The 122581-nt window shown below is 38.2% G+C and overlaps 3 protein-coding genes across 10 annotated transcripts; all 3 read right to left on the reverse strand.

Annotated features, from left to right (window-relative positions):
• Nucleotides 1-6086: 6086 nt before the first annotated feature.
• On the reverse strand, nt 6087-18314 carry kif23 (kinesin family member 23). Of its 7 annotated transcripts, XM_023332992.1 has the most exons (24): nt 17982-18314; nt 17422-17482; nt 16690-16818; nt 16216-16321; nt 15636-15772; nt 15444-15556; nt 15174-15344; nt 15026-15067; nt 14463-14575; nt 14200-14321; nt 13834-13936; nt 13152-13231; nt 12907-13026; nt 12558-12717; nt 12249-12407; nt 11953-12119; nt 11693-11866; nt 10185-10391; nt 9640-9960; nt 7687-7920; nt 7402-7490; nt 7161-7221; nt 6997-7037; nt 6087-6914 (listed from the first exon to the last, which is right to left on the reverse strand). In XM_023332992.1, the coding sequence occupies exons 1-24, from the start codon at nt 17993-17995 to the stop codon at nt 6899-6901; spliced, it is 2940 nt and encodes a 979-aa protein (XP_023188760.1). In that variant the 5' UTR covers nt 17996-18314; the 3' UTR covers nt 6087-6898. The 7 variants fall into 7 exon arrangements, with proteins under 7 accessions (XP_023188760.1, XP_023188761.1, XP_023188762.1 ...); XM_023332993.1 differs by lacking the exon at nt 15026-15067 and having other exon boundaries at nt 17982-18313; XM_023332994.1 differs by lacking the exon at nt 7687-7920 and having other exon boundaries at nt 17982-18313.
• Nucleotides 18315-20058: 1744 nt separating this feature from the next.
• paqr5 (progestin and adipoQ receptor family member 5) lies at nt 20059-27613 on the reverse strand. The gene is made up of 8 exons (XM_005809595.2): nt 27506-27613; nt 26926-27053; nt 23312-23517; nt 22932-23058; nt 22736-22777; nt 22160-22250; nt 21622-21766; nt 20059-20840 (listed from the first exon to the last, which is right to left on the reverse strand). Exons 1-8 carry the CDS (start codon nt 27557-27559, stop codon nt 20572-20574), a joined length of 1062 nt encoding a protein of 353 aa, XP_005809652.1. The 5' UTR covers nt 27560-27613; the 3' UTR covers nt 20059-20571.
• An 11223-nt stretch (nt 27614-38836) lies between these two features.
• Nucleotides 38837-98726, reverse strand: glce (glucuronic acid epimerase). 2 transcript variants are annotated; one of them, XM_023332245.1, is made up of 7 exons: nt 98540-98726; nt 70192-70306; nt 69198-69233; nt 58176-58689; nt 53095-53340; nt 44031-44323; nt 38837-42877 (listed from the first exon to the last, which is right to left on the reverse strand). In XM_023332245.1, exons 4-7 carry the CDS (start codon nt 58678-58680, stop codon nt 42146-42148), a joined length of 1776 nt encoding a protein of 591 aa, XP_023188013.1. In that variant the 5' UTR covers nt 58681-58689; nt 69198-69233; nt 70192-70306; nt 98540-98726; the 3' UTR covers nt 38837-42145. The 2 variants fall into 2 exon arrangements, with proteins under 2 accessions (XP_023188013.1, XP_005809640.1); XM_005809583.2 differs by lacking the exon at nt 69198-69233.
• Between the last annotated feature and the right edge of the window lie 23855 nt (nt 98727-122581).

A 122581-nucleotide genomic window follows, 5' to 3' on the forward strand; every position in this document is an offset into this window, starting at 1 on the left:
TACTTACTGCATTCCTACCAGGCTGAAAGAGATTAATATTAAAAGCATTGGAACTAGTACACAGAAGAGTCTTAAGATTTCACTTCAAACACTGCCTAGTAAGCACAAGGCATGATTCACGTCCTTTTACAGCTGCCTTCCTGTTGTAACATAAAGAGGAGGATATAATTGCTTATATCCAACACAGACTGAATGACTTCATTCACTTCCGCCGCTGTCATTGATAAATTACAACCCTATTAGATAGACTGCATCTCTGAAAAAGAGCAGAAAATCAACATCAACTGTTCACAACTCCTGTTCACTGACTGACCTGGTTGAAATTCAACTGGGGAAATTGAGCTCAATGGGAGAAATTCCAAAAGGAGTGCTGAAGGGAACTGAGAATTGAGTGGAATCGCATATGGCCAAGCTATGTGAAACCAGGAACCATGCAGCTAACAAAGCAAAACCAGACAAAAAGGCAAGAGGCAGCAGACTCAAAATCAACTCTGACAAGCAAAACTAGTCAAGAAAGCATCACAACCTTGAGCTCAAAGACATCATCACCCCAAACCCCCGATATCTGAGCTCAAAGACATCATCACCCCAAACCCCCGATATCTGAGCTCAAAGACATCATCACCCCAAGCCCCTGATATCTGTCAATTATTGTGTGTACACAGGGTTGCAAGTTAACTGACTCCACTTCATCACACACACATATTCCTGATCCAATTTACAGGATCCAATGGCCAAGCCAGATTTCAAAGCAGAATCCCAACTAAAACTTGACTAGTTTTCTCCGTGATTTGATGCCCCAAACTGTGTTCATTTTATTTTGGCTGCTATGAATGTCTTTGTGTGCAAGCAATATGTGAATTTATTTACAAAGAACTTGCTAAACACCGTTATTTTTTTTTATTGGCCAGAACAAGTACCTTAAAGCACTTTCTGTATTTTGTATCACCATTAAATGTGGTATAATTTATTATAAGACATATCACAAAATAAATAAACTCAAAGACAGTGGATTCATAGCGTAACGTCAACCATTAGATTTGTCCTAATCTACTAAACTCTGAAGGTTTAATTTCAGGTTCCATCCAAACAAATATAAACACAAAAATGGAGAACAAAAGATGAACTGTGAAATCTGGCTTGTGCATTACCTCTTGGTACGTCTTTGAGATGATGGATCTGTCAGTCCATTGCCATTTGTGGCACAGTGTTTCGACACGATTCACATACCCTGCAATTACATACAGTCATGTCAAGTGAACAATGCAGATAAAAGGTGTACAGACATACATCTTGCTATAATGCCTAGACTTCTGGAGGGAGACTCGAGCTTTTTCTCAAACTCATAGATTATCTATGAATAAGCCTAACAGAGACTTATTCCCTGGTTCATTTGGGTTAGTTTGGACCTGCAAATTAACTGCAGCTGACAATACTTGTTTTGTAACACTGAATGTGTTTTCCTAATAACAAACTCAAATCAATATCTTGTAATATTTAGATATGTCTCTTCTCCAACACGCCTGAATCAAATGAGTGGCTCATCAGCACTGAACTACATGCTGGTGAGGGGATTCAGCCTTTTGATCCAGGTGTGTCGGAGAAGATTTCCATTTAAAAACTGAAGGATAGCAGCGCTTAAAACTGGACGTGGCCACTTCAGTTTTAGATTGAGCCAATCTTATTGTCCACAATTATCTTTAAAGGCAGTGGTCCTCAGGGCCCACTGTCCTGCATGTTTTAGATGTTTCCCTGCTGCACACCTGGCTTAAATGAATGGGTGTTTAACAGGCTTCTGTGGTAATTGGAGACATGCTAGTGAGGCAACACAATCATTCAAATCAATTGAGCTGATATAGAGAAATATCTATAACATGCAGGTCCCCCGACCCTGAGGACTAAACCTTGGTTAGTTTTAGTCTGAGGACCAGGATAGGGGGGCCACTGAATCCCCGGCATTATTCTTAAAGGTTTAGGTGTTAAACGGGAAATCATATATTAATCATACAGAGCTAAAATGGATTTCACGCAGCCAAAAGAAGTCATTTTTTTAGAGCTCCAACATGTTTTAGTTCAACTTTACTCGTGGTGCACATGTCTTTGGATACCATAAAAATGCTATCTATAAAAATCTATTTAACGAACAGCGACTTCAGTTGATTTTTATCAAATACGTCACCAACTTGATAAGTTGGCGACTCCATCCCAGTGTCAATGACGCTTCATTTAAAATATTCCTTGAATATTATTAATAAAGTTGAGCATATCCTGCTGAAACTGCGAAAAACAATGGACATATTTCAAGAACAAACGTGGTCATACATAAAACAAAAATATACTCATTATGATTACTGGCTAATTATAATAGATAAACATTAATGTTTGATAACTTTATTTACTCGAAAAGAAAATAAACCAATTGCTTTATAAAGATAAAGCTTCCCATATTACTTACCATTGAAAGTCGTCCGCAGTGACTTTAAATTTAAAGTAGAGTAACAAATTCTCAATGTTTGCCATCGAGGCTGACGCAGGTGAGGACGACATGCTAATTAGGGAACTCAGCGTTATGGCAAGATGTTTTAGGATTTAATTCATAGTTTTCTAACGCTAATTTATCCACATAAATATGTAATTATTATTATATATAGCCTTGTCAACTTAAAGTAAAATTTAAGCTAACAAGGCTATTAGTAGTATAACATTCTATTGTAAGGTAAGGATAAAGCTTCAAACTCTATGGCTCTATGGGGTTTATTTAATCAATCACTTAACCAATTCCTATTTAAGATAGCAAATATAAAATGAAGCTATCAACTAATGTATTGTCACTAGAAGAAATTTTATTGTAAGGTATCACCTTAGAGAATCGAGTGTTTATGAACTTAATGCTCTGGGATTTCAACAATGTTTGGTTTGGTTTGCTGAAAGCATCTTGTGTGTGTTGCTGAACTGCTGAATCAGTGTACATCACCATGCTCAAACAGGGCCAAGTGTCTTATCTGCAGGTTCATTTTATTTTCATGAATACATCGAGTCTGTGTTGACCATAATTTATCACATTCAAAGTGTGAAAACAGAAATTTGACAAATTTTACCACAGATTTGTATAACCGCTGTTTGTTTTGGTCATGGATATCTGATCAAGTCAAGATGAAATGCGTTTTTGTCCTTTTGATGATTAAACAGTGATTTGGACAGATAAATTACGTGCCAACTGTCTGCTTGTTTTGACAAAGCAAAAGTAACACTAGCTTTGAATTCTGATCATTTATGTAAAATTCCCAAAGGAAGATCCGTGACTCACAGAACAGCTAAGCAAATGTTTAGATTGAAAGTCAGTGGATATGGAAACATAAGCCGTTCTAACAGCTGTACTCACTGGCAATGTATTTTTAAAAAGTACTGTGGACATAAGCAAGAATTTTTTACATAAAAGTACCTAAAACCTATGCTAGCATGGTGCTGAAGGCACTAGGATGGGCTTTTACCTCCATTTACTTTCTCCATCATGCCATGTTTGACTGGATCTGGTAGCTTTTCTGGTCGGGCATATTTTTTTGAGAGCACTTGAAGGATTTCTAAAAGATGTGAAAGTCTTCTGGAGCCAGTTTGAAGGAAATGTTTATTCCAGGAACATAATTTCAAGCAGTTCGTAAAATGATAAGCGTTAAGGTGTAACATGCTAAACAAATGTATACATTTATTAATGGGGGTACACCTATAATTTTGACCCTTTCCTTATTGGAGAAAATCCAAATTTGTGCATCCAACTTTTTTTTTTTTTTTAACAATCCCTGAAAAGGGAATGATGGTGTTAAAAAATATATTTGGAAAAAGTCTGTTGTCATTTCGTGCCGAGGACAGTATGTAAACTTCTGACCAGAAACGTAAGCTCTACAGTGGAAATAAAATTACCCGAGCTGCAAACATGAAATCCGGTGCTTTCTTCTCACAGCTGTGCACAAGATAGGTGACCATTGTGCTACAACCTACCAAAGCAAACACAATGAGTCCACAATGTGTAAGAGGAGCTGTGTTTACAAAGCCATTAGCAAGTGTTTGAGCCAGAGAAGCCATTTAGTGTTGCATGCTGTCATGAAGTATTTACCCTGACCATGCTTAAAGACTGACTAGTTACACAGGCAGGGGAGGAAACGTCAATATTTTGAGAAGGCTGAGGGCTGCCGATAGCCGTTTCCCCACATTCAGACCACTTCCAACCGCTCTGCAAAGTGGACGGCCCACAAAACAGAATCCACATCACCGCTGAGGCCAGTGAGGGCAGAGTAGTTTGGGAAAATATACTTTAGTTACAGTGCTTTCATTGTCTCAGGTTTCACACAGGAACATTCAGTGGCAGTGGAAAAAAAAAAATAGAACCTAACATTTGTAATAGAAAAATGATAGCGAGTCCATACAAAATTAAACTAAATGATTGAAAACAAACAAACAAAAAAAAGGGTTCTGCAAAATTCCAGCGGTAGAAATGCCTTCAACTTGCAAAGTGCACATTAGAGCTCATACTTTTCAGCTTCATTTGCTGTGAAGTGAAATGGCTGCGATTTCAGACTTCAGGACACATAAATGACTCCTCATTTTCCAGGCAGAAATGTAGCACGCCAACTCAGTGACCTCATCAGCCAGGTTGTCCAGGCACTCACTGTGAAATGATATCAGAATCAGACACGGCAGGAGGAGGAAACGTTCGTCAATTAACAGGTGGGCGGGAAATGCACTATTGCCTCAGCTCAGGCCTACAGTAACACGAGGCTAAATGTTTCACAGCTTAGAAGAATTACAGTGAAGATCAGATATGAAGCAAATAATCATGTACAACAGAAAAGTTTTGGGATGGGGGGTTTTGCAGGTATGTAGCGCCATCTGCTGTTCAGAGGCTTACAGACAACTAAATCCATCAGTTTCTGCAATCCGATGCAAGTCGACATTATTCTAAGCAGCAGCGAGGCCATGTTTACACCTCCACCTCATCATGTGATTCCATTTGACCTTTCTTCCCTGCTGACAGACAAAAACATGAATAGGCTGCATAAACAAGTGTGCACTTGTCAGTAAAGCAAACTGTGCACTGAACCTGAAAGGGGCCCTCAGCTCAAAAACATAGAAGGGAATGAGTTTGACCTCTACCTTGTCAGCTTCTACCAGTGAATGAACCAGTTCATCTTTTCCAGGATAATGATGTAAAAACTTCATATTTTCTTTTATCACTTTTTCCAGGGTATGTTTTACTGATACACAACTCTCAAAGAAAAAGACCACTTACAACGACCAGTGTCTTTGATTTTACTTTTTATAGGTATATGTTTGGGAATAGACATTGTTCTTTTATTCTATTAACTATTGACAACATGTCTCTGAAATCCCAAGCAAAACTTTTGTATTTACTTGCAGAAAACTGAGAAATGGTCAAAATAACAAAAAAAGATGCAGTGCTTTCAGACCTCAAATAATGCAAAAAAAAAAAAAAGATTCATTTAGTAACTTCAATACTAATGTTTTAACTAGGGAAGACTTCAGAAATCAATATTCGGTCAAGTAACCAAATGGGGTTCAATGCAGTGGTCTCTTCATTTTTTCCAAAGCTGTATATTCAGCAAAACAAACATGGAAAAACAGTTAATCCAGCCTCTACACTTACTCTGTTCCCTGGTAATTGAGTGAGTATATATATATTTATTTATTTTGAGTTGCATAAGATTCAACATTTCAAGAAAAATCTTCCAATACTATAAACTGGTACCTCAGCATGTATTTATTGAGAAGAAAAACCTTCATGACTAATCATCAGCAACTCAAAAAATTAACAAATGCAAGTAGTTTAGATCATTTTACCTCGTGTAGAAATTAGTTGTCCATGTCTTGTTTTCACTAGAATAAATGTGTAACCTGATAGATGCATATTTCTGTTATTCACTCATCAAAATGTCAAATCTTTATCAAGTTCAGGACTAAAAGAAAAATAGCTACTTTAAGATTGTTGTTCCAACAGGTTTGTCGTTTTACTCTGAAAAATCAAGATTAGTGCAATTAAAAAAAATTAAAGAAAATTCACCTTTCACAATAAATTTGAAAAAACTTTTTTTAATTTTGATTCGCAATTCATTTTGCACCACTTCCAATACATTTGCATGTACATATGTGACGGCGCTTTACTTTCAGTCCTGAAACCATTCCAAACGAGGTTAAAACCATGCCAACCAAGCCCGGTATGGCTCGGGGTCCGAAAATAAAACTAAAATCACTCTTTGAGGACAGAATAGTAATTACAACATGGTGTCCAAATAAATTTAATGCCACCAAAACTCCTAGTGTGCTACACTTGTTTAGAAAAGATAAAAAAGGTTATTTAGAGGGGGTCAGCTGCACTGCGTGACAGCACAACATTTTTACATCCGCAGGTCCACGTGCTGAAAATCCTAAAAATAGTTTTTTGCGATCAGATGTGTACATTAACGCCTGTCGACATGTAATGCATCAAAAGACGCGAGGAAAAAAAATAAGCAAAGACAAAAAAACAAAACAAAAATACAAACATTTCCACAGCACAGATACTTTGGGTGGCAGCATAAAGCAGACAAAAGACACAAGGTACAGTCAGCACGTATGTGGTCATTAACCACCTCTCAGTCTTCAAGCACAAGAGTTTCCAGCATTTAAAGAGCAATAAAAAAAGCACTTACTTGTAGGAAAAGTCCAACAAATAACACTTTATATATCATTAAGCGATGATTAAATTATAATTGCACCATAGTAAAGTTTAATATAATCAGAAATAGCAGAAAGGTTCTACAGCGGTCAGATGCATAGTTCCCCCTTTACTGATTTGACAGGCAACAGTTCGAGTGTGTGGGGAAAAGAAAAAAACCTCTGCAGCACCTTAAGGTCTTCTCCGTCTAGAAGAAAAACAACATTAATAAAAGTGATTTTGACCTTAAATGACAAACTACAATACAATCGATGCATGGTTTTGCTTACTTTTGATACCCATGGCTTGAACTGATGTTTGCCACTGGAGGCTTTAACAGGGAGAAAAACAAAAAAGAGGGAGTTATTCTAACAACAATATGCATAGAACAGCATTATATACTAAATATTTATAAAACAAAAATCAGTAAGCTCAAACATTTATTTGAGCTTACCCTGTTTTCAATGTCGTCTGTTTGAGCCGGTCCCTCTCTAGAGCCGGATCGCCTTTTGCGACTAAAGCCAAACAAAACACGAAGTGTCTCTATTAGTAACTTGGACAAAGCAAAACTCAACAGTTTTCGAATACATTCTTTAAAAGACTGGAACAATTAGGTGGATGTTGAACATGTCTTTATGTACCACATCAACATGGTAAGAACAGTGTAGCGCAACGCATTGGGTCAAAGACTTTACCTTGGTGCTGTTGGGTCTTCTTGCTTTAGAGTCTCAATATCAGTAAACTCCACTGCTTGCCCTCCACCTCTGGTCTTAAAAACATTGCCCTGTTGGAGTAAAATAATAGTAATAAAAAAAAAAATAAAATCAATATGAGTACCAGTCTGTCGGAAAAAGTAGTAAGACAGGCCGATTATTAATCAAATCAAGACCCCAATAAGGAAGGTTTCGCCAGATGTGAATAGGTTGAATTGTCAAATCCATGCACAAAAATGTCAAGTTAAGGAAATCAAGTAGTTTTACCTTTATCAATTTGGTCTCGATCTCCCCATCAGAGGCAAGCTCTTGGTGTCTAAGCACATATTTGTGGCATTTAGACAGAGCTTTCTCGTTCGGGGTCGACACCTTGATCGCATTGGGTATGATTGGCTGCATTACAGTGTCTAGATCCAAATTAGAGGCCGGTTTGTGGTCTACCCATTTCTCCCCACCCGCAGAGTGTGAGCGCCTGTGCATTGGATGAACCGGTGGAACCGTCTGGTGATCCCAAAGTGAGAAACAAAAATCAGTTATTTACATGTGATTCTTTTTTTTTTTTAAAAAGTGTGCAGTGGTCAGCAGGGAAGCTTGATCATGAAAGGCGGTCAACTTCTTGTGAAAAGAACAGTATTGCTGGAAGTAGAATAAGGCATCAGTAGATGGATTTTGTTGCATTTGTGTGAAAATCATTCCAATTGCAGAAAATCAGCAATACATCCCTCTAATCACAGGACATTTCCCAAGAGTGAGATTCAGTGAGCAAAGATCACTAAACTAAAGAATGGTTAGCATGCAAAGGAACAAGCCAAAATTATTTATTCCAAGAGCAAATGACACAGAATTTTGTATGCGTTACAATAGATTCATGATGTGGTGGAAAGCAATTTTTCAACACTTATTCTGTGCACTGGAGAGACTGAACAGTGGAACTTTCTGAAAAGTGTGCCAGATTACAACTGGTGTGAAACTGAGCACATCATACACCGTCCACCTCTGAAAGGCTCAAAAAAAAAAAAGAAGAAAGAAACAGGGAGGGGTTTGAAGTGGCCTAGTCAAAGACTGCCCTTAAATCTTTTTCAAATGCTGTGGAATTACCTTAACCAGGCTATTCAAATCTGAATGAATTAAAATGATTCTGCAAAGAGTCACTGCCAACTCTTGCAAACGCTGTATTGGGGAGACAGGCTGGTCTGGATAGGTTTTGTCCTCCTTAACAAATGAGATTTTAATTTACAAACTACATTTCCTCTATATCCAAGTTATTGTTTTAAAATATGTTTGATGTTAAATAACAAGTGTGACAAAAAGTAAATAAATCTACAAGTGAGTACTTTCCCAGGACTGTAACTGTCACTTTACTCAAAATTCAACCTTGACAAAATCTCTGGTTCAAAGTGTTGATGGTGGAGCTTTGCTTCTGGGTATGATCACTACGTCACACACTCTGGTCTGAAAAGATCACGTAAATGTTGCTGTTTATTTTAAAAACCCTGTAGTGTTATTTAATTGGACTTAACTTTTTAGAGGAAATTTTGAGTGAGAGCAGACATGCATCATTTTATGGATAGTCTTATCAACTGTCTTTGCTTTTTGGCGTCACTCAAGATTGAACTGAACCATCTCAGGCCTAGAGCTGCACAACACTAGAAGTCATCCAATCCAACAGTCTAAATATATTATTTGCATGCCAAGTGTGAATTCATGACACCTGGAATGTAATATCCAAAACTGTACTTTTCAGCTTCCTTCCAAAATCTTCACTTTTCCAAATTCCTTAACAGAGATAAAGCTGAAGCTACAGAGGTTATTATCTGCACTCCAATTTTGAATTATCCGTTTTACAAAAATGATAATAATGTATGCAATACACTTCCAAGGAGCTCTGGTGATGCTGCTATTGCTACTTACCAGAAAGATGTTTATTTTATTAAATACACATCTAAAAGTCAACAGTACGACATTAAAAAGGAAACTACTCTGGGATGCAGCATGCAGAAACAGCAAAGTAGCTCGCAGTTATAAAGGGAAAGATGACGCAAACGAAAGCTTCAACGATCTACGTCTCCAAGAGCAGAAAGCAGGAATTCTAGTCTATGCCAATGTTTCTACTAAACAAGCACACTCCATGGTAGCTGCTCTACACCAAGGCAAAGCCGACGCTACAGGCTTCAAGCGAAGCGTTGAATACTTTTTTAGGACAGCTACTAACACACTAACCCTTGTGCCTGCCTCTTTGTTTAGCTCATAGACAGACGCTGCATGAGGGACCTCAGTCTCTGGGGCCCAGCGCCGGCCTCTCCTGCGACCCACGCTGCTGGCGCCGTGGCATGGGGTGGGAGTCCTGCTGCCAAACTGGGGCGTTCCTGGTTGTCTAGACTGGCTGCCTGAGTCTAAAGGGAACCTCTGCTCCCAATCTGAAATGTAGGAGGCGACCGAGGGAAAGGATGAGGAAGAGGAGGAGGGAGCGGAGGTGGGGACGGGGTCCTGAACTCCTCTAACACTGGCTCGGTTTTGGCTGAGAGGCGTTTGGCCTAAATCCTGCAAAGTCGGGGAATGAGGTAAGGTGTGATGAGTGGCATGAATTAAAGGAAAGCAGAAATACACAAACGACAAAACACACACACACAACAGAAACAGCTGGTGTGGACAGCAGCGTATCCCAGTTAACTGGATCACAATAATTATTAGTGGCATGCAAAATCGCCACACTGAGTCAAGTTAATAGAGATTAGTGGAGTCCCAGTGTGAAATAACAAACTTACAGAGAGAGGTGTAGGAGAAGCTGAGCGCTTCTCAACTATGTTTCTATCCCTCTCTCTGGAGGGTCTCTCCGGCTTCCTTGGCGGCTCGGCGGGACCGCCGCTAGCGCCGCCGTTCTCCGTCACGATGGCTTTTAACTGCTTCAGCTTCTCGTCCTTCACCCACAACTTGTTCTGCAGCTCCAGCTGCTTGGCGTTCACTCGCCTCTCCTAAAAAGAAAACAAATACAAAATCGGGAAATGATTACGAGTTATCAGCATATTAAAAAGATATTTCATACCCGTCTAACCATTAAATCTTAGATTGGCGGTAAGTCGGAGTGAATCAATAACCGTGTGCCGTATGTTCGTTGATTCAACACTGATGAGGAAATTATATCCAAATCGCCCAACATTATAACTAGAGACGCGTCAATCAATAGGCTGAAATCCACACTTTCTACTGAACTGGATTTAATCGGCAATTAAACTTATCAAAATTAAGAAATTTCACAGTTGTCAGTCTAAAGACAGATTAGACTGAAAGGAGGATGAAGCAGGATGTGCTTTAACACCTGCAAAAACATCCATTTTTGTTTCTTGCCATCTGCTTCTGTTGAGTATCTAATGGTTGCAAGTATCGGTAAAGACACAGCTTGCTTTTTTATGATCACTGACTAAAAATGTAGTGGTACTGAAATAATTGGTAAGATGTTTCTTTGGGAAAACTATTCATCAGATTTCTACCGTTTTTAATACAAATCTCATTTTCTTAACCCGTTAAACAGAGCATAAACTTTTCTCCGAATGTCAACACTGAACAAACAAAATGTCACAATTGTTGAAAACACTGTAGTTCTCAGTTGCCAACACAAGCTTGACGTTCCGTTTTACAGTGCCCTCCACTTTTGATAGCATTGCTATAGCAACAGCAATCTCACAACAAAAACTTAGAAAGGTCTAACCTCTAATTAAAGTTTCCCCTCATTCAGTGGAAATAAATCCCCTGTTCCTATAAATTGGTTGATCTGCTTTCATTTAAGTAATTTTTTTTACCTTTTTTGTTGTTTTTTTAAGTGAACTAGTAACATCTGGGAACTTCTACATTTTTAGACTTTTCAAAATGGAAAAAACAAGAGAACATACAATTAACTAAGGCAGATGTGTGTTGATCTTCATAAATCACAAAGTACCTACTTGCCAATCTCTACAGTGAGATTAAATACCATGAGGTTTATAAAAGCTGGACATGATGCGACTGCAATAGAAATAATAATAATTAAAAAAAAACTTAGTTATCCTATTCTTGTACTAGGAGTTTTACTTTACATTTTAAAAATCAAAAACTTATCCAGACATGTCTATGTTTTAAAAAAAAAAAGTGATTTTTTTCTTCTTTTTTTTTTTTTACAGAAATGTGCAAAAAAAATTTCAATAGTTTGGCAGATATACTCATAAGTCATATTAAGTCAGCGTTGTTAGCCCTGTTAGAAACCCAGTGTATGTTGGTGCATCCATGTTGTTCTACTTACACACTCCCTCTCCCATTTGAGCTTGGTGTCCGTCACCATGCCCTGCATCCGCTGCTCCATGCGCCTCCTCTCTGCCAACTCCTTCTGCAGCCTCTGCTCTCTGCCCTCCAGCTCCTGCTGAAGAGAGCGTTTGTCCTGCTCGTACATCTCTGTCGTTTTCTGCAGGATGTCGATCTGCAGAGGAGGATCGGGAGTGAGGACAAAGTCGACCTCACTTACAAATGTCAAATTACTTCAGCAAAATGTAGAAAGATCAAGACCTTGTATTCTAAAGTCTTGGATTTTTTTTCCAGTCGTTCAATCTCTGTCCTTTGGTTTGCAATGACTTTGTCTTTCTCCCCCAGTTTGCTTCGCTGATCATGCAGTACGTTCTCCTTAGAACTGAACTGACTCTCAAACTGCTGGAGCGTGTACTTCATATTATTTGCTGGAAAAAAAAAAAAAAAAAATCGCATAATTCATCTTGACATTTCCTGCTTAGATTTTTTTGTGTAGTTATTTATGGCCAAAAAACGCTCATATGACGATCTGTAGGTTAACAGAATAAAAATCCTACCAGTCTGGTTGAACTGTTCAGTCATCTTCTGACGGATACGATACCGTCTTTCCAGAACCTCCATCAGACGGGGCAACGTCTGATCATCAGAGGGATCTGAGAGCTCGCAGGGAGGCAGTGGTGGGAGGCTTTCAATGAGCTGGTTCAGCTGAATTGGATCTTTACAGGAGACGACATTAAATCATGAGAGTTTTGGTTTTGCTGTTTATTTTATAAGGTGTAAGATAGTCTAAAACGACACAGTCCACATGATTTTAAGTAATAAGGCTCTAATCTGCAGAGAAGTACAAATTTCGAGGTGTAGTTTACCTCCATTAACAGGACCTCCTCTTTCTTCCAGTCGGCGTGACAGCTCATCTTTGAATGCCTGGTTCCTCTGCCTGCGTCCCGGTGTCAGGCCACAGATCGGACGGTCCACCGGCCGAGCCACCTCCACTTCCTGGGTCATCTCAGCAAAGCGCATTACCAGCTGCAGCACACACAATGCAACACTTATGTGAAACTAAACTGCTAGGTTGCAAATGGAGGCCAAATTAAATCCAAAAATGTTTTAAAAATAGCATTAACTTGTGCATGCTACCTAAGCAAGTAACATTTTGGCCAAATACAGAAAAGACTCCAAAGTTAAGCAGGAGTTGTACAAAACGGAGACCGTTACCAAGGTTTCTTCATAATCCTCAGCTTTGGGATTAACACAGACAACCATCCTGACTTTTCCTTCTCCATCAAAGTAGTTTTTAAACAAATGTGTGACTTTAGAGTCTCGGTAGGGCACCATCTGAAGAAAACACAAAGGGTATCAGAGAGTGAATAGAAAATTAAAGAAAGTTTAAACAATAAAGGTTACAGAGCAAGGTAGCGAACCAGAAACAGATAGAAATGGTTCAGTGTTGAGATACAAACCCTATTAGTTCCACACATCTGGTTTTCACGCAGGACCTCCATACATGTCCGCAGGGTCATCAAGGATTGGTTAATATTACCTGTAGATTAAACATAGAAAAAAAAAATCTCTGAATTGAATGAATTGTGAAAATGTTTGAGAGATGTAAAAATGTTGGGTTTTTTTACATTTATTAATTTCGAACAGACAAAAGTAAAAGCAAGAAAGAAGAAAAAAGTAAAATTAAAAACTTATTATGCCCAATTGACATGCAATTTTATATCGTCTGTTCAAAAAGGAGCAGGTAGAAGACACAAGATCTTATGAGGTCCAAACTCTTTCATACTCATCAACTTATAGACAATTAAATCTCCAAACACCAGATAAACTTAAATTATTTCCACCTTACATGACATTTAAATTTCACTTTCTCATCTTTAAACATAGAATTACTTAAACATTTTTTAATATCATTTATGGACTTTGAAACACTCATCTTAACATATTTCCCAGTAAGCTTTTTTTTTTAAACAATTTTTTAAGCTAGTTTATATTTCTACTTTTTTTCAAAATCATCATTTAATGCATTCCATAAATCTACTCCATATGCCGATGAGCAAAAACTCGTTTTGGTCGTTCTAATACATTGTGTGGAAGTTCTATTTTTATGGTTGGAAATGAGCTGAAACGATTTAAACCGACCTGCTTCTCGAAGGCGACTTCCCTCTGCTCTGGTTCTGCTGGTGCGTTCGCTGCCCGCCAGGTCAACCAGGCACAGCTGGCTCACATTCACCTGGCTTTTGTCCTGTTTGAGCAGCAAATGGACTATGTAAGTTCTACTTTTTACAGCTCAAGAAAAGTAGAAAAGTAATCCTGTAGGATATGACATCCTCAAGTCCTAAATTAACATCTCTGTCCTCACTTGTGTGAGAAATGCATACATTTGCACATTATTGGTAATTAACTGCTCTCCTGTTTAATAGCGTTTTATGTCAATTGTAAAACTCTTCCTCAATATACGTTTTTAAGTATAAGAAATTAAAATAAACAATCTTAGCAGCCAATCACCTGCAGTATATGGTCCCCATCAGCATCTAGAGGTGCCTGGGCCAGCTTCACTGTGAACACACTGTGGGAGCGACTGGACTCTCGGTTGAGCTCAGTATTCGCTATCCGTCTCTTCTTTTGTCCTAAACAAATACAGAGTTGCAATATGAAACATCAAGATTCTGGCAAGAAGAATTTAAATATTAAAAACAAACAGACAGTGATGTTTTAAATCCTTCAATTTGCCCATAACCCCTGTACTGATACAGAAAACCTTCACCGACCTTTCCAGAAGACTTCAAAAGCCTCTTCTGTGGATTTGACTTCAACTTCTGTGCAGCCGGCCACATACATGTTGTGATTCTGATCTTCACGCAGAATCTTTGACTGAGGAGGCCTGAAACGTGGTGATAATGAAACGACAAAAAAAACCCCAAAAACACTGTTAGATGAACACTGTAAAATAATCATCCTCTGCTTTCGTAAGCCAAGCTGCAAAGCTGAATACCAAACATTTTATGCGATGTTGGAACAAAAGATTTATGGAGACACAAGTTCATTCAAGGGGAACAAGCACGCCAGGTATGCACAGCAGCATCCAAGCCATTCAGAGACATCTTCTGTGTCCTTATCAGTGATAATAAGGAGCAAAGGTAACAAGAGGACAGCCACAGATATCTCACAGAGCTAGTTGGGAGTCATCACTGTTAAGACCAGGCAGTGGGTTAAAGGGATGGAAACAGACTAACGACGTATGCAACCAATCAGCTACAGCCAAGGTTCATGTATGACAAACAGTAAATGGGGTGGAAACTAAAGAGCTAATCTGCATTACTGGGCCACATACATGAACTCTTTGTTCCATACTGGTGTGTTTCCATCGAGCCACCTATCGAAAGCAGGGATTGGTCATTTGTCAAATATAGATCTTATAGGTTAAAAAAACAACTCATCTGTAAAGAAGAAAAGCATCAACTCATTTTAAACAGTCTTACTTTGGTCTGACTGGATCAAATGGAGCATCTTCAAGGAGGTCATAGATATAGTTGTTGTAGATCTCAATGTAGGACACGAATACGCTGTAGCAGCAGTCTTCGTCGACGCCCTCGAATTTACACGCTTGGTCTGGGTTGATCATATCCGCAAACTCCGGATCTGCCCGCTGCCTACAATCGATTTATTCAAAAATGAAAAGAAACCAGCTTGATAAGCCAGAAACTATAGTGCCGAAAAATGAGGATAGTATTCCAGAACCACCCAGATACCTGGAAGACGGCGTTCTGGGAACCGACTGCTGGTTGTCTCTCTTCTGTCTCTCAAGCAGAGCGTCAACCTGGTTCTGAACCTCAATTCCATTTTTCTCATCAGGTTTAAACACCTAAAGTGACACTTGCGCCTCAATAAATCTGCCTCGAACGTTTTGAGAGATCAAACATATAAACCATTATTTATCTTACAAATCTTTTGGCCTGAAAAGGCCCGATGCTGTTGAAGAGCATGTCTAGAGAACGAGGAAGGAGTCCACCTTCTCCAGGCGAGCCGGTCATAGTGTACGTTTTACCACTTCCTGTCACACCGTATGTAAACAGCAAACCTGCCAACACAGTCACACATTTTATAGACAAGAAAGTTGAGGTGGCCATATTGGGAATGGCCAAGTCAAATCAAATTTGCTGTTAACTTATTCTTGAGCATGAAAAAATATAATTACCAAGCACAAAAACATAAAAACTCTATTTTTAAGCTTCATTTCAGAATGCTTGAGAAATATACTCTTAACTCACTTCAAACAGGTAACTAAACAAATAGCCAAGAAATTGGCATTTGTAATCTACTTTATATATATATATATATATATATATATATATATATATATATATACTAGAGCTGAATGACTGAATTTATAACAAGTATTTTGTCCATACAGGAAAAAATCTTATTGACTCAAATGTAGACAAAGGGCAAACATTTGACACTTTACATAACTGAATGACTGTTAACTGTTAAGAAAATGCTTTGAAGTCCCAGTTCACCTACCGTTTTTACAGTGAATGAGGTCCTCAATGAGGGGCTTGGCGACATCTTCAAACAGCTCAATTTGAGTTGTTTTAATACCAAACACCTTCTTAAAGCAGTACTGTGTCTACAGGAGAGACAAATGGAAACGCAAAGTCATCCGATAAACACTCAAAAAATAACCATGTTAAATTTGTTACAGTGGAGACAGTTGCTGATGTTTGGTTATACAACTCATTAGCTGTGCATACTTTTTTCCTGTATGTTTTTTTAGCCCAGGGTGGTGTGGCACTAGGACAGCATTCAGTCGTACAATTACTGAAATAATAGTAAATAATCCTAATTTTATCACAATGTTCGGTCAAATACCATCCACTTTAGCGTCTCTTTAAATATAATCTTTTTTTCCATGAATGTATAGAACTTGAAAAATCCGACAGTCATTTCAAATACAATATTGCACTCACTAACTCATATGTAACATACAGTACATACCTCCTTGTATTCACCATTGCGGTTTGCTTTCAGTCCATCGGGAGCATGAAGCTGAATGGTGGAGCTGCTGATCATCTCAACACAGCATTCCTCATCTTCTCCACCAAGTGGACGTATGCGGCAATAAACCTGGAATAAATAGTTTTAAAAAATATATATATATATATATTCTATGTTACCTTAATGTAATTCAAAGTATTCCATTATACATTTCATATCACCTTTTTTTAAACTAATCAACTATTAAGGTAAAAGGTAGAGAACAATTCCCAATGTCAAATATAAATCGCAATCATCTGAATGTATAGCTAAGAGAATACGTTTGTTTTATGTTAGTTCTGTTCTTTTTGGAAAAATAAAGTATGTAAATAAATGCTTATTTGTCAAAGTCGAATATCTGTAGCCACACTAATAACTATACATTGTATTTTTGAAGATGGATACATTTTATATAATTATTAAGAATATTTTATGCCGCATAACAAACGTTGTTACATTATTGGTAAAATGCCATACGTTTGAATTTTGAATACATTAATGTCGATTTATCTGAGTTTAGGTACCACTCTTCTAAAGTCACGGCAAAAAAAAAAAAAAAAGATGAAGATTTCCATACATGATCAGCTACTTAAGAAAAGCTGGAACAGAAAATGAGCAACTAGCTGGTGACGCAGCGTCTTGTTTTAACTTTGCTCTATGTAATCCTCCAGATGTCTGCAGAATGTCACATACCCCCACGGGATCTTTCTCTATGTTGCTTGGCTTTTTGGGCCTTCGAGGAGTCCTCCCTTTCCTGCGACAGAGTAACCCAGTTAATATAAAACAAAAGCTACTACAATTCACTACCGTCATGTGGACCATTACACAAGCTAAGAAAAACATTTCAGCGAAATCCTAACAGAGATATATGACTGGATCACCGCTAGCTTTTTGTCATTGTGACCGTAAGCTAGCAAGCGCATATGCCGCTTGCTTTCGATAAACAAAGACATGAAGTTAAATTTATGCTCACCAGTCGAGTACAGCTTTACAATATCTTTGTTCAATACAGTTTTAAACATCAGACTGTTAGAAAATGGGTCCTGGGATCACAGAAGAAGGTTGGCAGTTTACCAACCGTAATTGTAGCTAACGACTTGTAGCTAATCTGACATTTACAATAAGCAGGTTAAGACATTTTCTGGGGGGAAAAAAATCCTAAACTTCAAATAAGCTCCAAGTGTGATTCTAACTCTGGTCATAATTTATGAGCACATGTTCCATTTTTTAGAAAAGGTATGTGTAATACTGACCCAGCTCGCTGCATTGTTTATGTAATGAAAATCCTCTCAGCTGCTCAGAAGCGCCTCTTGTTCACGATTTGAAATGTTCCCTCTTATACGACGTTTCTTCCGGTAGTCATGGACGTCAACCAATTAGACGCAGAGCAAAGCAGGAAGTCCCGCCCCCGCCTAGAAAAACCGTTTACAGTGCTTTTTGTTCAGGATCAGGTAAAGTGATTAAACACGATGAAAAACAACTTTCACGGGATTTTTTTTTTTGTCTATCAAAAGCTGCAGAACCCTTATGTGAAGCATAAAGTTTCTATAAGAATTTTTATTTACAAATGTACAATATTATTTAGTTATTTTTTGCTTAATTTTCTCCTACTATACTACCAAAAAATCAGATTTACTTCCAAGAAAAATGTTTAATAAAAAATTAAAGTAAAGAAAATAAAAATAAGCATTGCTTTACAAATTGTTTAAAAATGGGGGTGGAGGGAGATCTGATGATTAACTTGGGTACATCTAGGGTGTGAAAAATTGTGTATTAAGAAATAAATATATTTCATAAAATCACAACTGTTTTAATTGTTGCTAACTCTGAATTTATAGATTTTTAAACCCTTTTAAAAATCTATAAATCAAAAGAATGTTTTTATCCATTCTTTTTTTCTGTTCAGTGTCCAATTAATCTACTTTCTGTTCTTCAGGAGCATAAATAAAACAGGTAAAGTTATTTAAGCCACTGGTGACCACGGTGGAGGAAGGCCCATGTTAATGATGTGCTTGATGTGCACAAGTAAGCAGAATGGCAAGGGAGCTTAAATATCTCAAAACTCATAAAATGCCAAGAGGTATTGAATAACAATCTTGTGCCTTCTACCAAACTGAAATGGGGAAATCCCCAGGTCTTTCAGCAAGAGTATTATCTACGTCTTATGGCCAAATAAACACAGGAAAATGTCAGCACACCAGAAAATAGAAAAAGTTTAAAACATACCTTTCTTATACCAGAGTCAAATTCTATGGAAAACCTGCGGAGTGACGTGAGAAATAGCATAAGAGCAGAAGAGAGGACCCAGAACTCTGGACAATCTAAAGATTGTGATAAGAAAAAGATGCAAACATATATTTTTCTATATTCTTTAACCATGTGGCACATTTTAGAAAAACTAAATGCTGCCCTGTTGGTAAGGTTGTGCAAAGTATTATGAGAAGAGCGCTCAAGCATTTTGGCACTTAAGTATCTGTGGGTTATTTTTTGGGCATAGACTATAGATGATGGACGAATGGGCAAGACAGTGATTCAAATAAAAAACAAAATTCAGACTTGGTTTGAATTTTATTTTGAAAAATTATAATAAATACATTTGAACTTAAATACTTTCTTTTTACATGTTTTATATCCTTGGTTAATAGTTTCAACACCATGAGTAACCGCACAATTTATGAAGCCATCACTATGCCGATCATAACAAACCCTTCAACAGTGCCGTCTAAAAGACCTGAGAGTTATGAACGTGACAACTTTACCCTCCTGTTATGTTCTGGGTCAAATTGACCTGTTTTAAAGTTTAAAACATTTTTTAAAATAGTTGAAAGTATTTTTTTTGCATGAAACTTTTTCTATTTCTCTTAATAGGTGCACTCTACATATAAATTGAAAATGTATTCATTTTACACATTTGTACCAACCCCTGGGTCTACTTTTTACATACATACTGTTCGGGTCAATTTGACCCGGCAGTCAGGTTAAAGTGCAAAAAAAAGATTAAAAAATGTGCATTTCTATAAGTTTCCTTGCAGCTATGAACCATATTTCACCACACACACACAAACACAACACACCACACACATACATGCACACCCCGACACACACAAGCCCACTTTCTAACTACTCTCTACTCCACTAGGAAACTGCGAGAAAGCAGGTGTTCGCACAACTTTTGACGGGAATCTTTTCTGTTCCTGTGGACATTAAAAGTGTAAATTCTTTATGTCCAAATGAGTAAATGACTAGGTTGTTGTCATTGATCCTTAATTTCTGAGAAATAAAAAAAACATCATTGCACAAATATTGATTGAAATGGTTAGTATTGGAGTTAATAATCAGATACAAAAATGTTTTGGAGGAACTTTTTGGTTTCTGACGCTATTGCATGATTAAACACTCCCCGGGTCAAACTGACCCACGGACATTTTTGCTGCACCCTAGAGACGAACATAACAGGAGGGTTAAAGCGACAATCTCAGCCTGTAAATTCTAAATTAAAAAAGTGAATTTTGAACTTGACATCATTTTTGTTCCCTGTAGTCTCTTCATTCACCACATGTATGACACTCAGAGAACACAGTAAAAAAAAAAAACACACACACACACACACCTCTGTACAAACATATGAAGCACCGATGCATAATACAGCAAACCAGCTGCTCTATACAAGAACCAGTTTCATTAAAATGTTCATTGTGTCTAAGCGTATTGTGCAACTCGTCCCTAGATCTTCAGCTCAGCTCTTGAATACTTTAACAGCAGCTATCACAGCTGAATGCTTGTATACCGTTTCTCTTTACCCCCCTATTCTTTTCACTCATCTTTAAAAACCTGGGTTAAGATTTAGTAGCAGGAGCAGAGTTTCTTTTTATTTTTTCCCTGTTTGCTTTTCTGCCACGCCGGGCCAGAAAGGAGAGGCAGACTAAAGAGGCAGATGAGGATCAAATTCACCACCACGCAAAGCAGTGCTGGGCCCAGAGAGTTGGCAAACGAGACGGGCACGGAGTTAGCGGTGAGCCAGGGGCGTCGCGTCACCATGTCCTGCTCTACGGCCAGCATTTGGAAGTGGGTGCCGAGGATGCCGCACACATGGAAGAGCTGGTGGCTGTGACCTGCAGGGGGAGCAGTCGAGTCGCACTTGAGTCAAAGCTTCTCACCTTTCACCACAGAGCAAATGATTTACTGGCTGTTAGTTAGCGGCGAGCCAGCAGTGGTTGTGCATTAACGCCTTCTCACAATGTTTAACACAAAAACGGAAAAAAAGAAAGAAAAATATGTGAATGTTTCACAATCAAATCAAACAGGTAGCTGTAAAGCGACATTAAGCTTCAGGTCAATACGTTTTCACTTCGGAGCTCCTGTGTATCCAGGATATCTTGAATAAAAGTAATTAAAGGTTTGTTTCATGCAGCTGAGCTTAATGCGTGTGTAGCATCCATCTTTATCTTTTGTCAGAAATATTGTAATTTGCTTGATTTGTTTTTTGTTAGTACATTTTCTTGACATTTATGAGTCCTTAAGTTTGTTCAGACTGTATTATCTTTGTTCAACCAATTGTTGGTTATATATGTTTTTTGATATACTGTCGCTATTATAAACGTGGATCATTTAAACACTGCTTAAGTATTTGTTCCAAACATACAAGTATTGTATTAATGTTGGTGTCTTGCACGATTTGCACTTTATTTGTACCCGTTTTCAAAGTTTTCTCAAGATTGTCAAATCCAACACTGAGCTTGTGACGAATCCTAACTTTGCCTTTGTTTGGTTTTCTATTCATTAAGTTTTAAAGAATTTGAATCAACTTGCACGGCAACAGATTTATCTGCAGTGACCTGACCTGAATGATGAGAGCTTGAAACCAATGACTGCGTCTCAGAGGAGGAATCTCACCTATGTAGTCGAAGCTGCCGGGTGCCAGGCGCTCAGGTAAGCGGGTGGCAAACAGGAAGCCAGTGAGGACAGCCAAGGCGATGTGTTTGTAGTGGAGGATGTTGGTGTCGTTGTCAGTGCAGCCGTCCCCCGTGCACAGAAACACCTGGGAACACGACACAAACGTGATCTCAGCGAAAACCAGGGAACTATAAAGCATGTTGAGCATGCTAACGTCTCTTGATGTGGCTTAAACTGAAGCGCTGCTGAGATGTAAGTCATAAATGCACGCCTGCCAGTTAAGCATTTAAATGAAAAGTCCAAAATGAAAAATATTCTACCTCAAAAGAAGAGTGAGGAAGGTCTCCATCTATTTAGTAACAGACTATTAGTCTTCTGTTGTGTAAAACCACCTGCATTTATACATGTCTTGGCCCATTAAACACAAAATATCCAAACCTAATCAAGATTTAGTAGAGTACATAACATCCTACTTTACAAGGTGAGCCGAGTGCAAAGATGCAGGTGTACAGTGTAAAGAGGATCAAAGCAGTTGTACCCTGTAGAAGAGAGGAATGTTGTCAAACAGGTAGGGGTAGGCGAAGGCAAGGATGCGAAAGAATTTGCTGAAACTTGGACTCCCAGGTAATCTGGAAAAAAAAATTTTTTTAAATGACTGTGCAATAAAAATACACGGACTAACAATTCTTCATGGTCAAATAGTCTTGATGAGGATCTATTTAGAGTCTGGTTGACATCATTTGTAATGCATAACAGACAGAAATCGGGATAAGCATTGCTTTTCTTACAGTAGGGCGATTGTTACGCAATACATTCAGCTGCTCTTTGTTTGACTTAACCGTGTGGAACTACACGGACCAGACTACACTGGTCCCTGTAATCACTGTCAACCAACACCCATTGCACTGAGCAGCATGTTGCTCAATAGTTCCTCCAAATATGCAACAAGTATCTGTCGTGGCTGCCGCATGACAAATCGTGAGTAAAGTCTAGAAGGCGGCTGCAATTTGGTTTTCCGACACTTCTTGAGTCACAGTGTAAAAATGTTCTGGAAGATGATAAAAACAAACAAACAAACAAAAAGTTTTTCTTTTCCTGTTTGCAGTCTCTTTACCTTTTCAAGTCACGGTTATATTGCAGGAAGGGAAAGCCAAGCCTGAGCGACAGAGAGAGATGAGATGAAAGGTTAGGAATTAGCTAATGATGACATAATCTTCGATTAGGTATGACGATCTTCACTTGGCTCAAGAATAAAACTCAACTTTACATACTTCTACTAGAAGTGGCAACAGATCATTTCCTCGTCATACCTGGAGTAGCAGGCCAGGACGGTGCAGATGAGCGTGTTGGCCATGGCGACGGGGATGTACCACTGATGAAAGGAGCTGTTCACCCACTTGTCGGGGAACGCGTAAAATGAATAAACGACTGCAGTCCCTGCAGCAACGCAAATCAACCGTTCAAAGTTACTTAAAATCAGGAAAATAGATCTTTGCCAATGAAAAATAATATTCTAACTAAATAAATGCTTCCACATTGAGAGCAAAGGCAAACTGTTCTGACATTTTGCAATCATGTTGTGTAATTCAAAGCAAATATTGGTATTAAGCAAATTGTAAAAGGGCAGCTAAATCGTTAGCTAGGGTAGCTATTAAACTTTCACGACTCTGGGTAGAGAGGATGCACTCACCCAGGCTGTAGAAACTGAGCGCCCCGTAATCAAAGAAGAAGCAGATGTGGCGCGCCCGCGGAGACATGGTGCTGAAGGTGTGAGCACAGCTGGACGCCAACGGATAAATGCAGCAGGAGAGGAGGAAGACCATCAGAGGCCAGGTGAAGGAGTCCTGCCATCCCTGCTGCATCAGCACCACCGTCACCAGTTTCCACAGAAAGTACCTGCCCAAAAAGAAAAAAAAAAACAAAACAAAAAACATTTTACTTTTCTGCCTGATAGAAAGAAAAATCTTTGGTAATAGCCAGTGTCAACTGCAGTGACTATCCACAGCACAAAAGCAGCAACAATGATGTTTCTGCAGAGGCTGAAGAGTGAAAAATGCCATAACTGCATCAACAGCTGGAATAACGATTTTGTACGTTTAAGAGGGTAAACAGAAAACGTTTTTCACAATGTTGAGAGTTCAATAGTGTGCCCTTCAAAGTAGCCTGATCTGTATTGTTAAAAAATCTTCTTTTTTTTTTTAAAAAAAAAAGATTTTTTTATAGTCACTTATAGTCACTGTCTGTGCTGATTTTTTTTAGAGTTTCATAGAATGAAAAAAAAGTCCCATCATTAGTGTATTTCTCTCAGAAATACACACAGGGGATCAAAGTGAGTAAACTTTATTTACATTACTAAATATTACTAAATTGCCCTCTAATTTAGATGAGAGCAAAGAGACACACATATGATATGTAACAATTTCAGATTTTTGTTTATTTTTGTAGTGAACTGCTCTGCCCTTTGCAAGATAAATCTCTCACATTATGCTAGTTTAAAACAAAGGGCTGTTAAAGTAACAATTGGCAGATGTACAAACTTAACGAAGATGAAGAAGATCTGAAATAAACCCAAAACACAAATGTCCCAAATAAAACCTCCAAGAGAAAAAAACATACAACATCTCATATGTTCAAACAACAGTGTCAGGAAAAGTCACATTAATTATTTTGTGTCAGCAACATGAGGAAATGTATGCAGAGGAGTAAACAAAGGGGTATATCAACATTCAGTGTCTGACATTTTTCAGGTTGGACTCTAAATGTGGGAGCGAGTTCAGCATAAACAGACTTCTTCCTTCCAGACTACAGCACCGAAGTAGGGAAACTTTAGTGCTTTCATTTAGTACTACAATGTATTATTTGTTCACTTCTGTTTGCACAGGCGTTAAATAAGACTTTTATAGCAGGTGACTCATAAATGTTCACAAGAGCTGGTCATCTTAGAAAGAAAACAGCCTACGAAATAATGAGCACAATTATTCAACAATAAGTAGACGCTGCTCCTTCAGAAAGTACAATTATGAATTATTATCCCTCAATTAAACCAGTTTTTTTTTCCTCCACACCAGTCAGTTACATAACAACTAAGAGCACTACACAAACAACCTGATCTGATCAGCTGCAGTGTGCGTTGTGTGTTGCCTTCAGTGTTTCCCCGTCACTGAGCAGTTAGCTAATTGTGGCAATACGCATGAAAGCCTGAAGCGCAGACCTGCTCATTAGTGCCAGGCCTTTAGGTCCGCCTCTCCCCCTTGACACAAGCACCCGTGTGTCTTCACGATATTCCAAACAGACCCACGTCTACACACACACACACACACACACACAGGTTTGATGAACATACCCCCCCTCTTGTCTTTTAGACAGTGCAGCCAAAATAGCCGACGTCTCGTTTGGGAGGAAGTGAAGCGAGGCCACGAGGGGCACTGATCTCAGCAGCCACTTTAAGATATTCACACAAACACACACACTGGGTTTTTGGGGGTAAAAATAAAAAGGATAGTTTTGCTAAACAATTTCAAAATGAGGGGGTTTCTCCTTTTAGAGATTTGATCAGACTTTCTATTAACTACTGGACACATGTTTGTGATTCCACAGCCGAGGAATGTCGAGGTGAAATCCTCGCGTTTACAGGGATGAATAAAGACGAGGGGATAAAAAAAAACACACACACACACGCCCACGCCCGCACACCCACACAAAGCATGTGTCTGGCTAATTGAAATTAAAATTCCACCTGAATGAGGTCACTGACCCTTTCCATGCTCTCTATCACAAAGTAGGCGTGGTTGATAAACACATCACTGATGTAACACCTGTGGCGTTCTTTTGCTGTCTTGCCTTAATAATGAAATAAAATACTTCCGTTCTGCTCACGCACACTGGTTGGGTTTCCATGTTTTCCGTTATTCTGTTCAGAATCTAAGTGACAAATCTGGCAAGATCTGGAGTCTTTTTGGAGATATTTTTATAAGTTCGGCTCATACTGGAAATACTCCTATTCATTATTTAAACCGTAAATATTTGCTGACAGGTCGTCCCAGTCAGCAGAAAGTTTCTTTTCTGTCTCCCTTTTTGCTTCTTTTATGTTTCTGTACGTGGGAATCAGGCTTGGATTTGGTCATCTGCTTTGCCTGAATCTTAGGATCATGTCACGATGCCACATAGCGTTTTTAAATGTAGTTGTAAAATTCACTGATGTAACAGTTCAATTACGGCTGGGTATGTTAAGGAATCTATGAATGCTTACTGCCCTGTTCTGTTGTATTTTTCTCTCTTTTTTAAAAGAGATCTTTTTCTTTTCTTGGGTGGGCGGGCTTTCGTTGTTGTAACTAAATTTTATAATAAAATATTAGATTGGCTTTTGGCGACAACCGTTTTATAAAAAAAATGTGATTTGATGCACAGCTGATCTGCAAGACAAACTCTGATGTTTTCTCAAGGAACAAATACCACAACAATCTAAAGATTCTCTCCTTTCCCTGCGTCGTTGACAAGTTGTCATTGTTTTGGCGCTATGTGTAACTTCCATTATGTCTCTTATTCTTGCCACGTGAATAATCGAATCTACTCCTTGTTAATGAAAAAATTCAACAGGCAAATCAGTTTAGTAATGAATAAAATGCGTAAACTTAGAGGGATTTCCTCTAAGCCTGAAAAATTGGGGAATATTTAGGGAAACATGGTGAGGCAGAGAGGGGAGGGGGAACCACATGGCTGCTGGGGATGGTGACTTGAAAACAAAACCTGTCAGTATGTTCAGTCTGTCTCAGGTTACACTGGTGAAAGACTGGGAAAACCATATGCATGTAGAAATCTAATCTAATCCCGTACAGGACCTGGATAGTACACAAGGTCGAGAAGATTTCTCTAGAAGATAAAAATGGAATCACGAGAATCTAAGAATGTTCCTGTGATTAAAGAAAAAGCTGATATTATGTAAGAGATGCCTGGAAAACTCTTCGGCCTGCAGGTTTTACAGGACGTGTGTGATTCACATCTCATGACGTGGGCACACGTTTTTTTGGGTGTTTTGTGTTGTTGTGTAATCGCTTTACCTCTTTAATTCAGGTACGTGCTATCCGGCCAAATCGAGGTTACTGACACAAAAAAATTTGCAGAATAACAGAAGCTTAATCAAAGGATGAAATCAGAGAAAGTTTCCCTGCTTCGAGGGTCAGCGTGTTGTTCTTAAAAAAAACTGAATATAAATTCTGTCAGCTGTCTCGTTTGATTTTTATTTTAGCACACATTGCAAAAAAAAAAAACAAAAAAAACTGAAATACTTAAACTTTTTCAGCTCACCAGGTGGGTAGAAAGTGAGTCCAGATGTTTAGCGTCTCATTGGTCATCTGGAAGAGGCTGAGGATGCAGTCGGTGGCGGAGCTCCTGGGGTGCCGGTACCCAGAAATGATGCTGTCCTCATGGAAAACCTCCACACAGAAAAAAAAAACACAACATTGTTTTTGGCTTGCACCTTTAAGAGAAATCTGAGCAACCCGTTTCTTCACTTCTGTTCTGCAGGCAAACCAAAATGAATTTCCATGTGAGACGGAGGAACTATTACCGCAGGAAATGTTTAATATAGGAGGTACAAATTAACCAGGAGGTACAGATTCATTCGCAATAAAGTTGAATCAAAGTAAATCCAAAGATGTTTCTTCTGAACTGGATGATAACATGAGTGGGAAAGTGAAGTGCGGCGCAAGATAAGAACAGAATTTTTTAAAAAGTTATTCTTTAACACATAAATCTTCTTCACTCCTAATGACTGGAAGCTCTCCTCAATCCTCCACCGCTCCTGTCTCTGACTCGGGTAAGTCAAAGTAAAAGAGGTGAAATCAGTTCATGTGTTTTGGTGAATGTGCGGTGAAGATGGACTTACTTTGGGCACCTGATTGATGCTGAAGACTCGTGGAAATTTGATGAGACTGAGCATGACTGCAGGGTGCCGCCGCCGTGAGAGAGGGGAGAGCTGAACTGAGGCCACAGGCGGGGTGTGCCTTTATGAAGGTGCGTGTTGCCATGCCGTCTGCAGGGTTCCTCCCCTTCCGACTCCTTCCTCTTCAAACCCGGCAGGAATATCCAGTGCAGTGAGCCACTCCTCCTCCTCCCCCTCACGTTGTCTCTGCGGAGGTGGAGGCCGTATGCGCACAACAGGTGTACGCTCACAAACAACTGTTTTCCCCACAACAAGGGGAAAGAATATTCACTTGATTCTCGTTCACTTTTGCAGAAGAAGGGACGTTTTGAGGACTGGCTAAAAACATTTTAGAATTATGCTACGAATGCAAGCTCTTCTTCTAAATGCAAAATCTTGACATTGCAAAACAGTGGAGCTGGTATTTCAAGTTTCACCAACTGACAAAGAAACAATGGCGCTGGAGTAAATAATTTCGCCCACTTTCTGCAACAACAACAACAACAAAAAAAAGAAGCTCGAGACCGAATCTGAATGTCGCCCGGGTTTTGGGTGGGTTCAGACGAGGCAAGGCTGGTGAATGAAGGGTGTGAATCAGTCTGTCAGTACAGTAAACAGAGCTCCTTTGCTTTTCGGCGTGACGTCTGATCTCAGTAGAGGGATGGGCCAGTCCGATCAGAGCTTCCAGAGTGTCTTATCTTGTTCAAACTTTGCAGCAATGAAGACAAACAAGATGCCAGTATTAGGAAGTGAAATGTGCTGTTGTTTGCTCGAATTGGAAATAAAACAGGAACAGCTCCCAGTATGTTGCTGGTGACAGCAGCTTACCCCCAGTAATGGTCGCTCTGCCAGGCTCAGTTCAAGCACAAGAGTGAGATAGTGAGTGAGATTTTTATTTTCATTTCAAAGCATTGATACAAATAAAACTCAGAGGATTCTGAAACTTCTGTTAGAAGCGTTCAATTGCACTTAATCAAGGAAACTCGTAATTTATAGCTTAAGAACAGTCCAATCCCCGAGTAGCACTTTTTTTTTGTCTTAGAACCACCCTCAATAGTCCATCCTGTGGAAAATCCCAGTGAACTGATGGAGACTCTCCAGTGCAGAAACACAACGTTAAAGTAATGACAGGCAGCCAGCAGCCAATACGTGTGTGTAGGTGTGTGGGTGTGTGACTGAGAGCCGAGTTGGCACAGACTCCGTTTTTACTGTTGTGATCTGTGTTAATGAGTACTTCTTCTAAATTTACCCTTCAAACAATGTCAAGCACCAGAGTAATAACCTGTGAGAGGCAGAGCGTGAAAACACAATCGTCCGTTGAAAGAATGTTGCTGTCGTGTACCTGAAGCTGTGTTTGGTTTGGTATTTCATTTTTATTTTCTAGACTAATCAAAAGTTTTAAGTAATCCTTATTTTCTTTATATCTACTTGGAAGCTGAATGCTTATAGTAGCACTTTCAACAATCTGATGGTTGAATAATCCAAATAACCAAATAATGACTAAAAACAATAAATATCCTTAATCTTATCAATCTACTTATTCAATAATTCAGTAGTAAAAAGGGCTTATGGAATAAAAATGTTTATTTTGTCGATATATGTTTGGTTTTTTTTTCATTAAAATTTGCTAAACATAGACGGATTAAAAGCAATAAATTCAAATGTCTTTGAACTCGTGTTTATTTAACGGTTTAGGTGCAAAAAGGGGTTTTGAATTAGAAAAGGGTGTTTTGTATATAAATGGTCTCTGATTTAAATGCGATTCATTTCGATTAATTACAGACCTTGGAATTCATTTGATTAAAAAGTTTAATCAAAACCCCAGAGTCTCTTACATTCCAATTCTTCCTAACACCAAGTAAAGAAACTGACTAGCCCAACCCCGGCATGTCTTTTAAAAAAAAAAAAAAATTTAAATTTTTTTACATTTTGTTTTAGTTGTAAATCAGAGTCATTCTTTTTTATGCGTCGCTGTTGTATGATCTGTACATCAATCATGATTACATAAATCTGACACATCATATCTGCACCAATCATCAGCTGCTGTCTGATATTTGTTCTGCTTCAGCATGGTGACAGAAGATCTGCGTTAATCCATCGCTGAAGTGGTGAGCACGCTTGAAATCATTAAACAATGAAGTGCTGGAGAATTATTCATAGCTGCTGTTTCAGGAATTAGTAACAGTGAGAATGACCAACATTTTCAGCTGCTTGATGTATTTTTTGACTCTCAGTTAATTTTTAATAGCTACCTTTGTTAAATAATGAGCTATTGAGGCACAGCTTATTCTCAGGTGAATCTTGGATTCATAGCATGATGTTGATATTTGTCAAAATGTGAACTAGTGCGCCTCCTTAAAATGTAACTTCAGATAGGATGTTGAAGTGTTTTAAAAAGAGCATTACTGGTAAAAAACAAAAAAACAAACACAAACAGAGAAGAGAGGTAAAGCTGTAAGCATTTAAAGAATAAACCAGGAATAGTCAGGGAAGCGTCTTAGGCATAGATGATGAACTTCATTCATGTTTTGTGTCCTTTAGTTGGCTAGCAGTGGCCAAATCACATAGTAATCTTTGATACGCTGGCAAGAGAGGCAAAAAAGTCCCACATAATGTAGATACATTTATCTATTTTACCTGTTTATCCTTTCAGTGACACAGGAAGACAGGTATTTTTCACCAACAGTCCTTGGGCGAAAGGTGAGATCCACCCTGGACAAGCTGCCAGTCTGTAACAGGGCAAACAACATTCACTCCTGTAACCCCCCCCCCAAAAAAACCTCTTAATCTTACAGGCATGTTTTTGACCTGTGGGACCACCACCACTGTCCTGCTGAGCAGCCCTTCTCACATAACAACAAATCCTGTTTAAAATCCAGTTTCATGCGATATTTTAAATAAAAGATATTTAGGTGGGTTGAATTCATGATTCATGGTATTTACATTCTTTTGCAATTCCGGTGTGAAAATACTGGAATTGCTTAGTCAAATCCTGTCCATTTTTTGGACATATTTGTTACCAAACGATTTGAGGAACCTGGGTAGTTTTTCTCCTGAAAATAATGCTGGATTAGTCAGGTCCTAATTTTTTTAATTGTAGTTTTTTTTACATGTATGATGTAGTTAGACCTGGCGTCTATTCTTCACAACGAGTCTCTCTTGTTGGGTTACATTATTAAACCTACACTATTAAACATGCCTCAAGCTGTTTTTTTTATAGTTGTGGTTATAAATTATTTTTCTTAGATTTGTATCCTTGGCTTTTTTCTAAATGGACAGGAAGAAAATGCTGACCCTGAGAAAAACAATAATTTCTCACCATCTGTTCTGTGTAGATCTGTTACCAACGTTGAGTCCTAAGTATAAGTGAGGATACATAAGATGCTAAATGTTCATGACAATAAATCAGGTACACACAGAACTGAGGTAGAGTCAAACCTATCAGCTTCAACCAAAAGTAGCATTGTTGTGTTCCGAGACGCTGAACTCTGTTTTTATTTATTTTTACATGCAGTATCTAGTTCCGCCACAAGATGTCAGTGTTCTCTTATGGAAGCTTCCCAGTCAGCAGCTGCTGGCGGGTTCCTTCAGAGCTAAGGAAACAGTCTGACAAGTTTATCATTAGGTTTGACTGAAAGACATTTAACTCACCAAATGTAGGCGATTTGTTTCTAATTTATATTATTTGTAGTTTTTCCCCTCCTCTGTTCTGTGAACTCTCCTTTTGGGTGAAAAATACAGTGCATTGAAAGAAAAACTAATTAGCAAACAAAAAACTAACAAGCAAAAAAAAAAAAAATCTGCAAATAATCTTTTTTTATGTTAAGTTTGCTAACTCCACCTTCAAGTGGAAAACGAAGTGGGTTTTCTTATGGGGGATTGGAGGGTGGAGCTTCTAAATGTTTGTGTAACATCAGCACAATGTAGAAGCTTTTCACATTAAGTATTCATTGAGGTGTTGCAGATGTTGTTTTCTGTGCAAAGGTTTTGTTTTGCCATATTTGTTCCTGCTGCACAGTTGACCGCTTAGGAAGCTCCAACACCACCGTACATGCATGTTGGCGTGTACATGTGTGTGTATGTGTGCCTTCCACACACAGATGGGAGAAAGCGACTTGCACTTATGATTTTATGCAGAATCTTTCGGAGCGGAATCCGCTTTTCGGGGCAAGAAAACACAATGGAATGGTGTTGGAAGGAAAATATTCACAATGTAGCAAAGCAAACGTATTAAAATCTGAAAAAGAAAATTAGAATTTAAAATTAGAATTGCATAAAAGGAAGAACAATTCGTCTTTAATATTAATAAACTATCAATAAATTGAAATAACACAATGAAAAACGGAAGAGTATAATTGCAAAATGCTTAAAAATAAAACTATTTATCATAAACCTCATAAGAAATTAGGTTCCTGATTAATCACAAGAGACTATGTGACAATGATGACCAAAAAAAATTATTTGCAAACCCTGAAATATGAGGCGCTAAATGATACTGTTTTTAATAACAGTGATGATCCGCCGACTTGCATGTTGTGTGTTTGTGGGGCCGGCCAGGCTGCTGTGCTGCAGCTGCTCAAAGCCTTTGTGGCTCCCTGGTGTTTTAGTTGATGAGGTGTAGTTGGTGTCTCCAGATGAGGAGCAAGCGTGGTAGTCGCCCCCCAGATACATTATTAATAGTTGCTAGACTCCAGGCACTGCTGCTTTTCCTCCTCTGAATTTCAACCTTTCACGGCTTCTTCTTTTTCAACTCCTGCGCTCATCTGCAAACACCTCCGCCACAGACTTGCTTTGTTTCCCGTACAGCTCTGTTTTATGTTTTTCTTCTTCTTCTCTCCCCCCCTCTCCCCCTTGTTTACTATAACCCCCACTGCTGCTCTGTCTCCTCATTGTTCTCCTGCAGCACCATCATCATACCTGGTTTCGTGATTAGGGTGACTGGTGAAGACTTTTACTCCTTTCTGTGCTGTAAAATGTGCCAGCTGCTGCTCATAAATGAACAAAAACCCTGCTTTGGAAACTGGAACAATAAATCACTGTCTTTAATTTTAGTGCAGAGATTGTTTCGCCATCTCTGGCGTTCATTCAGAGGGACGAATGAGGCTTGCTTGAATATGACAGGTGTGTCTGCTCAACAGCACAAAGGAAGACAGAATGAGGAGTAAGAAAAAAACGGTTTGGCTGAGCGGGAGGAGAGAGGGAGATTTCTTTGACGACAGGTAGCTGCTAATGACGTTGGACATTTTAAGGATTTAAGAACAGGTTCTGGTTCTGTTATTGTTACAGTGAAGAAACTGAGAGCGCTCTCAGATCTGTCCCTTTAAGGAATAAATTGCAACACTGGTCAATTGTTGGACATCAGCGCCACTGATCAGGGAACAACTTCAATCCATTAAAATACATTTTTTTTAAAAATGAGAGAATTTATATGTTGCGTTTTTGTAGTCATCAATGAGCTTCTTCCATCATTCTCACCATCTTCAGAGTTCATTTAATTTCCTGGCACTGACTTGGCTTTTAAACACAGTTCAAAATGTAGAGTTGAGTTTAAGGCCTTTCCTGAAGTTAAATGTTAGCCTGTTTTATTCCCTCCAAAACCTTAATGTCTGTACGATCGTTGTCTTGTTGGATCACCCAATTGTCACCGAGATTTAGGAGTTTTCAGGTAATCATTAATGTTCATCATTCCACCATTTTCATTGATAGCAAAATAACTCCTCTCCATGATGCTGCCACCACCATGCTTGTCAGGTGAGTGGTCTTTCTGATATTTATGACCAAAGAACTCAATCTTTATTTTCCGTAGGAAGGACTTTAGCTTGTTCACTTGAGCAGCACTTCTGTCTGATGGGGGCTCTAGAACATGGTGATGTTTTCCAATTAGGATCCTAATCTCAGATTAGCTGGTTTTAGGAGGTTTACATTAAATAGCCTGACCAAAGCTTTGATGGATTGTGACTACAAGACAGCTCCCCAAACCAGCCAACTTAAAGAAGTCCTACAATTAACAATAAGAAGACCAGGCAAATGTTCAATCAGAAAATTGGCAGGACTTTTCTCCCAGCTACAAAATCTATTACATTTCTTTACAAATTCTGGTTAATCTGAAATAATCGGACTGATTCAAAGGAATTACATTAAATTCAAACTTGTGAAAAATAATGGTGTAAAAGTACCTTTAATACTTTTACACAGCTTAATGTGACATTCACACCTGTGAACTCATACATCCAATAACAAGTCTAAGAGCTGCATTACCAAGTCAAGTTTTCTGCAAATGTCACAAAAACATTTTAATCCCTCGCAGAAGGGCAAATAATTTTATTTTGTTTAATAAAAAAGATAGCAAAAATCATACAAAATCTTTGAGAAAGCTTGACTATAACAGTTGTCTAAATTTCAATTAAACGACTGTAGCCCACATGTCCTAGTTTATATTTAGAAAACAGATGAGATTCTAAGTGAGAGCTCTATTGTGCTTCATGGTGCTGTCATGAAATAAAATATTAAACTTCTATCAGATCAGAGTCACTCTTTGGACTTTGTACCCGTGTAGATATTTTATTTTTAAAAACTCAACTACTTGCACTATTTTATGGCAATATTCTGAATTGATAATTTAGTGAGATACGTTTTCCTGTCACAGGTGAAACAGCTAACATTACTGCTAACATCCAGAGTTTAAAAAAAAAATGGTTAAGGAGTAAATTCTGAAGCCCAGTTATGAACTCTATGATGGTCTCGATGAAGGAGGACGTTTATGCTTCGTTTTTAGTGAATATAACTTTTAGTAATACAGAAACTCCCAGAACTTCTATGGACTTTTAAGCCCTCTCGTTAAGCTTCAGTTCATTAAGGAAGAGCAGTTCGGACTCATTCCGTCTCCAATCCTCCGTGGCGAAAATGGGGTTTTCCTTTATCACTTCTGAACCCTAGTGATGCAAAAAGTAATGTGATCCTCAAAAATAACATCCCCATGACTGCTCTCAATTAATATTCTTTTATTTAGTACCGTAGATGCATCCAGCCTAAAGTCCTGTTGTAAACTTTGATCTCCATGGCTACTTAAACAGTTTGATGAGGTATAGCTATTATTAGGTATAAATTAAAATCTTCATTTGAATGCAGACTTACTCAGATTTTCTTTTTTATGTAACTATTTATTTGACAATAAGAAACGTAGATATCCATCCATCCATTTTCTGTTCACCCTTTGTCCCTAATGGGGTCGGGAGGTGCCGGTGCCTATCTCCAGCTACGTTCCAGGCGAGAGGCGGGGTACACCTTGGACAGGTCGCCAGGCAACACAGGGCAACAAAGAGACATACAGGACAAACAACAATGCACACACACACTCACACCTAGGGAGAATTTAGAGAGACCAATTAACCTGACAGTCATGTTTTTGGACTGTGGGAGGAAGCCGGAGTACCCAGAGAGAACCCACGCATGCACAGGGAGAACATACAAACTCCATGCAGAAAGACCCTGGCCGGGAATCGAACCCAGGACCTTCTTGCTGCAAGGTGCTACCAACTGCGCCACTGTGCAGCCCTACAAATGTAGATATGTTAAAAAAAAAAAAAAACAACAACCAAAAAAAGCTAAACTATCATTTATGATGCAGCCTTGTTACACATTGTACATGTTTATATGGATGAGTTTACAGTGACCATCTTGGGCTTAAGGTTAAATACTCCATACACAGTGTGAGACTGCCCCCAAGTGGTCAAATTATTGCTGAATGGATGAAAAAGAGAGGCCCAATTCTAACCAGCAACATACAGGAACATACAGGTTATGGCTGACATGGTGAGGGAACCTTCAGTAGTGCAGACAGAGCGTCTGTATACAGAACCATGATATTAGGTATATTAGGTATCGACATGTCAACAAATCCATGGCAGCCTGCGTCTGCATATATTCATAAGCCATCAAAAGATGAATAAGCACTAGTGTGACAGCAGTAAAAGACAGAGTTTTAGACAATGGTGAAGGCCAGCGGGAACAAATATGATCATCAAAATACAGCAGCTTGATGCTTTCCACATCCTCTGACACTTAATGTATTTCAACAATCTGCATTTTTGGCAAGTTTGACATTTATGCAAAAGATCAACCGAAAAGTGTTTATACACAAGACTGAGGTTTTACTGTAGTCTCAGTGCAGCTATCTGAAAGGCATCTGATCAGGGTCAGAGGAAGCCGAGCTTATCAGGTTTATGCAGGGATAATTACAGGACCCAGAGAGACACCCGTCGTCAGGACAGACAGTTACATCATTAAGACAATTCAAGGAGTGTGGTAGGCGTGTGTGTGTGTGTGTGTGTGTGTGTGTGTGTGTGTGTGTGTGTGTGTGTGTGTGTGTGTGGCAAAAGAAATTATGGCTGGATGGTAATAACGCCAGAAAGTAATGAAAAAAACCCAAGCTTGTGGCAGCAGATAGAGTCCTTCTCAGATGTCCATGCCCTTCACTGGATCAGAATAGCCTAATTAGGATAAATTATTTATCAGAATGTCTTTTCTCCTCAGCAGTTTTGCGAAGAGAGCATTCGCTGCAAATAAAGTGTCTGCCTGCCTCCTAGTCAGAGCTGCTTAGCGATGGGTGGGAACATTTGTCACCAAAACTAAGTCTAAAGTGAATCAGTCAAAGCAGATTCATGAAGCAGCAGCTGTCAGTTTTAAGGTTAGAGAGATTTTCTGTGAGTTGTTAGTGTTTGAGGAGTCGTCTTCTTCATCATGACAGACTGACTGAGGCTGGCAGATATTGTAGCTTTTTGCCCGTACTGAGAGGGAACATTTCTGGAAGTGTCATTGCAAGGATTTCAAAACAAAGGAGACTGGACTGATGGTCAAGCTTGGTTGAAATTATTCAACTACACTTCAAATCAAGAGCTAAAAATATCTGGGACAAAGGCGATCCAAAACAAAAACGTCAACAAAAAAGTGGCCATGCTTAAAAGTCAGGAAAGTCACCAATATAACTAAACTGTCAAATCTGAAGAATAAAAGCCATAACTGAGGAAAATGTAATCTTTTAAACCAGCTACATACAGGTTATTTAATTCATTTGGAAAAATGAACATCAGCCAGCATGAGAGTATCTATACAAAATCAGAAGGTCTGGCAGTTTTGTCCTGGAAATAAAAACACTGGTCATTTATTTAATCCACCCCCAGAGTTTAAGAGCAAAATGCATATGCTTTGATGTGATTTTCTGAGCCAGAAACGTCGACAGAAAGCAGAGACATATTCTGTATACAAAATGAACGAGGATATCAAATAAACTCATTTAAATCTCTAACAGGAGTTCAGAGCGACAAATGAAATATCAGCTAATGTGTAAAGTCTTAAGACTGCAGAGGAGATGAAGTCTTGAATCAAATATTTCTGAACAGAGTAAACCCAGCTGTGTGTGTGGGTGTGTGTGTGTGTGTGGGCGTGTGTGTGTGTAATGAGCAGGAAGTGTGGAGTCTAAATATTTAAAGGAGCTGCGATTAATGATCAGACAAAATGACTCCATCAGAACAGAGACCTAAATGACAGACTAAATGAAAACATAAGACATTAATCCAGTCAAGACTCTCATATTTATTTGGTGCAGATATTGTGAACTGACACAATGTATATTGTACAGCTGAAGCAACATGTTTACATACGCTGTCTAACTAGATAAAGAAAACATTTTTCACTGTTTAACATTAAATCATTAAATGTTTCCTGTTTTAGGCTAGTCATGGAAGTATTTCTTTTGGCTAAATGTCAGATTAATGAAAGGGAGAGAGATAATTTGGGTATTTTTTCTAAAGTCTCAACTTTTTTTTTCTTTTGTATTTGGTAGAATTGCCTTTTAAACTGCATGACTTGGGGGACAAACATTTTTGGGATCTTTCTACAAGTTATCTTACAAGCATTTGGTGGAATTTGGTTCATTCCAACTAACAGAACTGGTCAACTCTGTAGGCCACTTTGCTCACGCACGTCTCTTTAGCTCAGACAACAAATGTTCTATTGGACTGCGATTTGTGATGGCCTCTTAAACATTGACCTTTGGCTGAATGCCTTTTGGAAAACCCACTAGTGACCAAGCTACAACTTCCTGGTGGATGTCTCAAGAAGTTGCTCCAGTATTTCCACCTAATGTTCTTTCTTCACGATATACCGGTAATCTGTTTTGTGAAGTGAACCAGTCCCTCCTGGGTCATAAAACCTCAGAAAATGATGCTGCCACCTTATACTTCACTACTGAGATGGTATTCTCAGGGTTGTGAGGCTTCTTCTTTGGTCTTTATGGTCAAAGAGTTCATTTTTAGTTTAATCAGAAAATAGGACATGTCCTAAAATTAAGCTCTTGTCTTCTTCCTCTCTGAGCGGACTTTTGGGCTTACCTGCTTCAGGCAGCATTTTAACAGTATTTTGCTTTTATAGTGTTTTATGCAAAAACACGTTCATCTCAGTGGCGCAGGACTAGTCTCCTCTCTGAAGACACTCACATGGTGTTTAAAACTAAAGATAATCTTATAAACATGCGAATGTGGCTCTTTCAGACAGCTGGAAATTGTATGTTTGGATGAACCAGACCTGCGGAGACCCATCATTCTCTTCCTACCCAATTTCTGTTTTCTATGCGACAGGAAGCAGCTTACTTAAGGTGTTGTCTTCAGATACATTCACAGGTGTGTCTCTGATTAATCCATTATAAGCATACAAAGCTGACACGTACATCTGGACTTTATGAAATTCTTTAAACGCATGTTAATGTTATGCAGCCTCCCAAATTTAAAAAGAATCCTCCCCCCCATAACTTACTAAACAAATCCTTTTGTTCTGGCATTAAGCAAATAGAAATCATTTTGGTAATCCTGTCTGATCTAAAATAGGATAAGCTTAGTCTGATTTATCAGTCAGAAAAAAATGATGCAACATTTATACAGTGTATGTGAACCTCTGCTTTCAGCTTTATTTACAGCATTGTCTGAGTAAATCTGACGTTAAATGAGGAAATTTATTTTATTTCTGGATTTAAAAAAAAAGAAGTTATCAGTATTCTCTGCAAAGTGGTGAAATACTCCGTGCTTTTAATTCCCCCAACAAAAATCCCAGGAATACTGATTTTATTTATTCATATTTTAGAGAAAATTAAGCTGAAATCTGGCTTAAAGTATTAGAAATAGTTTCTAAACTATTTGCGGATCTTGCTGCTGAACTAAGTACTGACACAAAAACCCTCAATAGTAACAATTAGCTAAACAGACGAGTTCCAGTCAGAGGTATGAAGAAACACAAAAGTTTAAGAAAAATGATTTTATTATTTATTTATTTTTTTTACACTTTTAGAAAGCAAAGTTTTAAAGCACAAAGATTTACTCTGTATATAAACACCTCTTACTTGGACTAAAAAAATGGGAGCATTTGCACATTGTGCTTAGATTGCAAACTCTAAACAACCACTCTGGGTCTGTGGTGGAGTCACCAGTCCCAGTAAACATCTTATTGCATAAATCACACTGACCTCAAAAGGTCGTTTTGTTGAAGATTTCTGTTAAATCAGAGATTCTACTGAAGTGAGAAGAAAACAAGTTCCCATACCCATTTTTACACAGTGAACAACAACAGCAGCTTAGCAAAGCTGTTGCACATTATCCTAAAACAAGAAAAAAAAAAAAAAAAACTCAAGAAATGCAACTAATCAGTTGACGATAACCTGCAGTTGTGCTTTTATTAACCAAAATGAACTTAACCCGCAGCTTCTGAACCCGACAGATCCTGGAAAAGAAGATGCTTGCAGCTCTCTGTTCGTTTCCCTCTAAATCAGAAGCAGACTAAACTAACCACTGGCTGCACAAATCTCCTTTTTCCTTATAAGCAAGCTTAACATGAGCTGGTCTTTTTTTATTTATTTTTCCTTTACTATAATCTGCTCAGTCTACGCCTAAAATCGAAAGGCAGTGTTTCTCCATAATGTGTCTGCGGAAACCTAACGCCAAATGCTGAATGGAAGTCAGTTTGCACAAATATATACAAATAAAATTACCCACTAAGTGACTTTGGTATAAAATAACATAGAAATTTGTATCAAAACACAAAATTTCCAGTTATGAATGTTCCTTTTTCGAAGATGTATTTTTGCTCGTGTGTCAATTAGGTGAATACTGTCTAGGAGCAAAATGGAGAAAAGATGGCTCATATGCTTCTTGGTTTTAAAAGAAAGTAATAAACTTTGTAATATAGAAGAAACACGCAAAAACACAGAGTGAGTAAAAGGTTCCATTTCCAGGATCAACCAAACAGAATGAGATGTCTCGGCTTTAAAAGGATTAACTCAATCCAACACTGCATCAAAATAAATCACTGGGTCCTTCGATTTTGTCCGCTTAGCGCGCATTAAAACTTGAAAGCTGACTGTGTGGGAATACGATCTGATCTCCGATTACACAATTTTTCTAAATGAAAATCCCCACCAGCTCCCCCGAAAGGATGAATCACCCCCGAATCTCCCGGTGTTAATCTATAAAGCAGATCGATCAGACCTCCATTGATGCAGAGGAGGAGCTCCACTTTGTTTGGAGAGGGCACTGACTCATCCGCAGCCAGCGACTGGAACCGCGAGCGGCCTCTCCACCCTATTAGCCGGGTGAGTTGTGAGCGTCCTCCGCGTGGCTCGGATTAAAAACGGCTGGGTTCACGCTCTTAGAGGAGGTGAGAGGGAGCAACAGGAGTCTGCGGGGACCGGCAGCATCCGTGTTTGAGAATTTATCTCCAGCTGCTGCTGGCATTGTCTGGATCTAAACGCTTTGAACCGACGTGACAGCTGCGGCTCCGCTGCCCACATCCGTCTACCTCCACGCGCGTCGACACCGCCCACACTTGTTTCTGGGAATAATCAGGGCTAGAGTGCGACAGAAGAAAGGCTTTTAAGATGGAAACGTTCGCAAGGAAAATGAACAACAATGGTTTAGTTGTTAGACCGCTAAATTAGGAGTGATCTAGTGAATTTTTTTTTAGAACTCGGCAAACAAAAGCATTGATAAGTGAGGCAACAACTATTTCCAGTCGCAGTCGTGTTGCCAACACGTCTTTAAGAAAGGTGAACATGTTAGCTTCGATCTGTTCTTTTCCTGAGTCATAAACTTAACTCTCCATGTTTGTAGGCACCCCTAAGTAAAAAGAAAATGAATAAAATAAAGCAATTTTTTATTGCAATACCGTAATCACACACTGAAGTTTTGAAAATCATATTAATGATTGGAGTCTCTAAAAAAGGAAGAAAAATTTAACTAACTTTTTTCACGTGTATTGATCAGTGTACAGGAATAGACATTTCTCTTTGCCAGTCTTCAAAATAGGAAAGAAAAGAGCACGCCATTCAAGTAAGACGCATATAAAACTCGTAAATTTCTATGGTTTAAAAGTACTGAAGCTGCAAATAAACAAGGACACACAAGGGGAAGATGGTCAGAATGCTGTCTTCAATAAATCCTTGAGCTTGAGTCCATTAAACTGAAATGAGGAGTCTAGACTGGGATTATGCACATAGAAGATGAGATGAATTTAGGAAGGTGTTTAAAGCATTTTTAGTCGGGGTGTCAATAAATGTGGAGGATGCTGCAAAGGACGGCCAATGTTTCTTTTGCTAATTTTTCTTTTCCTGATCTGTGACTAGCTGCAATCACCATGGCGCTCATGCCGGTTCAGAAGAGGTCTCACAGACGACACGTTAACTTTCCAAAGTGAACCCAAAGAGAAGCGGAGGTTTTTCTTTTGCCTGGCCTGGTTTCCTGTTTTAGTGTCCTATTAAAAACACAGCAAAGCAGCTAAGAGGAGTTTGTTGGTAGCAACAGCGTTCACAACTGTTAAAGATTAAAGCTTGACGGGTTTATCTCAGATACACTTCTGCTACCTCCATTACTTATCCTTCAGAGCTGACTTCAAACAGCTTGCTAGACATCTATTGAATATTTTTAGACAAACTAACAGATGAAAAAATGAGAAAGGAGAAAAAAAAAACTGAGATAATCCTTCATTGTCATTATATCTGTGAAATGTAACTAAAATGATCAATGAGCACGCACTGGAAAAATATAAACTGTTAAACTATCTTTTGATAATATTAACTTCTCTTGGCAACATTTATACGCCCTCTGATTTTCACAGCTTACTTCAGTAAACCTCTGAAATCTGATTAAAAGTAGAAAACGTATAAGAGAAATCTTGATGCATTAAAGAAAGTCAAAAATGTTCCAATGTGTATTTTTTTTCTATGTAGATTTTTTTTTTTTTTTAACAAAACACACAATCATTCTTTATGAATGGAAACACTCACACGCTGAAGCTAGGTCTGTGTATAATTACAAACACTAGCTCCAGGGACGCAAACTTTGAGCTACAGTCAACGTAGCAGCAAATGTCAAACCAGCAACAGTGCGCACAAAGTTAAAGTATCGAAACTCATCTTTCAGGCCGTTAACCAGGAGTGACTCACGCATGCACACGCACCCCCGCACACCATCACACACATGTTTCTCTATAAAATCTTCTGCTTTGCTCTTACAGCCTAAACATTGATTCTCTTCTAAACTCAGTGGTAAAATCTGCTGAGTTCGACTAGTTGTGCTTGGCACGAATCCCTTTTAAGTAGTTCTTCCAGCGCTTCACCACATCCCTGAAGATGGGAGCGTTTTCTATGGATGCCAGCAGCTGCAGCTGGTTAATGTGTGTGGTATGATAGTCCCATCGGGCCAGGTTGGGCGCCGTGCCCAGCATGAAGTGACGCAAGTCGTAGATGCTCCCGGACCCCGTGTCGAAGAGGGGCAGCATGGCCTTGAGGGACTCCATGCCACGGCTGAACAGCTGCCCCGCCTCTCTGCCCAGGATCTCTCCCGCCGTGTCAGCAACGTCATAAAGTCCCAGCAGGGAGTAGATGAAGCCGTTGAGCACAAACGAGCTGGGCGTGGTGGGGTACTCCTCATACCAGTCGTACTTGTTCATGAACACCGCTTTGACCCCGTGCTGCGCTGAAGGCACCTTGTACGGTCCCACCGCCTTGAGGGCAGCGTTGAGGTAAGCCTGGGTCTTGGTGAGGAGGTAGGCTCTCACCAGGGTGGACATAGCCTGGCCCTGGGCCATGGCCGAGTACCAGCCAGGCTCCAGGGGCCGGAAGCCCTCGCCCAGTTTTCGGGTGACCATGATGGGCCATCCCCCTCGCTCGTCCTGGTTGCGCACCAGCCAGTCGCTGGCGGCGAAGAAGGCGGCCATGTGGGCAGTGGTGGAGATGGTGACGTTGTCAACAAAGCCATGTCCATGCAGGACTAGCCGCACCACCCGTCTGGGCATGATCTGGGCAGAAACGCAGACAAGATTAGAAAGAATCAGGGACTAAATTAGTGACTTTATTTTAAAACTTTTGTAACAATCACACCCACAAATAACATCATTGTTAGGTTTCCCCAATTCAAATTCTAGACTTTTTAAAATCACTATTACAAAATTTAAAACAGAAATGTGCAAAAGAAATGTATTTTTTTGTTTCAAGGGAACAAAATTTTACTTTCTGGAGTCTTTTTGTGGCTCTTGGTAGCAGCTTTGTGATTCTCACATGGCATATAACCTGCTACAGCATTAACCCCTATAGTGTCAAGCATTTCTTGCACAGAAAGCATGCAGCTTCATATGTGCTGGCAACAGAGCTAGTGGCAAAGATGAACATTGTCCAGCCAATTGCAGATAGTTTTACACTTACCTATGATAGACTCAAAAAAGTTAGCTAGCTAGCAACTATTAGCAACTTGTTACCGGTACCATTAACTGTCTTGAGACAGAGCACAGTTCTGTCGCAGTGAACATTTCAGCGCGCGACTCAAACTTTTGATGACTTTGATGATTGAAAAGTTCTGAAAGTCCTGAATCTACCTAGAATATAGGAGATAATGTGGTTGTACCAAGACAAAATTTAAGACTTATAATTAATGTTTTTAAGGGCAACATTTTATTTAATGAACATGAGTCAATTTACGGCCTTAATTTTAAATACATGAATTTAATGCTTTTTCAGGATGTGCGGACATCTTGCATTAACTCAACTAAAGTAACAAATTATCAAAGTCAAATCAGTCACAGGACTCATCAATAAAGTCACTTTTATATTAGCAATGATACCACTTGTCAATTTTTTTTCTTTCCTAAAATGATAACTAAATATTATAGAGAGAGATGTCTAATATTTAATGTCTGACAAATTTGTAACTAATTCATAAAGTTAATAAAACACCAGGTATTTTTTGGTCTCCAAGAAAAGCGGTTATATAGGATTTTATGCATAGGTTTCAAACTTTGTTTACTTTAATTCTGTGGTTTGTAAAGAATGAAAAATATATTCAAAAGGCTGTTTTTAAAAAAAAAAAAAAAAAAGATTACCGATAATGTAAAGACTAACCCTTTAAATAAAGTTTCCATAAGTTTTATCCACATGCGAGTTCGGATTTGAACCAACCTTTGTGGCTTTGACAGCCTTCGTGTTCGACAACCCGACTCCCTTCCTGAGGTCGGTCAGCAGGTCTCTGGTCAACGTGCTCCAGGAGGATCGAGGCCCGATGCCGTAGGTGACGTCGCGCTCTTTGAAGGCGATGAGCTGCGTGTTGGTAACGTAATGGATGGTGAAGGGAGGCCCCTTCTCTGTGGTTTCTAGGACCACCGACACACTGCCGTTGGAGGAGAACCTTAAGTCCAAGCTGAGGATGAAGTCTTTCGAGTTGCCCAGCTGCAGGGATACGCCCTCTGAGGAGTCTGTGAGGGGTTGGTGGGAAGTAATGGAGGGAAGGTGTGAAAGATGAATAGAATTAGCTGAGATTTTACAGCGGTATACTGGGTCAAGAGAAAAAAAAAGGCTCCAACCTCACTTGACTTATATAAAATGGCTTCTGACGAATTCTGGATGACCTGTTCCAGCAGACTGACTAGGAGCCTTTTTATCTGCATCTTTTAATGCACTCTCCTTTCTTGGTTTATTTATATGAGCTTTCTTCTAGTGCAGAAAATACTTTCCCACTTCCAAACGTTCCAAAAAAAAAAAAAAAATTCTGCAAGCTTTGAAATAATTCATGGTCAAAACCTTTTTCTCTTACCAGCAAGCGTCTTGTATTGTTATCAGTCGTGTGAAGTGCCCTGCTGTATGCGTGACAGATAAATGGGAGACATGCAGAGTGCACACACACCCAGACAAACCTCTCATGGGATGCGCACTGCAGATGTGTCACACTGAGATTAATTAGGAGTATGTGAGGAAAAAGGGGCCTTGTAGCGACAAGAAGCAGAGGAAAACATCGGAAAGAAAGTGATCTGGTGCTGCAACTTTTTCATCTGCTTTCCTGCATTTCTTCCCCGCAAAGCTCAGAGTTAGAAAGTTCAGCTTTTCACCCTTCTCCTCCAGCTCTGCACCGAGAGAGTTGCTTTAATGTCGGTTTAGTTCAGGCAGTTAAGTTGGTGCCAACTTTGCCTCGAGCCCCCAAAGCACCAACTTCTTCAAGAGTCAGCTCTCTCTGTCGGCCAGGCTCCCTTGGTCTTCAAGGAGAAAATGAAAAAGATTTTTTTTTCTTCTAATCAGGGCTTCCCAGGGGATAAAAGATGAGAGGATACAAGTCAAGGAGAAAAAAAGGGTAATGCAATGATGGGTCGCACAAATGCTCCCAAAGCCAGCCAAACTCCATAGAGAGTGAAAATGAGGCAACAAGGAGCAGACAATTGGGAATCAGAAGACAGAGAGATCTCACATGACAGGAGCTGGGAAAGCAGAAGCAGATGAGTCCGACTGAGACACAAAGACAGTCGATCAGGGAGAGAATGAGCAGAGAGACAGTCTGGCAGGGGCCTCTGGATAACTACGGCTCTTTAATGCACTCATAAATCCATTACTTAAGGCAAAGTAGAGGGTAAGTGGATTTGTACTCTGGCCCTGTGATTACTCTGCCATCAATAAAGGATGGGCAGGGAATACAGACGAGATTCCACCTCCACCGCTCGGCTCTGCGGCTGTTTAGCAATCAGCCGGGAAACAGAAATGACACGCTGCTGGAAATATATCAGTGCAAATGGAGCTCGGGCACGTTGGTGAGCAAGAGAGATGAGCGCTTGAAAACATATGCACAGTTAGGACCTGCAGTGCACATCACAGCACAGGAACATGTGACAAATGATGGGGCGACAGCGAAACGCGCGTGTGATTATTCATTCACAATCTCTGCATGTTTTATCCACATCAGATTTTCACCGTCCTCAGAGAGTACATCCAAAAAGGATGGGTGTTTTTTTGTCTATTTTGTTTTTTTACATTTCAGTCTGCATATGATTTAATCCATTATTTCCAAGGAGGTAATTCCGGTTTTCTACAGATAATAGCCTTAAAACCCTTAGTTATTTAGTTTTCTCTCAACTAGGAGTGCACCGATTGCAGTTTTCTAGCCGATCAATGGTCTTTAAAGTAGCCAAATTCTGCTTTTGGCAGATACTGATTGGATCTGAAAAGTCAGAAAATATTGTGACAAAACTGCTAAGTTGGGAGCAGAGAGGTCAATATTATTTATTACACACATACAGACATGACCTGGTTGGCGGGTCAGTCAGCGCTCTCACAGCAGGGCAAAAGAGGACAGCGGTTGATTTTCAGACCTTTGCAGAGGTAGATAAGATTGGTGGAAAAGATCGGTTTCTTATGGACTATTGCAGATCTCAAAACATTAAGAAAACTCAGGTGGCTGGATTATTGGTCGGCCAAATTTTTGTTGCACCCCGAGTTGTAAAGAGTATGTTTAACAATACTACACATACATTTCAAATTGGTTGCAATTTGACTGTAATGGACTGGTGACCTCTATAATACCTCTGCCTCTTGCCCTCTGATCATTGGTGGGAGGTACAGTAAATGATTGAGTAATCTGCTAGTTTTTTTTTTTTACATAAAAACAACAAAAAAGAATGGGGGATGGGAGCCTAAAAGCAGAAGTGCATAAAAACCACTGCACCATTACTTTCTACCAAAGTTCATTTCCAGACTGACAGGATGGATTATTTACAGCTGCTAGTGCAAACACAGCATGTCTACCTGGAAAGAAGAGACTGCAGTGTTTTTGACTCGTTCTGAGCGCTGCATCACTGAATCCAGCTGGAAGCAAACATCCCACTGTGCCTTCAGCAAGCCGGGGGTTCTCTGTTGCATAAATTGTTTGTCCTGGATTTGTGGAGCATCTCTGAACTTAATCCCAAGGAGTAATTGAAGTGATGGGGAACACCACCTCCCATCAGTGAGTGACAGCTGCCATGGAAACTCTGGATCCAAGCTGTTGGAGAGACCCTGCTGACCATTTCTTGAGCAATCCCCCTCAATTCCCCCCTCTCAATTCTGCTAAATAAGTCAGGCCCTTAACAGTTTTTCTGTCATCTCAAGTGAAAAAGAAAGGACTATAGTGATCTAAATCAAATGGAGAGCTTTTGTCAGTGGAGCTATGGATTAAATCCCCTCATGTGTTCCTATTTAGGGCCAAGATCTGGGCCCAGTCACCAGAGATCTTTTTCCATTTTGGCAAATAAACACAAATCTAACTCTGTTTCTCCCCTTTATGGTCTTTATTTTTCCCACAGTGATGCAATGTTTATTGGTAGAGGCAGCTTGCTCTATTCCTGTGCTGGATTCAGATTGCCTAATGATGCACAGGGGACTCGCCGCACGCATGTAACCCAGTATTACAGTTTTTGATGTCATCTTCACTGTAAACTGTTCACTCTCCTACAGCGCTGTCAGAGCTGCGGAAAAGATACTGCCAACAGTTCCTACTGCTGCCGTCTCACAATCAAGCATCCACCAAGTGAGGCAGAGCAGGAATGGCTTGTACTGAGAATCACAGGAACAGAGAAAAATTTGGTGATGATCATGCTTAATGGAGGCTTTTTTTAATCCTGATAAGAACTGAAATATATCCTGAAGGAACATGTAAGAATATAATTGGGATTGGCTTCATGAGATCTGCAATAAACACGATTAAATGCAAGTATTGCATGCTATTTAGTGCTCCAACTGTAAATGATGTGCAGAAGTAGACTATTCTAATAACAGTATAGTTTTTGGGGCTCTGACGATCTATTGATATACAGTGGCAGGCCTTTTAACTATTGCCAGAAACTGCCTCAAAGACCATTTATTGTCAAGTTTATCACTGCAATACCACAAACATCATAAAAAGTTAAGCCTCTACCCCATTATGCTAAAAACATTTCCCACAAATTAAAATATTCTTAAAATACAACACAAAAGGATCGGGAACCACTGCTTTGAAGGATGCAGACGCTGAATTTGGACACACATAAAATATCCATCTTTTCATTTCACAGTAAGCCCGAAACATTATGGCTTACTCAAATGCAGACTTTCGTGCACCAATTTAAGACACTTGGCAAAGTACAGCAAGCATTTTGGAGAAAGAGTGACCTATATCCTGTTCTTAAGGCTGAGAAGACGGTAACTTATTTTCTAGACTAAGAAATTGAAAGCTAAATATTTAGGACGCGGTAAATCCTAAGTGCTTCAAATGGAAGGCAGCTGGATCTCTTAAGCACTTTAACAAGGCAAATGTGCTTCTGTTTCAGATCCTTACTGATTAAGAAATAATGTTCTGAAAAGGCTTCCTTGTTCATTTTATTACAATACTGAATGTTTAATGTATTGTTAAAAGGGCCAAAAAAACAAAACATATATAATATATATTTATATATAAAACCAGTCAAGTTAAAAAATAAATGAGGTTGCCCATTATCATTCCTATCATGTAAAATAGGAAGGGCAAAAACAACAAATCTCAAGCTCTACAGCTGATGACAAAAAAAATGAACTTTTTCCATCCATCCATTTTCTGTACACCCTTGTACCTGGCAGGGTCGGAAGGGGTGCTGGTGTCTATCTCCAGCGAACGTTTCGGGCAATAGGTGGGGGCCAGTCTGTCGCAACACAGAGACAGACAAGACAAACAACCATGCACACATCTAGGGAGAATTTAGAGAGATCAATTTGCCTGAGTCATGTTTTTGGACTGTGGGAGGAAGCCAGAGTACCCACGCATGCTCCGTGCAGACAGACACCAGGCCGGGAATCGAACCCAGGACCTTCTTGCTTCAAGGCAACAGTGCTACCAACTGCGCCACTGTGCAGCCCTTGAACCTTTTATTATGCAAAAATTGTATTCATGTTAGAACACACAACCCCTCTAATAAGCAGTTACATTTTAATCATTTTCCGATGTGAGGCTGTAAGATAGAGGAAGCAGGTTTTCCTTTGCACAAACCTTGAAATACCATCATGCATAAACCAGGGATGATTTCAGACTGTGGGGCTGGAGTGGTGTTGAGTGTGTGCAGCTACATACCACCGAAAAACTGGGCCACATTAGCTAAAGCCGCTGGTTAATTAGCAGCATATTGCTGTATTTAACCAATACACACACTGTGTTACTCTAAAGACCTGGATGCTGCAGCTGCTTTCTGGGACTTTTTTGGCCTAGAGCAGATTTTCACACATTTCGGAAAGAGGTGAACAGTCATGCAATGTCTGCACAGCACCATGGACACCCAGGCAAAAGCAGTTTTTCTGCAATTGCATGTGTACATCTTATCAGGATCGGTACAAAATGTGATTCTGAAGCATCACGCAACCATACTGGGACTGAGAAAATAAAGGTGCTCAATGGTAGAAAGCCTTCGTGAAGGAATGTGTGGATGGTAGATGGCAGGTTATTATCAGGGGACAGACAATTGATCCACTTGTCAGAGACTTTGAGAGATTGTTCAACACCCGTGTCCTAGATACAGCGAGGAGGGGAAAAAAAAAAAAAGACTCAAATTGGAAAGAGAGGGAGGTGGAGGGACAGAAAGAGAAACTGACAGCAGAGGAAGAAAACGAAAAAGTTTTGACGAGGGAGCAGAAAGGGGCATTAGAACGGATCAGGAAACTATGACGGCAATGTCGAGGAAGCGCAAGAGTGCAGAGGGATGGTAAGTGGGTGGAAATGAGTAAACAGCAGTGGAAGACTGACAGAAATCTGGGGTAGACAGAGAAGATTAATGAAGAAAAGGGCAGAAGAAGAGGGGGAGGGGAAGTGATGAAAGCATGATGATCTTGAGGAAAGAATGCCATGAGGACGACTTGACCTGAGAGAGGAGAGATGGGGACAGGGGGTGCAGAGTGGTGAAATGAAAAGAAAAGTGGTGATGATGAGCAGCTGAAAACTGGGGAATAAGGAGAAGGGAGGGAGTATAATAGAGACAGCAGCTCAACAGAGAAAGGGAGACAAGGAGAGAATGTGTGTGTGTGTGTGTGTCCTGGAAATATCAGCATGAGATAAGAGGAGAATAAAGCCTGCTCACAGTCAGCTCTGGGTAAAAGATTTTGACTTTCTCCCACTTCCAGAAATAACTCTGTCATCTGTGTCATGGCTTTGGTCCTGATACAGCTGTAAACCTAAGCTACATGCCGAATCTCAATGGTAAATACAAAGTCAAGTCCCATTTATTGATGGCAAGCCCACCAAGAGACATTGTATGTCTTCTGTTTGACAGCACAACAACTGAATAGTCTGTGACTGGAGGCAAAATTTCTATTTAGATTTAAACCAAGAGAAGTTAAAAGAAGCTTGAAAGGATTTGCAAATTGTGTTAGAGGCAAACATGACTAGCTTTTAGTCTAAAAGGAACAATTAAGAGCACAAAATATTGATATTTTATAATGTTACACTAAAATGGTGTCCAGGATGTTTAACAGTTTCATGAGATGTTCAATAGCTACTGCTTTAAATAATTACCACTGACTAATCAGAATTAATGGATTTGTTTCTAATCTGTAGCATTTTGATAATTAAAATGTAATGGAGGGTGCAACAAGAGTAAGGGTGCTTATTTTTTTTAGCTGTTACCTATTGTCAAAGTAATGTGAGACAACTATTGAGAAAAAAACGTTTCCTAAAGTTTTTTTTCAAGAGCTTAAATTTCTTTTTTAGAAAATATCTGTTACTAAAAAATATTGCTACAATTATTCCAAAATGTTCAGCTAAGGTTTTTTATGAGGGCTGTCCCAACACAGTTTGGTCACTTCAGATGTGATTCTGTTACAGCAGCTTTGACTATTGGCCGAAACCGATATTGACCCAATAGTATTGGGTCAATACGATATCATACATACTTTTATTACTTATTTTGAAGAGTGTAATGTTAGAAAAGGCTTGATCAAGTGATAGTACTCAAAGAACAATAGTCAACAACAATAGGCATGAGAGCAACGAAGCCATTTATTATCAACCAATGAGTCTACATGGGGGATATAAGGGCTGCTAAATAGAAATGCTGGGACGGACTAAATGCTGGAATCTTATACAAAAATTTTTAGATGCAGGCCAATGTAATCCGATACTTGTTCTTCGGCTGTTATATGAAATCAATATTGGATCAGGACAATGCAAGTTTTCATGATCCAATTTTGAGAGAAAACAGAACCAATAACGAAAGTAACATTACCTAAATCCGCTTAACAATACTGACATTAAGTAAAAATGTAAACCAACCTTTTTTAAAGCAGCAGCAATACTTGGATAATCAGCCTATATTTGTAACTGCGGTATTTTAGTGTAGATCTCAATCAGTCTGGTGCAAGCTCCTAAAAGCCGAGCTTTTTTCAGCATTGAAGTTGCTCTGCATTTTTCCCACCACAGCTTTGTAAATCAATGTTTGAATGTGTGAGAAGACTGCACACAACAAATGAAAGTAGATTCTGCCAGAGGCTTAGTGCCCAGTGTCCTCAGTTCCATATGAGCCCTGATATGAAGAAAAGCAGCTGAATCAAATTAGATTCCTCAGGGTTGAAACACACTGAAACGGCACCAAGGATGGTGCTACGCCCCAGTCAGTTTTATTACAAGAAATGAAACTTCGCTTCATCTGAAGACCTATTACTGCTGTACTTAAGGAGACACAAGGTTATATACTTTTTAATATTCATTGGTCTGGAAGAATTTTTAAAGCTCAAGCAAGAATAGTCAAAGGCTTTATTTATAACCACTGTCTGCCTGAAAGAGGCATTTGGAGCACAAAACGTTGACTTCATAACAAAAAACACCCAAGTATTTTTAAAGACAAAGATGCCAACTGTTTGCCAAATACTGTTGTACTACAACAGGAGTCAACAATTTAAATGTAGTTTTTTTCAATCTTCTTAACTTTTGCAAACATTAATACAATGCTTTCTATAAGTACGGAGGGAATATGGATTGGGTATTGGCATGGTATAAGTAGGTTTTAGATGTAGATGAAAATATTATTGCAACACAGAGCTAGAAAAGATATGGAAAAATCTCAGACACACATCTTTGGTTTCACATTCCCAGCTGATCCTTCTGAAAGCTCACACAGTCTGTCATCTTATCGGTTCAACTCGTATGATGTGTAAGACAAGAATGATCCGTAAAGGTTCCTTCATGGTTTTGTTTGCTGAAGGGCTGAAACAATTAATTGAACTAATCGATTATCCAAATAATTGCCAATTTAGAAATCGATTAATTATTAACTGGTGTATACAGACTCAAAATAGGTAATTGAATTATTAACTGGTGTAGTATCCAAAAAAAAGCTATGAAGGTGTTGTATCTTAAATGCTTAAATATAGCATTTAAGATACAACACCTTCATCTATAAATAGGTTTTTAAGCCAAAACTCCCCAACTGGCCCAGTTTTAGCTTCACTTGGTTCAGACTTATGCTGTGTTATTGCATTTTAGCCAATTAAATATTTTATTTAAAAAAGAAATTTAATTATACATTAATTTTCACCTTTTAATGTATTCCTAATATTGTACAAAAAAGGCTTAAGTGGTTCAATAAAAAATTTGTAGAATGTATCGTTTTTTTAAACGATTAAGTGATTAATCATGAGAATAATCAAAAGCTTAATCAATTACTAAAATAATCATTAGTCCCAGTCCAGTTTATTGTGGAACAACAATCTTTGTGGGCTATAGATTAAGCAAATTTGCTTAAATATTTAAATTTGTATATTGCTAAAATTTTGTGATGATCATACCGATTCATACCTTTTAATGTTAAATAAAATGTAAAATACAGCATTGTTTTCATATGATGGCAGAAATGTACTTATCTGCCCCCTGGAGTCTTATTACCAGCCACTTATATTCATATATTCATGTTCTGACTGAACAACAATAACCAGAGGTATTCCTCTCTGTCCCACCAGGTGGAAATTTCCCACTGATTAAGCGAAAAGTGCATAATTAAAGATCCAACACTGAGCCTGCTGATTATTAAATCATTCAAGTTTCTAGGAATGTCATTATGCAGCATGTCTTCTGCCAACCACAACAGGCAGAGTCCTCCCACTGTGGCCGTGACTCGCTGCAGAGCATCATCCTGTCCCTGAGGGTGCAGTCACACATCGAGCTGGCTGCAGCCACACTTAAACAAGAGATAAGCAGCTTGCCCTGAGGTCATCTGGCCAAACAGGAGCGGAGACGTACCTGCAGCGCTGAACGAACGCACGGAGGTAGATCTGGTCTTGTCATGGACACGACTCAGGCTGCAACCTTTCGGCACACTCCAGGACGCGGTGCTGACCCTGCTGTCCTTCTCCTCGGCTGTGTCGTAGACCTCGACGTGGGGAGCACGCTCAGTCAGGTTTTTGCTGTAATGGCTCAAACCGTACTGGGCGATCTGGATGGCATAGAAGTAACCCTGAGGGCCCCATTGGGTGGAGAGAGGCACGCCTGAGCGGAAGAGAAAAGGCTCAATTTTAAATATACATTTCACTCCAAATATTTCTCAATTTAGATTCAACTTACACAAGCAGGGAAAAAAAGAAATCTAACCCGATACTACATCGTCAAATTTTGAACAAGAAAAAGGTCAGGCTAAATAGCAAGACAGAAAAAAAAAAGCTATGAAATAAACAACACCAGTGAGAGCAAACTATCAAAAAATGCTGGGAAATTTCAGCTAATCTGTTGCATTTCGCTGCAGGCTGTCCCCAGCCAACAGAAATAGCTCAGCCAGGAGAATTACTGATGAACAGATAGCTCACTTTGAGACCTTGTGACAAGCTGGATGCATGTGCCACCGAAGCCCATCCATTTAAGAACAGGGTCATAAACTTCAATTTGGGATGGAAATGTTTCACCCCCTTCATGACAAACACAAACATTGGTGTTCCTCCTTCAGTTTCCTTTGTGGCACATTTTGAAAGAAACCACATTTTAGAAGCATCTCTTGAAAAAATAAAAATAAACAATGTTCATGTTTACATTAAAAAAATTACTTCCTCTGGTTTTCAGGTTAATGGTGACAAAATCTCATAAACCAATCAAATAAACTTGGGAACATTCTGTTTAGATGATGCTTGACCAGATTAAGAAAAAAACAAAAAACACAAAACCATGACAACTAGCTGCAAATTATATCCAGTTTACAGTAAAAGCAGATCATTTTATGGACTATGGGGTGAAACATTAGTGTGAGAGGTTGTGCAGAATCAATTCCTAACTCCAGACAGTCAGCAGCATTTAATAGCAGCAGCAGATGATTCCACACCATTTTCTGCTACTCTCTGCGATGTTTTTGTTGCAGACCTCCATTTACATTTCCTCCAATCCAAATCACCAATTATGTGCAAGAGAGGGATACCCCCTACCCCCCTTTCAGCAGTCACAATGACACAGACATTTCTATCACTTTGTTATGTGAGCTGCATCTCATCAGATCAGGTGGAGCGGTGCTTTTTTTATTCAGCACTCGGTTGTCATTCCTAGGTGCTAACTCATCTGTATCTTTTATATTATGATGAAAATGATATAATTATAATTCATCTGAATGCCACATCTATGCGTTTTCATTTGTGATCTTGGTTACTTGGAGTAAATAGATTTTAAGCTTTCGCTTAGACACACAAATGCACATCGGGGACCGTTGGAGCGCATCAGTAGTGAGATTATCTCAAACCTGACTGAGTATTTATTTGTGTGATTGATGTTGACAGGAAAGAGCATGAAGACATATGCATGCAGATTCACATTGCTCTTAGTTCCATCCCCATGGCAGACTTTCCTCTCCGCCTGTCTTGCACCAGTCTTCCCTCAGCAACTTAAGTCAAATGGCTGTCAAATCCTAACACAGCAGCATGAAGCTGCACTGAAGAGAAGTAATCCGTGTGAAATTGACTGTTAAAAGTGTGCACACATTTTTGCGACTTTCCTGGAAATCTGAATACTATTTTTCAGGATGCTAATCCAGACAATTTACAGGTGCATCTCGATAAATTTGAAAATCATTAAAAAGTTAACTTATTTTTTAAAAAAAACAACAAACAAAAAACAAAGTGATGCTCACCAGTTATGCAAAAATGTACGTTCTCAAAACATTAAAACATGACAGAGAACAATGAAGCAGAAGTAGTCCGTCAGAGCCCACAACATTACGATGAGGACTGCTGTCTCAATAGTAGTCCAGGAAACAGCCTTCGAGTGCTGTATCCAAACACATTAATAGAAAGTTGAGTGGACGAAAACAGTGTGGAACAAAATGGGGTACAAGTAGCGGGGATTTTATCTGAGCAATGAATAAAAGCTTAGAGGTTTTGCTCAGTAATCCATATGAAAAATAAATGCATTTCATTTTCACATAAAGAGTCTAAAGAAGCCCAGAATCCACTTCTTGTGATGTGTGCAGTTTCTGTAGTCTGTGATTATTTGAGGAACCATGTCACCTTAGCACCACAGCAGAGCCACAGCCTAATTACCTCCGTACCACATAGCACCGATGCAATAATTAATGCGAAAGAAGCCCAGACCAAGAATTAAGTGCATTTCTTGTGCGGTAAGTGGCCATACTTTCAGTGACATTTCTAAAGTGACAATCCTTTATTGGGTCTTAAAATGTCACTTTATAAAGAAAGTGATTGTATCCAAATGACACTTTTGTTAGAAGAGAATTTTTTTATATACACCTGCATTCATTTTTATGGCTTATCAGTAAACAAGTTATACAGAGTTTCAAAGACTGCAGACAAAACAGCCAGCAGTCTGTTTTGTCTGACTAATGAGAGATGAAGAAAACATCTCTTATTAGTCCATGAATCCTCGCTTGCATTTGCGATAAATTTCGAAGGGAGACACAAGCGTGTCCAAATGAGGCTCTCTGTGTTGTACGCAATATCAATCAGTCTATTTCACTCGCTGGTTTTATATGGAATAGAAACCAGTGAGACTAGGCCATTCAACAAGTAATCCAACAACATTCTAAAACATTTTTTCTTACACTTACATTTATGTGATATAATGTTCTTCTAATTGGTTGCTTAAGCTTGAAATAACTGTACCATCTGGGAGAATATTCAGTGCCAGATGCTGACTGGTCATTACAACAATAACGCATCTGGCTGAGGGTTTTGTTAAATAACTTTTCAGTAGGCTGTGATGCACACTGGGAGGAAAATACTCCCATGACCTTCATTAAACCCTGTGGTACCTCTATGACAAGTTAATTAATAGACTGCTGCTTCCACCTCTGGAATTAAACTAAGTTAAGAAGTGTGTATGTTTGCACACGTGAATGTTAAATAGCGGGGTGGCCTTGCGCAATATTAATAGATCTTTTAAAGTGGTTGTACAGAAATGTAAATGTGGCTCATCTATTTTTCGAATGGTAGAAATATTAGGGCAATAGGAAACAAGAATCAATGTTGAGTCCAGAGGTTTGCTTTAATTCTTTTATGACCCATTTCCACAATATACACACATGTTCACAGCGAGTGCTCATCTTCCTGCAGCACAGGAAGGGTTGTATAAATTGTACCTGTGCATTTGGTACAGCTCAGACATAAATGTAGGAAGTTGTGACATGCGAGATCTGCAGACCAAATTATTCAAAGCATTCTTTAATGAAAAAGTACAAACACATGACCCAAATATAAGATTAATGCTCTTATATTTAAAGCTAAAACTTTACTTAAAGCTGCAGTATGTAACTTTTATAAAAATATTATTTTACATATTTGCTGAAACTGTTACTATGTTGTGACAGTATGGTATGAGACAGGCAATCTGTGATTTAAAAAAAAAAAAAGCTCCTCTGCTTTCTCCTGGTGCTCCCAAACTAGCCAGGAGGAGGGTCTTAGCGCTGTCGATCATGCCCACATGAATGCTTTTGATGTTGAGTTAGGCACTAAACTCTTTGAGCTTTAGGAGGCAGCTTGTTTCTAGCAAAATTATCTCTGCCGAAGCTAGCTAGTGCGTCCAGATGAGCTAACATGCTAGAAAATATGTTAGCAAAAACTAACAAATGTATGAAATGAACATTGCAGCATCTTATATGGTATGAAAGTCTCGACTTGTATATTCTCTTATGTAGCAACTAGTATCTTATATTCTGTTTCAAGATTCTAATTTTCCTACTTCTAATTCTGTACAAATATTGAAAAAGTTATAATGCAATATTTGTGAATGAAACAAATATTAATCTATAAATCATTCACATAATTCAATCATGTAAATTATAAAAAATAATAAAAGTCTAAGAAACTGACTTAACGACTTCTACAATTTCTGGCTGTTTCATTATACACTGTTGGTCGGAGGTAAACACGCTGTCCTAGTTTTTCAACCAGTGTTTGTGTCCATAAAGGACATATTTATAAGCATGTTTATAACCTTTATGTAGTTAAAAAAAAACATGTTGGCAGGACATGGTGTAATATGGCCTGATTGGAGTCTGTCATTGTTTAATATTATCACTGTTTGCAAACCCTTATAAAAAGGTTCTTACTTTTTCACATGACTTCAGCGTTAACTGTGGTCTTTAATTAGCCAAAGTAAAACCAAGCAAAATGAATAATGCTTTTTCTGCAAAATTAAAACCCATTGGCTGATGTTGCTTTTCTTTTACGAACACTGAAAATACCTCGGTATGTCACAAAAGCCTGAAATTTAAACACACAAAAAACAATGCAAACATTAAGTCACAAAATTGTAAGATATACGAGTCGATGGTGCAATGGTATGCCTTATTGGTAGCTGTAGCCATTTCATGATAAAAGAAAAATAATGAATATCTATTTTGCAATTTCAGCTAAGTGTAGATGGCCACTTCTTCATGCAAGCAAGAAGCAGAACTATATTGATGACCATGTGGTTTCAACTAATAGCCTTTTAAAATGAGCTATTGATCCTTCCTGGCAATTATTTTAAAAGGAACCAAAAAAAGAAAAAAACCACACACAACTCTGATAAGAAACTGAGAGTGGACTCTCAGTCTTATATACCCAGGTGTCTGTCAGAAGATAAACCCTGACATAGTCTAGATAAGAAAAGCAAACATTTTTAATGGAATTTAAACCGTTTCCATTTGGTAGTTACTTAAATTTGTGGGTCACTTTTTCAATAAGAACAGACTCTTGATATTAACACAGTTACCTGACATTTCCTGTGGAAAACAGGGCAACTATTTTACCTTTACAGGTATTCAAAAAGACAAACACAAATTTAAGGTAGTTTAAGGTCGTTCACAAACTTTAAAAATGTTGATGTGGACCATGTAATTAAAATCTCCTTACCCTCAACTCCACTGATGCATTTAACACGATCGCGAACTTCCACATTGTATCCCTCAAAGGACATGAAGACTCCTTCGGGGTGATAGGGCTCACGCTGGGCGTAGACCTTGGAGTAGCTGTGCTGGAACTCGAAGCGATCATAGCCATCATATTGCACCACTTTGCCGTACACTTCAAAGTATTTTTCCACCCAACTGAAGGGCAGGTAGATCTCTCCTCCCTCTCGTCTGCCTTTGATAGTGGACTCATCGTTGATGAGGCAGTCAATTTCTTCATATTTGATCCCACCAACAACGCCAACAACAGGTGGAGGCTCGGGGGGTTGCGGAGGTTGCTGCTGGCTGCTGCTGATCTTTGCACTTGGAACCACAAAGGCGGCCCGGGGAAGGAAACGGATGGAGATGTCACTGGAGCAGCGGTTCCATAGCAGCACCGTTATGAGTGTGAAGAGGGCGCATATAACTATGAGCGTCTTGTAGTTCACCCGTGCAGCCAGGCAGCGCATGGTCACAACCTGCCCACATAAAACAAACACAAATAAAGTGTCAGAAGCATTTGTGACTTGTGACCTATTGTGAAAAATCAGAAGGTCAGCTGTTTGATAAAAGACAGCCTTCCGTTTTACCTCATTGCAAAAAAGATGGACGAAACATAAATTTTGCAACTGTCAAATTAGCAAATTTGAAATTATTTACATCTCAACATCAATATAAAAGCTCAAAGTAAGTACAACATTCAGACCAATAGATGTATCCACCATCTGACTGGTGCTGTATGCATGAATACAGTATACAGTTGAGGAGTTGGTTAAAATGGCAGCTATGTATGTGACACAAACGAGAGGTACTTCCAAAAAATGTCTTGGTTTTCATCCAGATGTTTCTTGGCTAATGTAAAATGAGTCTTTGTTCTTTTTTAAATCAGTGGAACTCATAAATGCGATTATTCTCCAGTTTCTTATTGCTGGATCACGAACACTGACCTCAAAGTCTTTTTGGTTTTTGAGATGTTTTCATCTTTCAATGGTGGGTTGCCGGTTCGATTCCCCGCTGCATTAAATGAAGTTGATTTTTGTCTGATTTTAGAATTTGTATGATCTGAAAAAAATTAGTTTCAAAAGCAGAAGAAATCTGCAAGAGAGCAAATACTTTTTAATGGCACTTTAAACTGTTGTGGTATTTTGTAAAAGTGTTTGGGGAAAATCTGCACTACATGTGTGTCAGGAACACACAAGGACTAAATTAGACCACATGTACTGCGAGTAAAATTGTGCATTCTGAACAAAAACTAAAAATTACCATGTGGTTCTGACGATCCTCTGTCGCAAACAAGAAGTTCTGGTTTGTGCTTTGATTTCCAGAGTCTGAAAGCCTCTCATTAACTTTGACAAAAACACTAAGGAAGCTGACATCTGTGACAGCTTTTCATGCATATCTTTTGTGTTTCAATCACTGTTGTTCCTGAAAGTAAGTAACAATTTACTAAGACTAATGTACATTTTAAAGCTGAGTTTTCCACATTCCTGCTTTCTTTCAGCTGGAGCTACAAAAGGTCAAACCAAGATGAGAAAGGTGCGAGGAGGAGGGGGTGTCAAGATTTATCAACCAGAACATTTAAATCTCATTAATTGGGATTTTCAGATTAAAACATGGAGTATTTCTTTATGAGTCAGCTAGCAAATCATAAGAGCTTTAAAAATACGCATAATAAATATGGAAAACTATAGATAATAGACATGCACACATTGTAATGCAGAACGCTGTATTTGAAACCATTTTTAGCAGTTATAGCGATTGAAAACAATTTGTTAGTTTAGAGGAGTTGATCGGAATATTTTCTGAATCAAACTAATTACATCCAATCCAAAATGTAACATAATTTACAGCAAGTAGGGACAACACTGCTCTTAAACTAAAAAGCTGCTCCCCTTAGAGAGTTTATTTTTATGGTTAAGACTGTAATGCAAATTTCTAGAATCTGGACTCAGATGCTAAGTGATGGTTTTGTTCGTTATTTTAATGTTGCTGCCATTAAACTATAGGACACCAAGTCTCTGACCTGGTCAGTCAATATTCTATCTGCAGATCAAACTGAGTCTAAACCCAATTACCCTTTCTAAAAAGGTTTACGCCGTCACTCATGTTTTACGTTTACATTTCTTAAACAATTCTTGAGACTTTATTTTTATTTTTAAATAAGCCTGCTTTAATGTCACCACCACCACCATGTTATCATTTACATTCCGCATTGGACATCCATTCCCAAAGAAATACACCACACGATGGAAAATTGTAATTAATCAGCGTGTTAATATTTGGTATTGAAAGAGCTCTAATTGCAGCACACCAAGCAGACATGTTTCAGGCCCTATTGTGAATCAGGATTCATGTTTCTCTTTGACATTTTCACCAAGCAAACAAGAAATCAATGCACAACCTTTAGCTTCCTCCTCCACACTAATTACAGCTTACTGCCCACAGAATTTACTGTTAAAGAGATGACCGAGGAGGGAGAGGGGGAAATCATTACTATCCAAGTTCATTTCACTGCCTCATCTTAAATGGGACACTGCTGAAAGTGGGTGTGATTAATGTACAATAATTTTTGCAATAGTAATCTACTTTTACAATGCAAAGTCAAATCACTGTGCAAGAGGTACCTGGAACAATGTTAATTTATGAAGTGGCTCCAATCAACAAGGGAGGTGTACACAGTGCTTTGAATAGCAAACACTGTCAGAGTACAAATTCAACAAAGCATAATGCAGAAGTCATATCAAATTATAATTGCACATTCTGCTACCCTGAACAAACACTTCGCATCTCTTCCTGATCAATTACTGAAACATGTGTTATTGACATTTGGGGACGCTACAGCTCAGTGTAGTAATGAAACGCAAAACTGATTGGAGCTCCAACACTAGTAGAAAAATGCAAGTTAAAAAAAAACAACCAAAGAAAACCACAAACACACAGTCTGCACCCTGAAAGATAAGTAGGACTGGTCTTGACAAGCAACTCTCTATAAATGATAGTCTCTTTTTATAGCTCTCTGCTGCTGGTGTTGAGCTCACACTCCCAGTTTGAAATACACAGGATTAGGTACAGAAGCATAAAAAGTATCCCATCGCCCATCTCTTTGTGGACACAAATCAAAAACAATGTCCTGTTTCAGAGATGCAAATTAGATGTTTTCTTTTGTAAATGAAAAAGTAAGGGGAAAGAGACAGCTCAACTTAAACTCCTGCTATTTGTGGCAATGCATTATTAAAATGACAAAAAAAAGTATGTATTCTGATTTTACCTTAGAAACCACATCTTCAAATTCTTCCAAAATTTATTAAACTGCAAAATCAATATTGCTCTTTTTAGATAACCCAATGAGGTATAAAACTCTGTAGTTGCATTTAACAAAGAATCCAGCAGCTCACCAGCCACCTGGCCAATCAGGCTGAAGAACTGCCGAGCATTTGTCAGAAAGTTGTTGGTGTCAAGAGCTCAGAGACAAATTCAAGGTGAGGACTGCAGCTACAGGACTATGAAGAAACACCTAAAGTCAGAGATCCCAGAGGTTCTTTTTGGAAAGATTAAACGAAAGAGAAACTTGACTGAGTAGATGGATGAACCTGTGCAGGGTCACTAACAGATAAAAGGAGTGAATCGAGCTAGAGATGTGTGGGTTGAGATACTGGTGTGAGCCGGTGTTGTCAAGAGATCAGCCAGACCTTTTTAAAGCAGATGATGAGCAGGAAACTATTTCCTTAACCTGTTTCTAAAAGCAAGACCGTTAAAGGTGCACTGTAAATTTAAAGGTCTAATGTGTCTGGGAAGTTCTTGCTTCGCATAAAAGACTGTTTACCGCAACACCACAACAGAAGGACATTTAGAGGCTGCTTCATTTGAATATGTTATGGATTCCAAACATTTAGTCTGACCAACATCACAGACCGACAGCATCTAAATTGCTGGTATTATTATGCTTAGGCAGCTTCCAAAGGTTAAATTGTCATTTTACTGTCAGAAAGACTTTTTGTTTTTATCATTTGGAATCTGATTAAAGAAGTGATTTTTAATAGTCAAAAGCCTTCTTCAGAGCCTCACCATTAATGTTCTGCCCACACTACGCCTGGATATTTTGCAAAACATATTTTTTCGGTCCATTTGTACCTTCAGTCCACACAAAAAGAGGAAACCTTGTTTTAAGAAAATATGAGCTGCAATTGTTTTGGGAGAATTGTCAGCCTTCATCTGCTTTGCTGTTTTGTATCTTCCCTTAAATTGGGATGTAGTCGATAGAGGAACGGATTGTTTAGATTTCAATAATGTTTTATGGACAGTTCCAAGTTTCATGAATTTTGGTTTGGCATATCAAAAGAAGATTTTTTTAATAGAGTTTTTCTAGGGTAGATGTTCAGAGATGGCTGTTTCAAAAATACTAAAGCTTCTAGAGAGAGTTGGATACATGGTAATGTCAGAGGAAAAACAGGAAAGAGAATAAATCACAGATTTATTGTAACTAATATAGGCAGTACAAAATTTAATATCACAATTGCATGATTTAATAATGCCGTGCAGCCATTGCAGAGAAACTGGGATACATTGTAAGGAGAAACTATACATTGTGATTTGTGTAGTTGAAGTTTCTCCTTGCAATTCAATTTTCCATCAAAGAGAGAGAGTGTCCAAGACATAACGGATTAGACATTTGCAGTGATGCAATGAAAGATACAGATGAGATGTTATTGGTTTTACTGTACCAATCTGTGCTTCAGCTATTGAAACAGAATAATTTTATTATTTGGAAGGTAAATTCCCTTTGTATTTGGGATAATTGACCAAAACATGACTGGCACACTAAATTAACAAATGGTGTCATCTCTGAGAACATTACCGGCCTCTGTAATTTGGCACCTTACCCCACACATTCATCTGTGACTCAAACTGATCAGTCTGGATCTGAATAATTTGTTAAAAAAAACAAAGCTATATCTAGTATTGCTGTTACTTAATCCATGCCTAAAGGAAAATTATTTCCCAAATAAACAACTTAAGAAGAGTACTATCATTTTCTCTTACATAATACATGTAATGAAATGTTACTCGATTACTGTCCTCTACATTCCATTTGCACAAATTGAGTCATTTGTAAATCATATTTGCTGCTAAGCAGTAGTTAATTACAAAGCAAACAGCATTTCTGCAGCTTGTTACATAGAGTGCTGCATTGTCCCCGATGTATTTTGACCCAGATTTATGTGCATCTATTGGGAGGATGTTCTCATCCGAAAAACAAGAGTCTAGGCATTTTCCTGAAAGGCTCCGAATGATTTGTGTTTGTCTTCAAAACTAGAAAATAAATGACTGTCCTTGCTCTGCAGAAAGGACAGCAGTGGTGCATTATTGTCACGTTGGGGAGGAAGTCAGAGATCCCTTAGAATACAGATCAAACAAATTTAGCCATTTACAGAACATCCTGTACCAAGGGCAAAATAATTTCTAATGAATACACTGCCACGATTTTACTAATCTTTACTCATTTGTTTTAGCTTGTAGGGCATATCAACGCTAATGAACAATCAGAAAAAGTTTAGAAAGTTCCCATCACTGACATTTGTTTTTTAGGTTTGGAAAGTTTTAAAATGAAGGTTTGTTGGTATAATTGAGATCTTTGTGCAATTCAGCAATTATCAGACAAGCTCAGCTGGTTTTATACCTCTGATGATAATGTCAGATAAAATTTATACATTTAAAAAACTGCACAAAGCTGGCCAGAAGATGAGAGGCAATCCTTTTGGAGGATAACCCCGCTCTCCCGCCCCCACCAGTGCTGGACAGGATTAACGCAAAAAAACCTCCCACTCAAAAATCAAAGCAGCTTTTCAGATTATATTAGGAAAAACTGGAAAAGAAGTACAGAAAATTCACTTTACTAAGGGGCTGCACTTGATGTCAGCATAGGGGAAATTTGCCTCAGTTCAAGTTGATCAATTAGGAAAACTACATTGCCAAGTTCCAGGTTGTTAGTAAAGCAAACACCACTCAAGAACACACTTATGTGATTGTTTTCACTTGAAATTACCCCCCCCCCAAGTAAAAATATTATGACAAAAAAGAAAGAAAAGTTTACATAGGATAACATTGCCTTGATTACATTTTTCTCTTGTTGACAGGAGGTCTGTTTGAAATGTCCAGAGTGCTCTTTGAACAAAAAAAAGCAACAGGATTACAGTGTAATGATTCTGCTGACCACTCAGTTAACCCTGTCGGCCTGATCTGTGGCCCTCCATTCAGTGCTGCTCTGTACAATCCCCAAAGCTCCCTGCAGGGACAAATGTGCTTTCTGAGCCCCTTTGTCAACATTAACAATATTATTTGATCTAAATCCATTTGATGAAAATTAATTCCTGCCACAGATTTTCAAGAAATGCATGTTTTCAGACAGGAATAAAAAAAGGTTAATGTCACTTTTCCCTTGACCAACTGATCAGATGATATTAACGTCCTTTGTGAAGAGCTCTGCACCATTTGGTAATTACACTACTTTTCTCCACATGGCACATTGAGCTTCAATAAGCTTTATATTTATGAATAAAATTTGAGGGAGCTGGAGGAGTGGACTGAGGATGGAGTATATGATAATAAATGTAGCCCATCGTGTTATGGAAAGACTGTCCACATGCTTGATACAAAAGAAAATTTTGGCTTTTAAGAAAATGACTATCACTTAATCGTTAGTCGATCAATGAGCACAATCAATTTTAGATTAACTTATTAATAGATAATCTTGCATCCCTGAAACAGTTTTTCATACCTTTTCCTGTCCATGGTGTCCCTGTTCTTGACTGGCCAGCAAACTTCCCTGACCTGATACAACAGACTGAATACTCCAGATGATCTGATATCAAAACCAAAAGGGCCTTTCACTATCCCCCAGCAGAACCACAAGCTGATCGCCTCCATGACACACCACACTGATGCAAGAATTCATGCAAAAGGAGCTACCAGTATTGAGTGCATGCAAGTAAACATGCTTTTCAGAAGCATGACAATTCTGTTTTATATATACTTTTCTTATGGATGTTATATAAAAATCTAATTTTATGAAACTGAGTTGAGAGCTCTAAGTCAAAATCCCCAAATGACAAGAAAGTTTTCAATGTTGTCACTCTGTGTGTGTGTGTGTAACGACACATTATGATATGAACCTCATTAACAAATATGGGACCATTTTGCTTGTTTTTGAGAGAAACCTGTATATGCTTTACAGCTTAAAGATGTAACAAAAATAGTATCCCACCCCTCTACAATGACTTATGAAAACAATGTGTGGCCTTGGAAGTTTCATAGTTTAGGAATGAACCCCAGAACTCAAAATAAACCAAAAATATTTTTCAGTCTGCCAAGAATACCTAACTTTGCTAAAGTTAATGCTGACAAGTTCACACTGCAGTAGAAACAGCAAACACCTTTACCTTTAGATCTTTGCTGTTATCGCAGAACATCAGACACGTTAAAATGATTGTGAACATATGTTTGTTACTGTGTTTATATAAAGGATCTCTAAATGGCCTGATGCAGCACGCCTTCAATATTAACGAGTCCCTATATGGAGATGATCATCCAGCAAAGTTCAGGTAATCTAAACAAGACTAAGTAAAGTTGCCATACAACAACCACAGATTACTTATACTAAATAAGGAACCTGTAAGTCTTAAAAAAATGTAGTCAAAAGCTAGTATATGTCAAACTAGTTACTGATTTATGACTTTAAACACCAAATACATTATATTGTAGCAGTAATCTAGTAAGTTTTGTTTAGGGAGCTGGGACAGAGTGGAGATCTGACTAAATGAAATCTATAATTTAGCAAGCAGCTCTGACTGTGTAATGAACAAGATGCCAGAGAACCCTCTTCATTTAAATAGAGCAAAGGCAACAGCAGCTTAGCTAAACAAACAGAAATTTTAAAATCCATTTACACTGTATTTAAAAGCCATTAATGCTATGCAAAGTGAATTATGAACAGTGCCAGCTCCTCATTTAATCTCAAGTCAAAATGTCTCTCTTCCAGCAAACCATGTTAAATAGAGTGATCCTTGAAACTATATAATGTATATTTTCTTCCATACTCTGGGCAAACAAACTTTATGGAGGCTTTGCTATAAACTCTGGTTACATCCTATAATCCACAGCACACTAGCAGGCAGCCCCTGAGATTAGACATTTAGGGTGAAGGCAGCTGACGGAGATGGATGAGGATAGGATGGAGAAACTCCAGGGTGAAATGAGCTGTGAAACCACAGACTTGTAACTACGATCTCAATGATTGGCACGCTACGGGTTAATGAGAATGTACTGAAGCACTTTCTGCTGCGTGCTGGTTTAGGCGCTAGCGTCATTTATCTTAGACGTGCATTTTATCATTTGTATAGGAGTGTGGGTTGGAGACAATGCAGGTGTGTTGTTAGAGGCATCGACTGTCACAAAGTGAAATGTGAAGAAGGCAATGATCTTAAAGTTGTGTGCCATGATTTCCCCCCCCCCCCTCCCCTCTAAACTCATGTGCAGTCAGCATTAAATTGTCAAGTGCTTGTGAAGTACTCTTGGGCTGGAATTGGAGCAGATGAAAGTTTAGGGGTTTTGTCTCTTTAGCAAATTTTCCAGGCATTTCAGTGCACTCCTCCACTGGAGAAGTAAGGTACCAATCTGTGACAGCCAGTAAGTAATCAGCTTATTCAGCAGCTGAGAGGCATTTCAGCTCATTTAAAGATTGCGCGTGTGAATAAGTAGGTATTATGGGTTTCTGTTTAGTTTCACAGTCTGATTAGAATACCGTGAATCCTTAAGGGTATATCCAAGGCAGCTTGTAACTTCATCACAAAACTACATCAAAAATTCTGTTTCCTTTATTTTCACTTTATTGTGACAAAATAACACGAGACATACAATCCTCTGCCTCTTTTCTGTGGTTCTGCCAGGTCCATACACTGCTCAGTCATAAACAACCAATCAGAGCCAGGAGGAGGGTCTTAGCACCATCAATGAAGCTCATGTATACGCTGCATCTCTGTTAATGGCAGAAAAATACCTTACGATTACAGGAAAATTGGCTCATCATCTGTCATCAGTGGCTATGGTAACTAGCATCCACAGTAGGCTGCTAGTTACCATAGTATCCTGCTGTGATGCTAGAAGGAGCTGTAGCATAGCAGAGAGCTAAGGGAAGAGTGTGAGCAGTGCACACATCAGGATGATTGACAGCGCTAAGACCCTCCTCCTATCTCTGAGTGGTTGCTTCTGATTGAGCTGTGCATTTTTGCAGATGGGAGTAGGACCACAAAGGCAGAGGAGCATAATTTCATTTCAGATCATCAGTCTCATGCAGTCCCAACACAGTGACAATGTTAAATACATAAAAAACATTTTTTATAAAAGTTGCCTACTGCAGCTTTAAGAAGAAATTTAGATTTATTCTTTACTGCCTGGTTTATCCAGTTTCTATCCTTTAAGATTGACATTTCTAATTATCATTGGGTATTTGTTTCAATTGGGCTCTGTTCTGGAATTCCCCAACTGAGAGACAGACAAACAATCTTTCCGTTCTGCTCTGGCAAGGGGAAATTAAGCATTCGATTTGACCAGTGATGAGCTGAAGTTGTTTTTTGCTCTTGTACACATATTCTACTACTTAATCTGTAGCAAACTTAATACCTAGCTATCTGTCGTTTTATTCTGCGAGATACGTATGACTCTTGTTCGGAGAAAAAAAAAAAAAAGGTTAGCTGCCATGTTATCAAAAATGGTGCAGTTATGGCAACAAGATTTCATGGGCATTGCTTTCCATACGCCACATGTCAAAGCTATTTTACCTGCTTGTGATTTTGTTGCTTTATTTTGAGCTCTCTGTTATGTGTGTGAGTCTGCAATTTGATAAAAAAAAATAAAATTAAAAAGTACAGTAACTCAAAAGGACTGCTCCATTTTTTTTTTCAAAAGAGCTGCAGGCTTGGTGTTGATTTAGTGAGAGTGACAAGCAAGCATATTAAATGCTTAATTATAAAAACAACAATAGTGCCTCTATTGTTTGCCAAGACTCAGAAGACAAGTATAAAACTGGAGGAAGAAGAAACAATTGAGACTTGTCATTCAACAGAATTTATAATGAGCTTACATCTTCAATATGTTTTTCTAAGAGATGGAAAAAAATACAGGATCATTAGAATCATAATAAGTTGGAATATTCAGGGTCTAATATTTACATAGTAAGCAGAACATTTGGTTACCTTAAAAGATTCCTGTCTCTGACATACTCAAAGCTAATTAATAACTACATTAGTGGCTGTCCAATAACCAGAGGTGGTCAGAGTATTCAAAACTTTTACTCAAGCAGCAAGTAAACTTACTCAAGTAAAAAATGTAACTGAGTAAATGTAACCAGTTACTAACCAGCCCTGCCATTAGCAATTACCACAGGTGAATAAAAAGAAATGAATACCAAAAAAAATAAGAAATAAAAAAGATTGTTCGGTGCTTTAGAAGGTGCCGCATACAATCATAGCAAAACTTAAACAAGAAAAAAAAAAGAAACGCAAACAAGCATTTTGTTCGAACCTGTAAATTATGTGAACTTATCTTTATTGCAAATTACTTAAAAGGACAGGAAGATGCAAAATTAATAGGACCTTTAAGAAGCAGTCACACAGACGCAAATCTGTACTGCAAACAATCATGCTTTGTTCAGAAGCAGCCAGTAAGTGAGTAAACTGCTTTGAGCTTAATGCGTGAGTGTGTTTTACTGAAGAGGATTAGGCAAGGCATTACCACAAAGCTTATAGCTGAAGTCTGCAGGGGGATTAAGACAGCCATGACTCAAACGAAGGGGTTATAAAAGAAAAATCACAGGATTGCTTGAGAGGGAGGTCAAGCAAAGTGCTTGTCCTACCAGCACAAAGCGAGCGTGGAAAATGTTGAGAAAGCAGGGATGTAAATGCTCTCTAACGTAGAGGTAAGATTTAGTACTCACAGATACATTTACTGTAAATAGGAGCCTCGGCTTGAACTGTCGAAACAAACAAGATCAAATCACACAGATTTTGAGAGCGACTGTTCTCATGAGTCCACTTACGAGATCAAAACTGATCAAAAAAACTTTTAAGTTGTCAAAAATATTATAACTCAATGTCCAACATAGACCATAAGTTTGCATTTCTACAAGGTCACGTACTGTGAAAAATGGCAAAAATGGATGGTCATCTGGAGAAATCAGCTTTCAAGTCATATGACCTTGAAATAGTCTATTTTGAGTGTGTTTGGTTGTTTTAGGTGAATTTTTCTTTATACTAAACATTGCTTCTTTTTACTGTCCATATCCTCTCTGTGTATATCCACCCCATACAGGATATAAACAAGTCAAACAATGAAGAAAGTCACAAATCAGAAGTAGCAGAGGGAAAATTTGGTAGTTTAATTTCAGCTGCAAACAATAACCATTTTATTGTTCATATTATCAAATAGAAACATCTGTAAAATTAGATGTTTTATCATGTCAAGTGGTCACACTGGTCTCCTCAGAGCTAAAATAAAGGTATAGATAAAACAAAACATTATTGAAAACTAAACAGCTATATTGAAGATATGTGCAACAGACCAACCATAAACAGTCCTTCAGAAATCATCTGTGGTGTGAAATTATATTTGACTGCATAAAAGGTAGGAAGTGTTTCAGGCTTCTCCAGTGAGACAATTATCTGTGTATAAAAGGTAATGAACCCATGTAAAAGACTGGGTCACTTTCATAGTTCATATGCAGTTAGAAGACGCTAGACATAATTTGGAAAATGAAGTCAAGATGATATTTGCATGCCGAGGAGTAGATAGGGTCAATGTCAGAAGAAGGTCATAGTCAAGAGGCATGCTTCAAAGACGTCTAACAAACAAGATTATCTCTGTGTACTTTTTTGAGCTTGAAGGCAACAGAAACCCTGATTTGTGACAAAGACAACTGAATGGTGACTGACCTCCTCAGATCTTTCACAAAGAAACAAACAGCTGGGTCGACATCCCGTCCACCTTTACCACAGTCTGCACTCCGCTCGATCTTCTGCTTTTTACCGCCTGCAGCTGCTTCAGCACCTACACATGACGGGAGGAAATATGAACTCCATTATTATGATGCTTGAAAATGGACAGCGTTCAAATGTGAATCATACATGAGAAGCAAGGGTGTCTGTAAAAAAAAAATTTTTTAAATCCTATATCAGCTAATATACCACATTTCCCACCAGCACGGAAGGCTAAAGCACCATGGGCTAAAGATTTTAATAATTCTTCCAAAACTATTGGAACCATGTTTTCTTGGGCACAGAAATGACAAAAATGTGTCAGCTGTTGTTGAGGTTGCAAACTCAATTTTTTTCCACATTTAAATACAAAGGAAAATATTTCATGAAAGGAAAGGTTTCCGTCTAAAAAATATGTCTAATAATGCATGACCAATTACAATGTAACACTATTTTTACTGTATTAATTAGGTATAAGCCATTATGCAATATTCTGTTGCTTTCTTCTATATCAAAACAGAAGACAAAGCAAAAGTTGAAGCTGTTTATATCTTTTAGAAAAGTGTATACCTTCGATTCAGTGACGAGATTAATTGGAAAACAAACATTTCTAAAGTGTTAAAAAAGACCTGAACCAAACAAAAGTTCAAGTGGTACACTCAGCTTGAGAGAAATAGATCTAGAAATGTTTGCAGTAATTACACCTCAAATTTAAATCATTTGACTAAGCTGCGAAAAATATCACCTTGATCATTTCTGACCATTTTTTTCCCAAGTATTATCCATGAAAAGTAAACAAGAAACCTAAGCTATCAGTATGGGGTCACATTTTATTGTTCAACTGCAAGGTCTACCGTCATCAGACGATAACAGATTCTATTAACAAGTTACTATCACACATGTAGTCGAACAAAAATGGTGTTTAGTCAATGGCTTGGCCCTGGATTAGTTATAAGTGCTTATGTGACCATTTGTGAAAATTTATTGCCCAACCCTGTCAGAGAGCGTCATGATTTAGGCCGGCTGTTTGTACTTAAAAGAAATCAATACAGATTCTTTTGGAACATTGATCCTAAGCAGCTTTTCAATTCAGTTAATACACAAATGTAATTATCAGCTGTAATATTGGACTTTTGGATTTGGACACTGATGCACTATAAATTAATACCCGAACGCAAACGCACATTTTTAATTGCTGCCATGATTAATTTGTAGGCTTTTCAATAGCAGAGTCATTAATGTACAGCCAATCCATCAGTGTGTATGTGCAGAGTGTGACATGGATGGTTTCCTCTGTAATTTATGTAACCGAGTCATTTCCATCCCCAGTGGAAACATGTTATTAAATTAAAGATGGTGCTAAATTGCTAGATCAAAGAAAGTATATTGATCATTTCATAAAATGCGGTCATTTACAAAGCACTTTAATTAGATGTTGGAGCAAAGAAACCAGCTGGACACCCTTCTGTCACTACATGGTCCATTGCAATTTTTGACAATATTTGAAGAGAAAAACAGATCTGAAGCCTTTTTAAATCTAACACCTTGTGTATTTTTCCCCCATGTAGTGATTGTGCCAAGATGAGACAACACACTCCATAGTTGTATTAATTATACAAGCAGGTAAAACACAAAACAAACAGTCTTTCCTGTGGAAAAAGTCTTTTTAAAATATGTAGGAATGATAAAAACGAATGTTGGATTTTGGGTGGAAACCTGTACATACTATGCAGTGCAGAGGATAACCTAAAATTAAAAACAGTTGATTTTCTTCAACAAAACTTTAGTCTGAAGAGACATAAAAACAATGCCAGTCAGTGTGTGAAGGCTGAAAAGAGAGCATCGCCATCCAGCCGGAGTATACAGGAACTAGAAATGTCAGCAGCAATGTTAATCAATAATCCCTGGCTACCGTGTAACAGCACTAATGCTCTCTGAGGCAGGTATGCTGCAGGAAGAAGGTACATTTGTAAAGAAAAAAAAAGTAAATGTCTGCCAAGTGCGGTTCTCTCTTCCTGAGGCTTATCCTGCAGCTCTTCTGGTGTCATTTCAAGGCATGAGCATGTGCCGTTTGAACACGGAGGGAGACGGAGGGCCTCCTGCTGAGATTTTTAAGCATCAAACTTTCTTTTGCGTTCTTGGGGAAATTTTTGTGCACTAATTTGCCTACATCCCTACATCACTTTTGGGAGAAGTCATGTTCAGTCCCGTCAAAACCGAGCCAGGCATAACGCAATAAAAAGAACACACTAAATGCTACAAAACATTCTGCAGTGTTTTAATATAAAAATAGTTTTCACCGTTCTTTTCTCTTTAAATCATCCCTGCTTGCAGACTTAACAGATTTAAAATTTAATTTGTCCCTACATCAATCAGATTGTAAAATTAAGTAGGCATGCAGCGTTTTATCATGCTTCTGATGATGTGGTCTAATTTGTGGCTTTGTTTACTTGCTGCAATGTATGTGGGAATGTTCAACATCTGTTTTTATTGAGCAATATGCGTTATTTTTTATATAGTATTCACATGACTTTTATTGTTTGCAGTATATTTAATTGTGGAAGCAGCTTTGCTTAGGGTATAATGACCCTAATCCCGTCCAAAAACAACAAAAAAAGTGACCATCAAAACGTCGCCTATTATATTGATGACAGTAAAGCCAGGGTTTAAACAGGGCCGTAGAACTGATTCTCTCAATTCAAGTTCATTCCTTGCTCTCTTTAAAGAAGCTAATTTTCAGACTGAAACACATGGAGAGAGATAACTAGCAGATCTCACCAGTGCCAGAAAACTGAAGACAGCGGACGAAACCCACAACCTTCCTAAACTCATCAAGATTCAAGGAGAGTGGCTGTCACACAGTGAAGGTCACTTGTGTAATAACTGAGTGAAATGATTAATACACTTGCAATGACATGATGTGCACGGTGATCAAGAGCTCCAGTGATGGATTACAAAGTGTGGTAACCAATTTCCTGTAAATAATACTGAATTAAGAAAGACCTTTTAAAACTACATGATGAATGAAGTTAACATATTACTACCCTTTTTTTCCCCTTCTATGCATTTTATCTTTCAGACAATGCTGTAAACATAGAGAGTATCACAGACCCAATGAAGAGAAAGATGCACATCATACAGCACAGAAGATGCATTCCTCACTATGCTGAAGACGGTGTAAGAATCATTTTAAACTCGATGTTAGAGGTGATTTTCATAACATTTTTCAAGGAATACGTTTTTAAAATCATCTTTCAATGTGTCATCAAAGGAAGTGAAGGTCAAATAGCTTAGCCTCTCTTCAAGGTTGCCTTCGCATATCAATTAGCACTGGGCTGATGCACATCATCACCTTTACATACTGTCCCATGCTACTGACCTGTCTGAAGGAAGAGGTGGACACCTCACACATGAATCATCAAGACCAACTTTACGGCTCTCTCCAGTGAAAACATTTTAAACATTAGCCTCAGGATGCGTCTTCCAGCAGTTTGACTGGGACGGATATTCTCTCATTAATTATTATAGTTGCTCCACATCTGCTGCCCCCTGACACATGCAGGCATCTATCACAACTAGTAGACAGGGCAAGAAAACGAGGGCCGAAGACCCATCTGTTGGCCATTCATAATTCATTCATTTTCTCTGAGGAGTGAGTGGCTGGCAAAACATTTAATGATCACACCACTGATACCACGACAGAGCCAGTCATCAGCAGCCATCCGATGCCCGGAGAATTATCAGAGAACTCGGAGCGTGCCGAGCGTAGAGCGAAATGAGCAGAGAGCCGAGATGTGGAGCCGGAGCAACCTGATTAAATGGAAAACACTTCTCCAAACTAAAGTTAAACTAACTAAACTGATAAAGACACATTTTTTTTATGTCTCTGAAGTTAATGATAAATATTGAAAACATATTTCAGTATTTTATGGTTACATAAAGCTTTTATGTCATTTACACACAATAGTAAACATATTCAAAATTTTAAACTGGGTGATGTCTCTCTTTCTCAAGTTTCTTGAGATTCAGGGTGTTTTCACACCTAATAGTCTGGTAAACTCTGTTCGATTGGGGACCAAAACTGCAACATTTGTTACATTTTTAAATGGTGTGGTCTCGCTTTCACTCTGCATTGTGTCAAACAATCAAAACTAATTGAAAACCAAGAACTACTGAAGGAAACGACACAAAAATAACCGAAGACGACATTAGCGCAACTTCCTTCTTCACAAAATGTACACAAAAAAAGGAGTGGCATCAGACTCCTTTGAAGTCTGTTGAAGGATTTCTCTTTGCCTTTGTTGAAAAACCATGAGCCATTTTTCCCCATCTAGTGTTTGACTCCTGTGTTTGTTTTGGTTTTATTGACACAGAATGCCTTGCGCTATACTCCTCTTCTTGGTTTGGAGTAATCGCCGATCCACTTGCATGCACATAGGAATTCAAACCTTGCCAGAGTTCACTTCAACCAACCGAGACCCAAGCTTTTAATTTGCTTTTTTGATTCGCATCAGAGTTTGATTGTACATTCACACTTCCCCAAACAAACCAGACTTTACTCACAAAATATATGTCTATAAAATTTTAATCAAATTTAGTTTGACTAAAATGGAGCCAAATAGAGTTGCAAAAATAGAGTTCTAATCAAACCATTTAATAAAACTAGAATTTTATTAAAGTGGACTAAACAGGCTAGTGTGAACGCATAGTCAGTGCGAAGTTTGTCTGAGTTGCTTTGAGGAGTCAATTCATCTTCCGCTGTTGGTCCATTGTGTTTCATCAAGTCCAAATCTACTGAAGCTGTCCAGGAGTAAACTTTAGAGAACTTCATGCTGCCTCATCAGACAAGCTTTAACGAGATGCTGCTTTCATTTTCCAGCAGAACTTGGCATCGGTCCATACAGCCTAAAGGAACCTATACCCGCTTTAAAGAACTTGATTGTCCAGCAAATTTCCATGACCCCCATAAAGAATCAATGGACTATTGTCAAGAGGAATACGAAAGACACTGGAGTCAGCAATGCAGATGAGCTAGGGGTCACTATTTAAGTAACCCCGGCTTCCCAAACACCCCAACAGAACAACAGGCAGATCGCCTCCATGCCATGCCATAGTAACGAGGCGTTTCATGCAAAAGGACTCATGAACAGGTATGGAGTATATATATTGTACACAGCAATATGCTAATTAATACTTAACTTTAGAAGGCCCATTTTTTAGGCACTTTTGTTAAATTTATTTATTGGCTCTTCTGTTGTACTCCAGCTTTTTGAGAAACTGAATTTTCTGTTTTTCAGAAAAACGGAAATCACTGAAATAAATTTGGCTTTTATGTTAAATTCACTTGTATGCCTTCCAAGTAATTTAGGTTATCCTGAATGTTATATTAATGACAGACTTCCTCTTATAATTGGCAGTAAAATGGGGGTGGGGGGAGTACATTCTTTAACTTGAAAACAAACTGAAGACATTTTCAGTACTAAACATCTTGATATTTAGTACCCAGTCATTGCTTCATGTGTACCACAATATAAAAGCTACAAACTTGATGTCCCAAACCAATTTGTTGTCCTTGGAATATCCTCCCACAACACCATTCCCATGCAACCTCCTCCAGCTCTCAAAACATTAGGGCAATTTTCACAGTGGATTAAGCAAAACAAAGAGTGTTTCAGTGGGTCTGGGTCACATGCTGTGAGAAACAGTGTGGTTGTCACAAGCATTTAGGAATATAGATAGTAAATCTGATTGTATTTAGAAGTGCTTTGCTTGCATTGAGGGGTTCGGTTGCTTCCTTTTAGGGGTGGATCTGATGCTACATTTGAATGCTGCAGCTAAATACACATCAATTGTTCTCTTCTCCTATGCTGACACTACTTTAGATTTGTGAATTGAAGGAAAATCTATTTTACTTTAAACAGATCACCAATGGCCTTTTGAGACAGAGTCCCATTGAGTGAATATTAAACCTATGTTTTTGCAAAAAGTCGTTACAACCTCTCAGATCAAAGTGACAGAGGAGTAAGTCACAAGACCAAGCATGCCCTGGAGCAGCAGGTGGAGTTGATATACAACAAGAACCAAAAAAAAAAAAAGAAACTTGGAAGCCAAAGTGTTCTAGGGAGGATACGTTTTAGACCAAGAACCACAAACTGCATGAGAAAACTAAGTTCAAAGTAAATAGGAAGGAAAGATTTGGAAGCTGAGCAAATACCCATGGTGCCTGTCAACACTCTGTGGTACTTTCTGTGCTGAACTCTTTCAAGCTTGTAGGCAGAAGCTGGCACTTACAATCATGCAATAAGTCACCGAATGAGAAAATAGGTTAAGACTAACTACATTTAGCAACAGAAATAAATTAGTTAAAGGCCTAGGGATCTTTTATTGCCTCATTAAGCTTGTAAGATGTTTCAAACTGCAGCTATAGAGGCACTAATGATAAAGTTGTGTGTGTTTATGTAGTTGTTGAAATATAGGTCAGACAACAATTTGGTTGTTTTTACAACTTCTGATTTTTTATTTGAAATTCATGTCACTCATGGGTCACCTCTGGCAGGCAATAAAAAGTTACTGAACTGACTGTCTAATAGTGGAACAATGTCTTACTAAACAAATGCTTAGTTCAGAAAACAGGTAGTAATTTTGTGCACGCAATGTTCATTTTAAAAAGTCATTTGGGTATTTATTTAGCATTTCTTTAGGAAATGGACAGTATTTTCCACTACTTTTGTGAAGCCAAGACTTATGCGAGTTCGTTTCAAACACCGAAGCTAGGCCTGTCGCGATAAACCGTAAATCGATTAATCGTACGATAAAAAAAACCTATCGACGTCATTTAATTTATCGTCCATATCGTCTCTGCTTGTATTTTTCTCTTTCTATTGATGACGCTGGATGTGTAGGCTCAACTCCGGCGCTATCCACTGACCCCTCCCTTCCTCATTTTTTAGGAAGGGAAAAATGAGAAGGGAGGAGGAGGGGACTATTACGTCAGGTAGTCAGCGCGCACATCATTTTGTACTGCTGCAGCTTTAGAGCCCCGTGAGGAGTTAGCAAGGTAAAGAAACACTATCTCATATTGGGGGAGGAGAGACTCGAAATGGAACTCGTTTCAAAGCCGAACGCAACTGCCGCAGTGTGGGAGTATTTTGGATTCAAACCAAATGACCGAGGCGAACCGCTGAACCTTTGCGAGCCGGTATGTCGCATTTGTCATAAAATAGTAGCAACTAAAGGTAGCAATACAACCAACTTTTACGTGCACCTAAAGCACAACCATCCAGTAAAGTTTTTCCAGCTGAGGAGGAAAAGTACAACCGGTGGCCCGTCTTCGTCTTCAAGTTCGCGACAGTCCACCGTCATTGAAACATTTCATCGACAGGAAGCATACAAAAAGGACGGCGCAAAGTGGTGCGCGCTCACAGACAGCGTAGTTCGCTTAATTGCTAAAGAGATGCTCCCATTTAATATTGTTGAAAAGCTGGCATTTCGAAAAATGTTGCAAACTTTTGATAGACGGTACGAAATCCCCGGAAAAACATACATATCACAAACGGCAATTCCACAACTTTACAGCAGTATTAAAGAGGACATACTGAAGGAGATAAAAGACATTTCATTTTACTCTGCTACGTCGGATATGTGGTCAAGTTCAAATATGACTCCTTATATGAGCTTGACCATTCACTATATAGCTGCTGACTGGACCCTGCACTCTAAATGTTTAGAGACCAGGTATGTCCCAGTTCCAGTGTTGAGTGTTCTTTTGAAAATAAAGGATATACATCTTTGGCAAGAAATCGCATGCATTATTTCGTCATTTCCATTAAATCAGTGTAAAAAGGTCTTCAGACAATACTATCGTCTATCGCAATAGTTTTTTGAGACAATTAATCGTTCAGCAAAATTTGATATCGTGACAGGCCTAACCGAAGCCCTTCGTTTAAATCAGGAAGTATGTTTATATGTACTGATACTTATTGATTTAAATATAGCAATACAACTAAGAGTTAATATGAGCATTATAAATATGAGTGCTTAAAAAGGGACAATGTAAATGTTATATGTGCTGCTAAAGCTGAAACTTCATTTATTGACAAAACTGATTGTGATTACCCTACAATCTACTGACATATTTTCTTATTCCACCTTTAAACAATGTGCCCATATTTATTGCTGAGATCTGAGGTCTCAGGTATACAGAATAAATAAACACTTAATGCGGCCATTAAGGTCAGTTCAGGTCCATCCTGCTGGCCAAATGTATCATCTATATGCAAATTGTGAACAAAAGATGGCTGAATTATAGGATCCTCATAACAAATGTGTACAAGAAGTCATTTGTGATTGCAATATTGCATACACTGATATTAAAATGTAGATTGAATTCAATATATTGTGCAACACTAATCATAACAATTGTGTTTATACAAACATGCAAACTATGCCAGGCAAAAAATTATTAAAATATTGTATTTGCTACTTTGATTAATGTTTGCATTTGACAACTTTTACAACCCTTGCATTTAATTACATGCTGAACTAGCTCAAGAGTCAACACAATGGTTGTCATTCTAATTACTAAATTAAAAGTGTGGAATAAAAGCAAAGCTAATAAATACATTTAAAAAGATACACAACTGTGGTATTTTTATTTAACAAATTTTCATTAGAAATATTAAACAATATCCAATAAAATATAAATAACATGAGAGTCACTTCCCACTTGCTTTTGTGTCTGAGAGCTGCTCTGAACTTGTTAGCAGCACAGACACTGCGGCATGAGCGCCACAAAAAAAAGAAAAAGAAGAAGAGGGCTGTGCCCCAGCTGTCTTTCACATGAAGACAAGACTTGCATCTTCAGAACCTTGTTAGTTCTGCAAAAAGGCCACAGACTGCTAAGGAATATTAAGCAGCTGAATCTGTTGAAAATAAAAAGGATTTTGGAAGAGAGTGGGAAGCCTCTAAAAGGCTTTGATGGTATATATCGCTCAATCTTCAGCAGATATGATGGAATGAAAAAATAAAGGCAGTTGAACAAAGAAGCTCTAGGGACAGGGGAGAGGTAAGGGGTTATTCTTCTCCCCTCTGTTCTGCATATGCATATATCATTATCTGTCAATCAAAGAGGCTTCCTCCTGAAATGCCATAAATTCTGACTGAAAAGCAATCCAGCCGGCCAGAAATAGAAACAACTAGTGAAAAGTAGAGCATCAATGTTTAGGGGCTGTTTCCCTCCCCCCCCACTCGGGCACACTCCGTTACTCACTACTAGTTATTCACAATGTGAAAATATTTGAAAAAAGAAAAAAACCCTGAAAATTATTAATAAGAGTCCAAACCTACATCGCTCCCCATAACTCATCAGAGCATTCTTAAAGGAAGTAGCCTGAGATTTAAACTGTGGTTTAACATTGTAATGTAAAGATGCAAAAGTTTTGAAAACTTCCTGATTTGTGTACTTCCGTCCCTGACCTGGAAACAGAAGTGAGGAAGCAGGTCGACTAAATTAGGCACGTAATTCTCCCTGGATGTTACATTGCCACTGAAAAGCTTTGAATCCCCATGAGTAAATATGATGACGACTAGTGGGGATGTTAATGGGTCGGTAGACAAATGAATACTTAGTTTTTGTACACAGCAGCAAAGGATGAGTCCTCATCGTTTTATAACTCAACCCCTTGGGCTGCCTTGCTCCACAACTATGTGTACTCACTAGAAAAGAAACCTTTGGAAAACAAGCTTAAAATGATCTAACATTAAACTAAAAAAAAATTCATAGTAGCAATGAAACATAAAAAGGTACTTAGACGTGTTATAAATTTCAAATAGCAGAGAATTCTTGTATTGTATTTTTCTTTTTAAAAAATAATAATAAATCAAGTGTGAAAGAACACAACTATTTTACTTTATTGCTTGATCAGAGTCACATTAGTTGGCCTTATAAAATGATCCTATATACAGAATGGTAAACAAATCTGGATAAGTGATCGCCATGTACATCACATTCAAATACGGCCACAGTAACTGCATCAAAAATAACCAAGAATTAATTTGGGTAGTATGCACAGCTGTCTCAGCAGAGCCAACAAGTCAGGGCCTGAAAAGCCTTTTTGTTAAAAAGGAATGGAGGAAATAAAGCGAGTTTTGATATAGTATTTTGTTGTTTTTTAGTTTCTACGAGCATCTCTTACATAAACAAGCTGGCTTATCAACGGCACTCTTGTTGAGACCGCTAAATTTACCCTTATTTTGCATGTCCTACTCCAATCACACTTCAGCTTGACAAACCCTGCCCCCACTTCTACAACACCTGCTGTTTTCCAAAAGGGTCACTTCAAGTCTAGTCTTCAAGGAGAAAAAAAGAAAAACACCCACAATTTTTGAGAAAGCTAAGGTTAGAAAAAGAAGAAGGCCACAGTGAGATTTCATGTAAAGCACTTTGACACACCCAGCTAAAGAATTCAGGAGAAATGTCAAGAGTCTGTAGGCCATTCGGTAACAAGGCTGAACATGTGAGGCCAAGGAGAAGAGAGCTGTTGAGAGGAAGAGCCCTGAAGTGATTTTTGTCTCTTTCAAAACTGACCTTGTCTCTACTTTATTCTGCAACTTTTCCTGGCCTCTTCAAACAAATTATATCTCCCATCAGGGCAGCACCGTACTGCCAATCTGTGGCCATCTCTCCTGAATGTAATTGCTGTTTGTCCTCCTGCAGATTGCAAGCCATCTCCATTTCCTCCACTTCACCTCACATGAAATGCATTATTTCTGCAGCAGTGAAATGCTTTGGCAATAAAAACATCATACTATGGATTGGTTCTGAAGTCCTCGTCTGAAATATGTCGTCTTCCTGCTTTGTAGATTTGTAAAAAGCCGCTGCCAGTTTGACGGACTTCAGAAGTCTATCAATTTGTAGCCGAGTTTGTAACCCAGAGTGTCCATGTGGCTTGGCTTTCACACCTCTGTCACTGTCCAAATGTCCACTGGAACCATTTCAGAAGGAGGGTATCTGAGGAAATCAGTGTGTGTGTGCATGTATCAATGCCAGGATTAGTTGCATTTTATCTGATCACTGCAGAACATGGCTATGATTACATTTAGATTAGAGCCAAACTGGTAACAGTCTTAATGGCAAGTACATTACAACGTATATAGATCTTGAAAGCATGAACATATAAGTTCTTTTATAAAATCATTTTGTTGTCTGATGCATAAAGACACACATTTGCAAACCCAACTTCAATGACGATTTCCAGTTGGCTGCATCACAATAATAGACTATCCAACAATGACAGAGCAGCTGTTATGGATATGTTAAGGAATGTGGTTATTCCTAGCAACTGTGTCTGTTTGGTGGATGCACCATTACAACCCACTCACCATTACACTTTTAACTGCATTGCACAGTTCAGTGGGAAACTAGAACTCAGTTAAATACTGTTTTTTATTTTACAGTACTGCAAATTATAATTATAATTATATATAATATACATGTGAATGAAGCTGCTGCAGAAAATGTTATTGTTTTCGCTTCGCAAGGATCTTAGGTGACAGCTTGTAGTTTTTCACGTAGAAACTTAGCAAACCAAGACTTTTTTAATTGCTTGAAGACAGAATTGTAACTTGGAATGCCTCTCACTCAAAATATGAACAATATCAAGGTCTAGACAACAAAAACTCAGAAACACCTTGGTAGACGTTTTAATCGAGCAACAGTGTTTCTAGATTTGACCCACTTATTCCAATTCAATATTCCAACTAGGGCTGTTGTAAATGAAAATTTTAGTAATCGAGTAATCTATTGATTATTCTTACAATTAATCAAGTAATCGGATAATAAAAAAGATAAAATAAAACATTGGTAAATCTAACAGCAGTATTACTATCAGAAACCAACATCAGTGAAATTTCTCACATTTGAGCTTTTCTGTAGTTTAGAAAATAAACCTGTAACAATAATAGCTCAATTTCTAAGTTAACCTGAAGAAAAGTTATACAAGAATCTGAAGTTATATTCAATTTAATAATAAAAAGGCAGGCTCACAAATACGCTTATAAAAAATGTCTGTAGTCCAGCTTTTCATTTTTGTATTCACCTTCAGTGAGTTTAATAGATGAACTCTCACCTTGCCCAGACATTTATAGCTTTTGTGTTCATGTTAGTGACGGGATTTGTCCCCTTCTTTCGTCACACACAGAAACTCATCTACCAGCTATGTACCGTCACGATGTGCTCCACCACCCATTTGTAGAGACTGGGATTATATGAAATAAATTTTCCGGTTCGTCCGTAAAGCTACACTTACGTTAATCATCTAATGCGCAGCCGGCCGCAGTGTTCAGTCTATCCTCTCACCTGTATAAATACACCTGCTGCGCTTTTACCCGCCGTTCGCTCTGAACCGGGAGGGAAAAAGTTTCCATACTCCAGGCATCGCGCCAGTTATTTTAAGGATGCTTATTGGTTCCCCGAAAAACGACAAAGACCCGGACATTATCATCAATCAATAAAATCCTCCCAGGCCGAACTTGAAAACTGGACTTTACACTGCTAACCATTTGTACTTTACATTATTGAAAAATCCTACCAGCCATATTAATTTACAGATCAATTTTATTTTCTGTTTGCCAAAACATTAATGTTAACACATTCAATAAAGCTAAATATATTTAGATACAAGTCAGTCCTACTACAATAGTCGATGCAGGACTTTCAAAACTGAGGTGAAAGGTGAATGATGATTATACAGAGAAAGAGATAAAGATGTGAGAAAAGCAACATCTTGCTATTTGTTCAGCAATAACTGGGTACAATTTAGCTGTATGTCTTCATTTATAAACTTAAGCTCTATTATTTTTTCTAGATTCATCTCTAAATATTCCAGCAGCCTTTAAGAAACCAAAACAAGTCCAAGATGAGGTAATGCAGTTCTCAAATGAATGCCAGCAACCACAATGATAAACTCAGACTTTTTTTTTTTACCAACAAAACTTAAGAAAACTTACAGTTTTGTATGAGACCACAAACTCGAAAGCTCTCAATTCAAAAGTTGAGAATTACTTACGTTAAAAAGCTGAAAAAAATACAACATTTCAAGTTGTCACCAGAAAGCATTAATTTACAGTTTCCTTGTGCCATTGTTCTGCAGTCCACATAACCAGCATGTTCTGCAAGAGAAAATCTAGAGTAGCCAAAAAGAAAGGCTGTTGTAGAAAGACAATTTACAGATCAAGCAAAAAGGCCAGTAGGTTTTAATATCTTTGCTTTCATACACCAGCAGTGTTGACTTGCTAAGCAATATGAGTGCACTGTCTTACTGCAAATGCTTTTCTAATTTTCTGGTAATAATGCATTGAGTGAGATAATGAGTGAGAAGACATAAGCTGACCAGTAAGCCAGGGCTGAAATCCTCTTTGGCCTGCCAGCTTGAGCTGAAGCTCATTAGCAGAGGTTGCTGAAATTACAAAAAAATGTGCTTCTCATTTGTTTGTAGAATAAGAACAGAAAGACTGAGAGGTTTGCTCAAAGCAACAGGGTTTATACCCTAGAACTGCTAGGTACGAACTAGCACCAATATGTTGATTCAGTGAGATGGAGCTTACTGAATCGAAAGTCATACTGATGATAGGGGTGAAAAGAAGAAGACGTATGCATCATTGAAGGGTGAAATCCAAGTAGAAGAAAAATTTTGTTGGAGAAATTCTTCTTGGAGCGAAACAAGTTTTCAAGTTTGCAACTAGAGAAGGCCAAGTTTCTTTCCTGCCCAACTTGTCAAATATGTGAGGTTTGCTTTAACACGCAAAGAGCAAGACTAGTGAAACTTCCAGGATCAAACGGCATTATGACAAATCACTGAAACAAAAACAAAAAAACATTGCGAAATCATCAATAAATATCAAAATATTTAATGATATTAATAAATTACACTACTGTGTTTTCAGAGATGCAATCAGGCACTATTAAATGTAGTTGACGTACTAAAGCAAATGGAGGTCTTGTGACTTACTGAACGGAAGAGTGGATATTTTGGTCACGTAATTGTTTCTGAAATGTTTATTTACTCTTTAATGGATAATGGGATAATGAGGAACAAGTGAGATGGGAATATTGTTATTTTTTTAATCAAGTTTCATAATATCTTTGCCTAATTGTTGTGCCAACAGATGCTGTTCAAAGAAAACACAAATTGTATGTTTTCTATTAAATATTTAAGAAAACTATAGCTAAAAAATAAATAAATACAACTTGATTAATAACTGAGCGTACAATGTTTACTAAAGTAAGAACAACAATGCTGGTCAAGTACGAACATGATTTAAATCATCCTTAGTTTAATTCCTTACGAGACTCAAAATGCCTTTAAAGTGTTTTGACCCTTTATAGTATCACAAGTGTAATTTGGTATTACAATTAAGGCAGAATAACTTACTTTGTCAGCAACAATTAACAATTACGGTACGACAATTAGTTGCTGACAGAAGGAGGAAATTAAAGATAAATCCACAGATGGTAGTTTTTTAAATGTGGTTGCTGTTGTTTTTGTGGTAGCCATTTATTTACAAAGTGAACATTCCCGTGGCACAAAGAAAGATGCGCAATCAACTATCTGTAGACTATTTAAGAGGGGGAAAAAAAGCTGATGAAGCAAGTGAATTAGTTGCAGATAACACCACTGGGACATATTCCCAGCTTAGTTGTGAAACTGAAAAAATAAATAAATAAATCTTTTGAGTCTAGTATGTCCAGCAAATCCAATAAGACTTAACAGGACTCTTGAGCCAAGGTCGCACCTCATGCCCTAAAATAAGGAAAACTTCATTTGCAAGCCTAATCAAGTGTGAATGTCATGGGGGAACTGCAATCGAGGGTCATAGAAGGATCATTTTGCTCAGGGAAGAGGGATGAGACGTCTTGAGACTGCCAGGTTTGCAATATTGAACGGTGCTGGGTTGTAATGACGGCTATTAAAACAATGATCTAAGAAAGCCTTCGTTCACACTGGGTGGTAATAACGGATGGCGGTTATGAGTGTGAATATGAAATAGTAGCCGAGGGAACGCTACACAACTTTATTGCACCAAGTGATTCAATTATCAAATTGGCTGAAAATGAACTTATATATAAACACTAACGTTCTTTGTAAGGTTAAATATTTACTTCAGCTTTTTTGTTCTTGCCTTAAAAATAGCAACACAAGACACATGGGTTTCTTTTTGAGAAGCGCTGCTTAAGACTTCTTCCCAGCTTTAACATAAAATATTCAGCTGTCATTAATGTTTGAAGATGTTTACTTCACTGTTTCTCGTGCTGGCTGACAAACACCAATAGTTGCATACAGTGAAACTGGATCATGACCAATCAAGTATAAAATAACACGCTCAAACTGACTGCAACCTCAGAAACAAGCAGAATTCCTTTCCAGGCCCATTAGTGGTGTCTTTTACAGAAAATACTGCAGCTTGTCTGGAGCATCTGAATTGAAAGCTACCATATTACACCACCAGTCCAAGAACAAGTCCTGGATTTAGCAAAGAAAATAGGTGGGAGACTCCCACTTATTAAAACTGCATGGCTGATTGTGTTTCAGCGGGCAATAAATTTCATAGTCTAACTGATGCAAGAAGCTTCTACATCAGAAGACGTATCCTGTTGTGTGGAGAAGATGTTAATCTATTTCAGAAAGGTCACATTATTCCCACATGCCTCAAGCAAAGAAAACATCTATGAAATTGCAGAAAGAAAATTAGCTCAACAACTGTCCAAGGTATTATTAAAAACGGGATGGGGAGCTATGATGTTTGTGGAAAAAATGCGGGTGATTGTGATCGGCATTCATTTAAACATTTGGAGAAATCAAAACATAAAAACAACAACTCACAACTACGTTCAGTGGTAAAAATAAAAGCATTTCCACATGCACAGTGCAAAGGGAACTCATGGGATTTGAGCTGTGTAGCCTGAAGCAAACCACTAATCAGTGAAGATAATCAGAGGAAAAGGCTTTCGTCTGTTAGCAAGCACAAAGTTTGGACTGTCTAGCAATAATAGGTCTGATGAGTTCAGATTCATCACCCTGCCCAAGAATGATGTGCACATCAGGGTTAGAACTGGGAGAGATGAGGTCATGTACCTTCCTGCCTAGGGCCTCCTGTAAAAGACTGTGGGGGCAGTGCTATGATCAGAAGTTGCTGAGTTTGTCATGTCAAAAGTTCAGCAAGATTATATGCTCGAAGGAGGTTATTCCACCAATAGAGTTTTTTTTTTTTCTTACCTGATAGCATGGCTATATTCCAAGATGACATTCCCAAGGCTCAAATGTTTTGCAAAAGTAGAGTATGAGACATCACTTACACATAGGAGTATCTTTTACAAAACATTTCTGCCATAAACAGAAAGACAAATGACTTCTGGGCTCCCTTCGCCTGGCTGTAAGTCATAAGTGATTATGGTGTTGTCCTGCACAGCTGTTAGTTTTCAAAGAACAAGCCAGTAGACTGGGACAGCAGGAGCAGTCGTGATCTTTGACGTCAACATTATGGATATATCGGGCTGTTGGCTGGTAGCACAAACCATTTATTATCACTACATCATTTCGTCTTGTGAAAGTCAGCTCATGCAGGCCTTTGACGACCTTGCTTGGAAACTCCGGTGCGTAACAAAGGTAGCCTGGCATCAAACCACCTTTGCTGTTTTGATTCATTCATTCCGTCTTCATTCATGGAAACGTCAGACATGTATCTTAATCCTGCCTTGAAGTGTCTTGTGAAATATTGAGTGGCCACCGAAGAGTCCAGACCCCACTGTGAACCTTAGAGACGTACTAGAGAGGAAACTGCACAGTGACCATCTCTAGGCCTGTCGCGATAAACAATAAATCAATTAATTGCACGATAAATGAAAGTTATCAACCTCGTTTTAATTTATCGGCTTTATCGTTTCTTTCTGCCTTTTTCTCTTTCTATTGATGATACTGGCTGAAAAAAGGCTCAACTCCAGTGCTCTCCACTGACCCTCCCCTCCTCATTCCCTTAGTGTAATGCCCGGTTCACACTACACGATTTTAGAGTTGTCTGCCGATCATTGGCCCATTTTCAAAACCTGAGAGACATACAAGCAGGCAAAAAACCGTAGGTGTAACGGGTTCGATCGGGTTGTCCAGCTACATGGCAAGAGCAACACACCACACACGAACCGATTTCTCTCACCGACATTCAGATTTCAGACAGACAATTCCGTAAAAGCCACTGTATCACACGAATTTAGAATAAACACAGCTGATGACGTAGAAGCAATAAGAATAGCTTGTGAGTTTATTTTAAGTGATAAAAGATGTAACAAAAAGAAAAGGCGTTGGACAAAAGAGTGGAGAACGGGGCTTTATTTGCAGCACTATGATGTGTAGGTGAGTTATTCTGTTTTTTCGTCTTTACCATTTGTGTGTTTAAGCTTCATCGATTAATTAGTATTTATCATTTTAATGTTTAAAATTACATTGAGAACAATGGGCACAAAATAATGGCTACAAGTCCAGATAACTAATTTTAAAACCAGGCATTAATCAATGTTTTACTAGAATCTACCTGCAATGCATGTTGCTAGTGTCAGCGTAAAGTCCTGACTGAATGAATAGCATCATAACCATGTCACGTGAACGGTGAACAGCTGAAAAGTTACCGGGTTTCTCAACTGCGGTAGCAATTTCGCTCCAACTTCTCTTCTCATCATTTCTGTGGATATTCTTTGCACGAAATGTTGAATAAACATTAATGCTGTTTCCACATATATCCTCTCCGATGTCCGCTGGACTTTGGGTAGTGCCGTGTCAGCTGTTTGGCAATCCGCGCTTTCTGACTGGCTACTTGTCACATTCAACAGGCTGCGATTTCGCTCCCAGTCGGGGAAAACCCCATACACTGCAGTGATAAACTGGCCAAGACAATCCAACATATATGTCTGACTTAGATCAGAGCGGACCGACTGGACCTGATCAGTCCCAACACACACCACAGGATGATCGTTTACGATTATTGCAAGTAACAATCTTAGAACGTTGGTGACAACTACCAACGTTCTAAGATTGATGCAAGGGGGAAAATCGGGGCAAGAAATTGTGTAGTGTGAACTGGGCTTAAGGTAGGAGTGAACTATTGCATCAAGTATTCGGATATGCATGTCTTCTCTATATGAATCTAATGATTATTGAAGGGCAATATATTATACAGACATCATAATCTGCACTCTTTTGGTTGAATGCAATATTTACTTCCATTTAGATTTTATGTTTAGTTTTTATTCAAGCGCATTTTATGTTAACGGAGACCGAGAGTCAATTTTTGTTTTGTTTTTGGTTGTTTTGTTTATTTTGTTTGTCAGTTTCAGTGTTAAACGTTCTTTTGAAAATAACGTGCATCTATTTTTGGCAGGATATCGCATGGATTATTATGCCATTATCATTACATCAGTTTAAAATGATCTTCAAATATTAACATTTATCGCAATAATTTTTGAGACAATTAATCGCTCAGCAAAATTTGTTATTGTGACAGGCCTAACCATCTCTACAAGACCTTCACAAAAAATGTATGCAAGTAGCTAATGGTAGGAAATGCTGCAACATCTCCAAAGTTGTAAATAATGCCACAGCAAATGTGTGGTTTAAAGCTAAAGACGGTCCAATGGAAAAAAAGAGTGGGTGTATATTTGGCCTGTTAGTTGGACTCTCCCCACCCACATTGAATTTATGGTTTTAGTGTCCGAGACGCGATGAAAGAAAAGAACAATGAATAAGTGGTTTAATGGTAACCAATGTTAATACGAATATTCAGTAATAATATCACAAACACATTTTTCTGGTATTTCGTAGCGTTAATGTGCACTTTGAATTGTCTTTGGCTGAAAGGTGCTATATAAATAAAGTTGCCTTGCCTAATGTGCACACAACTATTGTTGTTTAATTGGACATAGCGGCAACTTAAGCTTGACAGTACTTCAGGCGTTTGAACTGGTTTGAATTCCAGTTTTAATTGTTCATATTTATTTCAAATGCCACGGGTCATAATGTTTTTACTTTCTTTTTTTGACACTTTAAAAAAAAAATGTTTTATGCAATCACCTTGGTGAAAGAATCTGATCATTTGCAAACTAAATAATGCCATTAAATTCAGTATAAAAGCGGTGGCACTCCATTATTTCTTACTGCCAGTCACAGAGCATAGCAGAAAAATCAAGAGAAATTTACATTTTTTTTTTATAGCACTGCAGGAACATGCTCCATTTTACAATTTCATAGAAAAGTCCACATCCAAAGAGAATAAATAGATGTCTCTCTGTGTGGACCTGAAGCAAATACGGAGACAGAGTTTACTTAATTCTTTAGAGTCCTCACACCCTCGCACCGTCATTGTTCTCTTCCCAAAGGCTGTTGCTAAACAACACCACAAACAGCAAATTAGGGAAATACAAGAGAATAATATGTTCTCAAAATCCTTGATGAGAAAAAGACAGATTTCTTAAATATAATCAGTTTTAATAGGATATTTTGGTCTAATATAATACTGGCTCCTGGATGTTAAGCAGTCATTTTATAGTTAGCACCGTCAGGCTAATCTCTCCCGTATGTACATTTATGTCTTCCATATATATGCTGCCCATGTTCCCAACCCTATTTTACTGAGGTGTTAACAGTCGAGCAAGCAAAAGCCAGAGTAATAACAGAAGCCATTTTGAAAATAAGGCCAATATGAAAGACACAAAAATCTCAATGTAAAATTAAAAACCACAAGAAAAACAACTTAAAAGTTAAACTTGAGCAGTTTTTGACATTAGTTTTGTTGCAAACTGATTATTAAAAAAAATATATAGAAGAAAGTCTGCCCTTAAAAAAACCACAAAAACAAAACCAAGCATTTAAGTATTCCTCTCATAAGTAAAAATGCTCTTAACACAAACTTATTATGAAAGTCACATCTTGATACACAGCTATTAAAGTAACACAGGTTGACAAATTCTTTTCAGGTTAAATTCTGAAAGAGAATAATCCTACATAGCATTACTGAATCAGATGTGTGGTTAGTCCAGGATTCATGTTGGTTTAGGACAAAAGACAAAGTCAAAAGTGCTCCAAACATAATCGTGAGCCAGCCAAGCAGAACAACTCCCTGTAGAGTTTTTCAAATTCTTCACAATCCAGTTGGGAGCTACCAGTTCCTAATCTTTAGCTACATATGTAATCCAAAATGTGTGTTAAGATGTATTTTTCACAAATACTTGTTTCTCTGAAAACCCAAGAGCAAATTGGATAATGATTCAGTACCATTACTAGTGTCTGCATGCCTGAGAGCAACTGAGGCCACTTCCTTTGTTGTAAATGGTGGTTGGTATTTAATAGTGGAGAGGGGTTTAGTGGAGAGTGCCTGGGGGAGGGATGTGGCTCCAAAGTATGCAAACATAAGCCGTTTGTGTGCTTGCTTTTGAAGCAGGCTGTGTTAGCTGTACTGTGGGGGTCAGAGTACAAGAGCAACATTAGTATCCCACAGAAATGAACTCTAACCGCCTCAAACAACTCCAAAAAAAGCATTGAACTGAAATACAGAGACTAAAAGATGATAAATATGCTATAATGAAGAAGATTTGTCCAAATACATTAATAAAATAAGTACTCAGACCTTTTTCTTCCAGAGAAAATAGTACAATATTAATTAATTTTCTTTTTAATTTGTGTGAACATTATTTCTATAATGGGGGAGTTGGAAGATATTTCTTCCCATCTTTGTCTTCCCTGGGCTCTCAATTTCAAGTTGGCCAAGCCAGAAGGATGCTGCTGCTTCAACCTCAGGATTGTTTTGAACTGCATCATAACTTGATGTAATTGGACAGAAGGTGATTAAGTTAAATGTGAATTTAACTGTTTAAAATTTTAATTGGAGTATATTGGATCAGATACATATGTTCAACTCTGCAGCATGCTTATGATGCTTCAAATTGCATTACTGTTAGAAAAATCAAGTCTATTGAGTTTAAGAAAAATAAGCAAGTCATATTTATCTCAATTATAATTGAATTTTTAGATCAGAAGTTTAAAGTTTATGCAAAGACATAAAAAACAAGAAATAAGGAATTTCATCTACTAAACTATACCACCGGTTGCCGTTCATTCCCTGAGATCAAGAAATTAAGAAATTAATTTTAAGATAATCCAAACTCATGTACTCCCTAATGATTAACTGAGAAAGAGAACTAAATCATTTAGTAATAGTGTAATAACTGTACTCTGCTGATGGTTCTTAAAAGAAAGTTTTATTTTTTTAAATGTTGTATAAACTGATCAAATAGCTAACAGCCAAATATCAAGCTGTAATGACTAAATGAACTGATATTACTGAAAAAGGGAGGATTCATAGTTTCAAAACCTCTTGGGTCCATCTGCTTTCAATCTCCAGAACAACCCTTACAAGAAAATAAAATAATAGAAAGCCTTACTGATGTCTGAAATGTGGCTGGTATCTCAATCACAAAACCGACTGAAATCTTCAACATTAATCCCAAACTCCTTTTCTTATAGTTTCCTATGTTGAATTCTGAACTGATTTAGATACAAAAGTAAAAGCTTTTAATGTTACCAAATGATGCAAAACTCAATGTAAAGTAACATGAGCAGTACTTAAAAAAGGTGAACCCATACTCGGACAAGCAAAACCTTCTTATTGGATTCCAAGGGTCTTTCTTCGTGAACCGGGACTTGGTTAACCCGAGCTTCCAGGGAAGGAGTCATCATGACGGGATGATCAGCCAATCAGACAAAGACTTGTGGGTAATGTTTTTAAACTGCATTGATTTATTTTGGTTTTTATCTCCTTGTAGTTGTTCAGAACTTTGAAAGTTCTTTATGAAGTTATTAGGAGTACTAGTAGTGGTAGTAATACTAGTGTTATCACAATATAGGCATTTCATATCAATCAACTTTGATGATTGTCGATATTGATAATTATCGATTCATATTTTTGTTTAAATCTTTAAAGTACTGAAACCGGTCGGATGCCTTTTATCCACAGTTTCCCTCCACATCAATGTTTTCTTTATTTTTAAGCAGTTATGAGGCACAGTGGTGAGACCCGTAATGGCTGCTGCACAATTTACTCACCAGGTTGTTGCTAGGTAACCAAAGAGCGAGTGAGTTAGTTGTTGATGCCATCAACCTTGCTTAGCAAGCCAAGAAAGGTTGAGCAGCTAAATCCTTTCCTCTGCCTACACCTCCCAGAATGCCGTGCAGTTTTGGATGCGAGTTTAGTGAGTAGTCTATATATTGAATATTCTATCAGATGTATCATCTATTGATATTGATCACGTGTCTACCGCAATACATATTGTTATTGACTTATTATCCAGCCCTATTATCTAGTCTTCTAGACATAATGCAATTTATTGACTGAGGCTCTCACTGTACTATTTTTTAAGTTAGTCCTACCATTGAATAAGGGACAACATTCAACATAACATTTTAACAAGCCATTTATAAAGTTGCTACAAACTGAAGACTTATTTTAGCTTTCAGGACTACTATATATGCAAATAGCATAGTCTTATAGTGTTCTTTATGCCTCTGGTGGGCATTTTCATGCATACAATAACAAGAAAGCTTTTAGATTCTTCATATTTTGGCTATTCTGCGACAGCAAGAACATTTTGAAAAGACCACAACAAAAGCTGGTCTAGCAGATAAGCAGCAAAGGTCAAATCTGAGTTTCTATAGCCACGAAAGCACTTGAAAAACGCTTAATTGAAAAAGCGCTAAATCACTTACTGCTGTTAATAATTTAGAGATACATCCAATATATCAGAACCAGAATTCAAAAATATAAAAGTAAACATGTTTGTTTTGGGGCTGAGAACTTCAAGCCTCAAGCTACAAGCATGTGCAGGCACGAATAAAGTTTGCAGTGACTCAGTCGTCTAGCAAAGGGAAAAAACTGCTTCAGCAACTTCAAAATGGTCCCCAAATTTGGGATACGACTATACTTGCTGAGATGCACACAAGAGGGGACACATTTTCATTTAAAGGCAACTGAGCTATACAAACTGAACACCTAACAAAGACAGATGTACTCACATAGAGAGAGAGAGAGAGAGAGACACATACAGTGCAGAGGAATAAAGTAGCAATCCGATTGCCTCTTGGCTCTCATTTTATCCCACTAATGGCACATAAGAGCAAAAAAAATGAGAGGAAGTACAAAACATTGTTACCACCCTGACAGTTTTCTCCACCAAGCATCTCAATGTTTCAAGAGAGCTTCAGCTACAAGGACACTTGACTGTCCATGCAGAGTGCTACAATGTGTTGATTAAAGGCACTCAGAAGTGCCTGAAAAACCTTTAGGAATGACATGAGTCAACAGCAAATCAAAGTACAACAAGACTGAAACTTGGCAAAAAGAGCAGGCAGATTTAATATTCATCGAAAAGGATGTAACAAAAAAAAATGTTGACTTAGAACCAACTTCACAATGAGGTTTAGAAATAGTGAAAATGTGGAAGGTGTCTTTTCTGTGAGTGAATGAATCTAAAACTTTATTTATTTTTAGATTTTTCAAACAATGTATGACAGAACATGCAAAAGAGAAGGTTGATGCAAAAGGGAAGGCAAACATTATGCTTTTAGTATTTGTCTTTAATGCCCACGTCCAGGAGGAGGGTAACATCGTGCTTCATGGGGTTTTGAATCAAACGCAAATAAAAAGAAAAATCACACACTTTTTCCCAAAACAGCAGATTGCTGTACTATATCTAAGAAAGGTTAGATTACTTTTTCCAGGTACTTGTATGGATTTCAAAGCTTCAAACAATTAATCGTCTTCTCCTCACAACCATAATAAAATCTGGTCCAAGCAGTTCACCTACACACACTCGGTTTGTGGTGCGACATACTGCATCCTGCCTTCTATAAGGATTTCTTATTAACTCACTGACTAATTAGCAAGATGCCAGCTTCTGTCAGTGTTACTGCAATCTGCCACTGCTCAGAAATAGCACAAACACACACTTGAGGTTTTGTTTCCTTGTTAAACAAATCTCAGGACGCTGTTACAAAACATGAAAACTTTCTGTTTCTAATAACTGTAACTAATCAACAACTATTTGTTTGTTTAATACATTGTCTGCTTTCACGGACGGTTCCACTTGTGGTTTGTAAATAGTTACTGTCAGCGTAATAAATGCAGAATCAAAAGATTTTTGGAATTTAAATAGAGTAAAAATATATTTAAAGGACTCCTAATTATCCTCCAAGCTTAAATAGTCATATATTCCATTTTCAGCTCAGGGTGACACAATTTTTAATTCATTTGATCACAACATTGTGACCAGAAAGTTAGCGTGAACTAAATATTGCATCTAAGCAGACCTTTGTGATTGCAATATTAATCCAATGTTGCAAAAATTATTTAAAGTCCAAAAACTGGTTTCATAAAGTAAATAAATCCAGCATAAACAGTGACAGTAAGCTGATTTATTTAAAGCTAAATACAGTTAAAAATTTTTTTATTTACACTGACAATTTAAAATGTATTTTACACTGATTCTAGGCAATTTTGTAGTTTGTGACATTTTAGCAGAGGTTTATGAAATTTCTAATGCGTCTCAATTTGGAAAGTTGCTTTTAAAGAAAGGTAATACAATAATACATTTCAACGTTTGAAGCTCGAAATAAAAATAACCACCACCAGTAATTCTTTTGAAAAATTAAATATCAAAGCTTCCAGCAAAAATAATTGTCCTTAAGTTACATTCTAAAGACTACAGACTTAGTTGTCTCGGGTTGTTTCCCTTTGGAGTCCAAATTTCTAAATATGACATTTCTGCACTGCAAAATAGAAGAAAAGATTAAATTAACCCAAAAATATTGTTACTTTAAGAAAACCTAACAGCTGCAAAGTGAGCACCCAGCTCTTGCCGTTTGCTGGCTCGATGCAAGTGTAAAAAGAGCTGACCAACTTTGACGCAAGCAAGTCATTACGGCTAGATAAATGTGTGCGAGTGTCCTTGAAATAACAAAGCGAGCGGTGTGCTACCAATAAGCAGTGGTGAGTGGCTCCCGGCAGTGGTCTGCAGTTGGATAAATGAACCCGACACAGTGTCAGGTTTGATCTGCTGTGGCTGCACCTCCAAACTCGCAGGGCTTTAAGGATCCGCTGATAATGGCTTGATTCCTGATCATGATGCTGCAAGGCCCGTCCGAGGTCCAGCAGCATCCGAGTCGGTGCAGGACAAACAGCACTTTGAGCACGCATTAGCCAGCCAATGCCTCAACTGTGCGCATGATGTTCGCACATATAAAAATTAATTAATTAAAGATTAAACAAGGAGGAAAATCTGAAAATTAAGCGGTTGTTTTCAGCTTCTTTCTCCACTTCCCTCCTGATTACTGCTGGGTAATTGTGCTGATTAAATTATTAAACTAATGAATTTTGCCCTCATTTTTTTCCAAGGTTTTCTTAAAATTCTAACATGTTTATTTCAAAATGGTCTTTTGTGTGTTAGAGACCCTAATTTGTGATTGCATGAAATATGTAAAGCACTTGTTGAGAATATGATAATTAAAAAAAAACTTCACCGTTTATATCTTTTAATATTTGTAAGAATTTTATGGCCATTAATAATGTGGTACTTACTGCTGCTATAGAAATGTGACTTTTACATCACATAATCAAACTTTCTCTTATTAAAACACACTAAACAACGTTTCAAACCGTATTTTATCACAAATTTAGTTGATGCATGGCATACTACTGAGCACGTTGCAACACTTCTCACATCAGAGCCCTCAAAAAACTGAATTGCCAAACAGTCGAGCTAGCTCACTCTGCAAAACCGGTGTAGTGAAAAACTCTGGGTTGTATAAATTTGAAAGCAAACTGGACTTTCACCAGAGTCAAACCATGAAATGATGATATCAGACTGTAAAGGATTAGAAACTTTTACTGATCTGGCAAAGCAGATCTGCTTATGTTGTCTGCAACTGTTGCCAAATTTTTTCTGTGCTCTTCCACAGTTTTTATTTATCTCCTTTTTCTTAAATTTCATAAACCAAACTTTCATTTGACATAAACCTGTTTTTTTTTCCCCTTCACTTTTGAAATTTTAAATGCAGTTTTCCTTTTGGCTAAACAATCTGAGACAGAGTGTGTGCCAAGTCTTGAATAATAAAAGTTATCAGCTGTCAAAAAAAAAAAAGCACACCATAAAGAAAATCACCTTAAAAAATTATTATTTTTTGCCCAATATATCAGCTTTAAAATCTGTATCTGTAGTGGCTAGTGCCCGTTTCCAGCAGACAGTGGGGTAAGAGATGTAAATCCATCTTAGGGCAACATAAAAAAAGCAGGACAAAGAACTATAAATTCACACAATCACACAGAAGTGTAATTTATGGACACCGACAAACCTAATGTGCATATTTTTGGGCTGTGAGTGAAGACAGGAGTGTCTGGAAAGAATGTACTCACATGGTAAGGCTAAAACAAAAGCTTATGCAGTAGATATTCTCAAAGACTCTGATCCAAACTGAACTGCAAGTGAGCCTGGACCCACCCTACAGCCTGTTTTCATGGCACCGTCAGCAGAGGTTCAACCGGCAGCCATGCAGACCTGAGCCCAGCGCTGCACCAACAGTCATTAATAATTACTACCTTCAAAGCAAACTTTTTAGTTTATGAAACAGGCGAAAAACTCAAAACAAGCTTTGCTCCAATGCAACTATTTTGGATCACAAGACAAACAAATTAATAGCATATCTACAGTATCTGAAAGTATTTTTGAAAGTGAGAGGAAAATAAAATAAACATTGATCTAAGACCTTGGCAGATGTCTTAATGCTAAAAAAAAAAAAAAAAACACAATCTCAAGCAGATTGAGTTTTGTTTTAAGGGTTTTGTTTTTAAGTTTGTATTTGTAGAGATCTTCTTTTATAAAAAGGGATTGTTACCCTCATTTGAAACAGATGCCATACTTCTATTACTACAAAAAATATTATAACTGGAAGGTAACTTCTTTTCTCAAAAGTATTGAAACTGTTGACTTTAAAAATCATTTTTGGAGGTGTTCACTTTGGAATTTCTTTTTTTAAACAGACATAAATAGTTAGATTTTTATGATGCACAAGCATTACATTAGTCTCTGGGTATCTGTAACATTAATGTACATCGACATCTAGCTTTTTAATTTATCTTACCTTAAGGACAACTTGATTGCTTAAGATATAAAAAAGATATGAAATATTTGCTGTTTAATTTATAAGTTTTCATAAAATTAAGGAAAATTCATTTCAACCTTTGAAAAATTGGATCAGTTTATGGTCACAAAAAATTGTACCCATAAAGTGTAATTCCTTCTGCTGGTAAATTTTAAGCAACTTTACAGACTTTTGACCTCATCTACAAATTAGACCTTTGAACATGAGGTTGGAGAAAACAAATACATGAAAAAGTCATGAGAACCGCCTTCAAAGCTCAGAATCAAAACAATATCATCAAGCTTTCAGAGAAATACTGTCTCTTCGGTGAAATTTGATTTGAAATCTGGTGTAAAACATGTGCGGACGAGAAATGAACACTAAAATATCAAGTAAAAATCAGCGCCTCTATTTGTAAGTTCCTAATAGCTGCACAGATTTAAACCACACCAGGGGGAAATAAAAGTAGATCTACTGTAGCGCGTTGTGGGCGGGGGGATATTTCAGGAGGTGAACCGCGATGGACTGAGATACTGAAGAGTAACATCAACCAAAGTAGCTATATTCTGTTTCAATGGTTTCTATGTGGAATAAACTCAACACCGAGCTGTTAGTACACAGAAACCTTCATGTAGACCGCGGACCGCTAGCCAAACCAGGGGTAAAAGTTAAGATGCCACCTCATCACCGCCTGTTCAACACTGGGAAACTGATATTACTGTGCGACCCAGCCAGCTAGCTAGAGCCGAGGCAGCCAGGCTACTTTAATCTAAGCAGATGTATCGTTAGCATACAAGCTAACGGGGATATTTCATCCCGGAGACAAGAGTCGCCAGAGAGCTGTGAAGTTCCTGCATCCCCACTCAGGTTCTCCGAAAGCCACGCTGAGTGATTTAGGACTCGGAGTTTGAGGTAAAACTGCTCAACGCGGCGTAACTAAAATGGTGTGAGTAACGACGGAGCGGAGGAAAAGCAGGAGACAAGTTAAATGATGGTTTGATGATGTTAAACTGCATGCACGAGAGTGACTGTAGGAGAAGAGGAGAGAGGGAGCCAACAGGACATAACGACGGCAATCTTACCTGCGGGATTAACTGCGCTGGTACAGACCTGGAGTTTCTTCACAGATGCCCCTGGGGGCTGGTTCAGTTAGTCGGTCAATTTGAAGCGGTCCCGCTAAGCCTCGGGGTGAATCACGGTGAACCAAACACACAGCCTGACCACTCTTCTTCGCAGCCACAACAGCGACTGAAAACAGTTGAAGGGCTGCTTCTCACTGGGAAGAATATTCAGTATCGCGATATGGGACGAGAACTTGGGAGAATTCTATCGACCAATTAAAATCGCCGGCTGGTGGTATGGCAAACCAGCATATCAAATAATAGTTCCACGGTCTCTTCGACGCAAATGTGTCAATTTTGGCTCCTATTGGAAGATTTTAGACACACAGAACGACGTAACCATCAGTCAAACTGTAAAGCAGTGTTATAAGGGCTTAATAGGGGAAGTTGCTTTTTCCCCTCCTTAATGTGTTGACCTTTCAGCCCCAGTTAGCCAGATTTGATTTGGTGACAGCATATTTTGCTTGTAACCCAATGAATCTTATGTTTTTGATATTACAAACATACATCACTTTCAGCTATTATTATTTCAATTAAGACTTTATTCATTAAAAACAGTTGGGAAGGTCAGCCATCCGTCAAGTGACAGCTACAAAAACCAAAACAAACAAACAAAAAAACTGTTTTCTAGACAGGCTATTTGAGTGATACAGAAAAGCAGAGTAGCAGGAGAAACTCCACAGATGAACATGGAGAAAATCCAAATTTGGGATTTGGACCCAGGATTCCCTTACTGTTGGTCAGCCATTGCTCTGCTGTGCTGCCTCACCAGAAAAAAAAAGATAATTCAGTTTATTACAAAGTGGTTAATATTTATTAAGAATTTGACAAAAATGAAATCATTACATAAAACAGGTGAAATTAAGAGTTTATAGCAGTTGTCAATTTACTGCCTCCAACTGGAAAAATACAGTATATGCGTGTGTGTGAAGCGGAAACAGTCCTTGGACTGCAAAAACAAAATCTAATTCAATGAAACAACACATCAGACAACTGTAGCTCTCAGGCAGAGGTTATTATAGACCAGGAAACACACCTGAATCAAGTGACTGAATTACCTCCTCAGCAAGTCAAGTTCTCCAGAGTGCTGCTAATGACCTCATTATCTGACTCAGGTGTGTTGAAGCAGAGACACATCTAAAAGTTACAGGACACCGGCCCTCGAGGACTGGAGTTGAAGACTCCTGTTATGGACCCATAATGTTGAAAGTTGTAACTGCCACTTACAAAGGGACTCATAACAATATCCATAATGAAACTGTTTTCAAGATTTTTATCCTCCTGGCAGCCATTTCAAGTGCCCTTGGCGTTTCGAAACTGCCACTGTTGTAAAAGTAACAGTGTAAAAACAGCAGATTATTTCTGACTCTTCACCCTTTCCTTGCAGGGCAGACGTATGGCATCGATTCTGTCTGGAAGCAAAACAAGTCCTTCGCTGGGCGGATTTATTTTCCCTGTTTGCGTTTTTGTTTAGTCTTTTTCTAAATTAAACTTTAGACTCTCATGGACATTACTTGTTATCAGCTGAGTTGTTCTTTGTTCTATATCAAAACAATAAAAATAGAAGCACAGCACTACATGACTATATCGGAGCAGTGCAGTATTTTACGCTGCAGTGAAGGAACGCCGTGTGAAATGTTCAGGAGTGTAACTTTCACCCATCCATCATCTACACCCAGTCATGTTTGACCTGTCCAAACGTAGGTATACCAGTGGAAATTATTATGCAAAAATACAATAAAAAAAGCTATTTTAATTTCAACTGTGTGTGTAAATCTACAATTCTGATTACAGATTGTTTAAATTTAGCAGCTAAATTACAGCGGAATAACGAATAGTCCAAATCATGTTTTTTTTTTCTTTTATATTTTCCCAAAGCTATTAAGTAGATGAATTTTAATAGCTACATTTTAACTTAATTTTGTTCCTCTGGTTTGGCATTTCTGCTAAACAAGAACTGGTTTGGGATTATATAATAATATGTGACTGAAATATTAAAGTTTGACTTTAGTATTAGGACTTTAGCCAGACTAATTAAATCTTAATTTTTAGCTGCAGTACAGAAATTTGGCCAATCACATTTCTTATGATACTGCCTAAGTTTTTTCCTAAGTTAACATACCGGTTACTGTTCATACAAATATGGCTCTGTTACCCAAAAACTAGCTAATTATGTTCAGATTAACAACTACTAAAAATTATACAAACCAATATACTTAATTAAAATGTAAGTAATTATGAGGAGTAATATCTAATATCCTCCAGCAGTCATTTTTAAAGCGATTCATGCATTATTTTGTTTACTGCACACACTTCAAGCAACATACCTGAAACCTCTCAGACACATCAATCAATCAACCAATCAATCAATCAATCAATCAATCAATCAATCAATCAATCAATCAATCAATCAATCAATCAATCAATCAATCAATCAATCAATCAAATTTTATCTGTATAGCACATTTCAGCAGCAAGGCATTTCAAAGTGCTTTACATCATTACGAACACAGAAACACAATGCAATATAGAATCAACAATCAAAACACGACATTAAGTCAAGTTCCATCAATAAATTTGTAATTTATTACATTTCAAATACAATCCTAAACAGGATTGGTTGAGATTTAAAGGAAGTCGGTGTTTCAGCTGTTTTAGAGTTTTCTGGAAGTTTGTTCCAAATTTGTGGTGCATAGATGCTGAAAGCTGCTTCTCCTCTTTTGGTTCTGGTTCTGGAGATGCAGAGCAGACCAGAACCAGAAGACCTGAGAGGTCTGGAAGGTTGATACAACAACAGCAGATCTTTGATGTATTGTGGTGCTGAGCTGTTCAGTGATTTATAAACTAACAACAGTATTTTAAAGTCTATTCTTTGAGCTATTTGAGCACATATCACTCAGGAGCCCATTAACCAAATAATATGCCTTCAATACATTTTTCTAAAGATACTTTTGCGCTACATACACAGAAGCTCCTTTGGCATAATAAGGCATGGACAAACCTATTGCATAAAAATCTGAATTTGATCATATGGGAACTCAACTGTGGTAACGAGGTTTAAAGCTATTGACCTATTAATAGCTCTGCCCCCTCCCCTGTTAAATATCACCACAAATATCAGTTACATTACGATACTTTGCATGTGTTTGTGGTCTCCAGAAGATGACTCATCTCACTTTTGCATTCCCCGCCTGTCTTTTAGTGGCACCGCCGACTCAAACCTTTCGCTTCTTCAATGAACTTAATCTATTCAGTAGACCGGTCATAAATTTCCTCCTGCCTTTATTCTCTGCATATAAAATACTTTTTCATCTAGAGCCATAATGGCATTGATTTTTTTTATGATATTGACTGAATTTTGAGGAGATTGCCATGATCACAGCAGGCGTTTGTTTCTCCCTCATATCCGTGCTTTTACCTTTGAACCGAGATGAAAGGTGAGCCTCTCGCCTCAGGATTTTTATATTACATTTCATACATTACTGAAGTTTTGAGGAAGGTTTTAGTTGATCATTACAGCTTTTCAGAAACCTCCCCTTCCCCCTAACCCCCAGGGGGTTGGAAGGTTGATCTCATCATGATCTTTCCCTCCCTTTTGTGATTCTGCTGCTTCTGCTGCTCGTCCTCGGAGGGCAGAGCCAGCTTTCTGCTGCGCTGCCGCCCACTGCAGCTTAACTGCTCATCAAGTGAAAAGAGGATCAGCATGGGCTGCACTTCTTTGCCAGATTGTCTGGTTTTGTTCGCAGTAATTAAGCTCAAACCCCTCCTGAGGTCCATGATATTTGTTTTTTTTTTTACTCAGGTTATGGTTTCTCTGAGTCTCAGAAACCCAGATCGTCTCTCATGTCTCTTCTCTTTCGAAAATTCTCAGGCCTTCTCTTGCAAAAATCCACAATAACTCAGCACCAAACTATTGTTCCTTCCTGGAACCGCCTCTTCAGATACTGAATCCACGTGTAAGTTAAATATTATCTCACTTCTTACTGAAAGCCCCATCTTTCATTATTCATTCGTTAGATTTCTGCCTTGGACTTCACTGAGTGCAACCAAGTCAAATTTTAACAAAAGCTACGATAAGGCAATACTGAGGAAAAAGCATTTAACATGCAGGAATTAACCTAAGGGCTTCCCAAATAAATTGTGAGACTTGTACCGTTTCATAAATAAAAGAAAAGTTTTAGACCAAACTAAAACATTTAAATGACAGATGCAATGACAATTCAAAGATCAAAGAATGTTGGAATATATATTTTTAAATGCATCTTTAAAATAGCAGCTTGTGTCTGAATTAGTTACTCATAATACACTGTCGAAATAACTCAAGCAGATGAAGCTATTGGTTTGCATAATGAGGTGTTAGTGGATTTGTTTGAGCGGGAAGATTCTTCAAGCTGCAGTTTCAACAGTTTAATTAGTTTTATTTTTCCACCACAAGTTTGTCATTATTAATCTGTCAAAGGCTCACACAGGCTCATTTATTTCTTTAATAATCATGTAAGGACTCACTACAGTGGATCATTTTCACCAAATTTGGCAAAACATGCAGACCAATTAAAAGCAGAGAAGAGCAACACTCTCCGCATTATGGGAAATAAATCAGCAAACGAGATTTTTAGGCTGTGCCACAAGCCATTGAGTTGCAGGAGATTGAGATATTTATGATATTTTAGTTTTAATGTGAATTTAATGTCTACGAGCTGAGATGGAGATGTAATTAGAATAATGTGACATGTAAGCATCTGACAGAAATGTTAATTTAAAGTATTGTCTATCAACTTAATTTCTTAAGCAAATGTTTAACTCATAAAAATTCAGTGTCTACATTCAACGGTTCTATTGATGAAACAATGCAAAGATAACCTGACAATTTAATACACTGTTACAAATGGCTTTAAAAACTACATCTTAAAATTACAGTGAGGTGTTTTTGAAAATACGACTCTTTACTGTGATCTGAAATGCGTGTGGAAAGTATATGAGACGTGATTGGACCGCCGGATCACGTGCGGAAATTTACAGCTGTACTGTAAATTTTTAATGTACAGTTGCATTGTGGGATATTTACCGGCTGGAGGCGAACGCTCACAGGCTGGAGGGCGGGCCAGCAATGACTTTCTCCGGGTAAGTACTTTTTAGAAAAACGTTGTATTGCAGTTTTGTGTTTGTGTACGGAAATATATTTTATGTTGTTATATTGAGCTACTGTTGCTTCTATTTTATAAGGGTACCCTAATTTTTTTTATTGTAAAAATTACAGACAACCGTGCTGCTAGTAAGTTACTATAAATTCTACAGTGACTTTTTTAACACTGTAAATTTAATCTATTTTTGAGGCAAAAGTAGAAAGTCATGAGACCGAATCAACAAAACACGCTCAAATGGAGGATATATTTATTGAACTTATAGCCTTAAGGTTCTTCTGCACAAACACTGTGAATCACTATACTGCTGATGAAGCAGTCTGATAAAAAAAAAAAAAACTGTGCTCCATATATGACCTCTCTGGAGGTGTTTTGTGTGACTTTAATACTCTGAGTCTTTAATAGCTTCATATTATGAAAAGTGAAGCTTTGAACACCGGTCCTAATTCTAATACCAGCAATTGTTTCTGGGCAACAGCTGCAGGAAAGAAGGGATTAGCTGACTTACCCCCCTGTCATAAGAATCTGACAGCAAAACCGAGAACAGATTTGTTCTCCTGTTGTTGTTAGCAACAGAGAACCAATCTGAATGCTAACAACAATCATTTCAGCAGGAGAGAAATGAGAAAACATGTTTTTAAAAACAGGTGGAAAATGACAGGGTTTTTTTATATGCTATCAAAAAAAAAAAAAAATTAAAAAAATGGAGGCATCTTTAATGTGATGTGTGCGGGCGAGACATACCTGTTTGCCATGTAGCCAAAGGGCTGTCTCGGGGTTTCTCTGGGCTTTTGTAAACCGTGCCAACTCCAAACCGACTGACTGACTAAGATAAGGTCCTCAAACCTGCGCCATTTATTTGATCTGTGCTTATTTGTATTCCAAAAGTGTTTTTCATTTTAACTTCTGGGGAAGCAGGGTAGATGTGCCACTTTAATGTGTTGCTCCGTGCATCTGATTTTAACCCCAGGCACGATAAAGGGGAAATAAACAGACTGACAGCTCTGTGCAGACAGAGATTGAAGAAGAAGAGGAGCTGATAGAGGGATTCAGAATAAACTTCGTAGTTATACAGCTGTATCTCCCCAGCAATTTGATTTTAACCCAAGGGTGTTGCCACTGCTTATTTAGGACTAGACACAAGTGAAGTAAATTCATTAGCTGGAAATGGTGCGGCTGCAGAAAACAACAGAAAGCCAGTCTGAATGCTAACAACTTCTATTAAAATATTGTACTTATCATCTGTGACAGAAGGAAAATAATACCAGTGAGTAAAGGGAAAAAGTCAAACAATAATTCTCCACCACAGGACGCCTTTGCTATTCCCCTTCAATTCATTTACATCAAGGTCCTAGAGTTCAGTGTGTTTTACTGGGATGTTTGGTGAAAACAGTGCACTAATTTGGAGTAGAAGGAAGATAATTACTTGCTATGACATGTTTTGCAAATAAGGATGTGAGAAGTCTGGTGTGCATTAGTATTTAGCACTCTAAAATGGCTTGCACAACTTTCTTTTGCTGCAATTAAAGCCCCTAGTTTTTCTATACCGCTTCCAGCTTCGAATACCGAGACTTCCCATCAAAATAGCTGAAGCTCATTTAGACTGGATGTGAAAAAAAATTATTCGGATTAAGGTCTACTTAGGTGGATGAACAGAATATGTCTTTATCTAAATGGCTATCATAGCTCTGTTTGTGGTTCTTGTCCTGCTGGAAGGTAAACCTCAGTCTCGGGTCCATTTGCAGCCTCAGACAGGTTTTCTTCCAAAACTGCTCTGTGTTTTGCTCCATCCACATTTACATCAACTCTGACCAGCTTTACTGTTCCTGCAAAAGAAAAGCATGCCCACAGTCTGATGCTACCATGACCTTGTTTCACAGTGGGGATAGTGTTTCTGGGGTCATCTGCAGTGTTAGTTTTCAAACACACTAAGTAGTTTGTGGTTAAGTCAAAACATTTATTTTGCTCTAAATTTGCTCAAATTTATTTCTTTACATATGTCTGCTATTTCCTCTACTTGGATTACAACAAGCAGTAAACAGAAGATTTTGTCCTTTTCTATTGACTGGCTTTTTTCTTGCTTTACCTCAACATAGGTTACAGGAACTGACTGATGGTGGTTCAGTCAGTAAATCTCTGCAGCTATTCCAGAGCTACCATGGGCCAATTGGCTCCTCCTCCGTATAATTCTCATGTTTCCCCACTGGTAAGTTTAGGTGGATGACCAGGTCATGCCTATGGTTTACATACCATCCATTGCCAGCAGACTTAACAGTGCTCTGTAAGTTGTTCAAAACTTAAGAATCAAACTGAGAGCACATTATGCCCAGCACACACTGAACGACTACGAAAACCACAAAGATCTTTAACATGCCAGACCGTGCAAGCATGGCGTTATTAAATTCAGAGTCATGCCATGTTGTCATAAAGTGCGGTGAGAGGTGGTGAGGAAGATGCTGTGGACCCAGGTTGAAATGAAGAAATGATGATTTTAATGGTGATGAAATCCAAATTCCAGGCAGCACAGATGAGCAGACACAAAAAAATGCTCCGAGCTGGCAGCAACTGGTATAACTAAATCAAACGGCAGACAAGACATGACAAAATGAGGACCCTACAAGGAACATAGGTGGGATTAAATACACAGGGACACAATCAGGGGGAACGAGGAGCAGCTGCACTCAATCAAGGGGTAGACGGGACAACACAGAGACTCTGCAGAACACAGAAGCCTAAATAAACACACAGAAAACCCAAATCACTACAGTTGTGTTAAGTAAAATTTAACCGAGGCCGTATGACTTGTTGTTGCGGCAGAATTGCATCACAGCTATCAGAGATATCAACTCAACAATACAGCTAAGAGAGAGGGGGAGGATGAGGCGGCTTCTGAAGCAGTCAGACTGCATGAGATTTCTGATAGCGTCTGATTTATGTTGCATGGCTGTGAGTGTGAAATCAGTTCTGACTGAGCTCAAAGACCAACGATTCAAGTTTAGATTAAGAATTAAAAAAAAAATTTAATTTATACATCTTTGAAGATCTTTGGTGCATTCGTAGTTGGAAGAGTGTAAAACATCAGGAAACAACAACAACCAGCCAGAATGTACGGTAACCTTTAGAGATGGAGATTCCTCAACCGCACTGACTTCAAAATCCAACATGGCTGCCAAAACCGTAATAGTAGTTGCAATTATAACCAATTATTTTCCCATTTTCGGCACTTTGTTTCTTATGAAATCAGTGGCACATATTGTACTGGACTGGCTTTGTCCGTGAATATGTTTGGTTTTATGCTGATGTGTATAAAATCAGGGAAACGCCTTCTCTTCAGATGTTTTTATTGGTCTGGTGTAATACTTTAACCTTAAATGTGTTTTTACCACCTGCAAGCTAAACATGATCATAATAAAAGAAACAAAGGCTTCAAAACATCAGGTCTGTGCATGGTTAATCTAAAATGTACTTCATTTAGTGAATCGAGTTACTGAAATAAGCTTTTCAAAAATTATTCTAATCTATTAATTATTGAAGTCATTTTTAGTCTAGGCCAAAATCAGCATGTCTTTTTTATTTTTGTTTTTTACGTATTGGAACTTTTGCAGCTAGACTTCAATCGCAATTAGGAAGTTTACAACTGGCACGGAGAAACAGCAGAGTTTGGAGTCACTGACTGTTGGTCAAGAACTACTGCTTTGCTTTCACAAAACACAAATAATTAAAATTATATCGCAGGAGGCAAAAAGTAAATTGCTGACGCTGAAATTAAAATGATTTGTTAATCCTATGAATAAGCAATAAGAGGTCAGTGTTACAAAGTGTGTCTAAAATCAACCCACTGAGCATTTATTTCTCTCTTCCACTCTGGGTTCTCTGTGCAGGTTTTGAGCCCTCTAATCTCACCCAGGCTGAGTTTTCTTTTCTCAAAATGAATCCAGTATGTGGAGCTCCTGCTGCACATTTTGCCTCAAAGCAGCCTCAGTTACAGATGGTTCGTGTGGCTCCTCAATCCAGAGGGGATGAAATGAGATTCTTTTAAATGATCAAAAAAATATTTAACACGGTTATCCCATAACTCTCTGCAAAAGAGTTGCATTGTACTTTAAATCCACGCAGCAGAAAAAATAAGAACGTGGAGAAGCAATGTGACTCACCGCCCAATTCTTCAGTATAAAGCTGCAGCACTTTGTACTGTAAGCGCTCCTCAAATTCCCTGAGTCACTGTCGATTAGGATTCCACGTGAAGGTGAGTCTGTCTGACTTTTGATTGATCTTAGTGTCCAGACAGAGAGCGCCAGAAGCAATGCTTCTTTTGTTTCCCCCTTTTGTGTGCTGTCCCAGGGTCAAAGAAGGATTTATGTTGTCTTGTGTGGAGGCAGTTGATAGAGCAGCCAAAAGTGACTTCCTCTTTAACCAAAAACAAAAGCATTGCAAGGACAAAAGAGTCACTGACCATCTTAATAGGTACACTTTGCTACTTCTGGGTTTTCAGAACTGCATTTGAGTCTTTGTGGACTAAAATCAAACAAGGTGTTTAAGACATTCTTTTGAGGTCTTTGTCCATAGTGCATGATTCGATGACACGGTCGATGCAGATTTGTCATCTACACATCCATGATTTTCTATTCCGTCATATCTCAAAGGTGTTCAGTTGGATTGAGATATAGCCAGAACAGGGACAATGTACAAAGAAAATGCCCTTACACGGTTGTCAAATAGTAATGAGGAACATTTAACCTGTAAAACAGCTGAAGAAAGTTCCATGTCACGTATCAGAAGATGTCCAAAATAAGGATCAATTTGGACATCTTCCAATTGCAGAATGAGGTTCAGGCTGGCATTTTGCTGAAACTGTAAGGACAGACAACAGAAGATTACAGCAAAGGATCTTTCCCCGTCAAACCCTCTCTTCCTTGACATTTGGACAATTTGAATGCTATCAGAAAACAAAGAGAGTGATCAAGAGCACCTTCTCCCAAGAATCCTGCAACAATTTGGTGACGATTTTGTGTATTATCTACCCAACAGAGTAGCGGGTCACAAAGCAAGAGTGACAACAAAAAGCTTCAAATTTCAGAACATGGACGGATGGAGAGTAAACTTTCCAATTCTCTGAGAAATTGTGGTCAGCTTTCAGGCGACGCCCAGGAAAATGGAGCACTTATTGATGGTAAAAGAAATTCTTACAAGAACAGGTAACTAATAGTATACGAAACAGGAGACTTTTGGACTTCCCGTCTTCTTGGCTCTGACCAGGTCGATGTTGACCAACTCTCTGTACAGGTCAGGTCCCCTCAAAACTCTGCAATACAGTAGAAGTCCAGAAGAACAAACAGATGCACTGATCAGACTTTTCCTGGCCGATATCAACATTCCAGCCACTTCTTGATTTCCTCTATTCAGATGACATGAATATCACTAGGGACAATAGAGCTTGATGCTCCGATCAGAGACTTGAAAGGAAAATGATCTGATTCCAGTTTCTGGATGACTGGTTAGTGCGTCACTGATTAACACGAACAAAAAACAGCATAACTTAACAAAACTAAGTCATGCAAGTCAAAACTGCTCAACTTAAAAATGTCGCCTCTTCTATTTCAAGAACATTATTGCACAGATCTAAGTGAGAGCAGAAGTTAGTTGATTTTTTAATAGAATTTTTTGCCAACCATTTTTTCTGCGGGTAGCTGTTTTATTGAAACATCAGTGGAATAAAGCCAGTGAGAAAGATGAAGAAAGTCTTTTTGAAACAAAAACATCTAAAGGAACATTCTCAGTTTTGTCTCTTTGTATGCAAATTTGCACCTGATTCCTCTGCTCTCTCTTTTAATCAGCAGAAATAAAACCGCTTGCTGTGAAAATGACTGTTCCGCGTGTGTCCTTTGCCACTCGGAGGTTAGATAAAAAGAGCAATAATTATCTAAATTTAAAACTCACTATAATTAGGTCTGCATAAGACACAAATGTAAAAAGTGACGGCGGAAAATCATCTGTCGTGCTCATTACTACAGCCACAACTCACTTAAGAGCCGTTTCACAAGTCAGTACATGCAGAGTAAATACCAGCCATGGTCAAAACACTTGCAACAATTCACTTGTGTTATTTATCATCACCCCCCCCCCCTCCCCCCCACCCCTCCAACACTTTTGCAGCAATTACCATAAAGCAGCTCATTTTTTAAGAGCTTATAGAAGTGCTGAAGCTGGCAGCTCCTCCCGAAAGCCAAACGAAAGCTCAGCTCTTTCACTCGCAATCCATCACCGAGCTAAAGCGCGCTCTGACAAATCTGAGCCCTGAGCATTTCTCAGAGGGTGCATTCGCTGTATCGTCCACATTTTCACCTGTCATGATCTGGTTTTATGCTCCAGTCAAGAGTCAGAGAGGACAACTTGTTTTTAAATGTGCAGTGATTCGTTTTGCTGTCTCGCTTCAGAAATGAACGAGAACGCGCTTTGCTCTCAAGATAGACACTGGAGGCTGCTGCTTCAGGTGGATCTTAAAGGCTGATCTAGTCAGAGTAAGTGCACAGAGACAAAGAGCAGAAATTAAACCAATGGGGGACTGGAGACAGAGCTCCATGTAGGGCCTCCAAAAACCACAGACTCAAACTTTTCCATATTTTTGGAATAAGTCGGTCAGCTCTGCACATCTACTGACTGAGACTTTTGCTGATTCTGTCTTGCAAAGCAGCTCAAGTCCAGGTAAGCTTGCTTGTAGCGCCTGTGAACAGACATCCCAAGTCCTTATTTGAAAAAAGAGAAAAAATATTTTTAAAATAATTGACGTCAATATATTTTTTTCACTGGATTTTAATCTGTAACACACATGCTGATGTAGGTTTAGGTTATGACTGGTATCACTAGGATTTTCACAGAAGACCTTCCCTCTAATACTTGTCTCATCTGCAAAACTAAACATTTTTTTGGTTTGTTTTCCCACCACATATGTTAGCAGTTTTTGTCTCTTGACACTTCACTTTTGTGTTGGCAAAGGAAGCAGTCACCTGCACAATGAGAAAGACTTTCTCTTTTGGGCAACATGAAGACAAACCAGACAAACAACCACTGGGGAAGGCAGAAGAACCACCGCAGGCACAGGTAGAGCATGTGAAATCTGTGCAGAAAGACAGACTCAAACCTAGGACCTAGACAGTAGTGCAAACCCAGCATAGCCCATAGTGATAACAAAACATAATATCTGCTCCACATCATTACACAAAAAAACAAACCCTCTGCTCTGTTGAACCTCCGGACACAAGTGTCTGCGCTGTAACCTGTGTGCATTTCGGATGTTTATTATTAAATCTTTTAGGTGATATTTGCTCTATTTTAGCACCACATCGATGGTGTTTTTCTGCAAGGCAAAACTGAGTACAGCAGGTGCTCGTGATTTCACGCCGCTATAAGTGTGTTCACTACAAATCTGTGCCTTTTAGCTTCTTTTGAGGCATTTAAATTATTTGGGAACAGTTATCTCTCCGTCGCCTGCCTCTCACCACCTTCTCTCCTGCTTACACCTGCATTCAATGATCCGATCAATCTCAATTCTAATTATAAGGGCAGTTTTCTATTAGTGACACGCAATGTCTTCTTTCCAAAACAGCAGATCTTTTAATTCCCTTTCTGACATCTTCCTGCATGATACTAGTTCCTGCCACCAGAGAGGGAAGCAGAGGATGTGAGGACAGACACGAGGAGATGGGAGATGAGCTAATAGGCATTTAGTGAAATGAGACATGCCTGCTTGTGAGCTGTCATTTTTAACCAATGTCAATTAAACATGCTGCATTAATGCTGCAGGACTCCTTCAACGTTTCCATCTCGGAGGATCTCGCTGGATTTTTAAAATTTCTCTCATAACGCGCGTACGGTTATTGCAAAAGCAATTTACAACTTAGGATTAATGTCCTCTCCCCGCATTGAGACAATGAAGATGAGAAAAGACAGTTTGGTGAATCCTCCTCTCTCCTAATTCCTTCCCATTTGAGATGGAACGAAGACATACTTCATGACATTTGGATGCAATTCGCCACAAACATTAGAACTGAAGAGAGATGGGATGAGGAAGCGCAAAAATAGCTTCCCAAATCTTATGTTTTATTATTGTACCTTTTTGTTTTAGTTCAGCTGTCATTTTTTATTTATGAGCTTTCGGTCCCTGCACTGAGTTGTATTGTTCTTACACAAAACACATTGTAATTGCTCATAGCAGGTGGACAGTGGCAGCTTTTGCATGAATGAAGCCAAGGACGAAACCTTCTTTCTACTGATTCAATCCTGCTCATTATGCCAGAAAAAAACACATTAGGCCAAGAGAAACACTAAGAACAAAGATATACTGATGTCTCTTGAGTCAGTCTAAATGTTTCAATCGAGGACAGTAATACTTCCATTCAAAGCGTGGCAGTAGCTGAACAAAACTAATTCTGAGAATGTGCAGAAGAAAACTGTATTTTAAAACATGTGAATCTCTGCTCCTTTTCCTCCTTTGGATAAATAAAACCGACTTGTAAATACCTCGGTGGCCCTATGTGAAATAACGACTGAAACAAAAACAAACCTGTGAGAACTGAGGTGCACCAGCCTACACAGCTGCAACTGGACTATTTGTTCATTTTATCCTTTGTTTATCTCCTGTTTGGATGTGTAGGGAGATCAGGAGTGATGGTATTGAGATGCGATGTGCCTCACTGACACAGACTGCATACTTTCAGCCATACCTTTCAGCCATTGTTTATGTCCAGATTTGCACATCGCATCAATGACGTAAAAGTTGGATAAAATGACCATTCAGACTGCAGCAGTTTGACAACAATCAGCTACGTCTCCTAAGTAGTACCACAATTGGAAGTGGCACCAATCAGATTTTTTTTTATGGTGAACAGATTGGGACTGGGTCCCTCAGACTGCAATGAAAAAGTCAGATATAGATCACACATGGACAAAAAGAAATCGGATTTGAGTCGCGTTTGCCTGCTGTGTGAACGTTGCCTGACTGCTAACACTTTTTTCTCCTGAGCCGTGGCGCCCTGGGCAGAAAGCCTTATCACGCATAGCAACCATCAGCAACAAACAGCAGGCTATGATATCCATTGTGCTTCTTGTTTTCCTCGTATTCTGAATAACTATGATAAACTATGCTTGTTAAACTATGCACTTTAACAAGAAAGTTTTCAGATTAATTGACAAAGAATGCACACAGGATCTCTGTGGGAAACTCATCTTTTTGTTGCCGGGAAGAAACAGATTGCAGTGTTTTGGTAACGAGAGCCTTGCGACTGCTCACCCCACCGGCGCGTTGTAAAGACTGAGCAACTGGGGGCAGGAGGAAGAACTCATGCAGGTAGTGAGCAAACGAAGGAGAGACGCTTCAGAACCGGTGAGGTTTTGATTTACTCAGCTAATGTAGAAATGTTCTGTTTGCACAGCAGACTCTTGACTGTGAAGGGGTGCGAGGGCCTCGAGCTATCCCAGTTTTATCAATGTTCATTTCTGAAGATAAAACCTTGTTTAACTAGGCAGGAAAAAAATCATTTGGAAGAGAAACGTGGAGAATGAGTACAGCTTGGAGAGGGCTTATGAAGCTGAAGCCACTTATTGTGGCATAAAGGAAAAATTTATTTAATTTGGTCAGGTTTTAAAAAGCTCCCCCCAAAAAGGAGAAGTGGTGAAAAGCTCTTATAACCAACTTACATGTATTTTTACAGCTCTTCCCTTTGTTCTAACTGAAAATCGGCCCCAATTAAAAACGTCACTTTTAAGACCAAAAGCATGAAGCTTCTGTTTGAAAGGATTAATTAAGTTCCCTTGTGAAACAAAAGACCAACAGAGGGAACGAAAGTAAAAGCTTGGTGAGTGAGATACGTGTTTCTAAGTCTTTTTAGCGATTGCTTTGATGCCATCACTGCGATATGTGAACGTCACCTGCTCCTACAGACAAAGTGAGAGCAAAATCAGAGCACAATTCACAGTACATGGCTGATAACTTGGCATTAAGCAAATAAAACATTGAGGATTACATTCAAAGACGTGCCAGGTGTGTTTTAACACAACGTGATATCAGCAGAGCAAACCAATTAGAAGAGTAATTAAAGTTGCAAGCAAGCAGCCTCGAACGGCCAATGCAGTTGGTCGCGGGAAGGGGTATGGATGAATGAAAAAAAAAAAACAGTTACACAAAATGTTTCACTGTAAAGATGGTCTGTAGTATGTTTTGTTGCAACATGAAGTGTCAAATAAACTTCAATGTAGTTTGAAAAAAAATCTGCGTATAGGTTTATGTCTGGTTGAACGATGTGTGTGCCCAGTTGATTTTTTTTTCTTTTTGGGGGATTTTATTGTAATCTATAGGGGGGCCCAGAAAATCTTTGGGAACCACTGACTTAGTCTATGATTACTATCACTAATGCAAAGATTAAGCTATTCCATGTTATTTCTATGTGCTTGGATCTGTTGGTAATTAATGTACTTGGCTTCTGTAAACCCAAATGCATGCTGCAATGTAGTAAAGTCTCACCGAACAAACATTTTCTGCCCAGGACTCAGCACTGAATTAGCTGCTTACAACATTAGCACCCTGGAAACAACCAAGCTAGGGTGTAAAAGTAATATACCTTACATATGAATGCTTGTTTTTCTAAGTAACTGTCCAATAAGACGTCTGAAAATATAATTTAAATGATGTTGGCTTTAACTTCACTTTCTGCACTTCCTATTTTTACCTGTACATTATTGATCCACGTCTCACATCTTTTTTTTAGTAATCTTTTAACATCAAGTTCCTTGTCACCAACTACATTCAAAACATGAAAATGTTGATCTTTTTCTTGATTAGAAAGGTTGAAACAACTGTGCACAATCAGACTCTAGACATTTTGAAACTGGATCAACGGCAGTAAACCGGCCGCATTTACTTCCTGATTGCAATCTGCATCGCGTGGCGTTGGGGATTTCATCTGAAGGAAATGGAGCCAGTTTACTTTGAGTGATTCAACTTCAATCAATCAAAGTGCTTAAAGTCTGAGTCGTATGTGGTTGTTCAAACGGTTCTATTCAAACTAATTGAAAGAAAGATAAAAGTTATTGTCATGTTCTGATGGTAGTTGGTCACAAGGGAGTTAATTTGAAACACTGTATGTATGGAAGAAAGAAGACAAAAATGGATCAGCGGTGTACAGGAAAAATTAGGAGGTGCAAAAAAGAATGCCAGAGTTTGCAGCGACCACCTTCTAATAGATAAAGATTTTATTGTTTAAATTGTATTTTCAGATATTTTATTGGACAGTTTCTTAGACAAGCATTCATATGTAAGGTAAGATAAATTACTTTTACACCTTAGCTTGGTTGTACTGAATTAGCAGCTAATCAGCAGCTAATTCAGTACAAAGTCCTGGACAGAAAATGTTTGTTCGGTGAGACTTTACTACACTGCAGCATGCATGTGGGTTTACAGAAGCTAAGTACATTAATTACCAACAGGTCCAAGCACATAGAAATAACATGGAATAGCTTAATCTTTGCGTTAGCGATAGCAATCATAGACTAATTACTTCAGTGAAACTTAACTGCAAAATTCCTTTTAAAAAAAGCTAAAAAGATTAAATGTAACCTACCCAGCCACACAAATGATCACATTGAGCTGTGATCATTTGTGCACTGTTTTTGTCCATGAACCATGTTTTTAACCCTCTGATGTGTAAGTGGGTCCTTTTTCGACCCGGTGAGGTCAACTTTTTGCAATATCTTTGTAATGAAAAATCTTCATCACTTCATATTCCACGTATTCCTCAAAAAACATGTTACTGATATCATGCAATTCAAATGCTGAATTTACCTTTTATACATGTTAAGAAATATTCTGTTTTATATTGCTACCGCTTCCATAAGTGGGTCAATGACCTGCATTCATTTCCTACGGAATTTAATGGGAATCTTTGTTTCTTACCAACGGTGACTGTCAGGAAAACATTTAGTCACCACTGAGTAACAATATTTTAAACAGCAATAACTTTTATTATCTTTATTTTTTAGCTCACAAATGTGTGATATATGCTTATATACCACAGTTAGCATCTTAAGTGTTAACATTTATAACAGTACACAAATAAAATGTCTGGAAAATGGGCTAGATGATCTGGAATTATATTTAGGTAAATCCCCTCACTTGGCAACTCTATTCCAACATCCTTTGGACAAAGTAGAAATGTATGACCTAGATGCACACCACCACGTTTGCTAAAAACAGACCATGGAGAGCCAAAGATTAGACCTGACTTTGCAGCTATAAGACGTGGGCACCTTGCAGTCATTGAGTCAACCGAGAAATCCTCCAATCACCAAAGCGGTCCAGAATCAAATATTATGTCTTCTGGAAAGCAGAATAGATGCTTGGATATATTTGTCCGAACAAAGCAACAAATCCACATGGGAATGACTGAAACACAATACAACAAATATGTTGTGTTGGCTCATTAAAAAGAAATGGCTAAAAGGAAAAAAAAAAAAGTCAAAAGGGTTTCTGTATTTTCTACAGAAAAGGCTCTGCGATTAGCAAAGCGTTACACCTGCTGATTTATTTAAGCTCAGGAAGAATAAAGAATATTTCCAAAAATGTTTTAGTAGTTCATGGTAACATTATTTTATGAATCTTTAAACAACTATTATGCAATTGTTCATAGTATTGTACTTTGACCATATCATTTTAAAATGTCTAGAACAGTATAAAGGAGTCATTTTTTTGTGTTAGACATATACCACTCTCCAAAGAGACTTGCTTCTAAAGTCCCACCGTTTCCCTATACGGTCACACAGAGAAATATATTTGTCTCTATGGTTCTCAAATGTGTTCCTATAGCCTGCAAAATCACAACTTATATACTTTATTCGCTCATTAAAGAAAGCTTTCTTCTGGCTTAATGAGACCAGCATGAGATCACAAAGGGCAAAATTAGAACATAAAACGAACGATAAAGGAACTGTTTGCTTAATTAACGCAGATAAAATGGAAGTACAACATTCCAGATTATGCAATTTAAGGTCCTCTGATCCAAAAGCAGAAGAAAACCCAAGCATCCTCTCCAAAAGGCCTTGCTGGGCTTGGATTATGTTTAAAGGAGCCGGTACAGCGGCAGAAGGATTTCATTTTTCATGCAGTTTGTTTTAAAAATGCACATCAGAGGGGAAGAAAGCTTTGTAGAAAGCTGTGAGCAGAGGAGGAAGCGGATGAAGAGCAGGGAGCGTGCACGGCAACTTCTGACTGCTTCGGCTGGCGCAGAATGGAGAGGCCTCATTAAAATTTAATTGCGGCACGATGTTGAGTGCAATGCCATCATCAAGATGCATGTGACCTTCTTTTTTTTCTCCTGTTCATCTCATTCACCCCCTTTACCTTGTGACAAAATGTGGGGGTGGGGGGGGGACTACAGACATGTTGAATTTTCCCCATCTTTTCTTTTAACAACAAATATGTAAAACCCTCCAAGTTCAGACAGATGTAAACGCATATATATGTACAGGCAGCAGTGAGATAAATTTCAGTCAAAGACAGTCTGAATCATCCTCTCCGGTAAAGGTTTATGTCACAAGGACAAGTCTCATCAGCAGCCTCTTTAGCATGCACACTGGACGCGAGCTGCGTGTTTATCATCCTCCTGCTCTCGATGGGTGTTGCATTACAAGGTACTGTCTCCAAACTGCCAGCATCAATTAACATCAATAATGGATGCCTACAGACACTGCCGGACCCGAGCGCTCATTTTGCTCTTGCTTTCATTGTTCTCACACGTGGTCCACGTGGAGCGGTTTAATTTTGCAGCAGGTACAAGACGCTAACTGTCTTATGAGAGACAGACCTGACCCGAGATGTTCCCTATGAGGCGAGAGGCTCTGCGTGTTCCCAAAACACGGCAAGAGCTCCTGCACTCCGCTGTGGCTTCGACGAGAACTGTCAGGCCTCTTGAAAAGAGAAGAGCTATCAAACGAAAACACATCAGTGACATCAATAGGGTTGTTTTGCAGACCTGACCAGATGGAGGACTTACAGACATCAGTCTGGTCGGTATCAAAACAAGATTTTTTTTTATTTTTATTTTTTAAACTTCAGTCGCCTAACAGCTAACTCTGATTATCCTCTTCAAATCCAAAGGTTTAAAGAATCATCAGGCAGAACAGAACCTACAGAGAATGAGGAATATTACATGCAGAATTTAGCTGGTATATATATTTAAGAAGGGGGAGGTGAGAGTATGTTAGGAACATGAAGAAGATCAATTTAACCAAGCGGAAGTGAAAGAAACCCAAAAACCATGCTGACGAGGCACCTTCACAGAGTTCAAAACTTTCACTGGGAAATATCGTTGCCAGTGATATTTCTGAGGGGCCTGACTTTCATGTAACCTTTACAACTGGTTCATAGATCAGTAGTTCTATGGAGTTTCTTAAAGTTTTCAAACAATTTTGGAATTTTGATCTTTTTTTTTCACTTATTTTCAGTCTTGAAGATCCATACATCTACTTATTGTCTATGTGGTGCCGATCTCCAGCAGTCATTGGACAAGAAGCAGGGCCCACCCCGGATAGGTTGCCAGTCCATCAGAGGCACACAACCCTGCATTCAAGCTCAAAATGAAGAATCTGGACAAGTCAAGATGTAAAAACACGAACAATATTTGTAAAAAACGTCTTTAAGAAATCGGGGAAAAAAACTTAAGGGTTGAGAGAAAGGCATTTTGCTGCAGGTGATCATCTACTGTATACCGAGTTTTCAACTGATATTGATTTGAGGATCACCATGTGTGAAGAGAAGCCATCATTTCCATGTCTAACTGGAACTAGTAATGTTCGGCTGAAAACAATTAAAACAAACTGTCTGCGTAACCGGTTGCTTGTAGCAAAATAATTTTTAAAATAATTCTGTGGTAGTGATTTTCCAAAACAGTGATTCTGCTCTTGAGTTGAAGAGCTGTTCCATAATGCTCTGAAAATACAACAAACACGATTTGACTTGGTGTCAGTAAGTGGAAACCACCAAACCACTGAAAGGCAGCAGCAAAAATGCTTTACATTATTTCCTTTTTTGACTGTCAAAGACCAATGAACAATAAACCAACTGTTAACAGCTATTCAGCCACATGTCTCAGTCGTGCCTCACTCTGTAAATGAAATTAAGTCTTAGCTGCAGCTGCTTACGCTGCCCACATCATCAAACACACCTGCCTGAACTTTGTGCCTAAAGGCAAAGTCTCTGAATTTTTTTCGAGCTGCAGAAGAAGAAAAGTTCCCGACTTTAGCATGCTCTGATCACAATTTTTGTCGAATCTGCAGGCAGCTGGTGGGGTAGATTTTATTACAGCTAGGGTGCATTGTGCTATTGAATGCAACATCTGCTGTGTGTGCGCTCTTAAACTGGAGGATATGAAGAAGGTGGAAAGGAAAAGCAGAGAAATATATTTAATGCTTAGACGTGTTGAGAAGAAAGCTTGTTGGACTACTCCTAGAAGGCAAACAGGACAAAATTAATAATACATTTGCCTAATGGAGCTTATTGTTAACGTCTCCTGCTGGTACAATTAAGGAATTAACTTGAGAATTTTTTTTTTTCTAACTTCACTTTTTGGTAAATGTCGCCCTCTTGTGGCGCGTTGGTTGCATTACAAGCATGGTATGCAGGGAGCTACATCTCGTGAGTTTATTTTCACTTCCCATCATGTCACTACTGAGTAAATATATGTTTATTGTTTCTTACAATTTCAATGTTATCTTGTAAACCTTTCTGCCAGTTTCACAGTTAGATTTAATAGAAAGTAGTATACACGCTGGTGCGCAGGTGTTTCTATTTATTTATCTGATTACACTGCTGCTGGCGACGAAGCCAGTTCTGCAGTAGCACAGATGCGACTAATTATATTAAGGCTTTCTGGGCTGAATTAAAGAGCCCTATGAGGAAGCTTAAATAATCTGGAAAAGGCTGAACATCTTGGTGCCTTTTTCCCGTTTAAAGTCATTTTGAAATTAATTGAAAAGAAAATTAATGGGGGAAAAAAACGTGGAGTTTTACATAACTTTATGCAAATTATGACAAAATAAAAGAATATTTACATCAACTAAAAAGGTCATTTAGCGTTATAGCAATAACAGAAACCTGGCTCACCTCTGAGAAGGGAGTAGATTTCCCACTGGAGGGGTATGAGTTCAATTACATTAACAGAAAGAATAAAAAAGGTGGAGGTGTTGCTTTGTACATTAAGAATGATCTAAAATATAAGATGCTAGAAAAAATGTCAGTGTCAATTGATGAAGTTATGGAATGCATTACTATTGAAATCCAATTTGAGAAGCAGAAAAATATAATAGTCAGCTGTGTGTACAGAGCACCGGCATCTGATACTGACATCTTTACAAATTACATGGAAACATTGTTTACTAAGATGCATCAAAAGGTAATTTTCATCTGTGGAGACTTTAATATTGATATGTTGAATCCACATATGGTTAAAAGTACATCTAACTTTATTGATTCTATACATAGTTTAGGTTTATATCCACTAATTACTAAACCAAGTAGAATAACAACACAGAGTTCAACCCTGATTGACAATATATTTACTAATTATATGGAAAGTAAATTGAGAAGTGGACTTCTTATAAATGATATCAGTGACCATCTACCAGTGTTTGTTATACTTGAAGATGTTTGCAGAAAAATAAACAAGGTCACAAACATCACTTACAAAAGAATAATATCAGAGGACTCAATAAGAGCATTAAGAAACGATTTACAATCACAGAACTGGAAAGTGTTGTATGAAGAAAGAAATATTGATAAGGCTTTTGACATATTCACCAAAATATTTAAAGCATTTTATGATAAAAACTGTCCAATTGTAACTTGTAATTACAGGCAAAAAAACAAACATAAGCCTTGGATTACAAAAGGCATACATAATGCATGTAAGAAAAAGAATAATCTATATAAACAATTTATAAAATATAAAACGGTTGAAGCAGAACAAAAATATAAATCTTATAAAAATAAATTAACTATTATTATGAGAAAATGCAAAACAGATTATTATTCTAAAATATTAGAAAATAATAAACTAAACATTAAAGGAATTTGGAAAACTTTACATAGCTTGATAAGAAAAAATTCTTCTAATACTACTCACCCTAAATATATTATTTATAATGATAAAACCCTGAATGAAAAAGTTGGGATAGTAAATGGATTTAATGAATATTTTGTAAATGTAGGGCCTACGTTAGCAGAACAAATAAATAAATCAAACCCACTGGATGTGGATTCATCGGAAATATGTATTAAACAAAATACATCATCTATGTACCTGAAACCAGTAGATAAAATTGAAATTAAGGAAATAGTTAATCAATGCAATAATAAAAAATCAATGGACTGGAAGGACATTAACATGTCACTTATAAAACAGATAATTGATGATGTGGCAGATCCTCTAACTTACATCTGCAACTTGTCATTCATATCTGGAACATTTCCAAATGCAATGAAAATAGCGAAGGTTATTCCTCTATTTAAATCTGGAGATAAGAATATAATTAGCAACTATAGACCAGTGTCACTTCTCTGTCAATTTTCAAAAATACTAGAAAAAGTTTTTAGTAAAAGGTTGGATAATTTCATTGAAAAGCAAAACATTCTGACTGATTGTCAGTATGGTTTTAGAGAAAAAAGATCAACTTCGATGGCACTGATGGCATTAACAGAAGAAATTATAGATAATATGGATAAAAAGAAATGTGCAATTGGTGTATTTCTGGATCTCAAAAAAGCTTTTGATACCATCAATCATGACATGTTATTAAAAAAACTGGAAAGGTATGGCATTAGAGGGGTGCCATTAAACTGGATTAGGAGCTACATTGGAGAAAGGAAACAATTTGTAGAATTAGATGGTCAGAAATCAGACGTACTCAACATAACTTGTGGAGTTCCGCAGGGATCAGTTTTGGGACCCAAATTGTTCATTTTGTATATAAATGACATAGTCAAAATATCAAATCTTATAAAATACATTATATTTGCAGATGATACAAGTATCTTCTGTACCGGAGAAAACATTCAACAACTCTCTAAAGTGATCAACATAGAAATAGAAAAATTACAGCATTGGCTCAAAAACAATAAATTATTTGTAAATTTAGATAAAACCAAATTTATGATATTCGGAGACAATAAAAAACAGGAAAATAATCCAATTAAAATATCAATTGACAGTGTTAATTTAGAAGAAGTACATGAAATAAAATTCTTGGGTGTCACATTAGATAATAAATTCAGCTGGAAAACACACATCGGACAAGTAAAATCTAAAATAGCCAAGAGTGTTGCTGTTATAAGAAGAATTAACTTCGTACTAGACTATAAATCTTTGTTTATTCTATATAACACACTCATTGCACCACATCTGACATATTGTGTGGAAGTTTGGGGGAATACATACAAAACAAATTTACAGCCATTATACCTCTTACAAAAACAATCCATCCGAATATTACATAAAGTGGGATACTGGGATCACACAAACCAGTTATTTATTAAATCAAATATACTGAAATTCTGGGACCTGGTAACATTTAAAACTACACAATTCATGTTTAAGGTCAGACATCAAAAACTTCCACACAGTATACAGGAAATGTTTGCTGACAGAGAGGGTGGTTATTATCTAAGAGGTGAAGGATATTTTAAAAAACAACATATTAGAACAACCAGGAAGAGTTTTTGTTTATCTGTGTGTGGAGTAAATGTCTGGAATGGATTGAATGATGAGTTAAAACAAATTACAAATGTAAACCAATTTAAAAAGTTGATTAAAGCAGAGCTCAT

This window comes from Xiphophorus maculatus, chromosome 4, assembly GCF_002775205.1.
Source record: "Xiphophorus maculatus strain JP 163 A chromosome 4, X_maculatus-5.0-male, whole genome shotgun sequence".
In the NCBI taxonomy this organism is placed as follows: Eukaryota; Metazoa; Chordata; class Actinopteri; order Cyprinodontiformes; family Poeciliidae; genus Xiphophorus; species Xiphophorus maculatus.

What these genes read in the sequence shown, in the direction of transcription:
- kif23 (XM_023332992.1), bottom strand. An exon ending in TCGAGACCAAATTGATAAAG is followed by an intron (nt 7,491 to 7,686) that starts GTAAAACTACTT and finishes TTACTCCAACAG; the next exon opens with GGCAATGTTTTTAAGACCAG. An exon ending in CAGACGACATTGAAAACAGG is followed by an intron (nt 7,038 to 7,160) that starts GTAAGCTCAAAT and finishes TCCCTGTTAAAG; the next exon opens with CCTCCAGTGGCAAACATCAG.
- paqr5 (XM_005809595.2), bottom strand. Translation starts at nt 27,559, where the DNA reads ATGCTCAGTCTCATCAAATTTCCACGAGTCTTCAGCATCAATCAGGTG. An exon ending in GCATCAATCAGGTGCCCAAA is followed by an intron (nt 27,054 to 27,505) that starts GTAAGTCCATCT and finishes TTCTGTGTGGAG; the next exon opens with GTTTTCCATGAGGACAGCAT. An exon ending in CGGCAGCTTCGACTACATAG is followed by an intron (nt 20,841 to 21,621) that starts GTGAGATTCCTC and finishes CTCCCCCTGCAG; the next exon opens with GTCACAGCCACCAGCTCTTC.
- glce (XM_005809583.2), bottom strand. Translation starts at nt 58,680, where the DNA reads ATGCGCTGCCTGGCTGCACGGGTGAACTACAAGACGCTCATAGTTATA. An exon ending in ATGCATCAGTGGAGTTGAGG is followed by an intron (nt 53,341 to 58,175) that starts GTAAGGAGATTT and finishes TCTTCCGCTCAG; the next exon opens with GCGTGCCTCTCTCCACCCAA. An exon ending in AGGCTGTCAAAGCCACAAAG is followed by an intron (nt 42,878 to 44,030) that starts GTTGGTTCAAAT and finishes GTTTCTGCCCAG; the next exon opens with ATCATGCCCAGACGGGTGGT.